This window comes from Hippopotamus amphibius, chromosome 13 (genome assembly GCF_030028045.1).
Source record: "Hippopotamus amphibius kiboko isolate mHipAmp2 chromosome 13, mHipAmp2.hap2, whole genome shotgun sequence".
Lineage (NCBI taxonomy): Eukaryota > Metazoa > Chordata > Mammalia > Artiodactyla > Hippopotamidae > Hippopotamus > Hippopotamus amphibius.
The window spans coordinates 89,397,606-89,541,784 of NC_080198.1; the positions used below are offsets into that span (position 1 = coordinate 89,397,606).

General features: G+C 37.2%; 1 protein-coding gene and 1 long non-coding RNA gene across 2 annotated transcripts; one reads left to right on the top strand and one right to left on the bottom strand.

Moving 5' to 3' along the window:
* Positions 1-27,045: 27,045 nt before the first annotated feature.
* Positions 27,046-52,039, bottom strand: LOC130834332 (uncharacterized). Its single transcript, XR_009048666.1, has 3 exons — positions 51,987-52,039; positions 27,756-27,857; positions 27,046-27,542 (listed from the first exon to the last, which is right to left on the bottom strand). It is a non-coding gene; the product is annotated as an uncharacterized LOC130834332 (long non-coding RNA).
* Positions 51,233-72,072, top strand: CXXC4 (CXXC finger protein 4). The gene is made up of 2 exons (XM_057704364.1): positions 51,233-52,303; positions 70,533-72,072. The coding sequence occupies exons 1-2, from the start codon at positions 51,233-51,235 to the stop codon at positions 70,575-70,577; spliced, it is 1,116 nt and encodes a 371-aa protein (XP_057560347.1). The 3' UTR covers positions 70,578-72,072.
* Positions 72,073-144,179: the final 72,107 nt, after the last annotated feature.

The window sequence follows — 144,179 nt, forward strand, 5'->3', positions numbered from 1 at the left end:
TGAAGGGAATGTGAATTGTAGGGTGTTTAGAATATTACAATACTTTCAAGCAGATGTGATGCTGGTTATAGAATGAAATAGATTTGAGTATGTTAGCCTGTTCTCTTTTGATGAGCACCTTTTCCCTTTTTTCCCTGATCACCACACATTTCTCACAATAGTTGTTTTTCTTTTCTTCTAAACATATTAATACATACTCAAGCTTTCCCCTTAAAGAAAAATATGGCTTGATTTTTCCTGGAAATTTTATATTTTAAATGGGCTTTCTGAAGAAACAACAACAAAAATAATCTTTAGAGGCCTCTTTAATCAAGCCAGGATGGTAGAATTTCAGGTAGTGAGAATGAAACTTTCCAGCATATGTCATGACTGACACCAGTCCTTACAGTCCTTACTCCAGTCCACAGAGACTGTTTCCTTGTCTCTTGGGGTCATAGTTACATAAATTATGTAAAAAAAATCTACATGTTGGGTTTAACAAACCTATTTGGAATGAGAAGACCTGGCTACAAGTCTTATTCCAAGACTTAGTAGTTGGATAAACTTGGGAAAGTTACTGAATTGCTCTCAGCATCTTTTCCCTGATTTATAAAATAGGGAAACAATAGTCAAACTTCCCTCTCATAGTTGTTTTGAGGATCAGACTGAATGACATGCTTGAATGTTCTTATAAATGATTGTTATGCACAAATATAACTAGGAAATATAAAAATGAGCAAATAACTGTTGGGGCAGAATTGAATAATCTATGGATTTTAATACTTGCCAAAGTCTCTGTAAGTTTATATCACTGCATAAGTCTGAAGGTTTATCAGCATCACACATTTAATACTATAATTAAATGTTTGATAGCCAGTTCTGCACCTTGAGCATGTTGAAAATTCTTGTTTTATGATTTTAGAAGAAGACACCAATGTCTGACTACTCTTCACTGCTGGCTCTTCATGAAGTTACCCTAATAAATATGAAGTTACCCTAATAAAGTTACTTTTGAACAATAAAGCTAGACATAGCCTCGTAAAAACTAAGTTTGGGGATGAAGAAAAATCCTTATGAACAACCAGACAGGGAAAAAGAAGGACACCTGAAAAAATAAAAACATGGCGCCTGGATATTTTTGCTTCACAATACTAAATTCCAGAACATAATCCATAGGGCAAAAATATGATCTAAGAATTCTATAGCAAGCCAAGTAGTTAACAATTTGTGAGGAATACAGAAATTAGACATTCTCTAACATGTAAATACTTGAGGAAAAAAAAAGAGAGAAACAGTGTTAGTTATGACTATATGTGAAGAAAACTCTACATTTAAAAAGCTAAAATTTGTATTTTCAGTTGAAAATATATTTCTATATAGAAGCAAGTTCAGTAAACAGCAGAGGTGAGTGCTTAAATAAGCCAGTACAAATCCGTATGATTTAATGTCATCCAACTATTAAAAAATCACATTTAAAAATATTTACTAGTACTGGTTGAAAGTTTACAAAATAATATTTAATGAAAAAAGGTAGAAAAAACTAAAGATGGATATCATTTCATTTCTGTTAAATATATTAGGCGTAAAGAAGGCAGGGAAAATCTCAGTATGATGACAGTAGTAATTGCTAGGTGGCGTGATTATGCATGATTGTAAATTTTATGTTACTTTCAAGGTAATGTTTAATATCTAATATTCTATAATGGCTTTATTTTCCTTATATAATCAGAAATTAAGGAAAGGAGCATAAGAGAGCCATTGACAGATCCTGTAAAAAGTAAGCAAACGGAGAGTGGGCCTGCAACAGAGACTGGGGAAAAAAACAAAGATGAAGGAGGAATGGCCCAGAAAGGAGATGATTTGAAGATAAAGCCAACAGCTATCAGTCTCAAATACTACATACAATCAAATAAGATGGGGATGAAAAAAAATCCACTGGGAAATTCTAATTGAGAGAGTCATGGGTGGACTTCTCAACAGCAGTCCCAGGCCTTTGCCAGACTCTTGGCTGCTGTAGCTTGAAGAGTGAATGGAGGAAGAAATCATGGTCCATTCATTTAAGGAACTTGGCTTTGGAAAGAAGAACAATTGGGTTTTGGCTACAGAGTAATAAAACTAAAGGTTTTTTGTTTTTGTTGTCCTTTGTTGGTTTTTTAGGGTATAAAAAGTAAGGTAAGAATTGAATAATATTACCATAGTAGTTAAAAGCAAAGGGTTTGGAATCAGATGAACCTGACTTGAATTCGAGTTTCAGGAAAATTGCAGTATAGAGGGGAACGTACAGTAGATGCCATCCAATGTTATCAGAAACTTTTGTTAATTTGTTAATTTGAAATATGAATTTAAATGTGGAGTAATGGAGTATAACCCATATTTTTAAAGTTTAACAACGTATATAAGGCCATATTTTTTCCTTAAATTCTACATATAGGTCAAAGCCTTTATTTAGTTCTTCAAATGGCTTTTTGGAATAAATGACACTTGTAACACATCACTTATAATTTCCAGCTGTGAAGTCTTTAAAGTGGAGTTAAAATTTAAAGTCCTTAGGAAACTAAAACTTTGTCAGACTTTTACACTGTTTCTGTCCACATCTAATTTAACTACAATTTATAATTTAACTTTTTCAAGACTTTTCAAGCTTTAAGTTTGATTTTCAGAGAAATAAACTGGGGTTTTGTTGCTTTTTTTTTCACATGTACCTAAATGACTTATATAATATTTATTTAATTTGAAAATGAGAAGTGAAACTGAATAAAATAACTTTGGCGGCAAACTCAACTGACACTTGGTAAACCTACAACTCAACTGGAAGGCACAGGAGTATGCAAGGCTACAGGAGGGTGGCTGGCAGCCAAGAGCCCCGGGTGCGTTTCACAGAGGAAAAGGAGTTGCTGGTTACCAGTGGTTTGAGTAAGTGGAGGTGGGTTAAGAGAGTCTACTGTACAGAAACCAAAGTGAACAAACGATGGAGCAAGGTCCTAATCCTGAAAATAAATCTATACATTGAAATGTTTGTAACAGAGAAGATCTGTTTCGTATCAAAAGTCCAATAGCAAAAGAATACATTATAATTAACTGTAAATCATACACCTTAATGATACATAGTGTGAACAGTAACAATAAACCTGGAACCACATTCCCGAGATAGTGAAACATTATTTGCAATAAATATTTGTTTGACAAGAAATAAAATTTTCCTTTCTTTGGCTGGAGGTTAAAGGAATATAACTTTAGCAGGAATCTTTAAAGAGTTAGATTGAGAATCAGGGTTTTGAGTGATTTTCATTTTTGAGAAACTGATGTTGAAATTTAGTTTTTCACTATTTTCATTTCTCAATTGTAAATTTCCATGAAGCAAACCCGACAGTAGATCAAGTTATATAAATTTCTGCTATGATTGAAATCAAGATCATTCTGTTAAATCTGGCTAGTTTTACGTGCTCTAAGTGTTTAGGAGAATGAGGAAAGAGGTATATTCCATGAATGTGCAGTGAATAAACACACCCCATAGGACTGACTACTGAGGCATGTCCACAAAGCAGGTTTCTGAGCCAAGACAAAGAGGTCAGCGACCAAAAGCACTTTCCAAAACAAGTGGTAGCCAGAGAGGAAATTAAGTCATCAGCTGGGGAATAAAGAGAAACAGTAGAGAGCCAGAGAAACTGAATGATTGGTTTGCCAAACTGGGAAATCTAGAGCACACAGCAGATTGCTGAGACAAAAAGAGATTGGGCTGAGACAGATGGAGGAGGGGAGCTTCAAGGGCCAGTTTCCAGCCTTGTGAACGCTGAGCACCGTTACTGTGCTGCTGTTTTCTGTACTGCCTTTATCTGGCATCGTCCCACTGGGTTCGTGCTCGTTGCTCCTTTCAGATGTCTCCCTTTCTTCCTCCTGAAGTGTCCCACATCATCCCAGCATATCTTCTACCCCTCATTTTTAATGTCTGCTATCCCTCGGGATGTTCTTTCTCAAATTTCAATAATTTATTGATTCTATCCAATAATACTGTCTTCTTAGTTTAGACCATTTCAATATTTCAGTAAGGATGAGACTAGGCTGAGGCAAATACAAAATTTAAAGAGACATTCAGGCTTAGAGTCATGCCAGTTTGTTGTCACTACCAATATTTTCAACTCCCGTGATAACCTCAATATCCTCTTCAATTCAACTCTTCAGTACCCCTATTCCAGTATTTCTTCAACCCTGCCAATTGATTATTCCCACTGGCTTAATCTTTGTCCCTTTGATCCCTTCACTCTTTTTGTCACCATCTTTAATTCCATGAACCATCCTCCTCCTCCTTCCCTTGTATATACACTCTGTACACGCTCACCCTTTCTGGCTTCCTTGTGCTCACTTGGAAAAAACACACACCCGAATAAATTCAACTTGCTGCCTACTTCACATTTGTACCCATGCAACTGAATATGGTTGGAGAAAAGCATTACAATCATGCTGAATGCTCTTTCTTTACATTAATGATGACTAAGCTCAGGTAGGATCTCTGGGCTGCTAGGAAATTATATTGTACTTCCCTAGTTTCTTTACTCTGCCACCCTCCTACGTAACACTTTCCTATCTCCTCCTGTCCCCTGAAACACCCATCCTAGCCTTCCCCATATACTAGTTGTTGATTGTGCTTCCTACATCATTTAGAACATTAAACATTGAGGAAAAATATATCTATGTCTTATATAAAGATAGATAGATGATAGATAGATGATAGATGATAGATAGATGATTGATAGATAGATAGATAGATAGATAGATAGATAGATGATAGATAGATGATAGATAGATAGATGATAGATAGATAGATGATAGATGATAGATAGATAGATAGATAGGTAGATTGATAGATAGATAGATGATAGATAGATAGATGATAGATAGATAGGTAGATAGACCCCTGGCTAGAATATAAGCTTCCTTGGGACAAAGACCTTTATCTGTTTTGTTCACGGACATCCTAAGAGCTTAGTATAGAGTCTGACACCCAGTAAGTTCAAATAAATATTTATTAAGTAAATGAATGAACAGGAGATATAAAAATCAGTTTTGAACTATGTTTTACACCATAATAAATATTAGTTTTATGTGGTTAATTATTTTTTAAAAATCAAACTATTGAAACCCACAAAAAATCTAAGTGCATGTATTTTGACTGTGAGTCTGGCTGATAATTTTCTAAATTCAAATTTCTAAATTTAAAAGCAACAAGGAAAAATCACAAGGAAAACAGGTAAACTTGGTCACATAAAACTTGTAAATTTCTAAATGGCATAAAACATTACAAACACAATTTTGAAAACAAACCCACAGTAAATATTATTTATCACAAGTAGAGCTGTAAGGAATTAATATTCTTACCATGCAATCATAAACCCTGAACAAATAGGGTACAAAAAACATTAAAAAGCTTATAAACTTACAGAAAACGTTAAATTCTATTAATGTAAAGAATATAGATTTACACAGTAGGATCTTCCTTCTTTTAAATTACCAAAGTAAAATAATAATAGATTTAAATTATTAATAATTTTATTAAACTTAATATTTAAAATTAAAATTAACTATTAATAGATTTAATACAACTGAATTTAGAATAAAGATAATTTTAAAACTAGGAAACTCATTTTTCTCCTAAAGTAATTTGAAAATATATACTACAATTTTAAAAAGTAGTCCTTTTTGCTGAAATAATTTTATATCTGGGAATCATTTGCATTTCAAAAGAAAGTAACAGTTTGAAATACATAGATGTCCTTATTATATAAAATAATTTTATGATAGTAATTTTCCTAAAAGCAAAAATTGGTGATGGGGAAAAATCTTACTTTACAAAAAATAGAAGGAAAAAAAGACGAAATTTGTGTATGCATAGTGTGGAGAATCATGCATCCCCTAGAAATGCTATTTTTAAAAAAGAGGCTTTAACAATATGAGAAATTAGTTATATAATAATTTTTTTCAAAAAAATACATTGTAATTAGTATTCCCTCAATTCAGAAAAAAAATGTGTAGAAAAAAGACAGAAAGGAAATATAGCAAAATATATACAGCCGTTATATCTAAGTAATATCCCAGTGTTAAATGTGATTCTGATTTTTAAAAAAGTGTATGTATTTTTCAAAGTATCTCTGGTGAGTATGTTTTACTTTTAGAATCAGAAAGAGACTTTATTTTTTAATAAGGAAATGAATATAGATCTAATTAGTAGACCATCATAAGCAAATCACGATACCTTGGGCATGTCCCATAAAAAGTTGAGGAAAATTTTATATATGTGTTCATTCTCAGGTTAATCAATTCTGTGGACCTAGGTTTGCTAAATGTAGTCTGGACTCTCTTTCGCTATATTATTGTGCTTTCCTCCAAATTTATTTTATTTCTATTTCTAGGCCCAGTCTGACAACTCACTCTCCTTCCCTCACTCTCTTTGTAATAAATGATATGGGGAAATTGCTAGAGAAAGATCCTGGCAGCCTCTTCTTTCTGTCTACTCTTGAATCTCCTTTCTTCACTAATTAAACTCTTTCGCCTGTGGCTTATCTGATTCTTGCATTGCAGGTCCCAGATTTCTGCTCTGTCCAGTTCCCATGTCATAGAAGAGCCTTTTTTGGAGGGAGACTGGGTTAATTCAAGATAGACTTTCCCCACTTCTATTGTGTCTGGGTTCTAAACGCTCCCTCTTACTACCCCTTCAGATCTGTAATGATCTATTTCTAACCACTTAACATCTGAGCCACTACCATTTTCAGGGCTTTGCTAACTTCAGTTAGCTTCATTTATACTACTGTCTCCCTCAGTGCCCCTAGGTTGCCCCAACGCCTTCAACATCTCCGGGATTCTTTCCTTTTCGCTTCTTCCTCCTTTCAGCCTCTTTTCTTTTTAGGGGATCCTTCTGTCATTTGTTGTTATTTCCAGCCTACTCGCAGGGCCTGGTGCCTCCAACCTCATCGGGCATCTCTTTTCTTAGGTACACCCTCATTTCTGGGAATCCTTCCTTCACAGTAACGTTTACGCTGGTCATAGAAACATTAGAAATGAGTTACAGTTTAATTCTGCTTTTCCTCAAATCAGAGGATGACTTTTGTGACTTTGTGGCAGGAAAGAGTTAGCTTGGGAGCATTTCTACATTAACATTGCAGTTGTATGTTAACGTGAAATTATGTTTTAATCGGGTATTTAAAGATTATTGGGAAAAAGTGATGGTAGGACTTTTTGTTACTGCTACTGCTGTTGTTATATTTGAATCTCGAACAAGCCCTCATCTTCATACATTTAACATGTTGCATGAATTCATTTCATGAACATGGTCTATCGCTGAGATTAGTATCCTATTTGTATGAACAGAAATATTAATTTCTGAATTATATCATGGCCGGTGAAACCCCAGTCCCTTGTACGTGTAGAACTTAATCACCAGAAGCATAAATGATTTTACTATACTTCCCTCAAACTTTACATTTGTTTTATTCCTCTTCAAGTCCCAAATACTTATTTATACTCTATATCTACATCCTTGAGATATTTCTGCAAAAGAAAACAGCAATATCAGTAGGTCTACCAGTTTATTGAGTTTAGCCAAAGCAGAATATCTAATATATTAACGACAATATACAGCTGGTTGTTATCAGAATTCTGCCAATATATCTTATGGCTACTGTTTCAAGCATTTTAAATTTGTACTTATACATATTCTTATACCAACTCTCATTTAGGAAGCAACTATACAACCTTAGCAAAATCATCAAAAGTTCAACACTGCTTTTTTTGTATAAGGTAAGCAACCATAGTTTCTATCGTCTAATTATGTATTCTAATAGCGAACTTGCATTTTACCTACTTCAGTTGTGCTTGCTATCTTTTATCTTTCCAAACAAGCTATCCTGAATTGCTACAGTCTCTTTCCAAAAGGGACTCTTACATCCTCCATGATAAGAGAACAGGGCAGAAGCAGAAATCTGGGTGAAGACGAGTCACTGACATAAGAAGACAAACCACAGGCAAGGAAGCTCATTTCATGACACGTACAGAACACTTCAGAGTAGACAGAAAGAAGAGACTACCAGGAGTCTTTTTAAAGCAGTTTCCCTGGAGCATTTAATAGAAGAGGAAACCAAGATTGGTGCTGTAGAAGAAAATAATTATCAGCAGATGGGGTTCTAGGTATCATCCTTTTCACTCTAGCACATTTTTGATGTTCCACAGCATTTTATTTATTTATTTATTTTTTTTTCCTGTGGATTTTTAAAGATACCAGTCTGCTTCTCTCTCCTGGTCATCAGGAGGCAGTGGTGGAAGTAAACATTGAGTCAGGGATAGTGCTCAGAACTGCAGCCAGGTCCCAGCTGCACTTGTTGGATAAATATAGTTCACTAGGTTCGAGAGGAATCTGCCCCAGCATTGGCTGCCATGGTTCATAATACCTAGATGTATGAAACCTCGTCACATTCTTTTTGAAACAAGATGAAAACTTTTCCCATTCAGGATAGTCTATCTAGGGTAACATTTGGTGTTCACAGGTGTTGGACAAAGGGTTCCCCGTGGAGTTCAGGATCCTGCCTGTCCTACCTAGAGCAGTGGGAAAACATCTTTGCAGATGGCAAGGGTTGTAGCTGAAAGCCATAGAGTTTTCTGTCATCAGGGTTTCTAATATGGCTGAGTAAGCTAGAGGAGATCAAGAACATATCTTGCTAAGAAGAGCTCTCCAAGAGTTCAACTTCTATTAAAGCTGGCTTTAAAATAGTATTTAGTGTGATCTGATGGTTGGTTTGAAGCATGTTTCTATAGATAATTATTTACAGTAAAATTGCAGATGTGGGTAAGGTGAATTACACAGCCTGAAAACTATAGAAACAATACAATGGGATATTTTGAGTTGAGGTTTAGACTGTGTTAATAAAAGAAAATATGGTAGCTGGCAAAGTACCCTAGCCACATTGCCAATATGAAATGTAGTACCATAGGAACTGCTCTTACATGCATGCTATTTATACAGTGAAGCTGGCCTTTAGATGGGGATTATTATTCAAACAGCAGAAGTACCTTGATGTGAAGGTTGTTAAAAAATAGAGATCACTAGACGTCCAAGGTCCAGGATACTTAGTTTTGTCAGCTGATGTGGGAGGGAAACTGATTTTAAGTTATATTCTGCTAGTGGTAGACCATATTCCTTTAAACAGTGCTTTCCTGTTCCACTGTAATCAGGCTACATTCTGTTCCCCTGCCTTCCCCTGCCCTGTGCTGGCTCTAGTCTTTTGAAAGTCCAACCCAAGCATCACCTCTACCTCTTCCTCTCTATCTTAGTCCTCTAACCATCAACTTTTTATTCCTGTTAAACTTCTGCCTTGTATTTCAAATTCACTGTGCACCATGCTTTTTTTTAAAGAGTTTTATTGAGATATAATTGATATACAATAAACTGCAAATATTTAAAGTGTACAATTTGATTTTTTTTCTTATTAGTCATCTATTTTATACATATTAATGTGTATATGTCAATCCCAATCTCCCAATTCACCACCCCCACTTCCCCGTTGGTGTCCATATGTTTGTTCTCTACATCTGTGTCTCTATTTCTGCTTTGCAACCCTGATCATCTGTACCATTTTTCTAGATTCCACATATATGCATTAATATGTAGTATTTGTTTCTCTCTCAAATGACCAAATGTCATTCCTTTTTCTACCATTGCTTTCTATTTCATAAGCTATGTTCTATAGAATGTGTTTCTTTGCCCAAAAGGAAGGACTGCATCTTAGTGACAGAAAAAAGGCCCTGGTGAGTGAAAGGATGGGGCTTCAGGGTTGCACTGCTGCACTAAGGGGTAAGAGCTGTTGTGAGAAGCTCTATTAACAATAGCAATACAGAAAATAAATGTAATGAATGAGAGTGTCAGTAAGAAATTCTGAACTGGTTCAAAATTTATATGTATGTCTATATATGTATCTATCTATCTATCTATTTCTATCTGTATACATTTTGAACCAGTTCAGAGTTTCTTACTCATACCCTTATTCATTAATTTTATTTTTCATACTGATAGATGTAGATATAGAGCTAGAGAGACACTACTGTCTACCACACTGGGTTGAAAATTTAGGCATCATAATTTGTTCAACAAATGAAAACTCACCAGTTGGCTTTATAATGTGTAAATGACCAACATTTTCCAAAATATAACGTTCTACTGGGATTCTTCCCCACAAAAATATGTTAACATTTCAAAAGGCAACTTTATGTATTTGTTTTCAAACATTTATGTGAGTTTTTCATCAATGTGCTGAATTTTGGAGTATTCCAATTGAAGTCAATTTGGAAAAGTCTGAGCACTTTGGTTAAGTTTGTACCAAAAGTATTCTTCCAGATAAATTTTACCAGAAAGGATTTTGATTCTTTTTTTCTCAATTCAGACTCAGATTAATCTAAGAAACATAATGTTGGCAAAGTAATTTAATTGATTTGGACTCAGAGATTATTCTTTCTTGTCTACTATAAGTTTTACTTATTTATAATTTGAGTAATAAATGTCTATGATTTAATAAATTTAGAATAATAAATTTAATAAATTTAGAATAATTCTAATTTAAGAATAATAAAAGGAGAGTATCCAGGATGCTAAAGCAATAAGGTCTGGTGCTAAATTTATATTGTTTTAGTGTTTCCTAGAGCACGAAAGATGAATCTGCACATTCATGGCCCTCAACAAAGTAACAGAATAAAACATCATTTCCAAATAGGTTAGATAAAAATGATCTCACTTCACACCAAGTCCAGGATGATTAAAAACTCACTGCCAACAACGTATCACCCCACATTCAGCATCATCTACATCCTATAAAGATGGTAAGCATCAGGCCATGCTGAGTAAAGTAAAAGATTTGCTGGAAACATAGCTTTCTGAGAGATGTCTAAAGATGTAAGCACAAAATCCTTGCTCCACTAGAGAGCACTAATGACCAAACTCCCATTGCTGAAACTTTGGCAGAGACAATTTAATTTTTTATTCATCTCCTCAATACACCTTAACCGTTTCACTGAAGAAGCAGGAGTACCACTAACACTTTTGGTGATGAACATACCATTTTTAACAGAGAAGATGCTTCAGTCTTTTGTTCATGATAGTATCTGACCAAAAATATAGGCTGCAAAATCATTAATACTACCTCGTTTTATTTTTAAACTCTTAACATAGCACCATAGGACTTCAAAGTTGCAAACAGTGTCAACACCAGGAGAGGAAAAATGATAAATACAACTGTGTGGGATGTGGTGTCATTTCACTGCTCAAAATGCTGACGTGATATCAGCCAGAGTTACTTAATGCTCTCTGCTCTACCAAATAGTAATTTGCGTGTTTCCTGAGGTTCACTGACAATCTTACAATAATTTCGTAGTTTTTAGATACCAAAGAAATGCAGGAAGCAGTGCTGAGGTTATTATGCCATTATCAAAAAACTACAAAACCATAAGTGATGCTAAAGGGTAATAAATATATTACAGATCAGTAACACAGAACTAAAATAAAATAACAATTTAAAGTTTCCAACTAAAATCATTTTTAAACTTTGATTTGCATTTGTTTTATGCTGAATTTATTCCCAGGATATAAGTTTTTCTTCTTCTCTTTCTTCAGGGATTATCTTCTGTGCAAACTCGTCTTGTGATTTAAGAACAATTGGTTCTTTCTTTTTAACTTTTTATTTTATATTGGAGTATAGTTGATTAACAATGTTGTGTTAATTTCAGTTGTACAACAAAGTGATTCAGTTATAGATAACATGTTTCTATTCTTTTTTTTTTTTTTTTTAGACATAAATTATTTTATTTTATTTTTTTTGGGGGGGTACACCAGGTTCAATCAACTGTTTTTATACACATATCCCCATATTCCCTCCCTTCCTTGATGCCCCCCCCTCGAGTCCCCCCCACCCTCCCTGCCCCAGTCCTCTAAGGCATCTTCCATCCTTGAGTTGGACTCCCTTTGTTATACAACAACTTCCCACTGACTATTTTACAGTTGGTAGTATATATATGTCTGTGCTACTCTCTCGCTTCTTCTCAGTTTCCCCTTCACCCCCCGCCCCCTCCCATACCTATTCTTTTTCAAATTCTTTTCCCAATTTGGTTGTTACATAGTATTGAGCAGCCGTTCCCTGTGCTGTACACTAGGTCCTTGTTGGCTATCCATTTTAAATACAAAACAATTGGTTCTTTTTCAATAAGATCATCTCCCTGTGGCAGTACAAGCTAACATGTGAGTTAATCCACCCATGAGCTCTGTGAATAGGCAGCACACTCTAAGGGGCTTCATTCACCTGGATGTTCTTAACCATTACAGAATCGACATCTAAACCATTAAGTTCAGTATTATTCTGTGTTTTTAAGCAAATGCAGCAAAAAGTCAGCACTCTTTTTGGACCACTGACCCTGTGGCCAGACCCATTGTTTTGTCTGGGCAAACCTACCAACTCCACCACTGTAGTGATGGAATGGTGCACACTTGCTTCTTTCGGATACTTGGTGGCTATTTGGATATACATACCCTCGATGGCCTGGGCAGTTTCACAGGTGTTCTTAAAGTGGCCCCAAAGATTTAAAACTGTTGGTTTGCATGATTTTGTGGGATTTTCTCAGTCAAGTGCATAGCAAATTGTTTTCAGTGATCACCTTAGGCTACTTGCAGAAAGAGCAAAGTGAAATATTTTTGAAAATATATTTTTAGTGTGTCATCAGAAAATTTGAGAAATGGTGTGCTGTTGAGAAGTCTTGGATAAAAATTTATTTGGTTGCCAGCTCCTTCTGAGTCAAAATCCACAGATAACAAGTGAGAACTAAAACTTCTTTTAAATCAAATGAGTATTGGGTATAGAATTTCTCAGACTTGGTTGTAAGCATGCTGACGTGGGATCTCTTTGTTGTGGACTCTTTGCCTCCCCTCCAGGTCTCCCACATATTTCATAGCTGTCTCCATACTTCCTGCTCAAATCTGTTCTCTCGCCTGTTCTTCCACTTTCATTGAGATACATCAATCCATTCAGCTAGGAAATTGTGTCATCAATCTCTCCCCAGCCAACTGGCCAAGTCCTAGTGATTTTGTTTCTTCTTCTTTTTATTTTTTCTAAATTTAATTTAATTTTTTAACTTCTTTTGAGGTATATTGCCATATAACATTACATCAGTTTCAAATGTACAACATAATGATCTGATATTTGTATACATTGTGAAATGCTCACCACAATAAGTCTAGTTAACGTCTATTATTTTGCTGCTTTTACAACGTGATGATGTTTTAAGTTTCTTTAAAAAAATGAAAACATATGGATTGTCTGAACTCATCAATATATCTTCTGTTTTTCTTTCCTCTGAAGGCATATGATGGATTTGCCAGCATAGGAATTTCCCTGTTATTGCTTTTTTTAATTTATTAATTTTAAAATTTTTATTTATTTTTATTGATGTACAGTTGATTTAGAATGTTGTGTTAGTTTCAGGTATACAGCAAAGTGATTCAGTTTTATACATATTCTTTTCAGATTCTTTCCTCTTATAAGTTATTACAGAATGTTGAGTATTGTTCCCTGTGCTATACAGCAGGTCCTTGTTAGTTACCGATTTAATACATAGTGGTGAAGGAGAAAAGATGGCGGCGAAGTAGAGGGACGTGGAATGCATCCCTCTCCACAGATGCATTGGGAATGCACCAAAAGACGCAATAATTCCCACAGAGAACCAACTGAACACCAGCAGACGACTTTGGACACCAGAAAGGACTGCAAGGATCCCAACATAACTGGTAGGGAGGCATCTACGACGGCTCAAAATGGGTGAAGCGGCTGAGCTGTGGCAGACGGGAGGGAGTGAGAAACACACGGAGGGTCCGCACCACAGCTCAGCGTTCCCGGACTGAGACGTCGATTCACAGCTGAACAGAGGGTCCAGGAGCAGGAGGGTAGGAACCAGAGAGCTGGTTCAGGGTGAGAAAAATTGTTGCCAGTAAAGAGATGGACCAAGAGCACAGGAGGGAAGATGTCCGCAGCAAGGAGTGCCTGCCCCTGAGAGCTGCTCAGCAATGATGGCAGCTGGGTGCTGCCGGCTCACGGGCGGAGGGGAGGAGCTGCTGGCATAGCCTCTCTCTCTCTTTTGGCACCTGCAGCGGGCAGTGGAGGGACCCCTGTGGGCCACCTAAGGCACTCAGGGATAACAGGGACCCTCAGGCCCTCTGGCAGGGCTAGCTTAAAGCCTCTTGGAACTCTGGCAGCAGGGGGGCTGCCGAGAACAAAGAAGCCCGGAGAGAGGGCCAACTCTGAGACATTCTGTTTACACCTGAGCCTCTGGTGTCCCTCTGCAGCAGGCACCACCATGGCCGACTGAGCCGCTGTGACCCAGGCAGGGCGCCCCGGAGGAGGCGTAGCTGAGGGGAGGAGCTGCAGTTGGAGTCACTCTCTTGACCTGAGCCGCTGGTGTCCCTCTGCAACAGGCACCACCTGAGCTGTCCGAGGCACCATGACCCAGGCAGGGTGCCACTGCTCACTCACTCCCAGGGGAAGGAGCCACTATTGTACCTCCCCCTCCCCACACACCGACGCTTACAGACGAACAATAAAGGAAGCTCTGCTGGTTGCAGAATAATACAAAAAATGTAAGGTGAATAGAAGGACTCTTCTGATACTCTAGAGCTGATACTCTAAGGAAACAGAAATATTAGTATCAATTCTATTGAACTGGTCCATTCTGGGATCAGTTCCAGTTTTTTGGGGGGTTTTTTTGTTTTGTTTTTTCTTTTTTTCCTTTTTTCTTTATTAATTATGATCTTAGTCCTAAGGGATCTACAAGTTTTATAACATATTTTTTATTCTACTTTTTATTCTATTTGTATTTTTAGCCTTTTTATATACTTCTATTTCTAGCTGTTTTTTGTAGTATGGACTACATATCTCTCCTACCTTCTTTTCATCTCTATCTTTTATACATTTCTATTCCTTTCTTTTTATTTGCATACTTCCAGTCACACTACGCTCTTCTGTTCCCCGGTCTTCCAGCCATTTTTAGTTTATTTTATCTTAACATACTTATAAGCAACACTATCGATCTGCTCAGACTCCTTACTCTATTCTCCAGATGACACTCTGCCTTGGAATTTAATATCAGGTTTTTGTCTTTATCTTAGGTATTAGTACAATTGTCTGATTTCATTCTGAGAATCTCCTTTCTGTCTGGTGGTACTCTAGCTCTTTTTTATATTTGATACTAGCTTTCAATATCTCCCTGGATCTGTGTTTGTATGTGTAAGGTGTTATTTGTTTGTTTGGTTGGTTTTGCTTCAGTTTCTGTTTTGTTCTGTTTTGGTTTTCAATTTCTGTTGGTTTTCTCTTTGAATATCTGTTAGCATACTGGGGTTCTTCTGTCAGGTATTTCTAGTGCCTTAGGTCCTAATGGATTCAGTAATTGTGTGTCTTATACATGTATGTGTATCCTAGACTTAGTATTCGTTTGACCCAACATTTGGCCATTAGTCTGAGGCTTGGACAGTCTTCTATAAACCCCTCTATTGCTGGGACAAGCAACCCCAGAAGTTTGGAAAACCATGAGGAAACAAAGAAACACCATGCAAGCAAAGGAGCAGGAAAAAAACCTACAAGAACAAATAAATGAAGAGGAAATAGGAAAAATGCCTGAAAAAGAATTCAGAGCAATAATAGTAAAAATGATACAAAGTCTCAATAACAAAATAGAGAAGGTACAAGAAGCAGTTCATAAGAACTCAGAAGAACTAAGGAACAAACAAACAACAATGGATAATAAAATAACTGAAATTAAAAATACTCTAGATAGTATAACCAGAAGAATAACTGAGGCAGAAGAACGAATAAGTGAGTTGGAAGATAGAATGGGAGAAATAAACGCCACAGAGCAGGAAAAAGAAAAAAGAATAAAAAGAATAGAAGACAGTCTCAGAGACCTCAGTGATAACATTAAGCATACCAACATTCACATCATAGGCATCCCAGAAGAAGAAGAAAACAAGAAAGGGTCTGAGAAAATATTTGAAGAGGTTATAGTGGAAAACTTCCCCAACATGGGAAAGGAAATAATTCACCAAGTCCAAAAAGCACAGAGAGTCCCATATAGACTATACCCAAGGAGAAATACACCAAGGCACATATTAATCAAACTAATGACAATTAAACACAAAGAAAAAATATTAAAAGCAGCAAGAGAAAAGCAACAAATAACATATAAAGGAAAACCCATAAAGATCACAGCTGACCTTTCTACAGAAACTCTGCAGGCCAGAAGGGAATGGCAGGATATACTGAATGTCCTGAAAAAGAAAAACCTACAGCCAAGAATACTCTACCCAGCAAGAATCTCATTCAGATTCGATAGAGAAATCAAAAGTTTTCCAGACAAGCAAAAGTTAAGAGAATTCAGCACCACCAAACCAGCCCTACAACAAGTGCTAAAGGAACTTCTCTAAGTGGGAAACACAAGAAAAGGAAAACACCTACAAATACAAACCCAAAACAATTAAGAAAATGGCAATCGGAACGCACATGTCAATAATCACCTTAAATGTAAATGCATTAAATGCTCCAACCAAAAGACACAGACAGGCTGAATGGATACAAAAACAAGACCCTTCTATATGCTGCCTACAAGAAACCCACTTCAGACCAAGGGATACATATAGACTGAAAGTAAAGGGATGGAAAAAGAGATTCCATGCAAATGGAAGTCAAAAGAAAGCTGGAGTAGCAATACTTATATCAGACAAATTAGACTTTAAAGTAAAGACTATTACAAGAGACAAGGAAGGACACTACCTAATGATCAAGGGATCCATTCAAGAAGAACATATCACAATGGTAAATATCTATGCCCCCAACATAGGAGCACCTCAATACATAAGGCAAATGCTAACCACCATAAAAGGGGACATCGACAGGAACACAATAATAGTGGGAGACTTGAACACCCCACTTACATCAATGGACAGATCATCCAAACAGAAAATAAATAAGGACACACGAGCTTTAAATGACACATTAGACCATCTTGACTTAATTGATATTTATAGGACATTCCATCCAAAAACTACAGAATACACTTTCTTCTCAAGTGCACATGGAACATTTTCCAGGATACATCACATCTTGGGTCACAAATCAAACCTCGGTAAATTCAAGAAAATTGAAATCACATCAAGCATCTTCTCCGACCACAACGCCATGGGACTAGATATCCATTACAGGAAAAAACTGCAAAAAATAGAAAAACATGGAGGCTAAACAATTCACTGTTAAACAACTAAGAAATCATTAGAGAAATCAAAGAGGAAATCAAAAAATATCTAGAAACAAACAACAATGAAAACACAACAGCCCAAAACCTATGGGATGCAGCAAAAGCAGTTCTAAGAGGGAAGTTTATAGCAATACAGTCCTACCTTAAGAAACAAGAAAATTATCGAATAAACAACCTAACCTTACACCTCAAACAACTAGAGAAAGAAGAACAAAGAAACCCCAAAGTGAGCAGAAGGAAAGAAATCATAAAGGTCAGAGCAGAAATAAATGAAAAAGAAAGGAAGGAAACCATAGCAAAAATTAATAAAACTAAAAGCTGGTTCTTTGAGAAGGTTAACAAAGTTGATAAACCATTAACCAGACTCATCAGGAAAAAAAGGGAGAAGATGCAAATCAACAGAATTAGAAATGAAAAAGGAGAAGTAACAATGGACACCACAGAAATACAAAAGATCATGAGAGACTACTACAAGCAACTATATGCCAATCAATTGGATAACCTGGAAGAAATGGATACATTCTTAGAAAAATACAATCTTCCAAGACTGAACCAGGAAGAAATAGAAACTATGAACAGACCAATCACAAGCACAGAAATTGAAGCAGTGATTAAAAATCTCCCAACAAACAAAAGCCCAGGGCCAGATGGATTCACAGGCAAATTCTATCAAATATTAAGAGAAGAACAAACACCTATCCTTCTCAAACTCTTCCAAAATATAGCAGAAGGAGGAATGCTCCCAAACTCATTCTACGAGGGCACCATCACCCTGATACCAAAACCAGGCAAAGATGTCACAAAAAAGAAAATTACAGACCAATACCACTGATGAATATAGATGCAAAAATCCTCAACAAAATACTAGGTACCAGAATCCAACAGCACATTAAAAAGATCATACACCATGATCAAGTGGGGTTTATCCCTGGGATGCAAGGATTCTTCAATATACACAAATCAATCAATGTGATACATCATATCAACAAACTGAAGGATAAAAACGATATGATAATCTCAATAGACACAGAAAAAGCTTTTGACAAAATTCAACATCCATTTATGATAAAAGCTCTCCAGAAAATGGGCATAGAAGGAAATTATCTCAAGATAATAAAAGCCATATATAAGAAACCAAAAGCCAACATCGTTCTAAATGGTGAAAAACTGAAAGCATTCCCTCTTAGAACAGGAACAAGACAAGGGTGTCCACTCTCACCATTATTATTCAACATAGTTTTGGAAGTTTTAGCCACAGCAATCAGAGAAGAAAAAGAAATCAAAGGAATCCAAATTGGAAAAGAAGAAGTAAAATTGTCACTCTTTGCAGATGACATGCTATTATATATAGAAAACCCTAAAGACTCTACCAGAAAACTGCTAGCACTAATTGATGAATTTAGTAAAGTAGCAGGATACAAAATGAATGCACAGAAATCTCTTGCATTTCTATACACTAACAAGGAAAGAGCAGAAAGAGAAATTAAGGAAACTCTCCCATTCACCATTGCAACAAAAAGAATAAAATACCTAGGAATAAACCTGCCTAAGGAGGCAAAAGATCTGTAGGCAGAAAACTTTGACATTGCTGAAAGAAATCAAAGACGACACAAACAGATGGAGGGACATACCATGTTCCTGGATTGGAAGACTCAACATCGTGAAAATGACTGTACTACCCAAAGCAATTTACAGATTCAATGCAATCCCCATCAAATTACCAATGGCATTTTTCACAGAACTAGAGCAAGAAATCTTACGATTTGTATGGAAACGCAAAAGACCCCGAATAGCCAAAGCAATCTTGAGAAGGAAAAATGGAGTTGGTGGAATCAGGCTTCCTGACTTCAAACTATACTACAAGGCCATAGTGATCAAGACAGTATGGTACTGGCACAAAAATAGAAAGGAAGATCAATGCAATAGAATAGAGAACTCAGAAGTAAGCCCAAACACATATGGGCACCTTATCTTTGACAAAGGAGGCACGAGTATACAATGGAAAAAAGACAGCTTCTTCAATAAGTGGTGCTGGGAAAATTGGACAGCAACATGTAAAAGAATGAAATTAGAACACTTCCTAACACCATACACGAAAATAAACTCCAAATGGATTAAAGACCTACATGTAAGGCCAGACACTATCAAACTCCTAGAGGAAAACATAGGCAGAACACTCTTTGACATACATCAAAGCAAGACCCTTTTTGACCCACCTCCTAGAATCATGGAAATAAAATCAAGAATAAACAAATGGGACCTAATGAAACTTAAAAGCTTTTGCACAGTGAAAGAAACCATAAACAAGACTAAAAGGCAACCCTCAGAATCGGAAAAAATAGTTGCCTATCAAACAACAGACAAAGGATTAATCTCCAAAATATACAAGCAGCTCATGTAACTTAATACCAAAAAAGAAAATAACCCAATCCACAAATGGGCGGAAGACCTAAATAGACACTTCTCCAAAGAAGAGATACAGAAGGCCAACAAACACATGAAAAGATGCTCAGCATCACTAATCATCAGAGAAATACAAATCAAAGCCACAATGAGGTATCACCTCACACCAATCAGAATGGCCATCATCACAAAATCTGGAAACAAGAAATGTTGGAGAGGGTGTGGAGAAAAGGGAACTCTCTTGCACTGTTGGTGGGAATGTAAGTTGGTACAGCCACTATGGAAAACAATTTGGAGGTTCCTTAAAAAACTACAAATAGAACTACCATATGATCCAGTAATCCCACTACTGGGCGTATACCCAAAGAAAACCATAATCCCAAAAGAAACATGTACCATAATGTTTATTGCAGCACTCTTTACAATAGCCAGGACATGGAAGCAACCTAAATGCCTATCAACAAATGAATGGATAAAGAAGATGTGACATATATATGCAATGGAATATTACTCAGCTATAAAAAGGAACGAGATGGAGCTATATGTAATGAGATGGATAGATCTAGAATCCGTCATACAGAGTGAAGTAAGTCAGAAAGAGAAAGACAAATATAGCATGCTAACTCATATATACGGAATCTAAAAATGGTACTGATGAACTCAGTGACAAGACAAGAATAAGGACACAGATGCAGAGAATGGACTGGAGAACTGGAGGTTTGGGGGAGGTGGGCGGTGAAAGGGAAGCTGAGACGAAGTGAGAGAGCAGCATAGACATTTATATGCTACCAAATGTAAAATAGATAGCCAGTGGGAAGTTGCTGTATAACAAAGGGAGTTCAACTCGATGATGAATGATGCCTTAGAGGACTGGAATGGGGAGGGTGGGGGGGAGTAGAGGGAGGGAGGGAATACGGGGATATGTGTATAAATACAGATGATTGACCTTGGTGTACCTCAAAAACGGGTACAAAAGTGTAAAGCAATTATATTCCAATAAAAAATAAAAATTAAAATTAAAAAAATACATAGTGGGGTGGATTCTGCTTCTTAAACCTCCCTCAACTCTTTCCTCTCATTTCTAGCCTCTGTGTGATAGCTTTAGTTAGGCCCTCACTTCTCTCACTTAGATTTAGAGATTATAAGTCAGTTTATCTCTCTGATTCCAGTCTCTTCCTTTCCAATTCACCTTCCCTATTAGCATAAGTGTTTTCTCTCTCAACTATCTAAGTAATATGTCATTCCCTACTTAAAGACTCAAATACTTGTATGGCTCCTTATTGCCTGTGAGTGTGCTCTTTATATTTTTTAATGTTACAATATGTTGTAATAAGTGGTAGAGTAGACATATGCAAGATATATCAGTGTTGCAAAGGTGGGTAAGATCAACACTAATCTGTTATGATGAAGAACCTCCTTTGTCTTCTTCACTACTCATAGGAGGGATCACACCCTTGGAATCAGGGACAATCTACAAAAAAGTGGATGCTACATTAAGCTGAGTCTAGAACACACGCTTTGGAGTCAAACAGTCATAAATTCAATTTTCTGATCTACCATGTATGAGATGCGTATTTGGGCAGGTCATTTTATCTTTCCAAGTCCGATTTTTCACTTATGAATCAGGGATGATTATGCCTGTATTAGAGTTTCTGTAAGTTCATTAAAGCAATTCATTTAACGCTCTGAACACAGTACCTAGTGCATAGTATGTATTCATAGTTGTTAGTTCTCATCCCTGTAAAGATATGTAGGGATACAAGAAAGTGCCTTACTGTGAAAAGTTATTTCAAGCAGGAAAAGGCACATAAAATGGCCTGTCCATGGGGAACAGCATAGCCTATTTGAGGACCTCTAAGTGACAAGAATCTTGAAAGGGAGAAAAAACAGAAGATGAGAATTGAGAAGAAAGCAGTGGCTTGTTCACAGAGGGCCTTATGTTCTATTTCACCTTCTGGCCTTCTCTTTGGTCTCTTCAATCAAGCCTCTTCAGTTTTCTTTTTTTTTAATTAATTAATTAACTTTTTGTTGGCTGCATTGGGTCTTCATTGCTGCACACAGGCTTTCTCTAGTTGTGGAGAGCGGAGGCTCTTCTTCATTGCCATGTGTGGGCTTCTCGCTGCAGTGGCTTCTCTTGTTGCAGAGCGCAGGCTCTAGGTGTGCGGGCTTCAGTAATTGTGACATGTGGGCTCTAGAGCATAGGCTCCGTAGTTGTGGTGCATGGGCTTAGTTGCTCTGTGGCATGTGGGATCTTTCCAGCCCAGGGATCAAATCTGTGTCCCCTTCATTGGCAGGCAGGTTCTTAACCACTGTGCCACCAGGGAAGCCCCTCTTCAGTTTTCTTGTCGTTTTCATCCCCTTCATAACTAAGCTTATAAACTTTGTAGACCATATTCACTGCTTCTACTTCCTCAACCCACTTCCATCTAGAATCTAGCCCTGTCACTCCACTGACACTATCATCATCAGTGTCACCAACAAATTCTTAATGGTCGCATCAAATGGACACTTTTCAGTCCAAAGTTTTCTTGAAGTCTTTGCAGGATTTTGATATATTACTCGCCTTTGAAGGTCACTTCCTTCTTGATTTTGATTACTTTTTTCACTCTCATGGTTTTATTTTGACCTCTCTGTACCCTCCTTTTCCATCTCTTTCAAGAGAATTTAATCCTTTGCTATCTCTTAAATATGTAATTCTGTCCTTGCATCTTTTCTTTCTCCCTTCTGGAGTCTCTCATCCTTAAAAGTGACATCAGGTATCCACTAAGTACTTATGATTCCCAAATATAAAATGAATCTGTCCTCCACACTTCTCTACTTATAACTTCCATCTCCCCACTAGACTAAGTTTTATAAGAGCCAAAACCATATCTTTCTTGTTCACTCCTTTGAACAACTGTCTGACTGTGGATGACTTCAGTGCTCTTCTCAATTCTTTGTCCCTTGCTGTAGTCACACCCATGTGACTTTACATTCCCTCCTTTAGAGACAGCATACTTTCTCCCAACAAACTGATAAAAGACTTAGCCAAATAATTTGCTTTGGTCAATGCAGTACAGGCAAAGTGACACTATGTCAGCTCTGAACCTACTCATAAGAAATGCCACATTCATTATTAAAAAGTCCACAAATGATAAATGCTAGAGATGGTGTAGAAAAGGGAACCCCCTTGCACTCTTGATAGAAATGTAGATTTGTGCAACCACTATGGAGAAAAGTATGGACATTCCTCAAAAAACTGAAAATGGAGCTACCATATGATCCTGCAATCATACTCCTGGGTATATACCCAGAAAAAAACCATAACTGAAAAGATATATGCATCCCTATGTTCATAGAAGCACTATTTACTGTAGCCAAGACATGGAAACAATGTAAATGTCCATCAACAGATGAATGGATAAAGAAGATGTGGTACATATATACAATGGAATATTACTCAGCCATTAAAAAGAATGAAATAATGCCATTTGCAGTAACATGGATGGACCTAGAGATTATCATACAAAGCGAAGTAAGTCAGAAAGAGAAAGACAAATACCACATCCTTATATGTGGATATCACTTATATGTAGAATCTAAACCAAGACACATGAATTTATCTATGTAACAGAAACAGACTCACAGAGAACAGACTTGTGGTCACTAACGGGGAGAGATGGATTGGGAGTTTGGGGTTAGTAGATGCAAACTATTATGTATAGATGGTATAAACAACAAGGTCTTACTGTATAGCACAGGGAACTACCTTCAATATACTGTAATAAACCATAATGGAAAAAATATGAAAAAGAATATATATATACATTACAGAATCAGTTTGCTGTATACCAGAAACTAATTCAACATTGCAAATCAATTATATTTCAATAAAATAAATTAAAAAAAGAAGTGCCATGTGTTCCTACCCTCCCCTCTGGTAGTTTTCAGACTCTGTCAAGAGAAGAGCTTCCACTGGGAAACTGGTGCCCCTTCAGCCTGAAGCCCAGAATGACTCTGATGTTACAGAACCATCCCAGTGATCCTTCATGTGTGCAGAGTGAAGTAGAACAGCTCCAACCAACCCATAGTTTTGTGACTGAGATAATAAAGGAGTATATTTTGAGCTGTTGGATTTGAGTGATTTGTTATGCAGTATCTTTGTAACTATAGCCAGCAGAGATACTACTCACATTTCAATCCTTGTGATGGAAAGAGAGGGAATGTAGAAACAAATGCTTACAGATTTGTAGATTTAATGCCGTGATATTGGAGTTTTTGCCTTATTTACTTCTATTTTCTCAATGGAGAACAAGAAGATGAAATTACTTGAGAAGTGGACTGGGTGCAGAAGGAAGGGTGAGAAGAAATTGAAATTATAAAAGAAAAGTCTTAAAAGCATGTGGAACTGGAGTATGGGAAGAGGAAAATTGTTGGTTCTTAAGACAAACTAGTACTTTTATTTGTAAGTTTACCAGCCATACAAATTTCGACTTTTGTGATTCATTTTTTTATGGTTTCTATTTATTTTTTAAAATCTGAGTCATAATTTTGTTTTGAATTTGTGTGAGTTTTTTCATATACCAAAGGATTATGCTTTGGCATGCTTTTTATAAGTATCTTTCAGTTTGGGAGTTCTCCCTATATTTTTGTTCATAATTTTGGACATAAAGAATATTTTATTTTATTTACCAAAGCATATAGAAAGTTCAGGAAAATAAAGAATTTTTTTTTAGCGCTATAGAATTTTAGAGCTAGACGTCATCATTTTCACATGAGAATTTCATTGAGAAAGATGCGGTTTAGAAGGGTTAGAAGACTAATTCAGTAAGCGGTACAGCCTAGGGCAGACAGCAGTTCTGCCTAACTCCTGGGCAGTTTATGATATTAACCGATGGCCCCAATCCCATCGCTTTGGATAATATCTAATATTCCAAAGCTAGGGAGATTCAAATTTCACTTATGCTTCATATGGCATAGAGATGATGAGAACAGAAAGCTACTTTGCTCTCTGGATCGTCTAGGGGATTAGGCTTTTGGGGCCGTGCCTCATTCCTGGTGCTGCCAAACTGAAATTCTTGATTATGACACCTGTGCCTTGCTATTTTCTGTGCCTCCATGAAAGTGTCTCATGGATTCCTTCTAAGTTGAACCTCAAACTGGACCAAAGATATTTGGCTTTTGTTTGAACATGGGTTGGAATCCAAATATTATTAAAAGTTTAAAGCATAACAATAGAGTGGGATTATCTGCTATAAACACAGTTTTAATATTTTTGTCTGTGTTCATGAAATTCTATGCACTTTGTGCTTTTGGAGGGAATTTCCCCTGCAAAGTTGCTAGTGCAAAGAGGAAGAAAAAGGGAAATCATTTTTGAGAATTTTAGCATGTAAAAACTAGCACAGAGAGGTTGGAACATGGTCCTAAGAGCAATGCATGGATTCCAAAATAAGAAGTTCCCCTCAAAATCTTTCCTAGATGAAAATTATTCAGATGTTAAGTAAAATGTCTAATTAGCCACGTTGCAATAAGATCTTTAAGAGAACTGTTGAATCAGATGTGGTAAAGAGAAACTTTTGTATTCAAATTTGCAACTGGACAAGAGGAGGGAATCATTCTAAATGTCCTCAGTTGTTATTTTCCACAAACCCACACAATGCTAGTCAGAAAAATTATGTTACAGCTGTTACCCCAAGTAGGTATAATTTTTTCCACATGGTGATGTGAATATCTAAACCTCTGTCCCACTAAGCACAATAGCCCTTTTACAAATAGCTAAAAACATTTTCAGGGGGCAAAAGTTCTTACCAGGTTAGGAAATATTCACTAGTCCTGCTGTTAACATTGTGATAATGATTACTCATCTCTAGCCATCAGTATCTGTATTTTGAGAATGCCCCTATCATTCCTGTGGATTATTATTTACATTTTTATTAAAATTCTTCTCAGAGAATTTGTCTTTCAGTAAACGTAGGCTGTCTTAGTATTTGCTAATATGCATTACAAGTTGTGTGTGTGGGTATCTGTGTGTTTGTGTGCACGTGTATATCTGTGTACTTAAAAACCTTTGGCCTAGGTGAGGTTTGTTCTCTGAGTCTGAGCAGCTTGTTTTCTCAGTTGTGTATATTTTCTTGAAAACAAGTGTCCTCAGCCGATGAGAAATACACAATATCTTAGAAAGGAGCAAGTCCCTATATGCTAGGCTTTTTATTTTTCTGATTTTCTGTAACAAGGGAGTATTTTGACTTTCTATCCCTGATATTGAATAGTCTGGCTTCAATACTATAGAATGTACTTATGTGACCAGAGTTAGGGGTGATGGGTGCAGAAGTAACTGCTATGTTACGGATTGAGTCCTACCAGGTAACATGTAAAACAGTGAGTTTATCATTAGCCTCGCAGCATATCTGCGTCTATATTGTTGTACTTCTCAGTTGGAGTATCAATGACATTCCATGTAAACCAATTCTTTATTGGACTGGATTTCCAGGAATACACTCGGGATATTTACATCCTTGGTCACTGCCGACATATTAAAGTAACATACCTCAGTCATTCTGATGATTTGAAATTCTCCCCCCTCCCCACATTTTCAGATACTTCAAAGAGTGACAGAGGACACCCCAGGTTGAGAACCACTAAATGAAAGATTTCATAAAGATGTTATAGACACATTTAATAAAATTTTCCTAAGTGAATCCAGTAAAACTTTGGATTGCGAGTAACTTATTCTGCAAGGGTTCTACAAGATGAGCAAATATTTCTAATAAATTTTAACTTGATAAATGAGGGATGTCTTGCAATATGAGTAGTATGTGATGCCAAATGTCATGTGATCACAACTGAGCCAATGGAACTGACCACCGACGAACTGATGGATCTGCATCCGAGTAACAGCAAGAGGTTATGGAGGAGGTCTGGTCTGCAGAGGAGGAGAAGAAAAAGGTGGAGGCATCCCTCACTTCAAATGAGATTAGGGAGATGTGTAAAATGTGGGAAACAGTGCAAAATTTCGTAGAAAAACACCACCCAAATAAGGCTGTAGCAGTGCAAGCAATGAATCTGTTTAACAACAACATAGTGTCACATTTCTGTGAAATCCTCAAAAGGAGGCAAAAGCAAGTGTCATTGGATAGGTTCTTTGTTAAAGCTGCACGAAAAGAAAAAGATTCCATTGAGCCAATAGATAGCAGTGATTCCATTAGTGATAGTGAAAATCATCCTACACAATAACCCTCCTCTCTCTTGTCTCCCTCATACCAGCCATGAAGGTTTTAAAAGGTAAGTGCAGGTTAATTTGTTTATTTTTCTTTATATTTTGCATTTTCTTTATTATTTTGTGTTATGTTACTGTATTGTGATCATTTTTATATGAATATTTTGGGGCTGTGGAACGAATCATCTGAGTTTCCGTTATTTCTTATGCGGAAATTTGCTTTGAGATACAAGTGCTTTGGATTACAAGCATGTTTCCAGAATGAATTATGCTCACAAACCAAGGTTTTACTGTACTTGTTTTATCACTGGACTGACTAATAGCTCCTCCTAAAATGTGACTTTGTTATGTGTACTACCAAAAGTGAAGGACAGTTTCTGCTTGGTAATGTTTCACAAAACACTATTTCCAAATGGGGTTTGGGTGTTTTCTCCGTGCTGGCTCCATCCCGGATTCACTCTCAGCTGCCACAAACTTTGGGTAGAGATTTTTAGAGAGATTTCTCTGAAAGGGAATTCTTTGCCTCTCTTGTATTTTCTCTCGGAGGTTCTCTGCTTCTTCCACTCTCCCCATTGCTGGCCAGCTCATGGTTTAAGTACCTAGTCTCCAAAAGGTGATAGGCTTGAGGTTGAGTTGAGTCACCTTTCACCTGAGGAACAGATAAAAGATCCCGAGTTATATTTCTGTATACCTAGTTAGTAGTGTTGCTAGGCAGGATGGAAGAAATAATCCAAGGAGAAAGCTAGGAGTCAGAGGAAATAAGAATCAAGAATAAAATGTTGCCAAATAGAGAACATGTAGCAAAATGGGAGGGGAGGCGGATTTGAACGATCTGGCACTATATAACAGAGTTGCAACTTACCTATAAGGTAAATGGGAATGCTGGGGGATGAAAAGCAGCATCCTGTTCTCTGTACAGGACTGAGGAAGGCTCACCGGCCCCCTCAGCTAAGGAAACCAGCTTCTGATGCAGGGAACAGAGAGGGGAAATGACACAGAATGATTCCATGCTGAGGCTTCTGCAATGGTTATAGTTTGGATCTGACCTAACTCCTTGAACCAGTAGTGGTTTTTGTTTTTGTTTCTATTTGAAACTGTCTGACTCAATTTATCAATTCCATAAACTTGTTCTATCCACTTCTGCTTTTTCATGTGGGCAATGAACTATAACTTGGATGACTTGAGAAATACAGGGAACCTGAAATTTTAGAAGAATGTAAATGCATCTGATTAGATATCACGAAGGCCATATGAGATCATATTCTTTAGTGTTATTAAATAGAATGAAGGTGGATTTCTTGAGAAAGAAATAACTTTTAGAAAAAAATGTGCTAGCATTTCAATACACAATGTGCGCGTGCATACATGCAGACACACACACACACAAGCACACACTCCTGCATGGAAATTCAAGAAATGAAGAAAATAAGTATAATGATTTATCTTCCCTATGCCTAGCACTTTGCTAGACAATGAACCTATAGAATCTTTAGTTCTGTAAAAATTACAGATCACTAAAAGTAAGGTAGGTTTATTTTACAAATGAGGAAACAGAAATGCAGAGAGTTCAAGTAACCTGGATATTGAACATGTGATATTTTGTATAGCCAGGACTCCAACCTAGTGTGTGATTTCAAAATTTATAGATTTTAATATTTTTCCAGTGCATGTGGATTATATTACCATAGGAGCAAAGGTGGCACTATTACTTTTATGGGAGTGATTTATCCCAGCTAAAAAAGAATATTGATAGTACTGTTTTCAGACATTTCACAAAATTAAGGGAAAAAACTGACTCAGAAATTATGGAGGACTTTGATTCTATAGATATCAGCCATGACTTCCTTAAATTATTGTTAATATTGGAACTCTCAGAAAGTAGATGAAGATATAAATAGACTACTGTGGACTTCATTAAACAAATAAAGGAGAGTTGATTAGTGAAAGAAAGTAATAGGAACTTTGCAAGTAATCATGTAATTTTGAGTTTAAATTGGTCTGTGACAGGGACATTTATTTCAGAACTTTTCATGTGGTTAAAAATAAAAATTGGAAACTATAATGTTTCCTTGTATGGAAAGTTGAACAAATTGTGATACATGCAAACCCTGGAAAATTACACAGTCATTCAAAAGAAAGCATTAGATCTATGTCAATTGTCTGGGACAGAGTCCATGATTATAGTGAGGGAAAAAGCAAGATGCGGAGATGAATACATAATGGGATCTGTTCCTCAGGTTGGATTCTCCAGGAAGCAGGAACTGAGATGGAGTTTAGACTGTAGGATATTTATTAGGTGTATTTTAGAATCAACACCTATGGAAGGGAAAGGAAAAAAGCAAGACTGGGTAGAAGGTGAAGCTGAACTATGAAACAGGACTGATGAGACTCTTGGCTGACGCAGGGGCATGGTCTAGGACTAAAGTGGGCCATCAGAATAATGTCCCTGCACTGGGACAAACTGGCCAGGAAGTCATACTCTAACCTGTATCAGGCACTTCCTTGATGTGGGCTGCTTAGGAAATAGTGTGATTTGGGGTGAGGCCTCTCTCTGCAGCTAAGGCAATCTCTGAAGGAAATGAGAGCTGAAGGCCTCTGCTGACAGCAACCCCAGCTTCTAGTCCTTCACTGAGGAATATCTAGGTGGTGCCTCTACCCATCACAGTACCTGAAGCAAATTATGCCCAAACTCAAAAGGGGCAAACAGATTTGTAAGTGATTATATTATATATGCATGGGGAAAAGTAGAATACAAACCTTGGCGATGGGGAAAGCGATTGGGCTGAGGGTAGTACAAGTAATCAAAACAAAGCAGAAGGTAAAAATATTAATAACAAAAAGAAGATAAATCTTACTTAGGTAAGATTAAAAACATATTTTCGTGGTGCTGAGAAAGAAATATTAAAGAATGGTCATCTGATCGTATTTCTCTCTGGGTTGTAACATTACCTGTCTATTGTGCTTCTCTAGGCTATTTGAATAAAAATTATTTAGATAATTTGAAAAATTATCAAGCTATTTAAAAATTAATGGCATATTATGTAATCACTAGATATACTTAAAATAAGGTCTTAAATAGATTTCAAGATGTTTAGGTCACACAGCAAGACGGTCTAAAAGCAAGATGATTTTAGAGGCACCAAAATTGCAAAACCAGCCATTCCCTCCAAAAGTTAAAGTTAATAAGTTAAGCTTTCCTGTACAGCATGTATTTATTCAAACATTTCTTGAGTGCTTTCAATGAACCTGGATCTGTTCGAGGATGTTGGATTATATCTGAAAAGAAAGCAAATAAAAATCCCCACTCTTACGGATCTCACTTTCTATAGGGAAGAAAGAGATGGTAAGTAATAAGAACAATAAAGGAGTAAATTCTACAAGTTTAAAGCTGTTGAAGGCCAGTGCCAGGGAAATAGACTATCAGATTCTGTAATTTGCATTCAGGAGTGTTTTGAAGAATGCTCTTGGGAAGAACAGCTAAGATGGGGGAAGGAAATGGGCACAAGTAGCCCAAAGTGACCTATTGGCCATCATAGTTTCAAGATGAAGGCACACTCACTGTGACTCCTGTTGGAAGTGTTCTCCATCTGGGAACAAGTCCACTAGCCTAGCAGAAGCTATAGTTGAGGTACCTTCGACTATAAATCTTGATTCAGGGCAGGAGAGTTATCACAGAGCTGGATCAAGACTATGAAACTATACTGTAGTCCATTTGAAGTGAATACAAATGGATTCATGCTTTCTTTCCTGAAGAGGTGGGGAAAAAAAGCACTCTGTCCAGTAAGTAAGTAAGTAAGTGTCCAGATCACTTACTCTATACCATGTAACCTGAGGTACTGTTAACCAGCTCTGGAGAAGATACCACATCAAGCAAAGCAACTGCACTTGGGATTTCTAGGTTGAGTTTTCAGTTGGTAGTCCACTGTTAAACCCAGGATCCATTTGGGTTTTGTCCCCAGACCCGACTGGTGAATTAAAAGGAAATATAGGATGGATCACTAATCCTGAATCCATTATGTCTTTAATAGAGGCCGTAACATTTGCTCATTCTCTCCTGGTTTCAATATAACTAGATACATCTGAGGGACAAGTTTCAGAGACTTTGCCTTTGCATTTCCTACTTTGATGGTTCTTAACCTAAAAGCCAAGCAGCCAGTGTGGGGTATTTTCTAAAGCTAAACATGTCAATTTCAATTGTGCATTCAGAGACCAAGCGAGTCCAAAAACCCAGTGGTCCCCCTGGACCCTCTGTAACCTACTCCTAGGACTTGACTCCATTGATTAAGTACCCTGACTCCTGCCCCCAATAAAAGGATCACAATGATGCTTTGGGCTTCCAGGTAGCTATGTCAACTTGAATCCTATGTCAAGAGATCTTGAAAGGTTGGGACTTTCTCCCTCACTCCAGTGTAAAATCACCCAGGTAACTGGCAAAGTCCGCTTGGAAGGGACTGGGCCAATAATTACTGTGCATTTCAGATTTCTTCTTTCTAAAGTACAAGTCTCTCCTTCAATTAAATATTTCCAGGTCTGGGACTTCCTAGGTTGCACAGTGGTTAAGAATCTGCCTGCCAATGCAGGGGACACGAGTTCGAGCCCTGGTCCGGGAAGATCCCACAGGCCACGGATAACTAAGCCCATGGGCCACAACTATTGAGCCTGCTCTCTAGAGCCCGTGAGCCGCAACTATTGGGCCCGTGTGCCACAACTACTGAAGCCCACGCACCTAGAGCCCATGCTCTGCAACAAGAGAAGACACGGCAATGAGAAACCCATGCACCACAGTGAAGAGTAGCCTCAACTCTCTGCAACTAGAGAAAGCCCGTGTGCAGCAACAAAGACCCACCACAGCCAATAAACAAATAAAATAAACAAATTTTTTAAAAAGTATGCCATATTATTAAAAAATTTTTTCTAGGTCTGAAAACGCTCATGTCTGGAATCTGTGTAAGAGATGGAAACTTTTTTATTAGGTTAACTGCCTTTAGTCTCCTGATCATCCATCCTTTATTTTGGTTGTACAGCTTGAACAGAACCTTTGCTGGCTGCCTGCGTATCTTACCCTTAGAACCATCTCTGTAGCTCTCTGCAGGTCCTCTCCTGAACTCCATTCCAATGTTGCTGTTCATTATAGTAATTGCCCCAACTGGTTTCTGACAGTTCAGCACTGCCACCTTGCCTTTATTAGCTAGAGATCCTATGAGTCCCATTGCTGTCAGTGAGCCAGTTATTAACAGTTATCTCCTACTGTTATCCCTATACTCTAGAGAACATCTCAGTAATGCTCACATTCCTCTCACCAACATATTCCTTATTCCCTTGGTAAGTGGAACTTTCTCTCCTGGAACTTAGTGGTCTGGTAGGTTTTCTGACCTATTTAGTGTATCCATTCAGCCATGCTTACCTCTGTGAGCTCTTTGATCCCTCTACAACAGTAAGCTACAGCAGTTCTAGCACTTCTGCCTCACAGAGTATAGTCCATCACTTTCTCTGAGCTCCTGGGAGCCATCCCAGTACCCTGTTTGCCCCCCTCCTGGGATTTTGCATGTTTTAAATCTTGTAACCTGAGAAAGTGCTCTCACTTCAAAAAATTCTCTTTTATTTGACATCCTCAGAATGCAATCCCATGTATAGTCTCCAGGATCCAGCCAGTATATATTGGCTAGCTCTGCCTTCAGTTTACAATCTCTTTGCTACTTTAGAAGATTCAGCACTTCCCCAGATGAGTTAATTTGTGACTTAACCATAGTTGTTGGCTTAGGACCTAGAAGACAGGGAGAAGTGGAGGCATATCCTGAGAAGAGCACATTCGGTCTTGCAGAAAAGACGCCTCAAGCAAAGGTAGTCTAGCCTATTAATTAACAAGGATGAGTGTATCACTGTGACAGTCTCAAAGGGTTCAGGAGTAACTGGGTATTTAACATGTGAAAGTTCTGCAAGCCAGACATCCACATTCCAGTTTTCAGAGTTCTACTCCTTCCCAATCTGGGACCTGACTTTGCCATAGCAGACCTCCAAAAGTAGAGGATTCTACTTTCTAAACAGTTCTACTCCTCTTTAATTAAATACTAGCTTTCACTCTTTGCTGACCACAAGGGATGAATCATAGTGTTGATAATAGACTATAGGAGAGAAGAAGGGAAGGAAAAGACCAGTCATGAGGGTCTCTAGGTGAGAGAAGCTGGCGGTATGAACCAGAGTGTTAGTAGTTGAGGTGGTAATATCTGATTCTTGATATATTTTGGTAATGGGGCAAATAGGATTTGCTAATGATTAGAAGTGGATTGTGAGAGAGAAAGAAGAGTCAAGAATGACGCCAACATTTCTGATATGAGCAACTGGAATGATGTAGTTATCATTAACTGAGGGTCAGTTTTGGTGGCATTAGGAAGAAAGGTGTTCAATTTTAAATAGTTTAAATGGAATTTTCAAGTTGTTGCATATAACAGTGCAGATAGGAGATCTACATATTGGAGTCTTTAGGATATAGGTGTAATTTAAAGCCATGAGATTTGATGAGAACTGCAAGGGAGTGAATGCAGGCAGATAAGAAAAAGGTTTAACGTATAACTTCAGTGTTAAGAGGTTAGCCAAGTGGAAGGTAAATCAGGAACATGGTTTCCTAAAAGCCATATGAAGAAAATCTCAAATGCTACTGATGGGTCAAATAAAAGGAAGACTGAAAACTGTGTATTTTACAAGGTACAAGTCATTGGAAAGCTTGACAAAAGCCTGATTGGAGTCTGTTCAATAGATAAAAAGGACACTGTGACCTTGTACACTGTTCTTTCAAGAAATTTTTCTGTCAAAAGAGAGAACAAGCTCTAGGTTGGGGAGGGGATGAAGTTATATGTATATCTAAATATATATATGTATATTTATCTTTGTATACTGATGGTCTGATGGGTATGGTACAATTGAGAGAAATGTTGATGATTTGATGATGAAGGACAGGAGAGAATTGCAGGAGTGAGGTTCCTGAGTGGGGACATAGCAGATGAGGTCTAGTGAAAATGTGGAGTTTGACTTTGACTAGGAATATTGAGTTTATTCTAATAGGAGGGAAGGAAAAAAAATGTCTGTACAGATTCTAGAAGATGAGTAGATGTGACGATGGGAGCTTATAGAATTTTTATTCTCATGGTTTCCATGAATTCAGTGAAAGTAGAAAACTGAAATAAAGAACAGGGAGGAAGTTTTAGAGTTTGAGAAGAATATGAAATAGAAAGAGAGGAAAGAAGAAGAGTAAAGTGATACAATTATTCTGTATCATTAAATGCTCACTTGAGTAAATGCCACAAAGTTAAAGTGAGAAAGAGATTTGTAAATTTTTTTTTCTAGCCACATTTAGCAATTTGGGTACAGGAATAAAGGAGGTATGGAGCTATGTTTAACCAGAGTAAGGGTTTTACTTAGCAAGTTTAGACAAGAGAAAGCCAAGCAAATTGAGATCATTGAAATATGGTGTTCAAAATAATCGATCATGGAAAATTGAGAATGTTTGAAAGAGAGTGTTTATAATACTTGACTAGGTTGAGTATATAGGGAAGCAAAGTCATGATGGGCAGGGGAGGTAGGATCTGTGGATTATAAGTCTGGTGGGAGGGAGGGTTGAAAGATATTTGAGAGCCTAGGATCTCAAGAAGTAATGTAGAAAGACAAGATGTGATGAGTACATAGTGGGTCTTAGTGACTGAGTCAAGGTGGAAGAAACTATCATTGAAGGGAGACGGTCAAGGACATAAGAATAGTGGAAGAATTTCACATAGTGAAATGACTCATATTCAAGGAAAGAGTTGTGATAGAGTGAGCCAAGAGCTAAGGCTAAATTTGTCAAAGATTGAGGAAAACCCCAAAGTCCTTTAGATGACTGAAACAAGAAACAGAAGTAGGTGGGATAGTGTGATGACGTTTATGTTAGAGCAGGAAATGAAGGTGCCGGGGAGCAGAGAGTAGTATGGAAGTGTCAGTGAAGAGCAAGGATGAACCTTCCCTACCTTCACCGTTTGAGATACAGGGCACACAGGGCCTCTAAAGGAACTGCATTTCAGCAAGAGCAAGAAGATTAAGTGAACTTTCAGAGAAGTTGTTGAGGACATGGGCGGTTCCACTAATGACCATCAGTTTCAGGAGTCAGGAGCTGGCTATTAAATGGTAGATTTAGAGAGCTGTATGGAAATAAGAAAGTGGAAAATGAACTATTTTCTAGAATCCAGGTTGTGACTGACCAAAGTAGTGATAAAGGGCATAAATAGGTAATTCCTAATGGTCCTGATGAGTCCTGATGAGGAGACGGGTGTTTGGGAGTAGGCAACAGTTAGAATCTATGGACCTCTCTTCATCATCTTAATGGAAGTATGGGGACCTCCATCAAAGGATGATTTAACTGCACAGTTATCCATGCAACCAGGAAGTCTTTGACTTTTTTCTTAATGGCAAAAAGTCCTTATTGCCAAATTTGTTGGCTTCTGTAGGGGGCAAGCTCAAATACATAGTAGGCACCTGTAAATTTCTGTTTCTCCACATAAAATAAATAGTAATTTCCCATAAAATAACCATAGTTTTGGCACATGAATGAGCAGAAGCCAATTGTGGGATTATACTTGGAGCAGTAATAATAATGGAAGTCTGCCATCTCTTCCCAAACCAATTAGTGGTGAAATAAAACTGCTCTGAATACAACTCTAGGATTGCCCCTGGCAGCTTCTTTCAAGCCTTTCTGGACCTCTTAGCATCATTATTTCTGTGGACCACTCAGCAGTTTAGGAATACCCTTCCTTTTGGGAATTCCTGTCACTGTCTTCCTTCCTGATGACTCTATCTGAGTCACCTTCCTTGTCTTCTGAAATTCATCTGTCCCTTAAATAAACTGTAGACATTCCTAAAATTTTCTGTTTGGTCTCCTTCCTATTTTATTCTGTGGCACGGATTCGAATCTTAAATGCCCTCAAGGGACAGAATGTCTCTCCTTCCTCCAAATCATCTTCTCCAGCGTAAATTAGAGGAACCTTTTTCCAAAACCAGAAACCAAAAACTGATAGTAAACATCCCGTATTCAAAACATTTAATGGCCTCTTTTTACTACGAAGCAAGTCTTTTTTCCTTAGCATAATGTTGAAGGTTATATGCAAATCTGACTCTTTTTTTTCTCCCTGGGTCTCTTTTCTGTCACTTTTTCTCTTCTTAAGGATCCCTTAACTGTCACCGCATTTATCAACACACAAATTGTGGGTTCTGCTATACACTTGTGTTACCTTCAGCTTTTGCTTACACTATTTCCTTTACCCCCAATATTCTTTTTCCTCTTCTCCACTTGTTAGTCAATCCAGTTCAAAGAAGACTTCTTTTGTGAGGTCTTTCTGAAGAGCATCTCAACCCTCCAAACTGCCCAGTCCTTCCTATTTGCTGTCATGACACTCTACTTACACGTCCAGTATAGATGTTTTCAGAGTTTGTTTTTTGTTGCACTTTACCTATTCATTTAAATTCTTCCTATTAAAAAAGAACTGACAGCCTTGGGGCAGGGTCCATTCGGCGCAAAGAGGGCAGGTTTTTATCATTTATCATTACATGCCTTTTTTGTTATGGCAGCCCAAGCAGAGTAATACATTTACCATTCCTTTCATAGGTTGATTCCTAATAAACATCTAGCACCCCAAACACTCAGCATCTGCTTTTGGAGAACCGAAGTTTTCTCCCTTCTAACCCCACCTAATATAGCATCATCCAGCTACATTGAGCGCATTATACTATTTCCTGTAGCTCCCTATCTTAGTTCTGCCAAAGTTGGCTTATACTGGACTGGACTGTGAATACCTTGATGGCAGCAAGTGTGTTTTAAATTTATCTTGAGGACCTAACACACTGACAGGCACAGAGTGACAACAGCCAATATTTATTGAATGGTGAAATGGCCTTGTCTTCATCATGCCATTGGCTTGCAATAGATTTTTCCCGTTCACACCTACCTCCAAATTTTTGAACTTTGAAAGCTGGGTTTTGCTGGCCACTGACTTTTTGACCCTCTGTCTTATTCCACACCATGATTATCTATTTACACCTTGACTCAAGTTTACTTTAGCTTTTTATGCTGCATATTTTGGTCAAGTCCTGATCCAACTTTTTTGCAAGCTGTCCTAATCTTGCTTTGGTTTTCCAATCCCAAATATTCTGTTTTATCTTCATAGCCCATTGCTGCACCCCCAGTCCTGCACCTAAAGGAATTTACTTTCAATGTGGAACAAAACACCCTTCCGTTTGGTTGGTGAGGAAATTTTGAATTGGGGTGCCCCAAGTTGCTCCTTTGGTCTCCTCTACATAAGACAGACATAATATGATCTTTAGGTTTGGAAATGGGTTAAATCAGATAAATTAAGAGCTGTGAACTACGGAGCTATGTTGAAATTTGTAAGGAAAGTTGTCATCAGATAAAAGAAGAGCTTGACAGTACAGGTTTGGTGGGCAAATAATATCCATGAGGAAAACTAAATAGATTTTATCCTTCTAAACTTTTTTATTCTTATTTTATTTTTAATAAAAAAGTGAAGACCTTGTGAAAAAAGATAGTGAGAGCACTGTCATTAAATCTGTGTGTGGGGTGTGTGTGTGTGTGTGTGTGTGTGTGTGTGTGTGTGTGTTTTCTCCCTATCTGAGTACTCTCTATTAGATTATTAGTTTCTCCAGGGCAGTTTCTCATTCCCTCAGTACTTCACACTGGGCTGTGCATATAACTGGTGTTAAAGAAATGTTTATTCAATTAAAATATGATGGGGAATAACCGAGTCTGGCAAGGAGGAGTGAATGGCCATCAGCTGAATAAGGAGATATCAGTAGAATGTGAGTTCCTCAAAGATAGGGATTTGAAACTGCTCTGTCTTTGGAGAGTGCTGTAAAAATTCATTGAATGAAAAAGACTAATACAGGAGATTTCACACTTATATTTCAACACTTAACTTTGAACAACCTACAGGAGTTATATGAAGGGTGAGGTCTGCTACATCCCGATTCAAGTGCGCTTTTCAGAAATGGTGGTTACTTTTCTCACAGTTAACCTCAAAAAAAAAATCTGAATATACATAAAGGAGAAAAATGTTTTCCCAACCATAATATTACAATAAAATGATCATTCTTCTTTTTACCAAACTTTTAGATTTAAGGAACCCTCCTTAATTCTATTCAATTTCTTAAATCAATCACGCTTCTGCTGAGGATTTTTAAGTGAACATGGCATTTTTGAATGGATCCATAAATAAACAAAACGTGCACAGCTTTGTTGATGTTACAAACCTTCTGCTAAGTGTTGCTTCTATTTATTTACTTTTAAATTATGCCAGATTTTTGCAAATTGGAGTCAGTTTGGGGATCAACTTGAAATTTTAAAGACTGGCTATTCACTTTGCTTTTGATACCTTGCAAATATATGAAAGTAATAGTTTTCAGGGCCAGCAGATGTTATAAGAGAAAATTATTCATAATTGACTTAATTATGGAAATAGATGCGCCAAACCACAATTTTTTTTTACCATTTCTCTTCATTTAATTTATTTTAACTCCCTTATTCTCTTTGCTTTCTTCTCTCATCCAGAATTTTTAGCCCCATGTCCTATATCTTAAGCTCAGATATTACCTAATTTGTGTAGCATGACACAATCTTGAAAAGAAACTGAAGGATTCTATAAGGGTATGTTGATATGTCAGAACTCTGCCCAGAAAGACATGTTGCTGAAAACAAACTCTACTTATAGACATTCATGGCTGAAATTATAATTCGCTAATTCTTTCATGATGAAGAGCTGATGTCCATAAACTGACTTCTTCTTATCGTGTATAATTGCGCATGAGTCATGAGATTTAGAGCTGGTTAGCTTTTCTTAGAGGGCAGAAATAAGGTGATGGAGTTGTGTAAGGCAACAATAGACACTGATACTTGTCTCACCCACATCCATCTAATCCCCCTACCTCCCTCTTCCTCTTTCTTAATTGAACCAAGATGATGTTCAGGTATTTCCTTTCCTCCACACTGGCACGTGCTTCAGGATGATCTCATCTCTAGCTCCAGGATAGTAGCTACTTATAAAACCAAGTCAATCTCATTTTCTTTGAGAGCGGTTGGTTAGGTGTGGACATGTGACCTAATTTTGGTTAATGAGATCTTAGTGGAAGTCAACCTTAGTGCTTCTAGGAAATTTTATCTCTAGAGATATAGGCACAAAAAAAGACAGTCACTTTCTTTCCTTGAATGCTTTTTGTCCCTGGATATGATGGCTGGAACTGCTGCAACAGTACCTGTGAGGGAAGCCTGCCTGAGGGAAGAGCTAAGATGATGGAGATGACCGAGTGAAAGAGTGGGAAGATCCTGCACCACCCATGACACACTGAAGCCTCAGATTTTTCCTGCCTGGAGCCTGCCCCACCTGGGACCTCCTCATTTAAGCCAGCTTGAGTCATTTTCTCTTACCTATAGTCAGTAGAAATACAACAACTTTCCTTTTCTCTATGATTAAAGAATAAAGTTATGTTTTATATAAGGAAAAGATACAAATGCCTGGATTTCTTTTGGAAGTGCATTAGTGGCAGTAACATAGCTAGAGATTAGCTTTCAATGGACAATATTCAAGTTTTGGATGCTTGCAATTTGGTAAGGAAAGAAGTGTAAATCAATTAGTGCTGCCATTGGGTAACAGAATTGTTTCCTTTTCACTAATATAAGGTAGCCAAAGTTACAGGAATATAATAGCTTTAAAAATAGAAACACTCAAAAAGAAATGCCATCAAATTATCATGCATTCTAAAAGAGCTAAGTTACAAATAGGTAAAAACAACTGCTCTTTCAAGCGGTGCTACCGGTACAAAATGTTACCAGTTAGCAACAGACTACGGTATGAACAATGGCCACCTCCTTTAAAGAGTAATTTTTCCCACAGAAAGAAATATAACATTATTATGACTATCCAATATACATTACTGTTTTGGTCATTTTAATTTTCAATTAAATACAGCTCCTGTTTCAGCTGCAATGAGTTAACACAATTAAAATTTTCATATTATGTTCATCCCATTTGCAAAGTAGTTCATATTGGAATGTGTTTTAGGTGAAAAGGGTCCACGACAGAAAGGGGGTAAGGATAGACTTGAATATGACTTTAAGCTTAGTCTAGATATAGTCTTGTAGCATATAATTTCAAAGATTGGATGCTAATTTTTCAATACTAATTAAGGTGGCTGTGACATTCACTGCTCTATTTAATTGACTTATAGCTGGGATACCGACCAGGCCATTTCTGGTCCCTAGAATGCCTTTATGCAAATGAGACCCACCAGAACATGGCTTGGCAAGCAGAGCAATGGGCTGGATTCCAGCCCCCACTTGTCCATTTGGCCAGGCATTGTCGTGCAGTGAACAGCCAGCACAAATGTACTCAGAGGCACTGGGTTGCAAATTCCAATGTTTAGGTGGACAAGTGTTAGATAACAGGGAGTGCTGAGAATGGGCAAGCTGGAAACCCCATCTCTAAATCACGGCTCCAGCTACTGTTTTCAGGAGGGAATGTAGACACAGTGTTTTCACATCTCCCACTTTTTGAAAGAGGCTGGAAGTCTAATTCGGTTTATTTAACACCACGGACTCAAGCAAAAGGAGTATGAGGCCCAAATTTAAATTGTGAACTGGATGCTTGTGACTCTGACTTAGAGGATGTGCGTACCATAGCTGCTTACTCAGATACCATGTTTATCCTGATCCTGTTAGGCTTGGGAATGTTTGAGCTCCTGGAGGTGATGGTGCAAGTGAGAGATGGGGGACAGAAGCCATTTGTCACCCAAAGTGAATCTCAAGTAGGAGAGACCAGAGATGTAGATATGGAGGGCAGGGAGAAAGGTAAGAAATGTGATACTAACTCTGAAGAAGAAAGAAAAGGAGTGTATCAAATTAAGTACTAAACAGGGAGGAGAGAGCTGTGATTTTCAGGTCGTTTGCCTTTTATAGTACTATGCTGCTAACTAGCTCCAACACTTTGTTAGCATTAATTAAACCTCACAAACCCTTGAGATAGGGTAATTACTATACTCAAACTGATATTCTAGACCAGTCAAATGAGACTTAGAATGCCCAAGGTCATAGCAAGATTGTGTGGTCCAGTTTGGCAGGCGAGCTATGTGTTCTTACAATGTATTACTCCCCTGGAGAGAGGTTTTCTAGTTCTCTCAATCTCTCTCTCTTTCTCCATGTTTAGATTAAGAAGATACAATGATAGGATTAAAGAAACTTGATGGTTGAGAAGTCAAACTGCAAGTGGATTAGGGAAGCAATCTTAAAGACAAGGTGGAAAACGATCTAAATGAACAATCCATAGTCTAAACATTTATAATATGCAAATTCCAATTAATTGCCTTTATTTAAAATATTTCCACTTCAATTGCTGGTTTAGCTAAATGCATCAATAAATCAAGAAATCAATGCACGTAAAGCTTTCTTCATACTCTACAACAGCTTAGAAAAGACTGTCATTAGTTTGAAAAGAGAATACAACAGACAGACAGAAGGAACTCTTCTTGTTGCTATAACTACAGCATAACAAAGGTCAGCACTGGGGAAAAAAAAAAAAAAAAGCTTCCTGAATTGAAGGTTAACAACTCAGGGATATTATCCTGAATTTTTCCTCCCAACAGGGAAAGATAATACTCCTTTATATGGACAATGGTTAATTGAAGATAGACCAAACAATGGAAACCTTCATTTTTAAGATGCAAGCATAAAACGCTGGTTTTGATTTGATATCTTGAGAGTAGTATTAGAAATCCATGCTTTTGCAAAGAGGGGCATCCTGATTACACTGGAAATCAACATCTGAAGTTCAGAAGAAAAAATAAAAATCACAAACATTTTATGAAAAGTCTTTCTTGTATTTAAAATGGCAAAAAATTTCAATTAACATGAATAGAAAACAGTTTACAAAGATTTAATTTCAAAGTTGTTTGACAGAGCTTAAAAAGTATGACTTTTATAAGCCTAATTTTATGTCTCTAAAAAGTAAATTTTCAAAATAATTTCATTATTAAAATTCTTTGAGATTTTTTTGTTTGTTTTGAATAATTGGGCAAGTCCTATCTGGTAATTTGAAGACTCAGAAGCCTATTTACAAAATGTCCAGTTTCTGCATATAGATTCAGTTTCTGCCTTTGAGCTAAGGAGAACATTAGTTACCTGAGTTACTGGGTTTGAGGTTTTGACTGAAAATAAGGAGAGGGATTGAGAGAGGAGATTCTGACACTTACTTTCCAGTGTTCTGTATATCCTGTCAGATACGACGTGTGCAGGGAGAATGGCTGAAAGCACAAGGAATGATGGTGCCACAGTCTAGACTGCTCTCTGGGAAACAGGGATGCTGTAGACCCTGAATACTTGTTGACAAAGCTGTAGGAAGTGTTTTCTGGCCAGCTCATAATTGCCAATTTCACAAGATTCCCAAACTTCATATTGCTTTATCATTACTTATCTATCTTAAGAGATATGCTTTCAAGAAAGTATACAGGTGACTCCATGCCTAAGGCAAATTTTCCTGGGAGAAAGGCCAGTGAAGGGTACTTTGATACTGTCAGGCAGAGGAAAGAGAGACCAAAAGGAACTTGGGGCTCAAATTGCAAATTTGTGCTTATATCTGTGAGGGTCTGGAAGCTACTCACTGTGACTTGGTGGGTGTTTTATTTTTGTTTTGTTTTGTTTGTTTAACCAAAATCGACCCATTATTTCCTTCATGAGTAAACACTTTGAAAAAAATCTGGAATCTTATTGCTTGGGTTTCCTAATAATCCAATGAACAAATCATACCACATATTTACGATAAAATACAAGGAAGCCCAGATCTTATCAAAATCAAGCCAAATTAGAGAGCCTATAGAAGAAGAGTTCTTCTGGAGACTTTCATTTCTAGCCTATTGTTATTTCACTTGTATGGGTTTCCACATTTGGGGACAACTCCTATTATACTGCCATGGAGTATTAAAGATGTAATTTTATAGAAAGGAGAATTTGCATAGTAAGAAGGAGTGCCATGAAGAAATAAGAAATGGCCTAGACCAAATCAGGTCTTGCAAAGAACATTTCTAAAAATTAATGCCCAGGTTAGTATTTGGTAGCTATCTGTCTAGTGTCCAAATTGTACTTAAAAACAGGTGACTGTGTGCACTTGATTAGCATAGTTGATCTGAACATGGTGCTAATGAGGCCAAGGCCCCGTGAACCTATTATTTTCATTATCCTCAGCAGTTACAGATTTTATCCCTAACAGTGGTCAGCCAATCCATAAACACATTCTGTTAGTCATCAGAAAGACAGGGCAAGAGAGTGCAGATAGCTTAAGACAAATTTGTTATTACTGGAAAACAGCTCAAAGCACATGACTTGCTGTTGGCAGGTTAAGAGTACCAGCTTCGAATATGAAGGTCAACACTCTGATAACGATGTATCAATATTTAATTAAAAGTGAAAGAAAATGACAGGTGTGCAGAATATTGATAGTAAGGACTAATTTCATCAAATTCCACTTTGTTGAGTCACCAAGAAAATCTCTGAAAATTTCCTTAAAATGTTCGCTTAAGGGATTTAAAAATATTTCATTATAAAAGAATAACTCATTCTGAGCAAAAAGTCTCTTTTCTGGAAACAATACCTTCATCTTAGCTTATGTTTCTTTATTAATTAGTTTTTTTTTTTTTTTAATATGGTCATGGTAAAGTGATGGACATTTTCTGAGAGAAGTGAATCTGCTGGAGTGGAGAGTTCTTGCCAGGTGTAATAGGAGACGAGATTCAAACCATGGGGCCAATTGGAGAAGGGCTTTAACTGGCATTGTATGAATTTTGCATTTTTATCCTATGGACCATGGGGAACTTATTTCTAGATTTTGTGTATGCTACTTTCTTCAATGCGCGTGGCACAGAATGTTAGAACCTTCCATGTGCCAGGCAACATGTGACGTGGGACAGAAAGCTGAATAAGACACCATCCCTGATGTCAAGGATCTCCAGTTCTAGTAAAGAAGACAAATAAATAAAAATCCCAGGTAGCTGTAGTCAGAGAATAATTAAAGACATTATTCCCCATTTGTTTTATTGGCATATTTCTCCTGTTAAGGGGGTGGTTATTGTATTATTATTTACAACATGAATTACTATGGAAAGAAGCAGTCCTGTGGACAGGAGTTAGGAGGCTGGGTTTTAGGATGTCAGGTGAGAGAGCTCCACACTCCTTTCCTAACCTGGATGGTGAATAGTTTTTGTGACTAAGAGGGTACAGGTACTGGTGGAGGGATTAAAGCTTACCTCTGGTTTTGAAAACACCAGCAGACAAGCTGCTAATGCCTAAGATTTATCTCTAGGTCAGTTTATTTTAGATTTATGGTATTTTCTCTGCTTGTGTTACTTCTGCTGTCTTTATTCTTTAGTAAATCTTTGACTATTTTATCCATAGCTTGGCTGTCCTATAGGTATTTAAGAAAACATAGTTTGTTCATAGTTGCGAAACTTTCCCCAAAGTCATTAAGGCTGCTTTTAGTGGTCATCTCTAAGGGTGGTAATCAGCAAAAGTGTTCTCAAGGGAAGAGGACTCTCACGGTCGATTCAGGGCTGTGTGGGCCAACATCACCTCTCCGGCAGGTTATTCTTCCAGTGTCATTCTGTGGGGGAAACTGCCAGCTGTCCACCAAAATTGTTTCTCTACTCCACAGTAATAGAGTTTGCATCTAGGAAGCATCTGCCCAGCCATCTCTGGAGCTAGTCGTGGCATGTGACTGGTTCTTGACACTCGTCAGTGACTGTGGTGCTGTGGGTCACTTTGAGACCAAGTCTTTAAGAAGGGATCATGCCCCAGTCATGCCCTTCCGCTCATCTGTTGTAGTTGATGAGCAGTCCCTCAGGGATGGCAAGGTCTCAAGATGAAAGGAAACTGGCTCCGTGAATCACTCATAGAGGAGAGCCATCCTCTAAACTGAAATTCCCACCCTGGACTGTGACGTGAAAAACAAATACACTTCTACGGTTTTTGCATTGACACATTTTGACATTTATCTGTTACAACACACACACTACCTTGTTAGAGATTCTGGATGATGATGGCAGTATTGATCATGATTACGATGAAAGCAGCCAGGTTTGAAAGCTATTTCACAGCACAACACAAAATTTCTGCAGAGTAGGGGACACTTCTTCAAGTGATACTCAAGTTTGATTTTTCTCATGAAGCTATCAATGAAGCCCCTGTCCTCCTACTTCAGGTCACAGAATACTGTATACAAAGCAGAGTAAAGGCACAAACCATTTCCAGGGAGCTGGAATTTGTAGCAGGCATTTTGCAAAGAGAAGGAATCTTAATTTTTAGTACTTTATAGAACTATGAATTCCGAAGTAGAGTTAATAGAGGACTAAATGTTCTCAATGATTTTCCTAAAAACCCTGACACATCATTCTGGAGAATACAACATGGAACGTGGAGTAATGTGAGACATGGCAGATATGCAAGTGGTAAAACTAGTATATACAAAAAATGAAAGATATGAGGTATCCTAGACCAGAAGAGAGATGTTTTCCTTTATCACATTTGGCTAAGGGTATAACCAATTCCCTAGTAGAAGGCAATATCAGAGGTATGAGGTATATTGTTTAAAGTATATCCTGTATGTCATATAAATGAGGGGCCTATGATCATAATTAAAGCTAAGGTTCTAGTATGCAGAGAGAGTTATTGATTAATTAACTGTTGACAGTAAGACTGGAGTAGAGGTTATAAACCTAAAGTTTTGGAGATACCAGATTGGGTGCAAATTTCAGTCCTGTAACACACTAACTTTTTGACCCATTTAAGTTGTCTACTATCTACGGGCCTATTATTTCCACTGCAAATAATACTAACTAGCTCATAGGGTTATTTCAAGGACAAAATAAACTATCTGCAAGTTTCTTGGTACAGTGTTTGACACAGACGGGTCATTAATAATTGCTCTTATTAATTATTAAGACTAAGTGTTCTGAGTTTTCCCCTTATAAACTAGAAAATAAAATTATTTGGAATTAAGAGCTTATTGTCTCTCACTTGTTTAAAGTTTCATTTTGAAAGTGAGCTTGAAGCATTCTGAAAAGGAAAGTACGTTTGGCATAAGAAAGCATGATATCTTATATGATTTTAAAAATGGTTTATTTACAAACTTCAAGACCTCTAACATTGGACGGATATTTTAAATATTTTGAAAAGGCGTTTAAGAATCTATTATCTTTCCAGTATAATGAGTGTAGGCGCTCATTAAAAAGTGCCTACATTTTGCTGATAAGTTTCTTATGATGTTCAGCTCAAAAAAAAAAAATCAAATGGAACATTCCCTTCTTTGCTTTCACAAAGCATTAACAAAAGCATAAAACTATCTTATCAATGAACTTAAGTAATTATTAACCACCCAGTTATTTTGTCTATAAAAGCCAAATAACTGGCTTGATTGATTTTATAACCAAACATTCTATTTTTTTTAAATTACAAAACATGCATCTTAATCAATAAGTCACAAAACAATCTGCCCCCTATTTCAATAGTTCCCCACTCTCAGTACAGCACCTGCGTTTATGCACACCCCAGTTCCTAACATCTTATCAATAATTCGTCCTCCAGCGTTGGCACTATCTTGCTATGGTCAAGGTCAGTCTTTTGAAAATTCAAAATAATTTAAAACGTCTTTTCAGCATTTTGTTATTATAAAAGAAACAACTCATTATCATACTTTTCTTCCTTCTCTGAAACTATATTATTGTATTATTCTAGAGTAGTTTTAATTTTAATATAGAACTTTGCTTTGTAAGACCAATTTAAACAATCTGAATTTTTTTCTTTCCTACTTCTGTAGCTTATTAACCACTATTTTTTCTTTAAAATTATGCAAAAGATTCATATTTTTATATATTTCATACAAATATGAGCATACTTCATTTCAATAGTTGTATAGCATGTAGCCAGGAATATCTCATTTTCTTTAAGGCAGCAGTGAAGAACTTAATTCACAGCTGCGTTTATGAGTGAGTTTTATTTATTTTTGACCTGTGGTAAAAAGATTTATCTTTCCATTACTAAACTATTTTTCCTAAGAAAATATCAAGTATCAAGAAGTATCAAGAAGTATCAAGAAGTAATACTAGTATAAAATAGATTAATGCAGCTTATAAAAGTAGTTTTTGTTTACGTAAAGTTTGGAATTAAAAATAGGGTAGTGCGTTAAAAATCGGATTTAATCATTGGAACTACCAGATGGGATAGTAAAAGAATGAGATTGGGGAAAGGGGGCAGGAGAGGAAGAGAGGAGAGAGATTGAGATTGATTTTGAGATCGATCACCAATTTTTTTACACTCTGGCATAATAATATTTAAAAGATCTGGACAAGCAGAACACCAATCCGTTTTCCCTTACTTTAAAGATCTAAATGATCATGATTTTTGTCAAAGTCTTCCTGGGTACACCAGGAGTATTATATAAAAGCCATGCGGTAGAGTGTGAAATAAGAGTATTCTTCAAACAAACACGACCTTTTCTGTTTCTTGTACTGTTCTTATCAACCCAGCCAAAAAAACCCAGACAAGTTTATTTACACACCCACCCGCACACGCACACACACACACCCCCCGCCCCCCCACACACGCAGAGAGAGAGAGAGAGAGGCGGAAACGCCCTCTTTGCATCCCTTCCAAACAATTATCTCCGAGAGCAAAAGAAAATAATCAACAGCCCTCTGTGCTGGGCGGCTGAGCCAGGGAGCCGGGAGCGAGGAGGGAGGGCGGTCGGCAGGCGAGCCGGGAAACGTGGCTCCTCCGGCGAGGAGAGGATTTGTGAAGGGGAGCGCCGGCCCGCGTGCGCCTCTTGTTCCCTGTGTAATTTGCAGCCAATCATCAGTAGGTGTCCGCGTCCCTGCGTCCTCCTCACCTCGGCGCCCATCACCCCCCCGCCCCCGCCCCCGCCCCCAGCCTCCCACCTCCTCCCTCGCCTTTCTCTCTCCTGCTCCCCTCCCCCAGCAGCCGCACACACGCACACACACAAACAGAGAGAGGGAGAGAGAGCGGGAGAGAGGAGGGAGAGAGAGAAGAGAGCGGGGAGAGAGAGAGAAGAGAGAGAGAGATAAGGGGGGGAAAGGGAGAGAGAGGAGAGAGAAGAGACAGGAGAGAGAGAGAGAGAGGATAGAGAGAGGGGGGGAGAGAGAGAGGAGAGACTCCCCGGCTCCCTCCCTCCCTCGCACACAGCGACTGGAGACGGACGGAGAGCAACGCGCTGGGAGAGGAGAGACCACCGAGAACAGCCCCGCGCTCTCACACATACACTCACACTCGGCTCTTTCCTCTCCCCCCACCTCCTCCTCCTTCCACCCCCACCACTAACACCGTCTCCTCCTCCTTCTCTCTGCAACAAGAAAAAAAAAAGCCATTTACAGGTATTTTTTTTTTTTGATCCGCATATTTATTTATCCCCCCTCCCCAACAGTTTGTTTACAAGTATTAAAGTTGTAATTGGGAGCTGCCAAGACACATCTGGATTTGTGTTTCTTTGTGTTAGGGGGTGATGTGCAACTAATTAAAGGCAGACTGGCAGCGTCTGCAAATTCTAAGGCTCCCCAAATAAAAAGAGACTGGTAAGTGATTGTTCTTTCTCTTTCTCTGGCTTTTTGCTCTTAAATGTTTGCTGTCCGTTGGGATTGTAAAAGTAGATTATTAATGCTGGACTCCAGCGATAAAAGGCGTCGCTGTATTAATTTATTAATTAATCTGCACCCGCCCCTCCTCCTGAATGTTAAATATGACCTTTGATCTCTATGTCTCTGGTAGACCAGACATACAATATTAGGCATGTACAGTCACATTGTTTAAAGGCAAAACAGGATCATGAAGTATGGATGTCTGATTTAGCTTTGGAACAGGACTATAGTTATTTGTGTGTGTTTTATTTTGTTTTTTAAAGAAAATCCAAACAATAGCTGTGGTTTAGGTACCTTTTTCATGCTCCAGAGATGCATTGATTAAACAATAATGACCTGGATACTGGGCACAATCATTTTCTACAGTTTCTGGTGGCATTAAACCTTGAGGGAGGAGGGGGAGGTGATGGGAATAAGGAAAGCTTCTGTTTGGAGACACAACTCTAATACTCTGGAAAGGGGACATTAAATTATTTCTTTCTTTGCAACAAGGTCAAAAGACTAGAATGTTGAAATTTTTCCCTCCACTCAATGTGCTGGTATCTAATGCATGGTTGGCATAACTAGTTTTTACTGAGTCGCAGTTATTATGGTCTTGCAGTTACAATGTGATTCGCAGAAACTGAAGCTATATGCATATTCTTGCTGTGTCTTCCCCCACCCCCTTCCCACCATCAAGAATATTTAGCCAGCAGCATTTTGGGGGCACCCTTTGTATTGCCTTCAGACCTCTGAAGGGAGCAGTTTTCCCTATTGCGAAACCACAGAGGTGGTTCCTGAGTGATTAGGGACTTGCTGTGATTGAAAGATGCCTGCTAGCTTCTAATCCAGCCTGGGGTGAGGTTCCTTATCTTCATTTACTTTGCCTAATAGGGATTTGTTTACATAAACCCCTCTTTTTAGGGCACCTCATCATCAGGTCTTGAAGTTTTTGCGCTTGGAGTTTGGGCATAAATGGTTCATTAATCTAATTATAAGCATAATTGCTATAATTGATATCCATTTTGAACTGAATATTTGAGACGGAGATTACTGGGCCCCCATTTAAAATTCCCTGAACTCCACATTGGAGACCAATGTGTGGGCTTCAGAAGATGTCACAAAAAGATATTCTGGCACCCCCCAAAAAATCTGGAAACAAAGAAACTGTTTTTTTTAGGTTAATATACACTTCATGTTTTTGCTTTACTTCTTAAAAGGCTGTGATGTACCTCTCCCCCTGTAATAAACAACTAAAATACCTCTTCCTAAACATAATAATGGCCTGTAGGCAAAGAGATGAATGCAAATACCCAGTTAACACTAAACTTTCCTCTTAAACAGACAAAAAGAAAAAAAATCATTTGAATGATTATTTCTTCATGGAACACCTTAAATGATCCCCCCTACTTTTACTCAATGTAAAAATCAGTGACTGTGAGAGATCCTCAGAAAGTCCAGGCTTTCCTCTTGTCTTGGGAATAGACCGGAGTCTCCATTAGGAATTATTGGGAATATTCTTACAGAGACTGCAGGCACTTGGTTTAAAACCTATGACATTGTTTGTATTATTTAAGATTTTTTAAAAATCGAGTCCATCTTTCTTTTCTTTCTTTTAAACAAGTAGAACACCACCCTCTTACCCCCTCCAAGCCCCACCACCAAATGGCTTGTACAATTGAGACCTGTCCTTGGTCCATTGAATTAAGACCCTAACAGAGCCAGCTGTGCTGGGATTCAAACTAATGACCGCAGACACAGAAGGACACTGTGGCAGCTGGTAGTTCTTTTTTCCGTGCCTCTTTAGTTGGGATTGTATGTGGGCAGTCTCTTAGCTCTCAGTTGTATTGTGTTTGCTTACAGTTTGTACTCGGATGTATTGTAGACTTTCTCAGTACTTCATTTGCTAATTTCCTGTTCATTTTCCTCATAGGGCCATAGCTGTTTTCTACTTTAGAGCATTTGCATGTCCAGGCAGCCCTTGTTCACACATTTCATAATGTTTAAATGCCCTCTGCTTATAGGTAGTATCGCCCTCCCAGCCCTGATTTGCATGTCTTTAGCACTCCAATTGCCCTTTTCCCTCGGCATTTGTCACCCCCGTCTTTCCTCCTTCCCTGGGTATCCTGGCTATTAATACATTTTCTCAGGAGGGTTATAAGAATAGGGGGGAGGAGCCGTGGTGTGCTGTGGGGAGGGAGGGAGCGGGGTTGGGAGCGTGGGGGAAGGATGGGAATGGGGGGGGGGGTCACGTCTTGATGATTGTTATGCAAACGACCTGACGAAGAATGTGGGAGCTTTCAGTGTCTGCGGCGGGGCAGTGAGGGAGGCTGTTTATTTTTCATCTTTTTCCTCGTGCAGCTCGTTGGAATGACTTTCTTTATTTTAGTTGTCACAGTTGGAGGATAATGCAAAAGAAGACGCTGCCTGGAAATTCACCGTCTGTGGAAATGCGCCCCAGAGAGGAATAAAACAGCCCTCACCTTGCTCTCCCCACCCGGACCCACTTTCCCCTCCCGCCCCGGCCCCCACCCCGACACCACCATCACCCCCTTCCCTCCCCCCCACCTCCCCCCCTTTCCCACCCAGGTGTCGGACCAGACGGTCCCCACGTCCACCCTGCACCCCTTCTTCCCCCCCTGCACCATGAACACCAATGTCTGCGTGGAGCCCGGGCCGAGCCCGGAGGCCCCGGGCTTGCCCAAGGAAAGCCACCTGCCCGAGGGGGCCCTGAACAGCCTTGTGGATTACAACTCGGAGATGGAGCGCTACCGCTCCTTTGCCACCTCCTTCTACAAGACCAACGGGGGCGCCTTCCCGCAGGCGGCCAAGATCGCGCGCATCACCACCCCCATCTTCCCCAGCAGCGCCGCCGCCGCCGCGGCCGCCGCGCGCATCGGCATGTCCCCCTGGAACTGCGACAACGCGGCCACCGCCGCCGCCGCCACCGCCATGCTCTGGGGCAGCGGCGGGGGCGGCGGCGGCGGGGGCGGTGGGGGCGGCGGCGGCGGCGGCGGCGGGGGCGGCGGGGGCGGCAGGAAATCCTCCTCCGCCGCCGCCTCCTCCTCCGCCTCCTCCTCGGCGATCCTCCCCGCCGGCGGCGGCGGCGGTGGTGGCGGCGGCGGTGGCGGTGGCGGCGGCGGCGGCGGCGGCAGCAGGACCAGCATGCACCACCGAAACGACTCCCAGAGGCTGGGGAAAGCTGGCTGCCCGCCAGAGCCGTCGTTGCAAATGGCAAATACTAATTTCCTCTCCACCTTATCCCCCGAACACTGCAGACCTTTGGCGGGGGAATGCATGAACAAGCTCAAATGCGGCGCTGCTGAAGCAGAGATAATGAATCTCCCCGAGCGCGTGGGGACTTTTTCCGCTATCCCGGCTTTAGGGGGCATCTCATTACCTCCAGGGGTCATCGTCATGACAGCCCTTCACTCCCCCGCAGCAGCCTCAGCAGCCGTCACAGACAGTGCGTTTCAAATTGCCAATCTGGCAGACTGCCCGCAGAATCATTCCTCCTCCTCCTCGTCCTCCTCTGGGGGAGCTGGCGGAGCCAACCCGGCCAAGAAGAAGAGGAAAAGGTGTGGGGTCTGCGTGCCCTGCAAGAGGCTCATCAACTGTGGCGTCTGCAGCAGTTGCAGGAACCGCAAAACGGGACACCAGATCTGCAAATTTAGAAAATGTGAAGAGCTAAAGAAAAAACCTGGCACTTCGCTAGAGGTCAGAGGAGATGATTTCTTGTTTCCCAGTCTTCCCCCCTCCCTCCTCACTCCCCTCTCTTCTCCCCTTCAGGGCTTCTTGTCTGGCTTCAAGATGCAGTACCCCTTTCCTGAAGCTTCATTCAGGTTGTGAGATACAGTCGTAGCTGGTTTGCGGAGGTCATGGCCTCTCCGCCACCCTCCTCAGCTGCACTTCGCCTGGAACCGCCCTCCAGATGGGGAGGGCGCCCTTCCTTTTCAGCTCTGGGAGGAAAACTAATGTAATTGGTTTGAAAAATCAGAAGTTTCACATTCAGTATGGTCAGAAATTTCCCTTGGTGGTTTAAAAGACCCCTCCCCCGCCCATCATTATTTTTAAAAGCATCTCTGCCCAAAGGGTTGGACACATCACATTCTATATATTTGTATTGGGCAAGAGAGACTTATTAGTGGCCCATTTGTAACAGTGAGGACACAGTTTGTGGCACACAAGACTACATTTTCATTAACACACACACACACAGAGTCATCATTGAAACTGTGATGCATTAATTCAAAAGGGAATTTTCTACCCTCTTCTAGGATAATTTTTCTCCTTACGGTGACAAAATGTTTCTGTTTCTCATTTTATTTTCTGCATATTTGTTTTTTTTTTTTTTTTTTTTCAGAAAGTGGAACTAGTATAGAAAGCTGAACACCACTTGCAGTTTTTAAGGAGCGCTGACAGAATAGAGATACAATTTGTAGCAGATGGTGGTCATTTTATTTAAGAATTGTTTTACATAGTTTAGAAACGAATGATTCCTAAAACTCAGTTACAAAAAATATAAATTTGGGGTTCTGCATTTAGCAAAGTAACCACTTTGTGGTCATAAAATTGCTCTATACACCAAGCACTGTTTTGGTTGATACCCTATATGGTCAACAACAGTTTCTTTTTCCTATATACACAGAAAACAATTTACAGATTATCACTAAAGTAACTTGTTAAATTAGGCTTTTAATTATGTTAAATACAAAGAATGATGTGTTTGGTGGATATTTCAGATGGTGACCTGATCAAAACAAAAGGGGAAAAAATGGAAAATCAAACGTGAATGGGTTTGGTGGTACATGTAGTACAGAAATATGGACAGGAAATAATATTTAGCCTCTTGTAATTTACAGAGTAGATGGCTAAATGTTCATTTATAGGTGGTAGATTTAGCAATAGGGAATATTCTATGGGCTGGATTGTAGGCTGAGAGTGGTTCTCACAAGTTATCATCAGAGGGAAACCTGCACAGTCTTTTAAAAAAATTATGAACATGGCTTAAAGGAGTTTTCTCCAAGAAGGACTGGTCTTTAAAAGGAGAAAGGAAAAGAGTTAAAGATGTTTGCAGGTTTGAACACAAATAAGATACAGATTTTTAAAAAAGTTTTATTGATAAAAGTCAAAGCAAATAGCACTTCGGAATTCCCTCAAAATCAACATATATTGATATCATTATTGATTATGATCAATTCCATCAAAGTATTGCATTTACTCCTCTTTATAAGAGAACCTATCTGGTGAAAGTTTGACTTTACTCCATGGTGGTTTATTACATTTCCTGTGGCAATTCTGCTTAAGCAAAGAGGATAGCAGCTATAAAGGTGTAGGTCCATGTATTTTCTTAGGTGGCAAAAATTAGTTTTTAGCTTTGAATGATCTTCTCTGGATTAATTTATTATAACTTCTCTAGGTCTCTAAGGCTCATGGGAAATTAAAATTCAGTTCATACTGAAACCTCCTGTTAATGCCCAGTTGTTAAGCACTACATAGCTTTTATTTTTTTCCTCTTGAACTATAGTATCTAGAAGTATAGAATCTAGAATTATAGATTTGGTGTTGCTAAGTGGCCTTCATCTTTACCTAGACCCAGGCACTGCCTACATCCCAATATAGAGTATGTAGTAGATAGAACCACGGAACAATTCTGATTTATTTAGTAAGTAACCTCTCTGTCCGAGTTTAATGTGAGAACCAATAGGTTTTCTGCACAAGTTTCTATGCTGATTTATTAGTCTAAACAAATTTACTAAGTTTTGTTTTTTTCTTCCTTTTGATAGTCTTCTCACAAACTTGTGATCTTTAAGTTCCTTAGGGTTTTTGATCACAAAATTTCATAGTACTACCTTTTCTTCTTTTTTAAAATTCACATGCAAAAAAGTTCTGTTGATCTTCAGAAAGTGGGGTATGGATGGGAGGGGAAACACATTTCTCTCTTTGTAGAGCTCTCTGAAGATGCTCTTCTAGCTATATACCCCTTCCTACCAGAGAATTGTTCTTGGTTCAAGGCTAAGATTATTAGTGGATGCAATTTGGCAAAAAAAGAAAAAGTGTTTTTTTTGTTTTGTTTTGTTTTGTTTAATTTTAAGTGGCTAAGATTCTATCTAGGTCACTTTAAGAAGGCAAAGGCAGCATGACTGCCTTAAGCACATGTGTAACCACACAGTTAGGTTGTAGGAAACCAGCTGGACACGTGTCAAAGTGACAGAGTTTACATGACTGAACCAAAGCTGGAGCAGTGGTTGTGGGGTGGTGAAAAGTCCCCCTGCTGACCTGCTTCCCTCTCTAATTTGGTTTCTGTAACTTGTCATCTGTGGAGATGTTTTAGGTGTCAGGTAGACTCCCTGGCAGTGATTTGGGGATTCATTATGGATATTACCTGTGGATTTCAGGTGTAAGTGCAGTAGCTAATACTTGTTGACTTTAAATTATGAGCACCAGTTAATATCTGGAATTAATATCTGGATTATAGTCATCATTACTATGCTTATTTATCACTTCAAGCCCCATGTGCTCTTCTTGCCTTTGACTTATTCTCATGCTGAATACTGGAGGCATAATCAGATTTTCAGGGTGAGTAAACTAAAATTAAGACAGACTCACATGGATGTGTTGGGATTCTTGCCCACATTTTTTAATGCCTCCCCTCTGGCATTCCTTTTAAAACTGCTTTATTTATTTCCACATTTTCCTGCTTAGTCTCATGTTCAGAGCATCTTAATTCCTTTAAAATATATTTATAAAATCACCCTTTTATAGTATTCCATATGGTAACAATGCACATTAAGCAAATTTAGCATTTCTGTGATATTGCACACTGTATAGCTGCATGTAACACTATTCATTTAGTCAGTTACTCTACCAAAAAATTATCACTGATTATTCAGAGCAATCATTACAAATGCTGTATGCCCCGTGTGACAAAACTTACCTTAAAAATTTGTATCCTAAATGATCAATATTAAGTTCCCGGATATTTTAAGAAATGTGATTATATATTATGATAATGTTATACGACAGACCTTTGTCTCACACAAAGGTAACCTCATGCAAAAGTAATCCTTTAGTTTTTATATGCACAGCAGTTACATTTCTGATACTAGGATCTACCTTTTAAAAATCTCTCAACCTGATATGACTCAGGGGAGAAAATCGTCCCGTGGGTAACCCCAGGCTCGTAGTCCCTGAACATTGTTCAGGTGACATGATTGATCTCTGTGGGACAGCATTAGAGACCACACAGATCTGGTTTCTCTCCCATTAGCTGATTTATGGAATTACATTAGTAAGCGGCGCCTCAGGAGATTTCCCTGCCCCCACTCTTGGCTCTCTGCTGCACCGTACACACCAATACACACCACTGCCACCCAGGCTTTCCGTGAGCTGGAGGAGGGACTTGCAAAAGGCACATTAGAGTGAAGAGACAGAGACCGGCAAGTCAGGAAAAAGGATAATCTCGTTTTTTTTTCTTTTCTTTTCTCTCTTTTAAAAATTTATCTGCTGAATGTACAGGCTCCCAATAATTTTCCATAAGTTAGGTTGAGTTCCTAAGGAGTCTGGTGGAAAACATCCAGATATTGTCCTGCCTTTGATAACGAGATTTAGAAGAGTGTTTTAAGGGAGGAAGGACACATTTCCTATGTATGATGTTAAGCTGTAAGAGTCTCAACCACACAAATGGCAGTTGTAAAATTCTGGACAGAGCATTGTCTGTAATTTGTGCAGGAAGGTGGCACCTGCTTCCGCATGAAATTCATTTGTAGGCCACACATAAAATAGGTGTGTCACTCAAACTCAGAATCTGTATGGTTAAGTAGTGAAACCGGTCATCAATTGAACATGTTGTATAAGTTTGTGACAAAAGAAGTTATATGTAAAATACAAATGTTTCATATCTTAAATTGAGACATGTAACAGTTTATTTTATATCATAATTCAAAAATGGGTTTTCAGTTTTCAGTTTCAAGAATCAAAAACGTGCCTGTTTACAAATATAAATTTTTGTTTTAATCTGAAAATGCAACTATATAACTATCAAAGGGAAAGAGGAAACTTTTCAATAAATTCAAACAAAATGATAGTAGATTAACACTAGACTGTAATATGGAAATAACATAGGGAAAAGATTGTGAATTTCATAAATAATAATAAGAAAAGCTCAGAAAAGTTCAGCTTTGACTAAAGTCAGAAAATAGATTTGTAGCTGAGACATCAAAGTGTAATACAAGTCCAGTGAGATTCTTTCCATCACTAGATTTAATACAAGTTAAAGTTGTTTTTAAAAGAACTGCACATTTTACAATAATTCCTAAATGAAAATCATACCTCTTCCCATCCAAACATCATGCAAATTCTAAGCAATCTTTTGGATGTCAATTAGGAATAGTAAAATAAAAGCAATTAAAAGCATTTGTAAATTATCCTATAAGAATATTTGTTTGAAGTTCAGCCATCATCAAACAAAATAAACCATCAAAAAGCCAATAACAACAACCAACTTTAGACTTTAATCATATAAAAATATTTGGATATTTTAAATGAATGGAAAGCATATCTAGTGATGAAGGAAATAAAAGTTACTTGATTTTTAAACTTTTTAATGAATTGATTACTGAAGCATTGCTGCATATTTTGGTTAGTTCTAGTCAACGGTTTTTCTGGGTGAATAGTTAAGAATTTTGCACAGTTCAGACTTACAGATTGACAAACACAGCATAATTTAATAAAATAGTCTGTTAAGACTAAAAACTGAATGGTGTGTAAAAAGAGATGGGCATTTCATGCATATTAACTCCAGAATACAAGGTTGGAGACTAAAGAACTGTGTTGGGGTGACCGTGGAGACACTGGTAGAATACTCCTTCTGGATATAAATACAAAACAAAAAACTATTGGAGTGTTCCCAAGGAATAGGTTGAAGTGTGTCTTTAAATAGCTCTTCTGAAGTAGTTGGTGCTCATAGAATTTACTGTTCAATCTCAGTTGGTCGGATTGAACATGTAGTTTACTTTTACCAAAAAACAATTCCCTTTTTAATTTTACTTTGGAAAAGCGTAACAAAATGTCCTGCTATCCAGTAAGTTTCACAAGCATGGATGTGCTTCTGTCTCTTATATTTATTTTTTATTCATATTATACAAGATATTAAAAATGAGCTCATTTATCATATAAAAATATCTACTTAATAGGATACATTCAAGAGTTATTGAAAGGCCCATGTAAATATGCAAGTTAGAGAAAAGACTACTTTTCTTTTGGTTTTCCTCTTATCTGTAGATTATTTTTTAAGAAGCAAAAATGGACCCCAAATAATGGTAAAAATCTTTCATCTTTTTAAGTGTGATTTTTCAGTCACCAATTAGAATGTCAGATGATCTTGGCTTGGAAAGTGGCACACTCTAGAAAATATCATTGTTTTTTTGGACACAAACTTGTTTTCAAGATAGTACTTTCTTTGGCGGGATCAGTGTACATTTGCGGAATGTTGTGCATGAAATAATTTTATTCCTTAATTTGTGCTGCAGTGCTTCTGCTCATTCTTACCATACTTTTTCCATCTAGCATTTATGCTTTTATCCTTAGTAGTTTCAAAATATTGGGGGAGGGGCACACAGGTGATGTTATCCTTCAGTCACATCTTGTTCCATCACATGCAGACACCTGTCCTGAAATTGAATTATTCTGCAAGGTAATCGAAAAGCCTCCCTCCATTCAGCATCATATGTTTTCTGTTGTTTATTGAGTTATGTTGCACCATACTTCAGATGCGACAGCCATTTAATAATGTTGAAGACTTAGCTCTGCAGGGGCTAAAAGGATCTCAGCAGGCTTGTTAACTTCTACTCTAAAACATTATGAGAAATATTTTTTCCTCTGTGAAACTTCAGGGCTTTCTCTTAATTTATTTCCAGAGCATAAGAATCCATAGCCAGGTATGAGAGCGAGCTGTGAAATATTCTTGTTTTTCTCTTTTTTCTTTTGATATTTAGCCTATTTCACGTTACATTTCCTACTCAAAAGACAGTGGCAAGCAAACAACTGCTCTTTCAAAGAACCGATTACTAAAGATGCATTTCTTGGGCTGATATAAAACCAAGTATAAATTATATTTAGAAAACATACTACCAGTTTCTTGGCTTTTCATTTCTTTTACAATTAAAAATTATATTTGGGCCATGTGGCCACCTTTAGGTGACAGGTTGTGGGAAGAGCCACTAGTTTCAGGTAATTTACCGGTTGAACAATGTTGACTACATCAGCATAACTTCTCTAAACTTTCTTTCCTCAACTGTGACATGGACATAATCATATCAGCCTTCATTACAACTTTTAATATTGCATATTGGTTCATTCAGCATAATTTCTCTAAACTTTCTTTCCTCAACTGTGACATGGACATAATCATATCAGCCTTCATTACAACTTTTAATATTGCATATTGGTTCATGTTCTTTGCCTGCTGAAAGATGCTATGTGATTTCTCGTTCCTCATGTGAAGTCATCAGTAAAAAGTAGAGGAGGAGACAATTACATTTACAGATAATTCAGTACACCAACAAGTTACTTATAATTGTTAGAAATTAAAGCCCAGGTAGATATCTTGTGGCTTAGAGTTTTCTGAATATTTGTTTTAATCATTCAGTTCACCAAAGATCTGGCTTGATCTCACTTGAAAGAGAGAAACCTGATAAACAAGTTTCCCTTGTTCTTGTATCTGCACTGTCCAAAGCCTGGGAAATCTGCACAGATTACCTAGTGACATCAGTCAGGGTGGTGAGCCAATTTAAATAATTTTCTGCTCTTCCTCCTTCCTCACCAAAGGCACACCACTGCCATTCATTTCTGTGTCTTTTAATAGATTGTGTGTGTGTGTGTGTGTGTGTGTGTGTGTGTGTGTTTCACTTTACCAAGTCATTACCTTTGTTTGGCTATTTCCTTTATTTGGTCAGACAGAGAATTGTTCTAAATGTGTATTCGTGAGTTTAAGAAAATTATTGTAAGAAATGGTTAAATGCTTGTCACAGATTCTGGTTGGAGAACGTATTTAACGAACACTGGAAAATTGTAAAGTTACTTTTGTTTTGGAAGATGGTGTGTGTGTGTACGTACGTGTGAGTGTAGGAAGTTAAACAGGTAGATACACATTTTGAGATTAAAAAGTGAAGTGACTATGCAGCGCTTTCTCTTTTTTCTTTTTAATAAGAGAGTATTTATGAAATGAAGAAAGTTAGTGAGCAATAATAGAAAAAGCTGGTGGTTTTCTGGGAGAAAATAGTGATAAGCCCTAAAAGATTCGGAAAAGCAACCAAGAAAGCTTTAAAAACAAAGGAGAAAGGGATATTCAAGCCAGAGTGCAATGCAGTGTCTAGGAGTTTAGTCGTGACAGGATATGGATGTCTGCTTTGCTTCAGCAGTTATAGAAGTTTTGCAGAGAATGGAAACTATTGAATATAAAGGGAGGAAATAATATTTTCATGACTTGAGTCAATACATTTGGTTAGGAAGTCAGAGCTGGGTCTCAAGTTCAGTGGAGTGGCAGCTGAATTAGAGACAAGGAAAAACAGATTGTGTTTTAGCTGATGTTTTAATATTTACTTATGCCTTTGAAACATTTGGTAGAATAATTCCAGAGTATAACTAAAATAATATTTCCAAGATGGGTGGAAAATGGGATTCCATTTGGGTGTCATCTTCATCTAAGTTCGTATTTCAGAGGCCATTCTGGAGCAAGTGAAGAAAAGTGTCAAGCTATGGGGGAGACTGTGCTGAAAGCACTGTTTCTTGCTCAAGGACTTAAAAAAAAACCCTCTGGATGATGGATAATATCAAAAGGATAGAGATCAAGTAGGATGAGAGAAGAAAGGGATAAATGTTTATAGATCAGGAAGAGTCATGGGCACTGCTGTGTATTTCAGCAAATCTGGCAAATTACAGAGAAGATGTATTTTTTCTAAAACTTTACAGAGTGAAAAGAAATGAAATAAATTTTTAAAAGAATAATAGACCACGTAAATTTAATTGTGTGGAAATGATGATTATGAGTGACGGTGGATCAGTGGCAGAAAAATGACTGTGCTGGGAAAAGACTTCTCTACGGGAAATGTTCTTGTTTATAGATCAAATGAGATCAGGGATGGTTTTAATGGAGTCGAGAATAAGGGAAAGAGATAAAATTTTCAGTTGTATGTGGATGGATGTGAAGTGAGATGTGGCATCCTGTGCAAACACTAAATACTTTGTGTGCTCTAATTTTCATTAATGAAAAACGAAACAGAGAACACTAGCCTTTAAAATTCCAAAGGATATACATGTCAGATCTTCTATGTAAGACTGCTCTCCATAGAATTAAACGCGTTATGAAGTGGAGTGGTTTTGGATTTTCCTCATGTGATGCTCTTCACATGTATATGTTATTTGTATGGCATGAAGCTGTGTTTTGCAAACTGTAGGTGACAACACATTAGTGGTCCATGAAACCAATGTTTTGGCTTATCATCAGGATTTTTAGACAGTAGAATAGAATAGAGTGGAGCAGAATATGTATGAGTGCATCACGTAGCAAGAGTACATATTGTTAAACTTCTGTTTCAGTTGTGTATGTACACATAAAAAGGCTGCTACGTAGAATGTATTTCTAACTGTTGGTTGCAGTCACAAAAGTTTGAAAAACACTAGTTTAGGGGCAGCAACAACACTATTGAACAGATTGGTAGTGAGGAAAGAAATTTGTTTGTAAATGGAACAATGTTACCAAGATAGAGAGTAAAATGTAAATGTATTTCTATAAATAGTGTGTCTTTACTTCTCCTAGGCAGGTCTGTACCTATCAGGTATGTTCATGAATTCATGGTGTATACTACACACATGGTAAACCCTTGATCTATTCAATTCAATTCAACATATCTTTGGGTAGGAAATGTTATTTTCTAAGATTTGTAGTAAGAGCTGTGGATACACACACACACACACACACACACACACACACACACACACACACGCACACATCTTGGCTTAAGGAACTCAAACTTTTCTTTATTCCTAACTGCCTTCTTAAAATACCCGTTACTCCTTAACTCTACATCTTAATCTTTCATCCAAGATAATTAGCTCCCTTCTTACATTCTTAATTCTCAGTCCAAATAATGGACACATTTCAAGTGATATAATTGTAATTTTAGAAAACTCTGGAAGCAATCTCATGGCTATTTAAAAGCCTTGGGATTCCTTACCTCATCCTTGGCTTAGTTGTTCTGAGATCTAGATAAGAAGCACATACTGCTATCTATGATTTCTGCTTGGCTACCTCATGTGATTTTGTGGTGTAGTACTAAGTTTTCTATTAGTATTCCAGAATTTTTCAAGGAATAAGAAAAGAAAAAGGAATACTTGCCCTGAATATTTGAACATACTGAGAATCTACAGTATGACTTATTATTTCAAGCATATTTTACAGACTACTGGAAACCCTTGTATGACCTGAATAAGAGAAAGAGCTATATTGAAAGAAAGAAGTAAAGGAAGGAAGAAAAGAAGGGAGGGAGGGAGGGAGGCCAGGCAGACTGTAGTGTTGCAGATTAAAGAGAAATGAGCATGTTGGCAGAAAGCATTGTCATGTTCAAGGTCATCTTTTTGAGTCTGGTTTAAATAAGAACTTAGTAGAAATGGCTAATGCCTCAGTTTTCTTTGGAAGATGCCATGAATCTGGGTTTAGGTTCACTAGAACGCCTCAACATTTTTTCTTTTCATTTGCCATAGTGGAAAAAATAGTTTCATGTAAATTAACTAGATTTTTTTCCTCGTAATTTCTCTTTAAGAGTAATTTGCTCACGTCTGCAATTAGAAACATAGAAATGCCAAAATGGGAAAACTAATGCTAAAAATTGATGATGGTGTTTAAGGAGACAGAGGCCATCCAGCATCTGTAAACAACTAACTGTTCAAAAATATGTGTAATTTTTAAGAGGTTATACAGAGAACTTCCCAGAAAATACAGAATTGCACATATAGAAAAGACTCCAGAAAAGTAATAAAAAGAACATTAGTCACTACATCTTATAAATCCTATGCCTGAGAAAAGCTAGACTTATTGATTTACTCAGCTAGTTAGTTAAATATGGGATTGTGGCTATGTTTGCATGAAGATGGAGTATATGATACACATAGGAAAAAGAAGTGGTACATGGAAATTCCTGAGGAGAAATTTGACTCTTAAGGACTTACTCTAGCACAGGATGTGCTGATACCATGTTAATGGAAAATGCTTAAGAGTGTATGTCCTCTCAACGAGGGAGATTAACCAAAATACATTTCTGAAGAGCTAAGTAACATCTAATAACTTGATTAAATTGTAACTATTGACTGTATACCTTTTAATTTTATTATTTAATAAGAAAATTAAGCAAAGAAACCAAGAAGTCAGAGTGATTGTGAGTTTAAACATTTGGTGTAATGGTAATTGCAGTTATTAAAAAGTGTTTCTTTTTTTAAAAAAGAAATACTCCAAGCAACGTGTGATTCTCAGAAGTATAGTTTTAACCAAGTACATTATTTTGATGATAACATCTAATGACTGTGAAATGTTTGGAATTTTCTCCAAATTCCTCCAACTAATTAATGGACATAAAACATGCTTTGGTTTCTAGGCTGGGTCTATCTCAGTGGCTGGATTTTTGTCACAGCAGATTCTGAACCAAATGAAGTTCAGTGACTACATTCAAAATATTATAGAACTTAGCCCAAGAAAAATTTTCTGTTAAACTTATTTTCACTTCTTATGTGATATAGAAAAAATAAATATTCCTCAAATTCCCAGATCTATAATAATCAAAAGAAGCACCAAAAATTTGAATTTCTTATAGAGATTAGGTGTAACTATTGTACTTTATTTAAATATAAGTTAGAGGCTGTCCAAATAGTGGCTCTCATAGTTTTAAAAATCACCTCTTAATATTTTAAGTGACCTCCCATATCTTCACATTTTACGTGAATATTTCTTCTCTTCAATAAAAGGAGACAGTTCACTGTCTGCTTTAAAAAAATAACCAAAAGTTAAAAAAATTATCTAACACTTGGTCATGAAAAGTATGCTGGTGGTTTTTCAGTAGCTAATTAGCAATGATCTCACCTAAAGGTATTGTCACAGTCAACAGGAATTTGAGGGAAGATAGAATATATATATATATATATATATTCATACGTTCATATATATGTATATATATTCAAATTCGTTATAACTGTAAATGTTTGTATTTTTATTTTTCATAAAGATTTTAAACATATGAATATATATAAATAAAATTAAATATTTTAATCATTCTTGACAGTATTGATTTTATTAACCTAATTTGTTTTTTTAATATCAATTTTGCTTTTAATATCCTTTCACATTTCCTTTTACACATAGGTTAAAAATACTATATAAAATAATTTTTCAAAAACATCTTTTAAATTTAGGAATCATTGAAAATTTTTCCTCTTCCTGCTTATCCTGGTACCATTCTATTATAGTTTATTTTTATAAATCCAAGAATATTTTAATCACTAAACTACCCATGTGTAATACAATAAATTTACTTATTCGAAGGATGTGGTTTGAAGTATTTTTACCAAAAGTACTTGAAATACAATTCTATACAGCATTAATCAAGACACTTGCCTAAATAAAATAGTTGCATTAGATACTAGGGCCCAAAGTGGGTGCCTTTTTTGGCCACTTCTGGGCCAGTGTGAATCACGGTGTCAAACTGTTACTTTCCTTCCTACCAACCCACTCCTTCCCCATGCAAACACCCACCTTTGGACAGTTGTTTTCCTTCCTGGTTCTACCACCATGTTGACTTAATTTAGCACCTTTACAACGTAATGTATAATCTCATCTTTCCACTTACAAAAGTTAGCTAAGTTAAAGTCATGCCATCACAGTGGTGACGGCTAGGCCGTGGTGTTCTCGTAGGAGGGGGGGAAGGGGAAAAGCCCTCATATTTGCAAGGCAGAAGTGGTAGCAGGAGCAATAGCCCACAGAGGATCAATACTAATGAAAAAGGTGTCTCTGGTTCCACCATTAATCAGAGAAATCCTGGCCACAAACATCAATTTGGAAACCAAGAATGTGGAATGCTCCTTATAATCATATTTAAGACCTCTAAAAATCTGAGTCATAAAAGTTATGCAGTTACTTATTTGGTGCTTTCTCCCTTTTAAAGAGGGTCTAATATTCCCCTTAGTGGTATTTGATAGGTGTTTTTAGTTTACATCTGGATCATGGCCAAAATAAGGTGTGAGTAAACCAAAGACTTGTACAGTTATATGATGAATGAATCTGAATTACGAGAAAAATTAACCTGGTAGATATCACATATATGATGCATATATATTACAATAGGACAGAAAGAGAAAGTAAGTTAGGGTGTACTTTAAAAAGTGGAAATAGTATATACTTACATTAATCCATATAACATAATTTGGAAATTATATTTTAAAGTATAAACTTTAAAATAATACCAATTTTAAAATATTGGTATTATTGTTAAAATATAAAGTTGTTTTTTATTATAATAGCAGTAAATTATTGGACTGTGAGCTTATCATTTATCATAAATTAATTGCTCCCTCAAACTTACAGACCTGTGCTATACCTGTGCTTGCTAATAATTCTGCTGTAGTTATTGGATTATGATTTTTAAAATATACTATTTATAAATAAGATGTAGAAAGATATTTTTGCCTAAAACATTTTGGGGAGTCTCTAACATTTGCTAGGTATAATTTTAGACCACAGTTACTAATCATCCAAAGTTGGAATAATGTGCATGTGTATGTGTTTTCACATTCAAAGTATTGTACAGCATATATAATACGATTTTCCATTTTTCCAATTACATTTTGAAATTTTGTTGGTACAAAAATTAAAAACCTATGTAACTTGATATTTTAGCATTCTTTGTGAATCAAATCAGAAAAAAGTAGTTTTGGGGGGGTTTTTTACCATCAGGAATCTTTTTCCTTTTGTTCATTCACAATACTCCAAAGTTTGAAAGTTTCATATGAAGCCAAAACAAAATATAATCAAATATTTAAAGGCAAACAATGATTCCTGCTATTCTTTTTTTGTCATATTTATTTATGTACTTCCTGTTGCTAAATTTCAGTGATTCATTAAGGTTTTCAAGTTCTAGTGCAAAGAGGTAAATCAAATGCAGTGACAGGTTCCAATTTCAAGGACTTAGGTGCTCAGAAGTCTAAGAAACTTATAGTGGAGCTTCTCACAGTGAAAACAAAAGAGTTTATATTTGAAGTCTATTATGTGTTATTTCAAAAGAGTTTACAAGAAGCTGTATTGGCTACCTACAGTTTAAAATTGCTTTGCTTTTGGTTGGAAAAAGCACACTTCCCATCATTATACGCAGATCAGAAAATGATTGGATGTTTATGTTTCATTCATAATAAAAGGGGAAAAAGGAAATTATTTTTTGATTAATCTGAGTAATGGTACCCCAAAATACTGACTTCAGCTTGGGAAGTATTGTATTAGAGCCATTCTGTTTCACAGTAGAATTCTGAAGGCCTAGGTGAATCACTGAGACTTTTGGATTAGAAATTACATGAATAAATATTGGAAAGATATATTTAACCTTAGTTACAGAATTTGCTAATGTCTTAATTATCTCAATTTATAACTTTTATACATTCTGAAGTAAATTTCAGCATCAAGTTGTCTTTTATTTGCTCTTTAAAACTCATGTCTAGCTTTATTAAAAGTTATTAGTTTAGTTTGGTCTCCTGACTACTGCAACATTTTACATATTGTATCTAGCTAGATGTGAATAGCCAATCCCATATAAATTCATATGCAGGAAGGTATAGATACCCAATTTCAGCTTTTAGGAGATGAGTTTTTTTTTTTTATTAGACTTGACATATCTACATACGAGAGTATGTAGATGAGTGCCCGACCTAGAGATACCACAGTTCACGTGACTGCCTACGAAGCACCAAAAGGGAAAGTTATGCTCAATATTCTTAAGGTTAGCAGCTTTTGGGATGCTTATTGATGTTAGGTCATTTAATTATTTCTTCATTGCTGGTTTAATGAAAATCAAGCTGAAATACATTTCTGCCCAAGACATATTGATAATTTTTTAAATTGGCTGCGTTGGGTCTTTGTTGCTGTGCACTGGCCTTCTGTAGTTGCAGTGAGTGGGGGCTACTCTGTGTTGTGGTGCACGGGCTTCTCAGTGCGGTGGCTTCTTTTGCTGCCGAGCACGAACTCTAGGCACTCGGGCTTCAATAGTTGTGGCACGTGGGCTCCATAGTGGTGGCTCATGGGCAATAAAGCACAGGCTCAGTAGTTGTGACGCCCGGGCTTAGTTGCTCCGAGGCATGTGGGATCTTCCTGGACCGGGGCTCGAATCCATGTCCCCTGCATTGGCAGGCAGATTCTTAGCCACTATGCCACTCAGGGAAGCCCAGATAATTTTTGTGTTCATTTTTTTTAAAGAAGTAAATGCGAAATGTACTTAGGCTTGGATTACATAATTATTTTATTGAATAATTTTCTTTTTAAAGTTATTTAGGAGGAAAACAGAAGGCATTGCTTTAAATTTGAAGGTTGTCTGGGTCTGGCTCATGTAGGGATGAATTCCCTGGAACTCCATGCTTTACAGCGGAACTGGAAGGAGAACTGGGGGCTGCAGGTTCCTCCCCATGCCTCCTGGGAGCACGGCTGCTGTTTGTCAGTGTTTGCACCTGCGTGAGCAGTGACGGGTGCCTTAAACAATGCTGATCAACTCAATGCTATTCTTTACCTCCCCACCCCCTTCTCTTCCTGGGGAATCTGGCTTCCCTGTCACTCAGGATAACGATTTCCTGCAAGCATCACTGAGATCCAGAAAGTCACTGTAATCTCATCAAGAGTGTGATTCCCCAGCTGGGACTCTTGAATTTACATAACCCGAAAGTAGCTGGTCAGGGTGCTTAATCCCCCCCACTGGTGTGCTGAGCCCCCCAACCTTTTAAAATAGAAGTCCTCTTACACAGATGACCTTCTTAGAAAAGAAATGTCCCCAAATTAGGACAGACTTCATCAGAACCCATAATTTAACCCAGTATTTTATATATGAAAACAGTGTTGCTACCCCCATTCTGGCTGAGAAGACTCAGTCCAGGCCTTAAGGAAATTTCCAGTGAGCCCAGTGAAAACTGGGCAGGAGGTGGGATGTACATCTGTTTTGTGTGGCCTGTGGGACACTGAAGAGTTTTGTTACTTTTTTTAACCCTGAACTAAACCTTAGAGAATCCTTACTTCAAGTTTCTGGTGAATGCCTTAAAGATTTGTTTCAATTAAGGCACCCGTGGTTTTCCTAAATTTTCTCACACGTTTTAGGTGATTTCCCAACTAATCATTTTAGGGTTCAATCTCAAATATCTTAATATAAGGGAGAAATGATTTGTAAAATGTGCATCCCTGCTTACCTTCTCCTTGTCCCTATAGCAATGGATTATTTGTGTTTTTATTTTTGGAGATACGTACTGGTTCAGAATTGTATACATACTAATATGTACACATCACAGTGCAATTTTGTGACAGGTCATGATAGTAAAGAAAACTAGCTCTCTGCTTTTCTCTTATTTGCATTTTCTAATTAATTTTTAGGGCTAACAAGCATTGAGAAATTATTATCTTTTTCCTCACAACAATGACCTTTGATCTCAGGTGGCGATTTATAAAGCTTGCTTTTTCTAAATATTGCAAATAAAATTGAGTGGTGGAAAGGGGTACAGGAAGAGCCAAGAGTTGGAAGAGAGATTTAAAAATGAAACGAAGACATAAGGAGTTCATCTCATTTAAAAAATGTGCTCCATATATTTCTTCTGTTTATCTTCATAAACATATATGTTTATCAGGATACAAGATATATAAGTATATACTTACAGTCTTGTTTCCAGTTGGCATCTGAGAGGAAGTTGGCATCTCTATGTCATATACTATACACATAAATGTGAATATATATGAATATATATGCACATGTTTATTTTTCATATGTGATTCTGCAATGCATGGATACGCTTGGATCTAACTTATCTTGTTAAAAATGACTGCATTTATATAAGTATGCATACTTATATAAAATTTATTCTAAGTTGGCATCAGACAGCAAGTTAGCATCTGGTGTAAACTAAGTTTTCATTTACTGCTTATATATGTGTGTGTGTAAAGCATGACTATTAGGATGAATGAATATATTATGTTTTCTAATTATTTCATGCAGTACCTTTAATAATGATTAAATAAGTGTGATGAACATATATAACTACATATATCATTTAAAAGTTAAGTAGTGAAGGGGTTTCTCTCACCAACCAAGTCAAATGATGGGGCTCCAGTTACACGTAGTAAACTGGAGAGGAAGACAGATTAAACCATGAGGAGTAAAGAGTACAATATTAATAAGTACTATTTTTATGGGAATGATGCACCGTTTTGTTTGTGATTCTAGAAAATACCTCACAAGTTAAATATTTTTTTGTATACCTATACGCAAGCTTGAATTAGATAGCATTAGTTTGTTCTTAACACATTCATTATGAAATATATTGTGTTGACTATGAGGACAGTTTTTTAAAAGTCTTTCTAGTGCCGATAGCCAAAACGATTATTGTATTCATTTAAATTTCATTTGACATCTCAATTAATACAGTTATATTTTTAGATGACATTGCTATAGTAGGACTGTGTCAACCAAATAAGTTATATAGGAGAAAGTAAATAAAAGCTAACCTCAATAATTAAAGAGTGTTTGTAGTAGAATTTTTCGTGTATTTTCTGAAAATTCAAGTGCTGTTAACACGGTCCTAAGATGTGTTTACAAGGGGTGTGTATGTGTGTGTGTGTGTGTGTGCGCGCGCGCGCGTTCTTTTATACCTACTCGATATGTTGGTAATGTTCAGCATACCAACTTATATGCTTATTAATCTTTAGCAGCTGTCTTATAGGCTACACAGACTTGTTAGAAGGTCTAAGGAAGCAAAGCAACTTTTTTTTTTGCCCCATAGGAAAATTGACTCAGCTTGTTGTTCCTCATGTACCACCAATATGTACTCATGTGATTCTGTTTTAATAAAGAAGAGTATGGTATGGCGTGATGAATTACTGTAATGTTAATATAAAAAGGAAAATGTGATGGCTTAATTACTGTTTATCCAACAAAAGCCCCACAGTAACTGTAAGCTTCTTATTAAAAGGATTGCGCATACGTTTAGGGCCAGCTTCTTACCCCTTTGGAAAACTATAGTATTTTTCTGGTGCAAAAGGATAGTTATACTCCATGGAGTATCACTGGTGAGTTATAAGTTTGTTTCATGTATGTGACATTAGTTTGCTGCAAATGCAGACATCTTAACATAGTAGTATATTTTGTCAGCATAGTTCTCGTTCAATTATATGTAGGAATATTTAGCGTTAGTAGTTGTTTATATAGAGGTACTGTTGATGTTATATTTTTTGTTGTCCTGTCGTCAAAGAACTCTCCAGAGTAAAGAAATTTCTTCACTGAGTTCTAAACATCAGCCTTACATAGGCTGCGTATGTATGTAGCAGAGCCAGATTTCAAGTACATTTGCTGACTGGTCTTGCTACTATTGGCTAATAGTTTGAACCTTCCCCTTCCTTCTGCTTACCATCCAAATGCTAGGCTGTGTTTCCTATATTTCTTAGACCAATGTGTTTTAATCATTATATTTAGTAAATTATCATTGAATTCAATAGTCTAATTTTTGCAATATTCTAAGATTAAACATTTGTTTTTATTAAATGTTGAAATATACAAGTCATTATGTTGTGTATTGCTGACTAAAAATATTACTGAAGTGTAAAGGAGAAAAATCTAATTTTCTTTTGGCATAGAAAGAAAGCTTAACTTGTTTTCTTGCTCTTTTTTTATAGAGAACACCTGTTCCCAGCGCTGAAGCATTCCGATGGTTCTTTTAAAGCAGTAGTATATCTTATTTTCAAGGCATTTGGAAGTGAAGGGCAAACTAATGTCTTGTTTTAAGAAACTGCTTAGTCCACCACTGAAGAAAATATCCAGATATTATTTTCATTTTATGTATAGGGGTTTCTTCAAAAAAAAAAAAAAAGCAAAAGAAAAGAAAAACGACACATAAAAATAATCTGGGAGCTTGGGGAATTGGCCAGTCTATTTACTTTCAATACCCTGATTCTTTCTTTGATGTAATTTAGCTATCCTAGTGAAGTTGTTGTCTATTTTGAAAGTGGCTGTAAAAAATAAGTTTGGGTAATCCCCTGCTGTAAAATCATGTATCTTTGCAAAGTACATATCTATACTTCATTTTCAAATATGTGTTTCAGTACTGTAAACTGTACAGATAGCAGCTTGTATTTTGTGTGTTTAGACACAAGGAGACAATCATGTCTGAGCATCTATGGAGATTAACAGTTTGTACACAACACTCTGGTTCTGCGAGTTAAATCTGGAGCAATAAATTTTAGCTTTAAATATTTTTTGCCAGTTGTTTCTAGGAGCAGTGACAGCAGTGGCACGTTTTGCCATGCGTCTTTCCGTAGAGACTCGATGCCGAGTTGTATGAGACTAAAAGATGATGATGCATCCAAGCGATTACCTGCAGTTGTATTGTTCTAAGAGGGGAAGATGTTAGGAAAGTTTCAATTAATCTTTTGAGCACTATATTAGAGTAGTGGTTATGCACTTGCATTGCTTACAAATGAGCTGTACAGAAGGGTATACCTCCCAAATCCTTAGTGTAGTTGACTTGTCTCAGGTGGCACTGTAAGGCGGAGTACTCGGAGTAGCTGGGACATGCAGAATCGTTTGAATGATTTTTTTCCTTTAAACAATGTTTTCTAGGATACAGGATAAACTATCATATCTTAGGGGAGAAATTCATGACTGACTTTTTTTTCCCCAGCCTCACATGGGCTGTATGTATTTTTTGGTTTGTCTATTTTTTGCTTTTGTTGTTGTTGTTGTTACAAAAAATACACACAGTAAAAAGTATCCAAATGTTTAAATTCCATGTATGATGTTAAAAGAGCAGTTTTGTTTTAAAATTTAAATACATAAAGGCCTCCTGCATAGAGGCATGGCTAGGTACATTTTTAAGTTCAGTGAAACACATTCATGAAAGTGAGGCTTTTAAATCTCTTTTTATCTTCCTTTCTCACAGCCTCCCAGTTGGAGCAGTGGCCTTCCCCTAGGCCCTCAGTGGAATGTTCCATTGCTCCCATTCCATTCTTGTCCCTGGATGTTTTCATTCCTGAGAAGGCAGGGCCACAGCCTGTGGAATCCCATAAATGCAAACAGCCCCCAAGTAACAGGAGCTAATGCTTCATAGGACCTGTGCTAGTTTTTCCTATAGTGTTTGTTTTTCTTTTGGCAGTCAGGGTTCTTAAGCCTGTCCCATTAGGACAGATGTTTGTGATGGCGTGATCCCTAACAGTTTTTTCTTTCTTTCTTTCCCTTTCTTTCTTTCTTTCTTTCTTTCTTTCTTTCTTTCTTTCTTTCTTTCTTTTCTTTCTTTCTTTCTCTTTCTTTCTCTCTCTCTCTCTCTCTTTCTTTCTTTCTTTCTCTTTCTTTCTTTTTCTTTCTTTCTCTCTCTCTCTTTCTTTCTTTCTTTCTCTCTATTTTTTTATTTTTGCCAGGTTAGAAAGACTATTTCCAGTTTCAGGAATAAAACAGAGTTTAACAAAAACACATAGAGTATCCAAGTTGCCGTGTTACTGTAACTTTTTGTTCTCTAGTCACTAGCCAGCTCTTGTAGCCTGTGACATCCATTAGCCTGCTGAAAAGTTAGCAACATGGATCATGTGAAGAAAAATAACTTGAGAAGAGAAAGGGTGATGAAAAGGACTGTAAAGTTTTAGAAAGACTAGCAAATGAGTAATTTTTAAAACCTAGTTGTAGTTTTGAGTGGGAAATAATACGGACAGAGGAGATTTTTTTAAATGCAGAAGGAGCACTTCACCATTAAGAGTGCTGGCGAGGGGTGGAGAAGGTACTTACAAATGCCAGTGTGAAAAACAATGTGACTTAACTTGCCTAGAGTATGAATGCAAGGTCTCCAGTTACTGTCAAGTAGCCTTGTTGAAGAAAATTCATTGTGTATGACACTTATCCATATTTAGAGAAGAGAATTATATGATCACAAATTAAAACGTGCTGTATATTAATTTTGAGATAGTTTTCTACTTGATGTATATTACTTTGAAGGTTCTAGTTAGAATTTCTATTTCTGCTGTGGGACCAATGAGAGCTATATGAGTTCTTTCTTGTTCCATTTTTAAATTTTATTTGACATTTATTTTTAACCAATTTGCTAATGAATTACAAGTAAGTGAAAACTTTCATGCTTGAATGGTAAGCTTGCCTTGCTTTTTGGAAAATGATGGTTGTTGTTACAGAATTGAAACAAACTTTTATGCAGGCTGCATTAGGCATACGATAACATATAAAGATCTCATAGCAATGTACTGTGAGTCTAAAATACATGCTAGTATTGCATGTCTTGATGTGTTTTTGTTTGTTTGTTTTCTTAAAGAATTAATGAATCTGTGTATTGTAAAATGTGTTTTTACATGTCAATTCAATTTTTTTAATGAAAAAATCTGTTGGTTATTGATATGGAGAAGTACAGCTTTTCTTGAATTCTCTTATGTGTTTTTATTCTTGACATTGTTCTTTTTTAAACCTCCCATTTTTTAATGTTTTTGGTTAAACTCTATTTATATAATGTAGGGTGCATATAAGGTTCTCTTTGGTGATGCTGAGGAAAGATATTACTCTTCCAGCCTCCCCTCAGTTCTCTCCTCTGTAAGTCAATGTTACCGAGAACTTGTAAAGCATATCAGTAGAGCCCTGAGGGATTGAAAGATTTACATGTTTCATGATCTAAAATACCAATGAAATGTAACTTTTAAAAATTCCTCACTGTATATTTCATGTTCAGTATCAAGAAAATTCAGAAGATAGCAATCAGATGTAGATCATGCAGGCTATCTATACAACTTAAAAATTACATATCAGATAAGCCAAATAAAAAACTGTGTGAGAGGTCTGTGTACACAGGAGTCTTGCCTTCTCTAGGTGTAGATGAGAAGATGCCACATTCTGTCAGGATTTGGGGAGACCACGGAAAGTATTTGGGGTGTCGGCACGTAGTGCAGTGTATCCATTCCTTTGTCAGCTGTCACTCAGCACCCTAACATCGCAAGAACGTCAAAGTGCACCTCTCTTTCCAGGCCTTCAACCCAAAGTGGCTTTCTGATGGGTTCTGCCTGTCTGTGCATAAGTGGAGGCATATTTACAAACTAGAAATGTGTCCATGCTTGGGAGAAAAAAACAGTAATCGTCTCCCCCCAGGATAAGAGTATGTAAAAGTGTCTCCTGGTTTCTTAATTCCCAGCACCTAACTTTCTTCTGAACACATTTATAGGGAGCAAGAAATGGTAGGCTTCCTATGAATTAATATTAAGCAATCACTAAAAGAAAGGAATTATCCCTTCCTTTCATTCAGAACCCCTGGCATGTAAGTTGTACAATTAATACGAAAGCATATAAAGTCTTTAAGCTGATAGTATCTGTAATCAAATAATGAAAAAAGGAAAGCAGTTAAATGAGCACACTATTCAGGGTCAGATATGTTCAGCAAAAAGCCGCAGTGGGTCTTTGATCATGGCTAGATTCACAGTGTTATCAAACAGTTGGTTCTCATGTAACAGCTAAATGTTTCAGATTTTGTTTTTATTAAATTTGGCAGTTTCACACTGAGATCTGTATTCCTAGTGAATAAAAGACAGCTACTACGTTAGGAGGGATTCCATTTTCACAATGGCGAGGAAGTCAGAGAGATTTCAGGAACAAGGGCCACGAAATGTACTCCTTTCACAGTGTTCTCCTATTCTGAACTGTGCAGTTATCTATTAAATTTTCTAATAGATATTTGTGTAAGGTGTATGTATGCTTGTGCAATTATTAAAAAAGCAGTTTTGGAAAACAGTGTATTTATTAAAGAAAATTACTTATGGGGCATGTACAAAACTGTAAAAAAAAATTAAAAAAAAAACACATTCAATTTGCCCAGTAAAGTTGTTTTTGTGAAATTTCTGTGTTGTTGAATAAAGGACTTTAGTATTCAAAAGATCTCTTTTTCCATGAACAAATTTTTATTTCTGAGATTGTGAGTAATCAGCATATAATCCTGAAGGTCTATTTTTTTATGATAAAAATGTTCTGAATTCTACACTTGCCCTTATGTCAGCAGAATGAACACTGTATATAAATTTTTCATCAAATATTCCAGGTTGGTTCATTTTTCTTCATATATTTTGTCTTTCTTATATATTTAAAAAAAGGAAAAAAAGAAGAACATGATGTTTTTCATATTTCTAAAGGATTTTTTGGTTGTTGAAAGCTTTAAAATTTCCCCAAATAGAGGAAGAAATGAATGTACCCCAACTTTTTTCCTTCCTTCATCATAAGTATGCCAGAAGAAAGCATCCCATGAATTCCTTATGCTGTGAATGAAAAGTCCTGCTGATAATATTTGAAAGCATTAAGGAGGTACACGAAGAAATGTGCAACTCTTCAGCCACTCCCAGCAGTCCTCTGATATTACCTTTTTATTGTGTTACTTTTTTTTATTGTGGAATATTGCAGTCCACCCATGCCACTTATTATTTGGTGGTGAACGTGCTTAACCCTTACTTCCCTGCTTCTCAGAACAAAGGTCTAATTTTTTGATGCTTCATAAGCTGCAAGAAATGTAGAACACAGTATTATATCTTGGAAATCATTAACACGGTTGCAAACATGGGACATTAAACCATTGAAAGAGTTCATGTTCACAGAAAAAAAGACCACATTAGAAGATTTTTGTAAATTTTATAACGTTCAGGATGTGTTCTGTTAGCATAATATCACTGATATAAAATATCTTGGCCGTGGCAACAGAATTGGATTACATAGTGTGAGAAAGATGAATTAGGTACCTTGAATCATGAAAGTTTCTGGATACTCAGCAGTTTTGCAGGTGAGTTGCTATGCTTCTTTATTATATTTTGGGGTAAGCAACAATATGGCAAAAATATAAAACCAGATTTTCATAGATAATACTTTCCTTACTTGACATCTTCAAGGATACAAATACTTGGAGGTTTATATGTCACGATAAGAGAATAATTCTTCAAAATGGTTTGAATTAAGCAAAAAGGGAGGAAAGGGGAGTTCTATAGCTTATCCAGACATTAAACCAGATAACAATTTTGTATGGTTTCTGGAAAATCATGCATTTTTTTCCAAGTGTGTTTATTGGTAGCAGTTGTTATAGTTGACATGTTTTATGCAAAAGTTATTCTCCATTTTGTTTCCACTCTTTTTTTAATGGAGAAAAAATGTTATTTGAAGTAAACACAGTGAACACAAGTTTAAAGTTTTATTTGCATACACGCTGTAAGTATCATAGCTTTATAGGACATTTTTCTTATTTGGAAATTTTGTTTCTAATCTTTTATTCTGATATCTTGGCTTAAGATCTATCTTTGTGTCCTTTGCAATTCAGATTTTTTGGCCAATTTTTAAGTCAATATTTTTTATTTTCCATGTATTTATATAAAATGAAATGTCAACTGAATTATCTTTTTAGTCTGTCTGTGCTTTGTTTACTATATGTTACTTATGACAAAAATCATTCTGGTTAACAGGTGTTGTAATTTCACAAATTGGAAGCAATGTCCATGTCTCTTTCCAAGAACAGTACTTTTAAAAGCTATTCTAATCATGTACAAACTATGTGTAAAGCATTTTTAATACAGGACTGAGTTACTGACTTCTTTAATAGTTAGATGTTAGGAGAATCTGGTTGGCTGGTTTGAATTATGATCTTCTGCTTATGACTTTTCTGAAAAGTGATCTTCTATTTCAAATTGTATGACTTCAGGAAAACTGCACAGTTGGAAGGGAGGTTGGAAAAGAATAACATTTAAATGGCACTGTTTAACCTTTGATATCATCATAAAACATGTGTAGCTGAAAACTTATTCATTATAGTAGCCTTCGAGAACTGTTCTCACCTTTCCATGAATTGCCATATATTTTTATTCACGATTTTTATTTATTTATAAATATTTATAATTGTATTAATATTGAATTAACATGTGGGGGGTGGAGAGAGAAAGATTAATCTCTGTGTGCATATATGTGTGTTTTTTTAGTTGACAGAGTTTAATTCATGTCTCCAGTAGCTAAGGATCAGGGTAGGTTATTAAACATCTTTCGTATAAAAGATTCTGCCACCATTGTGCAGTTGCAATTGAATTTAATGACTCAGCGTCTTATAATACTTAACCTCTTCTCTGGGAATCTGGGAATTTGGGGAAGCATTTTAGGGGCTCTTTTAATAAGTTAATAACTTCACTGTGTCCTACTTGCAATCATTTAAGGGACGGTTTTGAAAATTATGTACACAATTTGATCCCCAAATGTATTATTTTTCTTTCTATAATTTGAACATTTTAGATATATGTATATATTATTGAGATGTCTACTTATACGTATGTATATTTGAACTTCAAGTGCACAGGCAAACACTAATAGATGACTTAATCTGTAGCTGATATATTTTGACCATATGGAAAAGGCCTTTATCCCCCCCAAAATCTGTGATGTCTGTGGAGCAGCAGCGAGAAGCACATCATGAATACTTTTTGTGTTGGCAAACCAGCAATTGATTTAATTTCTCATTTATTCAATAAGTATTATTGTGATTTTCAATGTGCCAACTGCTGGGGATATAAAAATGAATAAAACATCGTTCCTGACACATTTACCATCGCCGTGAAACTCAACCAAGTGGTTGAAATAAATACACAAATAAACAAAAACAGAGGAAAATGTTTGTTGTGAATGGAGCAGGCATCATGGGAAGGAGTGGCAAGAGATGGTGGAGTGAAGCGCTTTCCTTTCAAATTCTTCCCAGCTGAGAGAAGAGGGCAAGGCTGGGGTACTCCTGGGTTGTAAAACCCGAGGGTAGAGTAGTGAACCAAAGAGACTGGAATGGCAGACGCGAAGAAGAGGAAGGTTCAAAAGACCTGAGACATGCCACCACCCTAGTCCAAGTTGCTGTCATTTCTTATGGGGGCCACTTGAGTAGCTACCACTGTATTCTCTTTCCATTTATTCCTGTCTGTCTTCAAACATTTTCTATGCTGCAGCCTGAGCAGTTCTTTTAACACACACACACGCACACACAAAGTTCATGTGATTCCATGCTTATTGTCAGTGATTTCCCCTTGCTCTTAGAATAAAACCCTAAATGCGGTTGCAAGGATCTTGTGGTCTGGCTCTGCAGTCTCCTCCCATAACATGTCATCCCTTTCCCTTTGCTCCAGCCACTTGGACTTTCTTCCAGCCCTTACTCTTGCAAGATGGATTTTGCCTCTCACCTCAGAACGTTTTGTTCATTTTGTTATACCTGGAATCTTCTTTTCTTCTCTATTTTCCTGGATAATGCCTCTTTATTCTTCAGAACTTAGCTAATGCTTCACTTTTTAAAGGAACTTCTCTCTAACTTTTATGACTTTGTCACATTCACCTATTATGGGCTCTCAAAGTAACTTGTACCTCTTCATAGCACTCATTAATGAGTTAATTCATTCAATAAAAAAGATATTAAACAATTATCATGTGCTCTCTGCTCATCTAGGCAACCAGAATATATTCACAAGCAAATAAGACAAAAATCCCTGCCTTCGTAGAGTTCACATTCTGGAAAGAAAAAGGTCATAAACAAAGAAGTAAATAAATATGAATGTTCATGGTAGTATATAATATGGGTACAATTAAGGAGAGAAAATGAGATTAGAAATGCCAAGTGGAGTGAGAGGATGAGGAAGAGAGTTGGAATTTTAAATGTGTAGTTAGGGAAAGTCTAACAGAGAAGTTGACATTTGAGGTATGGCCTAAAGGAGGCAAGTAAGTAAGTAAGTAAGCTATGTGGATATCTTAGAAAGAACCTACCTGGCAAAGGGAATGGCAGGTACAAAGACCTTGTGACAAGAATGGGCCTGGAGTTTTCAAGAACTAGCAAGAAGCCCATGTGTCTGGACTGCAGTGCGTAAGAGAGTGAAAAAGTAGGAATATGGTTAGAGAAGGAAGAGAAACAAGATTGTGTTGTGTCATGTTAAGGACTTTGACTTTTACTCAGAGAAGAAATATTTGGAGGGTTTGATTGGAGAGACATGATCCAACTTATAAAAGGACTACTTTAGCTACTGTGTTGAGAAAGGCTACAGAAAGTCAAGAATGGAGTAAGGGAGACCCATCTGGGGAGGCCAGTGTCATGTCCAAGTGAAAGAAGATGGTGGAACCAGTGTGGTAGCAGTGGAGGTTGTAAAAAAAAGAGGTTGAATTCAGCACACAGTTGGAAATACAGGAAATAGAATTTGCCTAGATAGGTAGGGCTTTAGGTAAGTAAGAAAGAGAAATTAATAATAACCTCAGGGCCTTTGATGTGAATAACTGGAAAAGTGAAGTTGTCCTTCCCTTAACTGAGAAAGGGAAGACTGAATTTTGAGTTTAGATGTACTAAGTTTAAGCTGCTTCTCAGAACTTCAAGTAAAGATGTCAAGCATACAATTGGATATATGGACTTGGAGTTCAAGGTAGATTTATAGGCTGAGGATGTATATTGTATTTTAAAATAATGAGCCTGGATGAGATTAGCAAAGGAGTGAGTGTTAGATAAAGCAGAGAAAGGGCAAAGACTGAGATCTGGCACTCACCTATAACAGTTGTATTTTCACCTTTGTTCTAATCACTATTTGATTAGAGCCCATCTCCTACACTGACTAAGGTATGGAAGAAATGGAAACCCATGCAATACTTCTACAGGTGAATTCTTCCATTTTCTCCTCTTCCCAGTGATCCATATTCTTTTGACCTTCAGTTATCCCAGTCTTTACCCTTCATCCACAGGTGACTAACTGTTCACCCCCTCAATCTATCCCATCTCCATTGCATGCAAAAGCTAACACTTATTATTTATGTTTATCCATAAACATTTGAATGCAATGGTTACATATGACAATCTTTTCTCATAACAAAGTTCAAAGTTTGATCCTGACCAGAATTAGTGCATTAAAAAAATGAAGTATAATTCTGTACTTGGTTTGACATAATATATCTGTCGGTTTTTATATTCTTTGTTAGCAATTCCATCAAAGGAAATAAAATGGTTCTCTTATTTAACATCTCTGGGAACCAAAACGTTTGAGCAGAAAATGGATGATGTTAAAACTACAAATCGAGAATTGAGGTTGTTTACTTGACTCTCAGTCACAAGAAAGGAATAATAAGGTTTTCAGATTTGTCTAAACTTTTCTTCATGAGAAACAAGTTGGCTCATGACTAAAAATATGAGTGCAAATTTCTTAATATTTGTTGTGTTTCTTCTTTACGCTTGATTCTTTTCATTTTCATTAATAGCCTAGATGTCTTCCAGAGAGCATGGTTAGAAGTGTTTCTGCATTATCGTAAACAAGAGAAAGCATTTGTACCAGAATTTCCTGACCTGAGTTTCAGTTCCAAACCTACCATTTGACAGAATTCTCTACATACCACAAGTTCCCCCATTGAATTCTTACCTTCAGAGTTCTGAGGACTAAACAATAAGTAGTTCCAAATCTGAAAGAAATGAATGGTAATTATTTCAGTCCATTAAAATCCCAAGGACCCTCAATATATCCAGAACAAGAAAACACGCAATGACTATGACAAAAACTGAAATGCTTCATTTCACAGTTTGATAGAAAATGTTGAGACTCTTATGAAATGTCAAGAATTAGAAAAAAATTGAGTTGAAAAGAATTTAGCAATAAAACTACAACCTACATGTTCTTGGGGGAACTTGGGCAACATTGTCCCCCTGGATGGCTGTAGAACTTCTGAAATTTATCAACAGATTCATCACTAAGAAAAGCATCACATAAGTATCCACCGTACTCTATCTGTTGCATCAAGGAAGGGTTAATTTGCACACTGAATTATTAAATGCATTCCCACACCGTGACAAAACTGTGAACCTGAGAAGATGTAGTACTTTCCAGTTTTATAAAGTCTGTCGGAGACTTTCTCAAATGGCTAATTTAAAGAGAGCTGGCACACAATTTAAAGATGTAATTTGAGTCATGACTGATGATATACTTTTACTTGTTTAGCCTTTTATGCAGCTTGTTTGCATTACTTGAACAGATTTGCTGTTTCTATTCTAACTGCATTGTGTATGGCATGAGGAACGCTGATTAATTCTTGTCAGTAATCATCACACATGCTGCCAATGTTGAACATTTATATCCTCCATTACATAATCTATGTATGCATTCCTTATGTTATTAGTGGAAGTAGCATGTAATAGGTAAATAAACCTGTTCTCGATTTAGATGAAAAAAATCACTGTTGATCCTTTTCTGTCTTTAACAGACAGAAACTACATTAGATGGAGGAATCTGGCATAGGCTTTATCCGCTTCAACTAGCTTTAATTAGAATTCTCTAATTGTCCCTACAGCTGCCACCAATAGTAAACTCTAAAATATCGATTGTAATTGGAAGATAAATTTGCATTTTATTCATGACATGAAGTTAATATGTCTTACTTTGTGAATGTTGGAACAGTGAGGCTATTCACTGCCATTGGAGTATCTCTGAATAGCCCCTTTCGGTCATTTTGATACTTATATTGTACGTGACTGTCTCATCGACTTACTTTCAAAAAGATGATTAAGTAAACAACGACTTGTAGGTGAGCCTCGTTTAATAGACTACTTACTGGTTAATTCAGAGAGTAGTGAGTAAACAGGTTTTTAAATGATGGGTTACGGTTTGGAAAAGGCATTTCACTAGAAGTCCTAAAGCATTTAAAAGGAAGTAAAGTGTATCACTCCTTACTTCATGCTCGTAGTCAAATTACAATGTACAGCAGAGTTATACAGAGAAAGGATGAAAAAATAAATAGCAGATAATATAAAACCCCAGGTACCCACATCCTCAAACCATATTCCAAACTTTCACAGGCTTTTTCTGAGTTGCTAAGTTGGAATCACAAATCAGACGGTTAGATTCAATATAATTAGCATTCCTGTTTTCTAGAAGAGTAAGTGAAGTACTGGTTTCTATGAAAATTGCTCTGTTCAGAATTTTTTATTTCAGTTAGTCTTCACACCTTAAAGAAGGTGAAAAGTGTAACTACTCACAATGGCGTAAATAAGTAAAGGAATTTATTATTTCTGATAACTGAAAAGCCCTGAGGAAGGTCAAAAGCAAGGATCACACTATTTTATGTTATTCTCTCTGTCTCTGTAGTACTCTCAGTTGGCTTTATTCTGAGGCCTTATTTGTTTATGTTGTGTCCCCTGGCTCCTCTAAGTGTTTATTTTCATCGCTAAGAATTCTTGTATAGGGGAAATTTTTCTTTCCTGACAGGTTCAGCAAAAATCACAGAACTAATTCTTAGTGGATCCAATTGGCCTACATTGGATTATGTGCCCAACACATTAACTAGTCACTGTAAAGAGGGAAGTTTTGGTGTATCTTATACAAATGCAAAATGCAAAATTTTGTTTGATCTTAGCCTATTCTTAAGATCTGGGTGGAGACAAGCCTCTACCACATTTACTGAGAATGAAAGGGAAAATCAGGGTGTGGTAGAAACAAAAAGGGAGATTGATATTGGGTAGGAAAAAGAATGAAAGAAAAGAAGCAAGGAAGGATGGAAGAAGGGAAAAGAGAAGAAGGAGAGAAAATAAGAGAGAGAAAAGAGGGATAAGAGAAGGAAGCAAGAGAGGGAGGAAGGGAGGGAGAGAGAAAGAGAAGGAGGGAAGAGGGAAGAAAGAAGGAAGGGGTTATGGTGAGAAATACCTACTCCCTTATGTTTTATTGAAGGGTTAATGGGCAAGGAAGCAGCAGGAGGGAGGAGGCAGAGAAACATCTTCACTGGAATTCTAATAGGATAATTAATTTCTGTATAATTGTATGATAACTCTATTTGGTTAACATGAAAGATCCATTTTTATTAATTAGTCATGTATATGCGTAAACACACACACACAACACACAGGTGCACACAATACCATTATGACTGATTGGATCTACATGAGCACAACTCTACTTCTGGGATAAAGAAGACAAGTTACAATGAATTTGATAGACTAGCCAGCAAAACTCCATTCCTTATAGTTACCCCATCACATTATAGAAACATTATAGAAATGTGTACAAGTGTTGACTGTGTAGAAGATTAGCTGTAGGATCATACATGAGAGAATTTGTTTCAGGGAACTGAGACAGGATAACAAAATCTCAAAATACAACCCAGATTTTCACCACCAACTTTAACATGCATTTTGCACAGATTCTTCAGTTGTATTTGCTGCCTCATCACTGAACCTTCATTTCACTGGATTTGGCCCAATGAGTAAAGAAGCCAAAGGTTTAGTGGTTTCAGCACACTTACTGCTTTTCATCTTGGACTCAATTACTTTATGCTCCTGACAAAATTCGTATTTGTTATTCTTAGGAACAGCAAAGTCATATTTCCCACTTTCTGCTATTATTTTATCAAATAATGAAGCTTTATGTAATAAATACTTAAATGATTATAACAACATTACTCTGAAGACAAAGATGGCACAGTTGAAGAAGCTGACCCATGGCTGGTAGTGATAGCTTAACATCTTTGTTCTTTGTTGAAAAAGAAAGTCTAATTCCTGTACACTGGACTTCCTCTTAGGAATATAGAGAGCTAGAAAGTGTATCCCTCTCAACTCTACTGACAGGAGTGGAGGATCAGTGTAGGGGGAAAAGTGGAGTTAAAACCATGATAAGGGGGAGAAGAGGCAGGGCAGGCAAATGCAGTAACTGTCTACTGCATAGGGAAATGGACACTCGTATCGTTGCCAGCACTTAAATCTCCTAGAGAAGCAAGAATTAAATGGGGCCTGTGATATTGTTGGAGAAACACGCAGTATTCCTGAGTGTTTGAATCTGTACTCAATTTGTGGCCAACATGAGAGAGACCCTCCCCTCCTCTCTGTCCCTGTGGTTCAGGTAGTCTGGTTTCATACCCCTAACATTAAAGGAGAGGAGGGAGTCCATGAGCCCATTTTGATTAATAAATGTGTGGACCAGTCATTCAGGGATGAGTACAAGCCAAACCAGATTAAAATACATATGTATAAAAATAAAACACCTACAATAGGTAATGCTAAGAAAGAATACTTTGTAAAATCCTGAATTAAGATTCTTTTATATTTGAATACTCAGAGACAACTTTTCAATTAAAATAGACCTTTATTACAAATATCAACATGAAAGTCTGACCCAGGGACACTGCTATGAAATCTAAGAAATATGACATTTAAGTATGCTTATAGAAAATTTAATTATGCTTGCTTTTATTTATGACAATGAACGCTTCCATTCTAATTGGAATACCTTATTTAAAATAAATGGTTAGACTTAATAATGACTCTTTATCCATATTTATGAATTTTCAGTTTATTTTTCACTCCTGAGCCATTAGTAGAACATATACACATACATATTAACACTGATTTTTAAAAGACAGGTGGTAGTCATCCTAAAAACAAGACATTTATGTTTGCAGCATTGATAGCATTGATAAAGTCACATATAAAAGCCTAAACAGTGACTGATGTAAAGAATTCTTATATAATTTGATGTTAGGTAATTCTTATATAATTACTGCTAGTTTTTTTTTTTCTGCAACATTGCACACAAGTTAATGTTCAATTACTTATTTGTGTATCTCTTCTTGATCCAGTGCTCTGTTCACTCCTAAAAAGGTAGCTCTTTAGAGTTAATGTCACAAATAGCTCGCAAACTTATATACTTAGATGAATATATTTCTCAAAAGCTTCCACTAAAATAAGTATACAATTAAACTAGACACCAAACACACATTTTGATTAAGCCTCATCTATATTTGATGTCCGTATCAGCATGACATTAATTTTAGTTTATTTTGCTTTTTTTAAAGGAATGATTGATATCCTGCTATATTACTTTCTATTTTGTAAGCAAGAAGATATTTCAAGAAGTGGGAAGTACTGAAAAAGAGATCACTAAACAAACTTCAGCAACTTTAAAAGAAGCTGACTCTGTTCAGGTCTCCCTCCTACCCTGCCTTCAGCCCTGGAAGCGCTCTTTCACCCAACGACAAATAGTTCCTTCTTAATTGTTACTTAATGACTTCTTTATCAGGCGTCAACACATGTGTGGTGATTCATTTTTAAATGAAATAATTCATTTGTAAATGTATTGACCTTTCATATACAATCCAGCTAACACTTTCTTAACTTAAATGGATGCTGTCCCATCTCTTATTTCAGCAGAGCCTGCTAAGGGTGAATGAAAGGGCCTCCTAACTGGGCCTTGGGGTTTGGGGATTGCTCCAAGGCAAATTGAAAAAGGGAATTACTGACCCCCTATTATTTGTCATTGATTAGTCAATCATTTTATTTTATTTCATTTGATTTCATTTGATTTTTATTTTATTTTTAATTTTTTAAAATATTTATTTATTTATTCATTTATTTTTTTGGCTGCATATGGCCTTTGTTGCTGCATACAGGCTTTCTCTAGTTGCGGCGAGCGGGGGCTACTCTTTGTTGTGGTGCGCAGTCTTCTCTCTGCGGTGGCTTCTCTTATTGCGGAGCACGGGCTCTAGGCACACAGGCTTCAGTTGCTCTGGCTCGCGGGCTCAGTAGTTGTGGCTTCCAGGCTTAGTTGCTCCGTGGCATGTGGGATCTTCCCAGATCAGGGGTGGAACCCATGTCCCCTGCATTGGCAGGAGCATTCTTACCCACTGTGCCACCAGGGAAGTCCCTAGTCAATCGTAATATAACTATATCACTTATCCACTCCACGGGTATATGCATCATTACCTCAAGTTTTAAAAAAGTTTAGATGATTTTCAAGTGTTTGATTCCTAATCCCTCTTTCTTTTCTCGCCCTGACTCCCCAATTATTATACTCCCGGCAGCTTTTGCTTGTGTTAAATACTTTCTCTTGAACATCACCGGTTCTCACGAACACACCTCACTGAGGGGTGAAGGCATGATTCTCAGATGCATGATCAGAACTTGACTTTAGTTTCCAGCCTCATTTCTTCTTTTTGCTCCTATAAAACCTTTGGCTGACTGTGTTTACTTTTTGTGTTGGCATAGGTCCACCTAGAAGCAGGCAATAATATAGGATTAGAGATATGAGAAATATATTCTGGGAAGGATTGGAAGGTGGGGAGAGCCTTCAGAACACAAGGGACGTGTGACATGTTTAAGCAGAGTGCAGGCTTAAAGATTGGGTAGCACGACTGTTGGTAGGTAGCACAGTTTCTAGAAAGATCTGCTTAGGCTGCTGCATGCAAGCAATGAATTTTTCCATTCCCTGAGGGCCTTTGTCAGGGTGCTAAGTCTGGAGAAGGTTGAATGAACTCTTCCTTATTCAGTCTTGCATTCTGGCTCTCTTGATTAAGCACCTTCTAAAGGCAATCCCAGGGCTACTCTTCAGGCTCTTGCTGGTATAGGTTAGCTAATTCTTACAAGTACATTCAAATATAATCTCTGTCCTCCTCTTCAAGCCCAGCAACACCCAGCTGGATAATTCTGGGATTTAACCTTAGTTCCGATCCTGGAAGCCAGGAGAGGAGGTGGGGGTAGGTCCATTAGGGGATACCATTACCATACAGCGTAGTGGCTTCTGCAGCTTCTTCTAACATGGCGTGGGAGGAAGGAAGCCGTAGGCCACCTTTGCCAGTTCCGAGGGGTCAGTGCAGAGCAAACATCCTCAGGGGCAACTGTCTGCATGTCCCCATCCCATATTTCAAGGTCCCAGGTTTTCCCAAACAGAGCCCCGAGCTTAGTGTAACAGATCTTCCTCCTCTGAGCATTCTAAGGTCTCTGGAATGCTGTGGCTTATCAGATCTTTGGTCTGCTGCTTAGCTGACCTGTTTTTTCATTCTAGGAGACAAGGGCTTTTTGTAAGGGTCCCTCTAGCTCTTATACTTATTGACTACTTATAATGGTGTGGTACCTAGTGTCTTACTCTCTGTAGGGAGTTAAATATCAGTACAATTCAGCAATAACCAGCCAACTCCACCCTATTTTAAATCTCTGAACCACTATCCCTGAAAGGCAAACCATCATCCACAGTGAAGTCTTGAGCGATTGGGCCTTATGCCAGGGATTTTCTGCGACCCACCTTCCACTCAGAACAGAATAACCAACTTCCCATCTCACCACTTGTTTTCTCAGACCAGTCTTAGTACCACGTGCCTTAGTTGGGGTTCACAGAAAAGCAAATGCCAAAAGAGGGTTAGATGTGCAAGAGATTTATTAGGAGAAGAAGCAACAGAAGGTGAGGGCAAGCTTCAGATCACAATACAGGTTTGTGGTAGAGACCAGGAAGGGGAATTAGGTAGAGTCTCAGACTGCAACACAGTTCCCGTGAAGATTTGGTTAGGCCAGTGGGAGTCCTTGAGCCAAAATCCCCATTGGAGGAGCTCCTCATGTAGCCTTGCGATGCTCAGTCATTGCATGGGAGCAACTAGTAGGAAGTGTAGCATTAACATGAATGCAGAGGTGGACCTAACGGGGCAGTAGTCATGTTGGGGCATCAGTCAATCATGTTGCCCATAGGAGATGTAAGCAGTGTGTCTGCATGGATGCCAGAGTTGCCATTTCCTGTGAAAGGATAGCATCGTGACTGGGAACATGGATTTGGGAGTCAGATTGCCTGAGTTCAAATACAACTGGGCCACCTACTAACTATGGTACCTTGGCCAAGTTAATATATATGATCCTCCAGTTTTTCATGTTTAAATTGATAATAATAGCTGTGCCCATAGAGCCATTGGAGGGTTTGAAAGGGATCATTCACGTAAAAGCTGCCTTTATTGTGGTGATTATGTCCACAGTTCAGTCGTGCAAAAAAATGTACAACTGAACTTGCCATTTTCTTGTTGATCCCTAAACCCAGCTGGCGTTAGAAATGAAATCTTAGGTAGCACAATATGTCTTCTTTAGATAGCACAAAATGATGACGAGCTCTATTTAGAATCAGACTGCAGATTCAAATACTGACTCTGCCATTTCTAATGGAATGAGCTTGGATAAATTACTTAATCTCTCTGTAAACTACTTGTATCATCTATAAAATGGGAATATGCTAATGGTCAGTCCCTCATAATCTGGTTATGACTCAAAATTTGGTAAGAATAATGCCTGGCCATATTAAGTGCTTGATCAAGGCTGGCCTTATTGTTCTTATTCTGGGGTTTGAATTAGTCCCATCCTGTTTTTGGTATCTCAATCCTAAAGGTTTAATTATACCTTCCAAACTTAAGGTAGGGCAGAGGGCAGGGTCCTTTTCAGGAATCCGACAACGCCTAAGCCCTAGCTTCCTTCTGTGTTATCCTCCATTTTTTTCAGTCTGCGGAATCTTTATGTAGTCTGAATGGGGAGGTATGATTCTTTATTCCTTGTTTATGGCATAAACTTTATACCTTGAATGGTTCAGGGCTTAGTTTCTTTCACTGCAAAAGCCTTGCCTTTTGAGATTTAAAAGCTTTAGTTTTTGAAAATCAAAAGGTTTTTCTTTGTATATGGTGATATTCTAACTTTCCTCTAATGTGAGAGGAGGACTTGAGGGCAAAGAGTAAAAGGAAATGCCCTACAATAGGCAAATCTCAGTTAATATCTCAAAATATTATTCCTCTACAATGTTTCTATTTAGGCTCTTCTCTGTTCCTGAAATTCCTTTTTGTTACCAATTAGAATTCTATATATTCAAGTTGCAATATGGATGCCTCCCCTTCTTGGAAACACTCTTTAATCACTCCAGTCCAAAGTGCTTTCTTTTTCTAATTTTACTAAGGTAGTTGTTATCACATACATTTGATACATTTGGTACATACTCTATTTTCCTCACTAGACTACATGCTACTTGTGACCTAGGAATAAACCCTATTCACTTTTTATACCTATATCCTCTTTGGTACTTAACATAGGGCTTGACACATAGAACTACTTAAAAATGTTGAATATAATTTTAAAAATTACAAGAAGCTTTTATAGCAAGGGCTTACATTCCTGCCTGAATCTCTATCTAGGTTTTCTTGGTCTTTTAAACAGGCCTATGGGAGATGGATCATTGATATTATGTAACTGTTGCAGGAAGGGGGACCCCTTTCAGGGCACGCGAGTGGACTCTTGTCTAACACATGGAAATCAATTGTCCAAGGAGACGCACGTGCTGACAAAGCAAAAAACTTCATTGGAAAGGGGCGCCAGGGCAGAGAGCATCAGGATAAGGGAAACCGGGAGAACTGCTCTGCCACATGGCTCGCAGTCTCAGGGTTTATGGGGTGGGGTCAGTTTTGGGGTTGTCTCTGGCCAGTCATCTTGCTTGGTCCATATTTGGTCTGCCTCCCGGTCCTTCTTCCTGGCGCACACATCTCTCAGCCAAGATGGATTCCAGCACGGGGGTTTCCGGGAGGTCGGCAGGACAGGTGGGCTGGCGTCTCTTCCCTCCTCCTTTTGGCCACACCTAAATATTTCTGGGTAGTTATACATGACATATTATGGGCTGGCATCTCCTCCCTCCTTTCGGTTGCTCTGGAATTCTGCAGCTTAGCTCTTGGCAGCAGTGCCATGCTCTCCACGTCAGGATCTCCTGTTGTGAGACAACTCAGGCAAGTGGTTATTATCGTGACTGGCCAAGGAGGGCGGTTTTGATCAACGGATCACTAACATAACTAGATACAACATATTCATCTTTATTTCAGTTAAAAAATATTAAGTATATTACGTGCCAGCCATTTTACCAGATGCAGGAGATGCAAAATTGAGTAAACCTCACCATCAAAGATAGAAGTTCTCAAAACAAGCAATTTAAATCATACATATACCTGGCGCAGAACCTGACACATGGTAGCCCTGGAAACTTTATTAGAGAGGGAATAAATGAAAAACTGATGGGAGTTATGCATGGGTTTACTTGGGACCACAGAGCAGATAACTCTTGTTCATCCCAAGGAAGTCTTGAAGGAGGCTGTGACCAAGCTGAGTGCCAAAGGATCAACATCAACCACATAAGGAAAGAAAAAGTAGGGGGACAGACTTGGCAGCATAGGAGAGAACACAGTGGTGAAACAAAATTATGTATCTTACATAAAAACAAAAAAATCAGGCTTGTTTACACTTTAGCAAAAATGCATTTTCTGTGCAATGTAAGATTATGGTTTAGTGTGTAATCCAGAGCCAGACAACCTAGGTGTAAATCTTGGTTCTATCACTTATAACTTGCTCTATACTCTGAGTTAAGTTCAGTATTTTATCCTCTCCGTGTCTAGGCACCCTACCTGTACGATTGGAAATCAGACCTCTTAATGTTATGAACTTCAAATGAAGCAATGCACTTAAAACCTTCAAATGTGTCTAAATAGTACTCGATACATTTTAGCTTACAAAGATTAAATGTCATTTTCTTTTTTTACAACTTTTCATAAAAAGTAGTTCCCATTTAACATTATTGAGATCCTTGTTTTCTGCCCATAGACCCTCAGTAGGGACACAGTAGGAAGAATGGTCCACTCTCTTAGGAAACTCAATAGAATCACTTGGGGGTCATTTAAAATCACATATCCGTTTGGCTTCCCTCCTACACCCCAATTTCAGACGTACTGTCACTGCTTTAGTGAATCATTGTTAGTGGGGGGCGGGGGGGAGTGCCCTGTGACATTTTATTCAGGGATGTTGGGACAGAAGAATGACTGAATTTAATTTTATAGACATTCTATAAATGAGACAGAATAGAGACAGTCAGTTCTAGACTATCATAGCTGAAATATTGGACCTCAGGTCTCTTGATGTTTTACCAGTTTGTGTTGTTGCCAGAATTAGGAAAATACCAAGGAAGCACACTTGTTTTGGGTCTACTGCAGCCTCAATGACTTCTAGTAAGAATATCATAACGAACCCATTTATTTGCTTTCTTCTGATGTAAAGATATTTTTTTGAACATTTTTTTTACGAGTCAAGAGAAATTGCAAATAAACAGAAAAAAATTCAATGTTTTCACTCAAAAATCATAATTTTTAAATTATGGCAAAGAAATTCCACATGATAAATATTACTTTATGCAAGAATAGATTTTGGCTTACCTGTAGTTTTTATTTATTTGAGGAAGTAGTTGGGAAGCGTGGTGTGGAAATGTGGAGCGTGTTTCAATGTTTTTCTTGACTCAAATGTATTAATTCAATATTTAAAGCCTGTTCATTTTTCAGTTAGATGCATCAATTACATTTACAAAGGCTTTCATTTAGTGAAAAGTAATTAATCATTAAGATTTTATTGAACTAAGATGGGACTTCTCTGGTGGCACAAGTGGTTAAGAATCTGCTTGCCAGAGATAGGATAAAGATGGCAGAGTAGGAGGATGTGTGCTCACTCCCTCTTGCAAGAGCACCAGAATTACAACTAAATGCTGAACAATCATCAACAGAAGGACACCGGAACTCACCGAAAAAGACACCCCACATCCAGAGACAAAGGAGAAGCTGCAATGAGATGGTAGGAGGGGTGAAATTGCGTTAAAATCAAATCCCATAAATGCTGGGTGGGTGACTCACAAACTGGAGAACAGTTATACTGCAGAAGTCCACCCACTAAAGTGAGAGTTCTGAGCCCCACATCAGGCTGCCCAACTTGGGGGTCCAGCAACGGGAGGAGGAATCCCCAGAGAATCAGACTTTGAAAGTCAGCAGGATTTGATTGCAGGACCTCCACAGGACTGGGGTAAAGAGAGACTCCACTCTTGGAAGGCACACAAAAAAGTGTGCTCACCAGGACCTAGGGAGAAGGAGCAGTGACCCCATAGGAGACTGAACCAAACCTACCTGCTGGTGTTGGAGGGTTGCCTGCAGAGGTGGGGGGCAGCTGTGGCTCACTGAGGAGACAGGGGCACTGGCAGCAGGGGTTCTGGGAAGTGCTCATTGGTGTGAACCCTCCCAGAGTCCACCATTAACCCTTCCAAAGAGCCTGTAAGTTCCAGTGCTAAGTAGCCTCAGGCCAAACAACCAACAAGGTGTGAACACAGCCCCACCCATTAGCAGACAAGCAGATTAAAGTTTTACTGAGCACCGCCCACCAAATCAGATTAAAGTCTCACTGAGCTCCACCCACCCAGCCCTACCCACCATCAGTCCCTCCCATCAGGAAGCACCCACGAGCCTCCTAGATAGCTTCCTCCACAAGAGGGCAGACAGCAGTATCAAGCAGTATCAGCAGTATTTCCTCTTGTGTAACTGAAAACCACAGCCACAGAAAGACAGAGAAAATGAAAAAGCAGAGGACTTTGTACCAGATGAAGGAACAGGATAAAACCCCAGAAAAACAACTAAAGGAAGAGGAGATAGGCACTCTTACAGAAAAAGAATTCAGAATAATGATGGTGAAGATGATCCAGGACTTTGAAAAAAGACTGGATGCAAAGATTGAAAAGTTTACCAAAGATCTAGAAGAATTAAAGAGCAAACAAATAGAGATATGCAACACAATAACTGAAATGAAAAATACACTAGAATGAACCAATAGCAGATTAACTGAGGCAGAAGGGCGAATAAGTGACCTGGAAGATAGAATGGTGATAATCACTGATGTGGAAAAGAATAAGGAAAAAAGAATGAAAAGAACTGAAGACAGCCTAAGAGACCCCTGGGACAATGTTAAACGCAGCAACATTCACATTACAGGGGTCCCAGAAGGAGATGAGAGAGAGAAAGGACCTGAGAAAATATTGGAAGAGATTCTAGTTGAAAACTTCCCTAACATGGGAAAGGAAATAGCTACCCAAGTCCAGGAAGCACAGAGAGTCCCAGGCAGGATAAACCCAAGGAGAAACATGCCAAGACATATAGTAGTCAAATGGACAAAAATTAAAGACAGAGAAAAGTTGTTAAAAGCAACAAGCGAAAAATGACAAATCACATACAAGGGAACTCCCATAAGGTTAACAGCTGATTTCTCAGCAGAAACCCTGCAAGCCAGAAGGGAGTGGCATGATATATTTCAAGTGATGAAAGGGAAGAACCTACAACCAAGAATACTCTACCCAGCAAGGATCTCATTCAGATTTGATGGAGAAATCAAAAGCTTTACAGATAAGCAACAGCTAAGAGAATTCAGCACCACCAAACCAGCCCTACAACAAATGCTAAAGGAACTTCTCTAAGTGGGAAACAGAAGAGAAGAAAAGGACCTACAAAAACAAAAACAAAACCATTAAGAAAATGGTAATAGGAACATACATATCAATAATTACCTTGAATGTAAATGGACTAAATGCACCAACCAAAAGACATAGACTAGCTGAATGGATACAAAATCAAGACACATATATATGCTGTTTACAAGAGACCCACTTCAGACCTAGGGACACATACAGACTGAAAGTGAGGGGATGGAAAATGATATTCCATGCAAATGGAAACCAAAAGAAAGCTGGAGTAGCAATACTCATATCAGATAAAATAGACTTTAAAATAAAAAATGTTGCAAGAGACAAGGAAGGACATTACATAAATATCAAGGGATCCATCCAAGAAGAGGCGATAACAATTATATATATATATGCACCCAATATAGGAGCACCTCAATACACAAGGCAAATGCTAACAACTATGAAAGAGGAAATGCAAGGCAGAAATAGAGAGACAGATGTAGAGAACAAACACATGGACACCAAGTGGGGAAAGCAGGGAGGGTTGGGGGGGGATGAATTGGGAGATTGGGATATCAAATTGTACACTCTAAATATATGCTGTTTATTGTCTGTTAACTGTATCTCAATAAAAGTTCTTAAAAAAGGAAAAAAAAAGATTTTATTTCCATGTGTTTTATTCCTGACTTATACCACAATTTTAATCAAAACAAGGCTTCCCTATTTGGTCAGAAAAACAGACTACGTTTTAAACATAGGTAGTTGCTCTATTTATAGAGTGAAATAACTCTTGAAACTAAGATTTTGATGATACAAATGCAGTATGTTCTGCTCTATTTTATTTGTTAAGACCATGTAACTCAATAAAAGTGTAATTTAACTGGGACACTTTGTGACATTGTAGTTTAGTGACTAACATATAGTTAATGCATAAAATAATATTCTGCATTCATCCATCACTATAAATACAGCTGACCCTTAAACAATACGAGTTTGAACTTTGAGGGTCCACTTATATGTGGGTTTTTTTCAGTAAATAACACAGGACTACACAATCTGTGGTTGGTTAAATCTGTGGGTGCTGAACTGTAGATATTGAGGACTGACTATGGGACTTGAGCATCCTTGGATTTTGTTACCAGCAGCAAGTCCAAGAACTAGTCCCCCTCGGATACTGAGGGACATTACAATGCAATATGATAATCCAATAAGCCAATCTAGCTTTGGCATTTTGATGTGCTACTAATTGCTACTTTCAAACTACTTTTTAGATCAATTGCCCTTTGTCAGATACATCATAAATAATTGTATGTAATAATGATGATATCATAAATGTGTGCAATATTTCACAACCTTCAAAATATAGCAATTTTTAAAGTTTCCTTTCACCTCATACACATCAAGTAAGAAGGTAGCCTCCATTAGAAGTAACAGTAGTTTAGGATTTGAACACGTAATATGTCTCAGACATTGCGTTAACACACATTGACTGTGTGCAATTTAAAATGTCTTCACTCTTCTAATCCTCATAAGAAATCTCTGAAGAAGGGACAAGCATTATCCTCATTTTACGGAAGAAGAAACTAAGACAGAAACCAAGTTAACATAACTGCTTGCTAGTAGAGCAAGAATTGACATAAAGGTATGTCTAATGTGGAGTCCACATTCTTAAGCACAATGTCACTGCTTCCTATAATTTTTTCCTTGCTGTCATCGATGAAGTCACTCATTTCTTTCAAACAATGCCTGGTTAGGATATTCTGACACCACACGATTAGAACCTTAATCAACTATATGATGCATTTAAAACTAGTTCCTTTACACAGAGCATAAAAATGATAATCATATTAGCAAAGAATTAATTTGTGCATGTACAGTTAGTGAAAGCAATCTGTAACTAATCGTTGGGAACGCATTCGTTTCTATCCGGATGGCCTGGGTCCAGATCTCCTCATCTTTTGGTCTTATTTCCTTGTCTTCCGTAAGAGCCTACATTGTCCTTGCAGATCCTGCTGGCTGAGCAGGCTGTCATTTCTTGGACAATCTTTCCAAGCTGGCAGACATGCTATTCCAGGGCTCTCACAGTTGTTATGAGTTTCATGGGAGATTTACAGATTCCTTCCGCAGATATCTCATTTTCCTGCTGATACTACTGCTTGCTTTCCTTGCAGTAAATCCTTATTATCTCACTTTATTTCTCCATTTTCTCCTTCCTTTCTAGCCAGGCTGCTGCTGCTTCTCTCCACTCACTTCTCTTTATCCCTGTGCTGTTGGCATTCTCATTTAGACATCAGTCTTGTTACGTCTACTTGCTTATGTGCGGTAGTATGCAGGCCTTCCTAATTTTTTTTGCATCTATCCTCCGTAAACATCACCATTTTGTCAGAAAGGACCACCTTCTGGGTAACACCACCAGGAATACATTTCTCCCCCAGGAAATATGACAAAAACCTTTCTCGTCAATGCTTCCCGTTCTTTCCCTTTAAAGCATTTCTCTGCTGAAGCAGCTAAGTGGCTGCACAACATAATCCTGTATAAAGCTGGCAGAAATGCTATTTCAGAGCATTTGTGTTTAACTCTTTACTGTCCACTTTGTACAAGTTGCAAAGGCCTACAAGTAATCCTTCAGTGAATTTTCACTCAACATGCACCTTTTAAGCAATTGGGATCTGTCGGCCCCTTTAGACCCCGCACTATGTATTTTCCTTTGTTGTTCCAGTGTGTTCTGCCCCCAACTGCCACCCTCCAAAGCTAACCATGTGGGAAACATCAACGGGCTTCATTTCCCTCTGGCTTGTGGGATGGGTTCAGAATAAGGGAGACACTAGCAGGGACGGGGGACGCTGAAGCAGGAAAGTTTATTATTTTAGTTCTCTCCCTATGGGGTCTGCTTCAGGCTGATACCATCCCTGTAGAAAAGGCCACAGCTTTGTGGTCACGGGAGGCCCTCTCCACATAATGAGTCTCTCCGGGTTCTGTAATTACTCTCTCCCCTTATCCTTCAGTATGGCTTTCCTCTATGTTAGCTTCCAAGTTCTGACTTATCCATTATTGGTCCCCCAAATTCCTGCCCCACCTTGAAATGAGTCTCATTATTGAACACCTCTCAAATCACAAACTCTGAGTGTGGCACCTGTCTTCTGAACTGACTGACACAGTTGGGCGTACTCCGTGAGAAGTTAGACATAGCTGTTGCCTTTAAGGAACTTGAACTGTAGAAAAGGAGCCAATCATGTAAACACATAAATGAATTATGAAGTATAGAATGTGTGAAACAGATACAAGGTACAGAGAAGTCACACGAGAGAAAGTAATTTATTTCATCTAGGAAGAGGGTATCAGAGAGGGCTTCTTGGTGTCACGCTTGAGTGATGTCTGGGATGATGAACCGGTTATCAAAGATTTGATGAAAGGATTGGCCTGGGACTGGGGCAGAAAGATCATTCTCGAATGAAGGAATAGAGCTGGTGAAGCAAGAAAACCTGGGACATCATTCTGTGTGTAGACAACTTCAAACTCACTACAAGCCAGAGCTTGTAGTGGGAGAAGGGCATGTAAGTCCAGATAAGTCTGAAGATCTGAGAGGGTTTAACACATCATACTGAGGAATTTGCACTTCATTCTGCATGTCATGGGGGAGCCACAGAAGTTTGTATCCTATAAAGTAGAAAAATAAGTTTTGTCTTCGGGCAGAGTACTTTCATGACAGTGAAGCTCATTTGCAGGAGAACAAGACTGGAGGCATGGAGCAGAACAAAGAAGCAAGGGAAGAGGCAAGAGACTGATTAAAGCAATAATAATATAAAGAGGTGTTAAAAAGGCAGAACCGTCAAAACTTGTCCATCTATTGGAAATGGAGGTGAAGGAAAAAGAAAGCCCTAAGATGTTTCTGGCTTGGTGGTTGATAGTACCATTTCATGAGACTTGTAGTGCACAGGAAGGATACGTTTTGGGTTAAAATAATAAGAAAAGATAGTTCACTTTAGGGTTGAGTTTTTTTGTGGGATGTAGAAACTGGAGTGCAAATGAGAGCTCTGGACCAATGACATAGATTTGAGCATTACTACAAAATAGATATACCACTGTGGAAATGGTGGAGATTGCCTGGGAAAGGTGTTTCTCTTTTAGTAAGAGAAGGACAAGGATAATACCGGCCAAATTTATGTAATGATTAAAAAAAGAAACGGAGTATTCAGAGTATGCTAAGCATTTCAATAGTCAATTTCTTCTGTATCTTATTTGATGGGTACCATATGTCTAGGTCGTAGACATCTTATTTTCCTAATTTCACAAATGAAGAAACTCCAGCTTGGAGAGTTAAGCTAAAGTCACAACACACTGGTAAAAATTAGGCTAGAATTCAAAACTTTTAACTCTTTCCCAGTACATCGTAGTGTCTTCTTACTGCTTTGTTTGAGCAATATTTATGAACAAAAGGCAAGGAATAAAGAATAGGAAAAAATATAGATAAAAGACTCTAGGGACCTATCAAAAATAGCTCTAGTGATAGAAATGTCTGCCTATACTCTATAACATGCCATGGTTTAAAGTGTTTCATTCTGAGGAATGCAGCCTTATTTATTTTACATTTTGGAAAGTGCACTTCAAATTTCATTTGTTTAACTTTTTTATGCTCTTGTTTTGTTAACCTAAACTGACTTTACCCTTTCTCTGCTCACCCTGACTGCCCCTGTAGCATTTGCTGGCTAGCTCGTGTGCTTGGCACATTGTAAGCTCGTTGAAAGCACCAGGGCTCTAAAGACTGGCATAGCCTTCTTCCAGAACTGCCATGATTTTCACTTATAGTTCAGTATTACAAGGGGTATAGATCTTGAAACTAATTTGGAAACAGAAAAAGGCATTAGGACCAGGTTCGTGCTTCACACTTACTTCCATATGAGTTTCCTGAATCATAATCTAAGGCTATGAATTGGAAATGCCTTGTGAAGGAAAAATGCAAAGATAAGAGCCCTTAGATTAAAGTTAATGCTCTGCATTATGCAACGTGACCCGTAAACCGGAATATTCTTATTATTCCATGATGTAACCATTTACAGCTGACTTTCACAGGATGGAGTCATGATTTACTAAAGGAAAAGAGTGCATCAGAAAAGTCTTTATACATATCCTAATGCCAATTTCTGGGTATTTTGCTGAAGCCTTACAAGTTAGCTTTAAAGAAACAGATTGAATCAAAGGAGACTCATGAAACAACGGACAAAGGATTAACCTCCAAAATATACAAGCAGCTCATGCAGCTTCATACCAAAAAAGCAAAGAACCCAATCCACAAATGGGCAGAAGACCTAAATAGACATTTCTCCAAAGAAGACATACAGATGGCCAACAAACACATGAAAAGATGCTCAACATCACTCATCATCAGAGAAATGCAAGTCAAAGCCACAATGAGGTATCACCTCACACCAATCAGAATGGCCATCATCACAAAGTCTGGAAACAACAAATGTTGGAGAGGGTGTGGAGAAAAGGGAACTCTCCTGCACTGTTGGTGGGACTGTAAGTTGGTACAGCCACTATGGAAAACAATTTGGAGGTTCCTTAAAAAACTACAAATAGAACTACCATATGATCCAGTAATCCCACTCCTGGGCATATACCCAAAGAAAACCATAATCCCAAAAGAAACTTGTACCATCATGTTTATTGCAGCACTCTTTACAATAGCCAGGACATGGAAGCAACCTAAATGCCCATCAACAAATGAATGGATACAGAAGATGTGGCATATATATACAATGGAATATTACTCAGCTATAAAAAGGGATGAGATGGAGCTATATGTAATGAGGTGGATAGAACTACAATCTGTCATACAGAGTGAAGTAAGTCAGAAAGAGAAAGACAAATATTGTATGCTAACTCACATATACGGAATCTAAAAATGGTACTGATGAACTCAGTGACAAGAACAGGGAAGCAGATACAGAGAATGGACTGGAGAACTCGAGGTATGGGAGGGGGCGGGGGGTGAAGGGGAAACTGAGAAGAAGCGGGAGAGTAGTTCAGACATATATATACTACCAACTGTAAAATAGTCAGTGGGAAGTTGTTGTATAACAAAGGGAGTCCAACTCGAGGATGGAAGATGCCTTAGAGGACTGGGGCAGGGAGGGTGGGGGGGAATCGGGGGGGGCGTCAAGGAAGGGAGGGAATATGGGGATATGTGTATAAAAACAGTTGATTGAACCTGGTGTACCCCCAAAAAAATAAAATAAAATAATAATAAAAAAAAAAAAAAAAAAGGAGACTCATCATCTGGGCCTGCTTCACTCTGCAGTTGAGAAGAAATAAATCTGACAGAATGCCTCCCTCATCAAATTAGATGCAGATTTATTTGGTAGGAAGAGGGTAAGGAACTGCTTTTACAAGTTGCTAATTGCTTCTGTTTCCTCCAGGGAAATAGGAAACCGTCACTCTGAGAGTCAGTGAGTGAGAAGGTGTTGGTGATAAGAAGAAAAAAAGAGGGAAAACGCAGATAAGTTTGGAAGGACAGGAGTGTCAGTTGACTGGGGAAAAGTAACAGGCTTATTAGGCTGGGGTGAAGGCTCACTTGAAGTTTGTGGTCATTGACTAAAAGGAAGACCTATCCACATGGCTGTGAGTTTCCTCTGTCTATGGTCACCAGAGGAGTGTGATCTAATGTAAACAGGGTTAGATTTAGCAAGAAAGAACTCTGAAGAGATAGAAGGGACAAAGGTGCTATGTTCATGTAAAGTGTTGAATATATGACAAAACACGGAACCTAAGACAGTCAAGGGGAAAGAGAATACAAGGGGATCGTGGGTAGTGAAAATGAGGACATTCAATTGATTAAATTGGTGAATGTTGGAATGGGGCTGCCCTAGGGAATGAGAAGGATTCAAAAATAATTATCTTAAATTTCAAAAATTACTGAATGAGAAATTGTAAAAAAAAAAAAAAGTAAAGATAGTAAATACTCTAGATGTTAAAAGTTTGAGAATATTGCAGCAAAAAGGTATGGGGACAGACATGAGGGGCATCTTTTCCTTTTGCTAGACATCTGATTACCTAGCTTAAAGTACATATTTGAACAGTATTCTCTTGATTATCTACTAAACAAAGTGAGTTTATTTCATGCATGTAAATGTATGAACATCTCACAGTTAGATACTAATTGATTTGTACATAGTAAACCTATCACATAAAGTGGGACCCAGGTATGCTAAATGTCTATTTAAAAAGCTCACTTTTCAAAGGGCTCTAGCTAAGAAATGTTTGTAGCTATATGATCTCATATATCATAATTTCTTGGCAAGATTGTCCTATATTTTATTTTATATTTCATTTTTCTCCTAGGAAAGGACAATTCTGAAAATGCCAATAGTATGAGCTTTCTGGAGAAGTATTTACTAAGTCAACATTTTAAGAAAACAAAGGCTCTGATAATTTTGGGAAGATGATTTTGAGACAATGTATACCCATTAAACTCCTAATATTTAGTGTCTCTATTTAATATATCTTCATCTCAGTATTGGGTTTTATTATTGTATTATTCACTGTTTATGATAAAATAATATCTCATAATTTTAATTGGCATTTGTCTGGTTACTAGTAAGATTAAAATCTTTCCCTCGTTTTAGTCTCACATTTAGTTTGTTAGGTATCAATTAACATCTTTTGTCTATTTTTCTACTGAACTTTCAGATTATTTCTTAACAGCTTGTAAAACGTTTTTAAATGTATTATTAATCCTTTAAATTTGGGGGCAAATATATGTCCAATTGTTTGTTTTGCATCTGATTATTCAGAGTTTTTGACATATGCATTTTATATGCAGTCATTCAAATTTCATAACAATTGTATGCAATAAGCATTGCTATTCCCATTTCGCATATGAGAAAAGAGTGATTCAGACAAGATTGAATAATCTACCCTAGGTCCCACAAAGTGAAGTTTCGGTGCAGGTTTGGCCCCAGAACTCATTCATTTTCCTGTGTTACACTATAACTGGACACACAAAGTCTGATGATGAGAGCATCTAAATAGAAAATATTTAAGAAGGGGATAAAGTGAAAACATAGTGAAGAGGGGCCATATTAGGGCAGTATAATTACAGCAAGAGTTGAAGGAAATGGATCTATGGAACAAAGGACAGTGATAAGTCAACAATTCCTCCAAGATTTCCTGCATGGCTAGCTGCTGATATAGTGGCATTACCCAGTGTGACAAAGAAACCAGGCACAGAGCTCTGTCACTGCAAGATGATAAGCTGAATTGTCTTCTCCACATTTCATTTCTGTTAGTGACAGTATATACCGTTTGAAATGCCTTGTGCAGAAAACTCTCACCAAGTTGGGTGGAGAGGCCAAGTTCACAGTTAGACAAGTAGATCTGAACAGGTTTTCCGTACACAGTTGGAACCAAATGACATGCCCAAAGTTGGGTGTGTGGCAAGAGGAGCAGGGCACCTATTAATTTTCGGAGGAAATTCCATACAAGCAATTTAAGAAGGAAGAGGAAGATCGGGCAAGGAGGTAGAGGAGTTTCTGCTATCACACGATATACAAGTTTCTAAAAACCCTTGTGTTTCAGAACATTTACAGAAGAATAGCAGGGCCTAGAAGAGGATAGGCTTGGGGTAGGCCACTTGAAACTGTTATAGTTTCGTGAAACGTTGAAAGCTTGTAATTAATGCACTGCCAAAACCCAATAACAATCCTAACAAAATACTTACACAGTTTTAAAGATATATTAAATTCCTTATACGTGGAGAACTATAAACAGTAAATACAGGAAATTTACCCTTTTAAAAAAATAGGTGAAGGTAGGCTCATAAACGAATTTTTTTCAAAAGGTTGAGGTTTCTGTGTTATGGAGACAAGGGGAAAAGGCAAAATCATCAGGGAGACTGTGCAGTAAATACTATTTTCAAGACAGAGCATGTGGCCAGACTGAGCTAAGAGCCAGAGAGTGTGGTGAGAGGGCACCTTGGCCAGCCTGCTACCCCTGTGCCCTCCTGCTGGGTTCAGCTGTGAGAGAGCTTGGAGGAACAAAATCTTAACACCAGCTGGGGAAAAAACTGTTTGTGAACCAATGCAACGTCCGTGTTATACTGACATCATTCTCTTATTTACAAATCACAATCGAAGCAATTTGCCCACAGGATTAGAGAAAACCGTATTTCAGAATTCAAGGCCATGGAGGGTCCAATTCATGGTCCAAATTAGCCTTGGTACTCTTTTATTTACTGTATCATTTTCCTTCTTGAATTTTACCACAATTTGTATCTTTTCCCCACTTGACACTAAGCTCTCTGAGGGCAGCGATTTTAATTATTTTTGTTTATCACTATATCCACTTTGTCTGGCATAGTGCCTTGTGTATATGGTATCAATAAATATTTGTGAATTGAATAAATACAGGCAGCATAATCATTTATTGATTCAAAGATAAATCAATAAATGACCTAATAGATACTAGTCCGTGTGTAAGCTGCTAAACACACAGCAGTGAACGTCACAGGCCCAGCTTTTGAGAAGGTAGCTAGCTAGACCTAGTGGGATAGACAGATAAATAGACAATTGTAAAACAGTGTGTTTCATAAGTGCTTAAATAAGGTAGGCACTGGGTGTTCTGAAATCTGTACATTATAGGAGTACAGATTTGGCTTTGGGGAAGGGTGTTTTCCAGAAGAAGTGGAGTTTAACCTAAAATCTGACGGGTGATCAGCATTGAGAGAAATTAAAAGAATAAGGAGGGCAGAGAATTCTAGACATTTAACAGCCTGTGCCAAGCCTGGAACTGAATGAACGCTTCAAACATTCCAGGAAAAGTAGGCAGCTGGGGTCAGGCTATAGGATTATGTAGAAACTAAGGGGATGCTAACTGCTATTAGAGATAAACCACAAATTCTAATTCACTGCCAATATTGGAATATTCCTGGGGCGGGGGCAGGGGCAGGGGGCAGTCTTCCATGTAATAATTCGTGCCTCCTTTGTCTTATATGACTATCCTTTCCTAAGTCCTCAAAGTCCTCTTTATTTAACAGGCAGATGCAAAAAGACACCATGGGAAAGATGGTGTCTTAACCATTTCTTCACCAGTGTGACTCAGAAGAGACACGTGATTCCTGCCCACATTCCATTGGTTAGATTTTTGTCGTATTGGTACAGCTACCAGCAAAGGATGCTGAGAAAGGTAGTCTAGCTCTGTGAACAGTTGAAAAATAAATGTTTTTTTAAAAATGTTTTGGCTCTTTTGTTTTTTAATTTTTTAAATGTTTTACACAATTTTTAAAGGTTGCTTTTCATTTAGAGTTATTACAAAATATTGGCTATATTCCCCATGTTGTACAATGCATCCTTGAGCCTGTGTTATACCCAACAGTTTGTACCTCTCACTCCCCGTGCCTATATTGCCCCACCCACCCCACTGGTAACCACTAGTTTGTTCTATCTGTGAGTCTGCTTCTCTTTTGTTATATTCACTAGTTTGTTGTATTTTTTTTAGATCCCACATATAAGTGATATCATACAGTATTTGTCTTTCTCTGTCTGGCTTATTTCACTTAGCATAATGCCCTCCAAGTCCATCCATGTTGCTGCAAATGGCAAAATTTCATTTTTTTTAATGGCTGAGTAGTGCTGCAATGTATGTCTACACCACATCGTCTTTATCCATTCATCCCTTGACAGACACTTAGGTTGTTTCCATATCTTGGCAATTGTAAGCAATGCTGCGATGAACATTGTGGTGCGTGTATCTTTTCAAATTAGTTTTTTTTTTTTTTTTTTTTTTTTGCAGGAGTGGAATTGCTGGGTATATATTTGGGGAAAAAAATGCAGTTGACCTAGTCATTGCAACTTAATGACTTCAGGAAAAAATGTAACGCTTATGGTCTTTAAGTGTGAGGAAAAAATAATAATTAGGTTTAATGAACATACAGCAGTGTCTGTCATGGATGAGAGTAGCACACTTTAAAATGGTAAGGTTGGAGAATCAAACTAAGACAAGTTTATGAAGGACATTTTATTCCTTGTTTAGACTTTACCCTGAAGAAAATGAAGGGCTAAAGAAAAATTCTGAGTTGAAATATGGCAATATCACAGTTTGACTTTGAGTACACAGCACATGCAACTGTTAAGAGTGGATTCATTAGAGACAGCTTAAAGCTGAGTAATAATGCAGATTCTAGTCTAGCATTGATGGCTTGGATGCGGGTAGTGGCAATGACATTGATTCCAAAACTGATAAAGAGGCATCATAACAATAGGACTTTTCTAGGTATGTGAGGGACCATGAGAAGGAGAGAGGAGTCACTAGTTTCTAGCTTGAGCCAACTGGGTAGATCATGATGATGGCTTTTGTTGAGACAAGGGGTAAATAAAGGTAGGTTGAGAAGTGGAGATATAGATGATGAACTCAGAAAGAACGAAAGTCTGGGATGACTGTCGTATATCGCATTCCTCAGTTACCAGTTCCTGTGTTGTACTTATTACAAGGCCCAATCGATGCACATTCATCATTAATCCAAATGGAGTAATTCACTGACTCAGATCTGATTGGCTACTTGGAATCAAAATTTCAGTGGAATGGAAAGAAAAAGGATACAAGAGAGTATCTAGAAAAGGTTTTGCCACAAGGAAGTTAGTACACATGCTGCAAGAATTTGGTTAAAGCCCACTAAGTCCATTTTATTGTTATGTCGCAGCCAATATTCTAATAATGTGGTTCGTAACCTTAGAAAGTAAGCTCAGAAACATCTATTATGTCTTTTTGGAGGCCTGTTTGGGATACTTCCTTAAAATATGTTTCCATTGTTTTTCATATTTATATGTTCAAAACACCAGAAACATATTGCTGTATGTACACGTATATGTATATGCTATTTCTGAATCAGACAGAAAGTTATTTCCTGATATTGACTTTAATAATGGAGCAAAGAGACTTTATCAAGCATAAAGATTAATTGCCAATGAAAATATATCTAAAAATTTTACGTTCACCCAACGGAAGTCGCCCCAGGGACTGAGCAGTTATCTGCTAAATTAATGTAGGTAAATAGCCAGTTTGGATAATGTTTACCTGTTGCTACTAATCTCACCTTATTTGGTACAAAGCTCATCCAGAGCAACTAGTTAATTCAAATTATTTTTGCTGGAATTAATTTTCTGGAAGGATGGTACATATACTAAGATCAATCCTAGATAATTAATCCACTTTCTTTTTAATTTCGACTGTGTACAGTACCCTGTTATGAGGATCTATGGACTCATCGACAGAGAAAAAGAAATAGAATTCTTGGTTTAGGAACTCAATTGTATAAATGGTACATGTGCGTTTGGTGTATTACTTGACACTTGGCAATCCGCTCCCAGGTCTTGCATGGGTTTACTTGCCTTCATCCAGCTCACATCGCCCTTTGCGAAGTTAATGAGGTAGTATGTATAAAGCTCTCTGAACCAAAATGAGAAAGGGATTATCTAGCTACAAGGAGATATGATAAAGTAGCCAACCGTGATGAATGAGAGTTTGCTGGAAGGATCCTGGCTGGATTCGTCTTGATACTTTAACTGCTATCAAACTCATTATTTTTATGAAGGAAAGGACATGGGAGAAACAGGCTCTTCCACACTTTGTAAGTCAACCCTGTTCCTCCAGGTATTTTTTAGAGGCAGACTGGAAAGATGATTAAAAAGAAGGATTTCTTTTTTTTTTTTTTTTTTGGAGAGAGTTGTGCCATTTTCAGCCCACATGGGAAGAGAATTCTTCAACCATAGTATAGCTGCTGTTGTCTTGTGGCTCCTGGAAAAATGGGGAAGTCCTGGCTGCAAAGCTAAATGATAGTGTTTTGTTTGGTGATAATATAACTGGGTCTGTACTGCTCACATTCAATCCTACATCTGACTTCTGTGAGTAAAAGGCAGTAAAAGTTCATATCACTCTCCCCCACATCACTGATTATATTAATATTTAGTTATAGCTTCATTTGATGAAGGCTTATTTTTATATGGCATTTAAAGAAGAGCTGATCACATTAGCATTTGCAAAAGTGGACAAAGTGTGTGTGACTTTCACACAAAAAGAATGCTGCAAGTGTTCTTCTCTGTTATATTTTAGGCACATGGAAAGAAATCTCAAATTGCAGAATAACTCAGAGGTAAAGAAGGAGGGGCAGCAGGAGAGTTTACCACCATTTTGAATGGGACTATATTTGACTGTGATCCTCGGGAGATTTGTGTCAGGAATTTCAACGGAGCATGCTCTATAGAAGCCAAACATTCAGTAAGGGAAACAAGTTTTACCGGAATTTTTTAACTTCTCCTGAGCACACTTGTCGGTGTGGTTACTTTGTAGCAAGGAATCAGAATACCCTGGAACTACAGCTTTCTGCTTCTGCATTGATTTCATCATTTTATTATTTAAAAATTTTTAAAAATTTAATTTGACTTTACTTTTTATTGATGTATAGTTGATTTACAATGTTTCAGGTGCAGAGCAAAGTGATTCAGTTATATGTATATATTCAGTTTTATATGTATGTGTATGTATATATATATATATATATACTTATTCTTCTTCAGATTCTTTTCTATTATCGAGATTTCATGATTTTAAACAAATATTTATTTATCACCTAGTTTGTGTAGAGTCCTGCATAGGCTGGGGAGATAAATTTTGTCCCTGTCTTCACAAGAATTATAGTCCAGTTGGTGGGCAAAATGTTAAATTAACATTAGGTGTTAAATGAAAACACCAATAACCATATTCTAAAGACCAATTTAGTGTCAATAGATACAAAAGAACTATCTCCTATCCCATTCTGTTGATGAAAAATGGCTACATGGTGTTTAAAAGGATTATGAAAGTAATCCTCAGTTTCCAAAAAAAAAAAAAAAGTACCTTGATTAGTTTTTGATATCTGTCCATGGAGAGGGAGAGAGAGAGGTATAGCCCCATCTATGTGTAGAAATTACAAGTTACAATTTTTAGAATGTCTGGAAGTTAATAAGTTTTTTCATTTTATTAATTCAAATACTGAGTACTAAGCTAAGTAATAGGTACTTGTGAGTAAGATATACGCCATAATTGCCTTCATGGCCTGATGGGTTTGTCATCTCTTGTGTGTGTCTGCTTGTTTTTTTTTTTTAAGTTGACTTGAACTTGAATTTTGGTAAAGGGAGCTCTTAAATTAACTTGAACATTTTGATACACATGTACACACACATACTCACACAGGATGACAAATTCCAGTGAAGGCCACTGCAGTATATTCAGGTGTGGATGCTTGGGGGTGTTCTGGGGTAGAATAAGGAGAACAATTTGATAAAAAGAATGACTTGATTGAAGGTGAAAAGGCAGAAAAATGTGAATAATGTCCAGGGACCAATGAATCAGAGCAGAGGAATCACGTAAATAAATCTTAAAGATAGGACTGCAATATTAGTTACATTTCAGACAGTAGAAGTTCTTGAATTGTAGGCCAGCTGGGCATTTATTATCTTGTGTGCTTGGAGAAATATTGAAATTATCGAGCAGAGGAGTGATGTGGGCAAGGCTGGACTCTATCTTATCAGATCCTATAAGGGGAGATGAAGTATCCTCAATGTTGTAGATAAATAAAATTTGCTCACTGCCTATTATGGGACTTTGTATTTCAAAGCTTTTACTCCATGCAGTCATTAAATTTTGATAAACTAAATACCACCAATGTCTGCGTGTGTGTAGATCTATAAAATATAAAATGTAAATAAGTATGCAAATATTTTATACAAATAGAAAATATAAAATTCGTTATGATGATGCATTTTATTAAAATTAAGATTTGCTGTAGTTAAATACTGTTATTTTTTTGAGTAATTTGTTCCAATAGAAATATTTCAGAAAACTGTATTTGAATCCATTTTAAGTTAGCTTATGCACACGCACTGAAGATCTCACACTCACATTTGCATGTTAAACAGAAACAAAACGTGAGAGGAACCAAGCTGCACATCACTTCATGAGGTCATAGTGCAAAGGGGTACTTCATCTTTAGTACCTCAAGTTAACCAGGATGAAGGAGAATAAAAATGGTTTGTGTTTTCCTGTATATTTTCATCACTGGATATTCATCCCTACAGATGCTTTTATCTCCTTTTGATTACACTGTGAACAAGTTCCCCACCCCCTCCCCATACATACATACTTCAGTTGGCTGTAAAGCAACAACAGATTTGTCAATAATCAAGGTATAGAAACTCTTGAGAGTCTGGTGACTTATTATCAGCTACTCTGTCACACCTAATAAGTCAATAAGTATTGGACTATATCTGTGAATAGTTCTAATAGGCCATATCTTCATGGGAAAATTAACATTTGTTACCTGATGACTAAAACACAGCTAATTATGAAATTTTCTACTTGTCTGTTTAAAAAAAAGTTCAATCCCAAAGCATTCTAATTATGTATTCCTTTAATCCCATCACTACTTTGCAGTCTAAATGACTAGAACTGAACTTTAAATTCTACTAATAACCCTCAAGGCCCAGTTAACCCTTCCTTTGGCTTTAAAATCTGAATTTACTTGCCTATTCTAGAACATACTAGCCCTTTAAAAAATGTGAAACGAGCATCTTGACTCAGTTGAACAAGAGTAGCTCCAGATCTTGCAATAATCTCAGAGAAGCAAAATGTTTCCAACCTTTGCTTTTACAGAGAAAGCTTTGCTTAATCTCTTAACTTCCCTTTAATTTATATTTTGGAGTTGTTTCCACTTTCCTGACATAATATTTTCAAATAAACAATAACTGGTAGGTTAAGTGACTGCTTGTTTGTTCTCAGTCTTAGTTAAATATAAGAATGTACTGAACTAAATCTCACTTCTGGGCCAATGGACTCTGTTATGGACTTTATAATGACTGTATAATTTGGGACTATCTATCAAATATATTTGGATTAGAACAGAAAATTTTTAATGTTCCTTGACACTCTAGACCTCTGCATAAGTACTTCAGGAAATCTAAGATTCAGTTGGAATTTTGTGGCTCCTGACATGCAAGTATCATCTGGAATCCCTAAGATGAAAAGCTTTCATTTACCAAAGCAGCTGTATTTATTCTCAACAACTTTTTAGTAACTTGTAACTTGTATTATAATACATGTGAACTTATAATTTACCTGCCTGCTTTGGTCATTTACTGTTTTTTATTTCCTTGTCTTAAAATTCCATTTGAAAAAATATTGGTTTTGCTGCCAAAAACATCAGGAAATTGCTGGAGTAGAACATGATTCTAGGCTGAATTACCAGTCCTTTCTCTATGTACATTTTACATACCCCCATTGTTCGTTCGACAAATGCTGTTTGAAAAGCTACTGTGCTGCTTGTTTGCCTATTGTCTCTAGGCTCTGTTCCTACCCTTCATTGTTCTTCTTTGTATCCCAGCAGGCTGAAAGCCTGCAAACTACTTTTCTAGACTCCCTCATCAGCTGGCTTTTCGTTAGGTTCAGCCAATGGGAGGAATTAGTAGGAGCTGGGAAGACAAAAGGAAAAAAGAAGCCTGTCCCTACCCAGTCCCAGCTGCAGGAGATGCCTCCCACAGTGGCCAGCAGCAGGGAGGACAAGCTTCTGCTTAGGTAATTCCTCTCTAAGGGCAGAAGCAGTGGCACCTCCAGAGGGATCCGCACAAGCACATACTCCTGGCTCTCCTTCTTCAGATGTGGTGCAGTTCTAACAGTGTCAGAGCAGTAGTGAGTACAGGCTCTTGGCTTCAGCCTGTGGGCAGGAGCAAGTCCCTGGTCTCTGGGTAATGCTCTTCTCTGTAGTGTATCACCAGCCCCAACTTTCTTCTTTTAGTTCCTGCAGATCTTTTAACTCCCTTGTAAGGATTTCCTGGCATTAAATTCCCCTTCCCTGGAAATACCTTGAGTGGCTTCTATCATTTTTCTGATTGGACATTGACTGATTGATGTGTCAGAGCAAGACTGTGCATTGAGGCTACTCGTGAGTCAGTCAACCAGGCTGCATAGAACACGCATTGAACTTCCTATATAATACTTTAAATATTTTTTGCAGGTCATTCTCCTCTATTAGAATATAAACACTCTATGGGCACTGAATCCTATTAGTCCTTTTATTTGTAGAGCCTGTTACATTGTCTGAGACTAAAAAACACCCAATAAATGCTCTCTAGTTGGATCCACGGAAATGTGAAGGAAGGCCATGGGTTCAATGTCAAGTTTATAATTTCACAGGGAGAGTCAACTCATTTACCTTATACTTCCCTTTCTTCTACTCTTTCCTTCTTCCTTGTATTTGTGATCTATTTAGTCAAACATTGTATTCTTCTGGACCAAAATATTGAGAGAAAGGGAAAAGAAACGAACAGCAAAGAAGAGAACTAATTCAAACAGAAATAAATAACATTGCATTTTAAATCTCTGTGTAGGATATTCCTATCTCATTGGAAGAAAGGGCACAGAATTGAGGAACAAAGCCTTTTTCTTTTAGATTTGCACAAAATGTCAAGATATGAAGCTGCCCTTTTATGATGCAAGCTCAGACTCTTCCTACATAATGGTTTGATGCTAGGTTTTGAATTATCTCTAATCCCAGGTAGAAGCAGAAACAGTTGAATGAGTATTAACCTTATTTGGCTGGGTGCTGAAATTTACATCAGTGACGTTGACTACAAAATAAAGATTTGATTATTTTCACTACTATGTTGGAGAATCTATTAACAAAGGAAAAATTCTCAGTTTTCTTGGCTATGAGAAATTTTAATAGTTACTTCTCATACAGTTCTAGCTATTGTAGAAGCAGTTGATATTTAATGAAGATAAGGATGTTATAGAGTATAAATCTTCAGGTATTCCATGTTAGATATAAGTGTAGTGACACTGTCAAAAAAGGAACACCAAAAAGATGATGAAAATTTACCAACAGAGCATTTTTTCCAATTATGGTGATAAGAATATTAAACAAAAAGATTATCATTTTTCCTTTTTGTCATCCACATTCGTATGCCTGTGCTCATTCTTACCACACATATTGTTATTGCTGTTGTTTATTTGCGTTTTGCTTGGTTTAGGCTTAGAAGCCAATATATTGATAAGAAGTCACCTTCAAAAATTATCTTTTTTACCTTGACTTTTACTAAATTTTCTTAATAATAGTTACTTTTATTCAGCCAGTTTAGAAGCACACAATTTAACACTACCGCCTAGGTGTTTCTTTCCTCCTCCCCACCTTTTTGGAAAAAAAAAATTTGTTGAAAGTTCTCATTAATAAAACTCCGTCATATTTCCCCCTACTATTGCTGAAAGCTTATACCCACTGCTTCCCAACATTACACCTCCCTGGGAAATGCAGAAAACACATATTGTTTGTTTTTACAAATCTCTAATTGAAGGATTGAGAGAGGGAGGGATTTGGAGGGGGGAGGAGCTTGTAGACAGATTAGACTGCTGGGGATTTCTCGCGTTAGATCATAACTGTTTGTGTTACATACCCAGCTGAAAATTGAGCTGGCTGGCTTGTTTTCTCCACACTGGAGGACCAAGAAAAAAAGAAGTGACTCTAGTGGCACAACACTTTATAAACATTTACATTTTATTTATGGGTTCTTGGTGATACTTGCAATAAAGTTAGTACATGGAATTCCATTTCCTCAGCAAAGAAGTCAAAAAGCAGTTTGGTCTCTTGTGCTTTTAGCATTTTTTTCTTCTAATAATTCTGAAGTGTGGTTACATATCACTTAAAAATATACCTGTGGGTTAGCATCTCTAAAATGAAATAGCCATGTAAGAGAAAGTGCCTCAAAAGGGAGTTTTCTTTTGTGTTGTCTAGGCAACTTGTGCTGAGACGTATAATAAGTTTAATAAGTTCAATTCCTATTAAAATTATTTTAAAATTCAGTAAATAAGCAGAAGAGTATTTCTTAAAAAGGGTATAGCTCTTGATTTTTCCTACCAAACAATTGAGTCGATATCATTCTAAATAAATGCTAAGAAGGTTGGGGTATTTTTAAAGGCAGCTCCCTAATGACTCAAGGTTACCAGCCGCATGCTTCCTTTTTCATGTTTCCAGCATCCAGCCCCATCTCCCTGATTGTGTGCTACAGCCTCACACACCATGCAGGGAAGGCCCCAGAAGCAGTCAGAGACGTTTCAGAGGGTTGTCAGGTAGATTGTGCTGTGCTAAGTGAAGTGTGCAGGAAAAGAAGAAAAGAAAAAAAAAAAAAAAAAAAACAACACTTTAGTTATATGCCAGTTCCTCAACCTTTGGTAGGCTGACAACCTCCCAAGGCAACAGAGCTGAAGGTGGCCCAAAATGATTGTCTTGGGTCAGGCCTCTCTTGGTGTCACAGCTCTCAGGGATGTGACCCCAGCCTGGATGTGTGAAAAGTCGGATGAATGCATGTGTGGGTTACAAGCCACCTCCCTCTTCCCCATCCGTGCTAATCATGATAATCCCACCAGTAGTAAAGATAGAGCACCTTAGACAGTCATGATAATCCCACCAGTAGTAATGATGGAGCACCTTAGCCAGTTGTTGCTGGGCCCTGCACCTCTGTGCACTGGGCTGGAACAGCTGCCTCTGAGCACCAACCTGAAAACAAAGAGGAAACAACCCAGAGTCAGGAGCCTGGCTCCTTGTCCCCTTTGCACAGCTTGGACCTAAGCCTCTCTGCACTGGGCTCCGGCCCCAGGGCTGCCCAAGAAGCTGCATATTCATCAACAAGGGCGGATAACACAGAACTTTAATGAACCACTTACTTGCCCACGTTTATCTTCAAATATCTCTACAGATATAAGGACAAATCATGACATGATATAATTGCATGGTGGTGATAAAAATTAATTTATGGAGTTATCAAGCAAAAAAAGAAATCATTCATGCAATAATTTTAGTGTGAATAAATCATCTGAAAAAAGACCATATACAAAGGTGTTCTCATCTCCTATGGGAAAATGACTTTGCTTTCCATATATCACGAGTCTTTTTTTTTTTTTTATGTATACAAATCAAATAAAAGAAACACCATTTGGTTATAGACCTCTGAGGTTGCTAATTTAATTTCTAATTGGATCCCCTTCCCCCAAATAACACATCATGAGCCTTAAATTACAACACCTTCCTCTGACTCTAAATAAAAGTTAAAAATAGCATTTCACTCCTTAAAGCTTTAAATTCCATCTTGTTTCTAATCAGCCGTCTGGACTGACGATACAAGGTTACACGGACCTGACTGATTTATGAATATAATTTTTGTTTTAATTGAAACAGCAACATTTAGTTTCCACCTTAACAGTGCACCTTAAAAGATTATCTCGGTTATTTCACAGGCACCGAGCCGGCACTAATAGTCCAAGGCAGATATTGAAAAGCAGCACAGGGCCAGGCAGATCTATTAGAAATTCCCATCCACGCGCCTCATACATATTGATTTCTGACACCAAGCAGCAGTGAAAGCCCCCGTGGGAATAATATATTTAGCAGGGTTCGCTGCGAGGAGGTCATAGAGTGCATACAGATTAGCTTCAGAGGACCAAGGCACTAGTGTTGGAGCCAAATGCTAGATTTTATATCATTTTAATCTGAACTTTTATAATCCTTTTAGTTCTTCTTTCTCTGGATGGCAGAGAGAAGGCTCCTTCACATGTATCATGCATCTTTTTCTTTATTCCTCCTATAAATGTGCAAATGCCGTTGTAATGGGGAGGAATGTTCCTTTAGCATAACCAGCAGAGCCCCGACCAGATTTGCTTTTATAAACGGTGGTCAATTCAGATGAAGACATCTTTATTTAAAGATTTCTTTCCTTGGGGGAGGGAAAATCACAAATCTGTATCTCCAGTTTTAAGACCTAAGCCTAAAACCTGCTCTTATTAAAAGAACCATTCCTCCCCTCCCCCGCCTTTGATGCTAGGGCTCATTGAGCAAAAGTTGCATTATTACTGTTACGTCTATGAAAACAAAAATCTAAACATTTTTTTAATTACCTTTCTGATGGGTAGGGAATGCCTGCTCATTATGCAAAGAAGTGTTGTGACTGTATCAGATAAAGGTGTCAGAGGAGAGTCAAACAGGCATTTTGGAGACTGGAGAGATGCCAGCAGTGCACAGGGAAAGGTTAGAGTGGACACACTTTGACAGAAGGGTGAAATACATTCAGACAACAAAGGGAAATAGGAGGTTTCACTCAACAGACACAAAGGCTTATTGTCTTCCTCTAGACTGCATTTAAATTTTAGGTGTTCTATGAAAAGTTCCCATGATTACCAATAATCAGAAACAATAACTACATCTTTTGAATCCCACTTATTTTCTCTGGCATGCCCAACAAGCATAAAAGGCTGGGGAAAAAAGAAGGCAGTGTAGGAATAAGCAATTAAAACTTATCCTTGAAAATATAGCAATAATTACGAGGAAAAGGTGAATTTGAGTTTTGTTTTATTAATAAAGATTTGTTTTACCAATAAGGAATAATTAAAGTGTCCAATTAAGACTGGGAATTTTGCCTGCCAGGTTATCTAACTAAAATATATCAAACATTCAGATTAGTTTTTCAGGACTGTCTCCAATGATATTATATGAACTTTTATTTTCTAATATGTTCAAGCGGAGCACAAACCAATAAAGGAGAGCCATTAAGTTTGGAAAAGGAGAAAATAAAGAGAAATACAATTTCAAACATAATTTTTAAACTCAAGATCTGCTTTGGGCAAATGCCCCTGTCAGAAATGCTTGGCCACAGTGCTGCCTAAAAACCAGACTTAAAGCACACACTGAGCTAGCCGAAAACATTTAACTTTCTATTTGGCTTCTTTGTGGAATTACAAGTGTCCTGAAAGTTAGAACAAACCCAGAGTTCTTAGCAACTAGACAAATGACAAGATGAAGCCAGTACCTGGATGCTGAATAATCTGAGAGCCTCTCACTCAGATCACTCTGGTCTGAAGAGATTTTACCAAAACATTCAGATTATAGGAAACAGGTGCAGAAAATCCAAGGGAACTGGATCATAAGCCAGTTGACAAAGCCATAGGGATGGAACTCTGTAGAAGTCAGAAGTTCTTTCCATTAGAAAAGGAGAGTGTGTGTGTACGTGTGTGTGTTCACTCTCATGAACTTGGTTTAATTTTTTTTTAATATTTATTTATTTATTTTATTTTTGGCTGTGTTGGGTCTTTGCTGCACGTGGGCTTTCTCTAGTTGTGGCGAGTAGGGGCTACTTTTCACTGTGGTGGCTTCTCTTGTTGCAGAACACGGGCTCTAGGCATGTGGGCTTCATTAGTTGCAGCACATGGGCTCAATAGTTGTGGCTCAGGGCTCTAGAGTGCAGGCTCAGTAGTTGTGATGCACAGGCTTAGTTGCTTCAAAGCATGTGGGATCTTCCCGGACCAGAGCTCGAACCCGTGTTCCCTGCATTGGCAGGCAGATTCTTAACCACTGGGCCACCAGGGAAGTCCTACTTGGTTTAATTTTAAATTGTGGTATAACAAACCAGAATGTTTGGTATAATCAGTCATATTTGCAGGCACTAATGATAGGGCATATGGTGATCCATTTGAGAAAAGTCCAAGGTAGACTTTGACCCAAGATTGGATCATGTCTTTGGTCAAGTCTCCCTCTTCCCTGGTGGAAGTGGCCACTCCCTTATCTGGGACATTTTTGTATGCTGTACAAACTTCTATAATAAATGACTGTCAGAGTCTGTGCATCTGTTTAGCTGAGGGAGATGCCTTCTGGTTAGAAAAGGAGAAGTGGGCAAACTTGAACTTGGAGGAGCCTGGAATAAGCCTGGAGTAAGCAAGGACACACTCGGGACTGGGTGCAAATCCATCAAGAAAGCTGGAGGACCCCGTGGAAGCAAACTACTTTATCACCGCACTGGGTAAAATCCTTGTACAACATATGGCAAGGGGACCTTGAATATAATATCACCCATCTTTCCCAGTTGTCAGCACATTTCTTAAGTTCCTTGTACCTAGATGTTAGTCAATAAATATTAGCTGACTTGAATAAATTATATTAGATAGAAGTTATACCTGGGGGACAGAGACCAAAAAATAATTGGCAAAAAGCAAAACTACAACAAAACAAAAAATAGCGAGTCATTCATCCAGCAGTTCTGTCTTTAAGTTGTCCAACACTCTGCTTGACTGCTTCTTTCTGAATTGACCCTGGATCTGTGTTAGGTAGACAGTCTGAGACTGATGAAGCTGTTCATTTTTGCCTGAAGGGGGAGGGGCATATTTTCCTTCTCAGAAACAAGCTCCTGTTAGCACAGGGCAAAGAAAGTACAAGTATTGATGGCTGGTCTCCTGAATTTGACTGGAGTTCCGCTGCCCAGGTGTCAGTTCACAATTTACGTTCCATTTTTCACCCTGAGCCCAGACTACAGAGCTCTGTCATATAATCCCATCTGGCACCAGCCCTGCTAGCTATCTGTCCTGATGAAAGTTTAAAAATTGAACATTACATTTCTTGCACTTGCAGCTCTGAGCTTGTTTTAGTAGATGAATTGCTTATGGGTGATGTTACCTGTTAAATTTCTAGTAACAACAACAACAACAACAACAAAAGAATCACCTAAAATAACTAAAACTACAAGCCTTTATGTATCCTCCCTTCATCAGATGAGTGGAATGTCCTCCTATTTTAAAGCCATTATTATGTTGCATTTATTTTTTATTATACATGTTGATGAAACTCTGTCACCGGAAAAGGGGCCAATGGCCCTAGCAGGGGTTGTTGTGAAACTGGTTTGGTTTCCTACCAGCGTTTAACCCCTGGTCAGACCAGAGGCTTCATCCTGCTGGCCATCATTTGTAGCGGCTGCTTGGTAACTCAGAAGCTGTCCTTGGGCTTAAGGACAGAAGAATGCAGGTGGTTGCAAAGCAGTTTCCCATGGGAAGAAAATTCAGAGTTTTTATTCACTGAATATACTACATAATCTTGGGCATCCTGAAGAAACAGCCACCTTGATTTTAATTATTGGTATGAAATCTTCACCTTAGTTAAAAGAAGCTGGGTGGTAGAATCTTTTTGGATGATTTTTTGAAAATGCAATGCTTGATTCCGTTAAGAGAGTATAAAAATAAAATAGAAATTAAGTGGTGGAATTATTCTTAAAATTAATTTGGGCTTCCAGCCTTCCTAACTAGGTTAAATATTTCCTTTATCTCCATGAAGAGCTTAAAAATAATGGGCAATGAGGGTGAGGAAATAAAATGTGGAGGTATTATAAACCGAGAGCATAAACTATGTGTGTGGTCTACAATTCCAAATTCCGACAATGTCCACAGTGTAAGAGTAAGATGCAGAGAGAATATACAGATGGAAACAGGGAAAAAGTCCCTTTCAGTTGGGGGGCAAAAATATGCATTTACTTTCAGCCGAGGTAGACACACTTAAATCCCTGCTGAGCGCTGGGGAGGGGTTGGATGAGCTGTCTAGAAAGCATTTTCTCTCTCTTTATAATGTTAGAAATCCTTGGACTGCATTGTGCATTGCAATGCAAGGATTCTGCAGTGTAAGAGCACATCAGGGCATTGAGAAAGGCTTAATGTGTTCTCATTAGAGGAGGATGGGGGAGGGGAGGGGAGGGGAGGGGAGGCGCCCTGGGGGATGGAGCTCAGCTCTACCACTCTGGGAAGCATTACAATTTTGTGTCTTCTCACTTCAACTCCCTCAATCCCCTAGCTTTACATAGCTCTTTCACAGACAGTTCAGTAAAATTCCTCCCAAGCCCCATGTAAAGAGAGCCGTGTTGTATATCGCTGCTTACAGTTTAACAGTTTGTTTGCTTGGGCCTTTTAAATTTTTTTTTTTTCCTTCCTGGGCTGCCTCCACAAACCTTTTTTTTCACATTTACTTCTAATCAGATGAAAACTGGAAAGGAAAAGAGGGCTATCTGATCAAGGAAAGAAAATCTAGATGCTTTTAGATTTATAAAGCTCTGCAGAGCCGCCACTGTGGAAAGTCCAGAAGGAGCCGAGAAGCAGTCTTTATAATTGGGATTCTTCAGAGCTGGTTTGATAACTATAATCTTCCAGACTAATTTACTTCACTTTTTTTTCTTCCCAGTTTGCTTCTTTTCTAGGAAAATTCAAAAATAGGCTTTTTTCTTTCTCTTTTTTTAAGAACATTTTTTTATGTGATTTGGAGATTTTAACTTGAAAAGAAAGATGACCATGTGGGAAGACACTCCTGTGAGTAGCAGTTCATCTTGTGATGAGCAAGATGGTGCCTCCCAAAGCCAAGGAACCAGGTGAAGATAAGGTCCCTCAGGTATAAAATGTTGAAAATAGCTGGTGACCCCTTGTGTTCATTCTCTATGGTGCCTCCTAGAGGGACCTTTGGAGTTTTGTGCTACAGAAACAAGGCTAGCCTACTCACCCTTATGTCATGGGTTTCCGAAAGTAGATTAATAACCAGAAGGAAGTGTGACATTCACTCTAGCCATTTCACTTTTGAAATCTCAACTTACTCTAAAAAGTTTCTGCTTGGAAACAATTATAGAAATACAGATAATATATATTCTCATAGAGGAAGCCACCAGACTAGCTAGATCACCCTTTGTGATTCTAGTGAAATAGGGGTCTTTGTTATCTGACCTGGATATTTTGTTTTGATGAATTTCCTAAATACAATCTCATAAGAATTACATTTATTGTCGTTGCCTCTACTGAAAAGGTAAATAGTTTCCAGCACTTACTTATTTTAAAGAGATTTGGCAAAACTGTAAGTCAGTCAGTATATATTTGGAGTTCAGTACTCTGAGATTTTCTCCTTGCAATCCTCTAAAATTCTAGTTTGGGGAAAATTAACTAAGAACTATTTTAGATTTTTTTTCTGGAGTGGGGGTGGAGGGAAGAGGCATGGCAATTGAGTCCTAACTGAAAGAGGGAGTAGTGAAAATTGTCAGACAAAATTCTATCCTTTTTATAATTGGACACCTGTTCAATGAGGTATTTATGGGATTGGGAAAGAATGCAAGCATTTGGTAACACAAATTAGAAATGATCTCCAAGGCTACTGGCTACTGACCATAGAAACATAATTTCTAAGCTCTCTGAAGAGTAGCCATTTTGTGTATCTTATCATTAAAATAGCTAAATATTGTACTTTACTTAGGTGGGGAAACTAGGTCTGTACCCCGTTTACATAACTGCAGTTTCACCAAAACCACACCACACATACAGTTGCCATTAGACTGACAGATATGGGTTGTATGACATTACTATTATGTATTATGTATGCCTTTTGAATTTTTTAATTACATATTGCTATGTGTTGAATATGTTAAAAAGAAATATGTTGGATGTTTTCATAGGATGGATTTTATAGTTTTTGCCAAAATAACATGCTGGCTAATTTTTATGTATTTACTTGTGTGTGTGTGTGTGTGTATAATTAAATTGAATATAAAAAATTAAATTCACTTTTTCTCCTCATTCCAACATTGTCCCCCAAATTATAATCTGGTTAGATTCTAATTCTCATCATTTGAAATTGAGCAATTACTTTTTATGCCCATATTTTCAGAAAAGGTATCATAGCACAGCAAAACACTTTTTGACCCAGTCATCTTGACCAAAATCAAACCCAAAACAAGTGATAGTGTGGCAAAACACTTTTTTTATCCTGTTATCTTAAGTAAAATATTAAATTAAAAAGTGTAATGCAAATAAATAAATAAGCTATATATTTCTCTTTATTTTGAAATTGTCCGAGCTGGCTATGAATTTATCATCCATTGATTCAATGTAGAGAGAGAGATTTTCGACTTCAGTTTCTTTATGATGGTAATAGTAGTAGTTAATATTGGTCAAGTACCAGGTTCTATGGTAAGAGTTTTACACATGTGACTTTATTTAGTCTACACGTGGTTCTATGTAGTAGTACCATAACTATTCTAATTTTAAATTTGAGGAAACTGTGGCATAACTAGATTAGATAACTTACCCAAGTTTGTAAAGCTTGTAATTAAAGATGTCAGGATTGAAAGCAGGTCTGTTTGACTTCAGAGTTTTGTGCATTATGTTATAGTGATTCTCTAAAGAGTAGGAAATATCATGAATCATCCATTTCATGCTAGCCATTAGGGTGACCTTTCCTGAGAAAGTAAACAGAATTTTATCATTGATTGAATGGAAGCTTTTAGCTAATCTTTCCTCCTGGGTAATCCATTCATCTATTTGTTCAGAAAGTGCGGGCCACCAATTGTGTGGGTAGTGGCCCACGGCTTTAGGTACTGGCATGCCTCACATCTAAGTGAACAGCATGAAAAGTGTCTGCCTTCATTGTATTACTGTTCTACTGTGGTCATGGGAGATAAACAATTATAAAAGCAAACAAAGTTTTAAAAAAGATTGTCTGAGAGTGATAAATAGTTTGAAGGCCATAAAACAAGGTGACATCACGGAAGGTCTGGGAAGCATTTATCTTAGGGGTGGTCAGCAGGGAGTGGTCTGAGGGAAGGCATCAGAGGCGCAGTCTAAGTGATGAGGAACCGATCACCAGAGTCTGGAGGAGAAAGAAGACAAGTGAATTGGAGTCCTCTGAGTGATAAAGGCAGAGCGCTGTGACCCCGGGAGGCCGAGGTTGGCATGGGTATATTATCTTGTAAACCATGGTAGTAACTGTGGATTTTAGGTTAAGAGCAATGGGAAACCTCTGAAAGATTTCACACCAGGTAATGCGTGATCTGTGTTATTATTATTACTTGAGGAAGCTTTCTCTATTGATGTGTGGAAATGGATTCTGAGGAGCAAAAAGATGAAATCAACACCAGGAAACAAACGTTTTCCAGGTTTTGTTCTCCTTAGCATATGGGTGTCAAATTACATAATATTTATAATGTTATGCCATGATGTTGTGTTGTGATATGTTATGTTATAATCACAAATTGTGTTCAGTGGAGTTCTATGAGACAGTATAGCATAGCTGTTAAGGTTGCAGATCCTGAAGCCAAACAAACTGGGGTAGAATCTTGACTCTAACACTTGATAGCAGTGTTATCTTAGAACTTTTATTAACCTCTTTAAACTCCAGTTTCTTCATTTGTAAAATCAGCATAATTAGAGACTCCATTGATCCCCCCTCACTGGGCTGTTATGAGGCATAAATAAATCTGTAAAAAACAGAGCAGCTCTTGGAACCTTGTAAATACTATAAAAATGTTGCTAACTAACATTAATTAAATACAATAACGTGTACAACCTCACCACCAGTGAACTGGAGAAACCCTTTAAGAGATCTGAGAGGTGGGTTTCTGTCCTGTCTCCTAGAGATTTCTCCTTTTCTTGAGCTCTCTGAATTACGTATGGGGCCTCTTCTGAGAGCACCGTGCTGAGCTGTGCTGGCATGTTCTTTGTTATTTCAGGCCCTTCATCCCAATCCCTTAGCAGATGCTTTTGTTTAAAGTTCCCATTAAATACCCAGTTTTTATGGGAGGCATTACCATGGACGCTTTCCTTCCTTCCAGTGTTCCCTGTAGAATTCTGGCTGCCAGCTTCCCTCATTACCCCAGAGATGGCAGTGGGGCCTTCCAGTCCTGTGGTCCTGGGTCCTCAGTCAGCCCCTGTGTTCTGCTGCCCCTGTCTTCTCTCCCACAACAGCAAGGGGTTTAGTCCATGTTAGTGGAGAGAGTACCTCTCTGAGCAGGCAGGTCTGGTTTAAACAGATTGCCTCTTGGCAGGAACTGTCTAAGGAGAGATTCCCTAATTTTTCAAGTCATGGCCTTATGGAGATGATCATTTTTATAGAGTACTGTGAGAAAAATGGGCACAGCAGTTCAAGGTCCGAGATGACACATTCTTGGGTCCCTCTCATCACCTGGAAGCTAAAAGGATCACAGGTGTAACCCATTCACACCTCACCTTGAGTCCCAGCACACGTTAGGGAGAGTTCTGACCCATGGGATAAAAGTGAGATCCTCTGGCATTTGATCTGTCTACCCTTCCAGGTTAATTCCTACGTGTTCATTAGGCATTTAAAACCCTAGCATTTTAATTGCCTCTGGGCCTTTGCTCCTTTAAATTTCCTTTACTAGAATGCCCACCACATCCCTTCCTTCTGAGTTGGCCCTTAGCATCTTTAGGTATCTCTTCAAATGCCACGATTCCTAGGAAGTATCATGGAAGTCTTTTCACTCCCACATGATCAAGCTGGTTAGTTGCCTTTATTTGATACTTTCTAGCATCCTACTCATTCATGGTAGCTCTTAACTCACTATCTTAGAATAACTGAACCCCCTAGAAAGTGACTCTTATTCGTGCGTGAGGGAATCTTATTTTTGAATCCCTTGAACAACTAACGCAGTAGTTAGTAAACAGTAAGTGCTCAAATTATACTTGTTGCATGGATACTTGGATGCCACAACCCTTTCTTTCTAAATTTATTAATTATCTTTGTCATGAAGGAGCACAAGGATTTTCCATTAAACCACTCCTTGTCCATATAGACTATATTTTATGGTTTTTTTTTACAAGTGATAAAGGTGAGAGGTTAATGATGTACCTCAGGTCATGTACAACAGGCAGAATGGGGCCTGGACCTCGTAAATTATGCATGCAAATCTAGCACAACTGAGATCCTCAGAACCTTAGTTATAATGGTTTCACATATAAAGACAAAAGTTATAAAGCTATCTTTGCAAATTACATTAAAGGAGACTTTTATCTTGGGCAATAAAAGGAGACAAAGAAATAATAAGTATTTTAATATATTTTTGCCTGTTGTCTATTTCACTTGTAATGTATCTATAATACTTATTTTAAAATGGTAATCATCCTTAGGTAGCTTATAACTGGGTTTGAATGATGTTTTATTTAATCATTGGGAAATACTTTTGGAATCTTATTAATAATACTTTTACTTTCAAAATACAATCCCAAGAATTTTAAGAAATCTGTCCCTAGCATTAGAAACGTGTGGAAATTGATTTATTTGAATTAATATTTTTAAAGACTACCTCAGAAAACAGTGATTAGTAACTTTGCTTTTTAAAAGTTGTTTCTGAATAAAGTGATTGTGTTAGTCAAGACATGTTCTGTTTAGTTTTATAATTGAGTGAGTCATTGGCCATGATTTTTCCCATCCTTCCTTCTCCTCACATGTATTCATAGATACTAAATGATCTTTATGGACTTTTCTGACATTAGGAACTTCATATTTGAAATCCAAACTTGAAACATTTATAGAATTAACTTTTTCAGACTTAGGAAATGCTTGATTTTTACATGATCTTTAGAGTTTAGGAAGCAATAGTGACATTACTGGGCTTGAAAACAAGTGTGACTTAGATGAAAATATCAAATTATATATCATTAGTTTTGGTTTATTTCTTGGCCAAAAATAAATGTAACATGTCTTAAAAGTATCTGTATACAAATATGTTGAAGATATTTTTAATTTTTAAAGTAAACATTATTCTACTTTAAGTAAAAAGAATTGACATAACCTTTACATGCTTTTTACTTATTGCTCTGTCATTGTGGGATAGAATATAATCTTTTCCAACTGTAAGTTATTGCTCTTTGAGGTGTGTGTTGATAAAATAAAATTACAAAATATGAACCGAAGTAGTTCAAATAATTTCAGTTTACCTGACAAATTATCACAATAACTACAGACACTTTTATTTTTACCCATCTTATTTTTCTTTACTAATATTCTTGAATTAAAAATAAACACAAAATTTTAAAAAAATTAACCTGCTGGAGAGTAAATCAGATTGGAAGGCAAAACATTTGATACTCATTGAACAAAGACATAAAAATGACTTAGATTTGTGTGAGTATGTATCAAGAAAAGATGACCCCAAATGACTTGATGAGTAATTCTCCAATTATCAATATCACTTTCCATGTGAATAACCGTGTAATACATTCCCCACTATTTACTTTAAAAATGAAGCAAATATAGCCATAAATACTCAAGCATTTGCTCTAATCTTCTTTACTTGCTTGTAAATAAGTTGTCTTCTCTCTTTCACACCCTATATTTAGCACTCAGAAAATTCTATCAGCTTAAGTTGAAAAAATATTTAGAGTCTGACCGCTTTCACCATCTCCACTGCTGTCATCCTAAACCAACTCACTATCATCTGTAGCCTGGACTATTGCAGTAGCCACTAAATGCTTTCCCTATGTCCTACTTTTGCTTCCTTGCCTATGGATATGTCTGCTTGGCACCCAGAGTAATCCTTTCAAAACAGAAGTTAGCTCCTGTTATTCCTGTTTCCCTTCCCAGTAACCCCTCCTTGCTTGGAGTAGAATACAAAATGCTTCCAATGGCCTACCAGGTCCTGTATGATCTATTCATTAACTAATATGTGCCTGAACTCATCTTCCCTCACCTTCCCCTTGCTCACGCTCTTACAGTCACTCTGGCTTCCGTCATGCTAAGTATAGTTCAACCTCGTTCAACCTTTGCAGATTCTCTTCCCTTACATATACACACAGCCATCTCCTGTCCTCCTTCCAGCCTTTGTCCAAATGCCTCATTTTCAGTGACGCTTTTATCAAATACCATACTTAATTAAAGTATGGTTTAATTACCCACCCCAACTAAGAATTCTAATTCTCCTTCCTTCCATGCTTTATTTTGCTGCATGGCACCTCCCATATTCTGAGCTACTATATTTGCTTTGCTTTACTCATTTTGCTTATTGTCCATCTCCCATCATAGAATGCAGACTTTATGAAGTCAAAGCTTTTGATCTGTTGTATATTTGCCTGGAACAAAATAAATGCTTAATATGTATTTGTTGAATCAATGGATGGATGAGTCAATGCAAAAGAGAAGAAGGCTTCAGAAAATGAAAATGTTGTCATAGAAAATGTTTGTTAAGCAAAGGAGTTTAATGAAAATTCTTTTGAAAGAATGCTTTGTGGAGAATCTTCTATGAGTTGTTTCAGTATAATTCTTAAATAATAATTATTAAAAAAACATTATTTGAAACAAAAGTTTATTTATTGGCAGTCTTTTTGTGTTTGTTACAGCTTGAGTCAGGTTATATCAGAAAGATGGAAATGTGATTAATAACACCTGAAATACTTTTTCAGCAAAAACTGAAATGTGGGGCTCTGATTCCCAGTTTGCTGCTGGACTTTGCTTTTCCTTGGATCTAGGGAAAAAAGAAACTGGCACACTTGCCTCCCTGCTGCTGTCACGTTAAGCATGCTCACTTCACAGGCTCATGCGGATGAAAGTGTAATTGTGTGGAAGGTGAATTGATTGCAATTAACCTCAGGCCTTACCCTCAGGCTGGGGTATTCTACCTCCTTTTCTAGGAATGTGCCACCAGGTCCGTAATACAAGGCTGATGAATACATATATCATACAGGGAAACACATATATTATGGGATAAAGTACATAAATCATGTAGAAAAACATGCATTATACTGAGATGATCAAATTATAAATGAAGCACATAAATCATAAGATTACACTGTTGAGTTGTATCAGGAAACATAAATTATATAGTGAAATCCCAGGGTCACTAGAGGGTTCACTGAATAATGAAATGAGCTCCTATAACTTAAGGAAAAGTGGAGTAACAGTGAAAAACCCACTGTGCATTATGTTGAATATTCCATTTAATCCAATTTTATCTCCTATACTTCTTGTACCCAAGGACTCAACATTGTACAGTATGAGGAAAGGGAATAAACAAACAAACAAATGCAAGATTGAGTGATGATGTGCTCTAAGTACATTCAAAAATATACACTTTCAAATATCATGAACATCTGGAACCAAGTTTTCAGTCAAAGTTGGGAAGAACGGCAGTTCCAAAATCAGCTACAAATATCAGAAGGGCAGTGTCTCATTCTATAATGAAGAACATCTTGAATCTCAAGGAGAAGATCCTAAAAAAGGGAGAAGAGATGAAATTGATTGGCTTGCTCTGAATGTAGATAAGCAATCGAAATTTGGATTGATTCATTGAATTAAATAATGAAGAACAAAAACATTTATTTTATATTATGCATATAGAAAGACTTTGCTTGCCTTCCTTCGGGAATCATTTTTCACACTTGACTTTGTTTTTTTCCCCTTTACATCCCTGTACCTTTGTTCACACATGTATTAATAGGATGAAAGAGAAACAAAATGGAAAGGAGAATTCTTTAACTTAGTTTTGCTTTTTAAAAGAAAGTCAAAAGCTGGTAGAGAACATTCTGCAAGGCTTTAAGAGAGGCTCAGGCTAAGACAGACTTTCACCCACAATACAAGACAATGATACAAATCAGATCAATCTGGCAAAGTTTCTCAGCACAATGTTCATCCGTGTGAATTACGTTCTCACTAAAGCAAAGGGCTGGAATTCACATCCATTCCCAGCTCTGGTGAGTTAGGGTTATGGTCAAAGCTTGGTGTACTGAGGGATTCCTTAGTCATAAACAAAGTGTTTGACCCACTCTCTTCCTCAGGGCAATAGACAGCCAGAGCTAACTGAATTTATACAGTGGGAATTGATAGTTTATTGCTGACCCTGGAGGGGCAGGGGCACTGACTCACATCCTATTTCTGGCTCTGCTTGGCATTTGTTACTGCAGATAAAGGTAGATTGTGTCAAGATGTGCTGCTTGTCCCGGAATACAATTGTGTCAAAATGCAAGCCCTAAATTTTATTTGAAGGGAAGCAATAAATTGGCCCCCCAAACACCCCCTGCCTTCCCTAAACATCATATTTCAGTTTCTCACTGTTGCTTGTGTTAAGTGCTGGTTAACACACCAGTAAGGATGTTAAAAGTTAAATATCCTGTTAACTGTGCATAAGTAATTGTAGAAGAAACTGTAGAGCTAAAGACACTTAGAACTCCTTTGTGCTGAACAGCACGTGACATACAAAATAATAATAATCATAAAGAGTTAATCCAGAAAAAGGTTGAGTTTGTTATTTGTAAATTCAGTTTTGGCCTGCTAACCAAAACTGGTTTGTCCCTAAAACATCCATAAATGGTTAACTCTGCTCAATATAAGGATAATCATTTTACTCTATGATCTATGTGTTTCATTAGTTGAGGTACACATTTTGCTATAATAAATGTGCTTCAGTAAATGATCTATGCATTTCTTTCTGAAATGTATGTGTTTCACTAGAAAAGGTATGTGTTCATCAACTATGAATAATGTTCCTAACGGCACCACATTATATTACTTGGCTGGTATCAGCACAGCATTACACATCCATTCCCTCATGACCACGAGCACTGCATCCGCGAGAAGACACACATCAGCCCCTGTCACTCTCAGGTGTTGATGCACGTGTGTGCTTGAACTCTGCAGCCTTGGGAAATGCAAGTGGGGGAGGTGGGGGGAGGGAGTCTTTTTGTAGGTGAATATGTTTGTTAAATGAACAGGAAACAAGGGGTTTTTCTAGTCCTGCCCTTTTACAACCCAGAGGAACTAAAAACAATACAGCACAACACAGTTGAGAGTTTACTGTTTTTCATAGGCAAACTTCTTTCCATTTACTTCAATTAAACATCACTTGGGTGGAGGATGAAATCATATAATTCATAGTCAAACATTAAAAACATTTTTTTAACTTATGTGACATATATTAAAATTCCACCAATTTCCTGATTTCAGTGAGTTGGCATCCAAACTGATGACGTGAAATTATCTTTATAGAGTGAAATTAATGACTTAAAAAGTTAAATACATTCTCCTTCTGTAAAAGATGTCGGTATTGGTGAGGGGGTTTATGTTAGTTTACACTTTAAAGGGAAAAGAGAGTTTTTCTTAGGTATTACAAAACATATAGTGATTTACTTCTCAACACACTGAAATTCAGATCAAGCAATTCCCCAATTGAACTCACAACCAATTCTTTGTGGCCTCCAACCTACCTGGAAGCAATAACAAATACATTTTTAGATTATCTATAGAAATCCTTTTTTTCACCAAGTATATGTCTCTTATGTCCAAGTGTCAATGTTTTGAAATGTGCTTGATTCTTGGAGATTACCATTAGTTTCATAATTGTAACCTCTCCATGCCTTTTTTCATTGTGCTATAGAGCCTATAATTCAATGCACAGGATATTTGCTAATATTGCCATGAACAGACAGCATGAATTATAATCATCTCCTCATGTAAGTGGGTTAATTACAACAGACTCACTTATTTTTCTCAGATTAAAACTAATGCTTTGTATGTGAACTTTCCATTTAAAAATCATTTTTCAATAAACATAGAACACTTTTACATATGACATCAAATAATTCATTATACATGTCTCCATTTAGTGGCCTAATTTTCTCTCTACTTTATATCTATCATTGCAGATGTTTCTTTCATTTATACCTGCCTTTTACGTTTTTTATTTACTGAAATTACTGAAACCTGGGGGTTATTTTTTTACTATTATGGGAATTAGGAATTTCTATAGATCTTATCAGCCGGCAAATCGTTTATCTTATATTTGAGACATTCTCTATATAGGAATAGTTACATTAAGTAGTGCTGAAATAATTAATTCAGTGCTTTTAGGGAATTGCTTTTTTTTTTTACAGTAGAATATTTTGATGTTACCCTTGCTCTCATTTTTTGAAGAATTATAAACATGCACATATGAAAAAAGAGAAGGTTCTGGAGAAAAGCAATCTTTCTGATAAAATTAGTTCAACATTAAAAGTGGCTGAATTCAATCTATATATAAAAGTGGGTCAGCCACTAATATTTTAGGGACATCCAGAAGCCATTAAAGAAATAAAAATTTTGGTTTATACATAGGGATCAGACACAGTCCTTTTCTTTAATGCATGTTACGCTAAGTATTATTTAGTGATCTTATGAATCAAGTGTTAGTAATATTATAATAACTTTGTCTGATATTTTGGATATCACTAATAGATAAATTATTTGCATAGCCTATAAATTGTTGCTAAAAAACAGAAGCAGGAAATTGTGCTAAATATGCTTTCAGAAATTCTCACAGAGAGTTTTTGAAGTCTATATTGAATTTCCCCTGTACCAAGTTGGATTAATATTCTTAGTTACATACTACATCTTACTTAGAGAAAGCCCTCATCGGGCTCAAATCAGTCATATGTGAATAGTTCATAAGCAAGTTCCTTGAGACATCAAATGGTCTGAGTGATAAACATTTAATCAATTTAATTCCACTCTGCCTGTGATTGTGCATTTAAGAAAAATCTCTTCGGTAGAGATTACTTAAAGACCTATACTGAGATTAACCTGAACTCAAAGCATTCTACTTTGTGAATAAAGAAAATGATAATATATATGTCACACTTTCAAAAATATAATATTTTATTCACAGATTTCCACCACAGCATATCTCCTGTACACATAGGTCTATAATAAATAATGTCTAAAGTTTAGTTAAGAAGGTAATTTTTTTTTTGTTTTTGCTTTAGTCCAGCTTAATTGTGATTAACCTATTTTATTGGTACCATGAGGACCGATGGAATACTTGCTGAATCCCAAGCGGGATCTGAATGAGTGCTCTCTGTACAAAGTCTATCTCTGGCTTTGTGTATGATCTGGATGTTTTAATACCATGGTATGTTTCCTGTCGCTTCTATGATACTTTGAGGGCTATAACACAAGCTTTGATACAAAATTAAAAAAAAAAAACTTCAACCACTCTGAGGTGAAAAAATAAGTTGAATATTAAATACAGCTTGAATATTCCTTTAAGAATTTGTGCAAATGCCAATACATTTAAAACTAGGGTTAAAATCAGGTTATATTAGGCCAAACACCTTATATTGCTAAAGAGTTTCACAGTGACATTTTGGTCATCAACTGCAACCATTATCTGGGGATAAATCAATTTGCAGCAGCTGTAGACAGCTATTTGACTGTAGAGCAGAGCAGCTTAACTGTAGAAGCATGTTAAAAGTTAAAAGGCCAGAGTCCTCCTGACTACACATAAGGAATTTTTTTAAGGTAAAACCATAATACAACATTGCCTGGCTCTGAAGGCATCAGGCCACTCTTGTTAATTCATCCAACCTAATAGCTGATTTGATGTGCTTTCTTTTCTAGCTCCCTTGTTAAGGATGGTGCATATTACAGAAACTTGTCTAGATATTTTTTTTTTTCTTTTGGCAAATAATTCTCTTTAGAGGCTCAGTTAGTGCTTCTGGCAATGGCAGAACTAGCACTTTTATGATCTTTTAATCTGTGAAAAAGATTGTCCTTGGTTTCTTTAAAAGGTCAATATCAGGTACAGAGTTTTCAACTGTAAGTGGAATGGTGATATACTAGATAAGGAGGCTTGCAGCAAATTAAAAGAAAGAAGGTGCACAATTTGCCCCAGTTATACATTAGCTTATTTATAACCTAGAATTTGTAATCTTTTTACCTTTATTTTTCTTACTTGACACAATAGCTTGTTTTCTAAGTTTCAGACCTAAGTTTTCTAAGTTAGAAAGTAAAATAATTTTCTGTGTTGTGTTTTATTTTAAATTTCTATATTGGTATATCTAGAAAATGGATGATGGACAGAGAGGAAAGGAAGGGTCTTCATAGAAAAAATAGCTTTCTGAATTAAGTTGGAAATTATATATACAAATTCAAGTGTGCATCAATTGTGGTTTGTTTAATAGGTTTACTTTTCAAAAGGAGTGCATCCAATGTAACCTCAAATGCCTGAGACAGTGTGCAAAGATGGTTTATATTCTGTAGAGTGATGTAATCATATAAAGCCCAGTTATTGTTGTTGAAGTTGGAATAATGATTCTGTCAGAGTGCAGGGAATATTCCTTGTAAGTAGTCATTGCTACTGAAGACATGACATGGTTGTGGTTTGAGGTTTGTAGTGGGATACTTTCAATAGTCATCAGTCAAGAAAAAATTGGATTAGAAATATCTGGCACATTTTTAGTGCCACACCCAAATGTCAAATGTGATAATACAATTATTTATGTAATATTACATTTAAGTAATGGTAATTACATATGACTATAATTTTAAGAAAGAAAGAGAGAGAGAGAAAGGAAGAAAACCTGTCTCTATGGGCTAAATATGCTTGCGGGAAGTTGTAATTTGACTGATCCTAATGTTAAATTGAAAATTTAAAAATATAAATATCATAACAAGTTCAGCTTCCATACGGTTTGGTCATATGTTATTTTTTTAAAATATTGAGGTAAATTAGTGTAAATTCCTGGCATAAGCATTATTTGGTGGTTCTACATAAATATTTTTGTGGGAACAAGTCAGAATCTGAGAGAGGCTGAGTCTAGGTGCTATGATCCTTAAATTCAAGACAAAATGAAGAACATATGGGTTCATTTTCCAAAGTGTGAGTGAAAGTACTTTAGGTTCACAAATGTATACTTTTAGCTAATAAGAATCGGCAGAAGCAGGATATCAACTTAAATTATTGGTCAATAAGCCCAGTTCTTGGCTGAAGGCTCTCTTTTAAAATCTACAGAAATGCCATTGGTGCACTCTATGGTAAAATCTTGAACTCAAAAATCCTGAAAAGCTTCCTGGGAAAATGCTTGACTTTTCATTATTGTGGCGAATGAAAGGAAATATCCATTGAGGATCCTATTAATGGTTTTTCAATGAAGAATTCACATTAACAATAATAACCAACATCCATTAGTACCTATCTCATTGCCTGACACCTAGTCAGTGTTCAGTAAAATTTGTGGTGCAAGTTTGATCAACATTCCTATTCTACAAATGAGGAAACTGAGTCAGAGAGTGAAAATGCCTTACCTATGGCCACACAACAAGTAAGTAATGATTTGGGGACTGCTAGTTCCCCCCCCCCAATATCCATTCTCCTCTTCTCCTTTCAGTGATTAAAAACCCTAAGTTTAGATTAGGCACATGGCTTAAACCCCAGCTTGAGACTCCATTTCCCATCTTCTTTTGAAGTTAGTTATAGATAGCCATGATATTATGTTTTTATCAATACTTTTGAACTGAAGTATGTTGGTTGCAACTTCTGGGTCTTGTCTTTAAAGGGACTGGACCTTACTCAGCCGTGTGTCTGCAAGCTGTGTGTTGTGTGACAAAGCAACATAATGCTAGTAGCCTGAGAATCCAACGGTGTCAAACCACAAAGCCAGACCAGGACAGCTTACCAGATTTTTCCATGAAAGAGAATTAAGCCCTCTGAAATGTCTTTTTATACTGTTGTATTTCGTATTCTCCCTCTTTCTTACTCTCTCAGAAATCCAATAGGTATCCTAACTAATATGAACTGAGTTTCAAATACAGATCAGTTTGAATCCATAGCCAAAGCTCTTAAGCATTATAACACGTCCAATTAAAATTACTATTTATTAGGATTATCAAGGTCATTTTTGTTGTAAGAAGTTTTTCAGTTAGTAATATATGTCTCTAGAAATGTTGGATCAACTAACTTTGACAAAGAACAACAAATAGAAGAGACGTGGAAGGAAAAGCTATAGGCTCTACTCATATTTTTCCGAAATTAACATTCCCCAAATGCTTTGAATTGTTATCAAAATACTGATCATTTATAGATTAATTTTGATAGTGATGATATACAGAATTTTCTTGCCAGGCAGGCTATCTCTTATAAAATATGTCATGAATGGCTTTCTTTATGTGTGCGAGGGTGAGTCAAAAATTATCCGCACTCTTGCTGAATTTATTTTAATTAACCTTTAGAAAAGACAAACATCATTTTTTGACACAATCTCCTTGGTTTTCAATACACTTTGTTCATCTGTCAACAAGCTTTTGTATTCCCTCATTAGAAAATGTTTTAGGCTGAGCTTCGAGCCACAAATGCACTGCTGTCTTCACTTCTTCATCAGAAGTGAATCTGGCTCCTTGATGGCTAACACTTGTGCGACCTTCCTTGAATTTCTCTATCCATTCATACACACTTCTTCGCGACAAAACACTTTCTCCATACTGCGCACAAAGTCTTCAATAAGTAATGGCACCAGGTATACCCTCAGACCACAAAAAAAGAGTCACTGCACGCTGCTCTTCTTTCATGGAAATCACAAGTGGGGCATCCATTTTTTGCTTGCATCACAGTTACAAATGAACTGATGTAACAGATTCACACCTGCACAGCAGTGACTCAGGATACTGTATCCTTGAACGGAAAGTGCTGATGAGACAGTGTGGCCAATAGCAGTTTTAATATAACTGGAGAGCGGATAATTTTTGACTGACCCTTGTACATCAGAAAAGCAAAATAGTTTTAAGTGCTGCTGGCTGGGGTGTTGAAGTGCTTTGTTATTTTTTTTTTAAATGTTGGTTTTTGTAGCTGTAGTCATTAAAACAGGATTCTACTTCAAATCTAAGGTGTGATGATTATTACTATGCAAAATGATGTCTTACTGCTATGTTTCTAATATCCACAGTCTTGCTAACAGCTGGGCAAGCATGATACTGTATCCATATCACAGAAAAGAACAAATCAACAGCAATTTATTGACTAGCACTCCAGTTACCAGAAAGAGTTAATTGCTTTGTCCAAAGTGTTGATACTTATTGCTTTCAAGAAAATGTGTGGAGATTAACAGTATTAGAGACTTTCTAATTAATAGTGGCCCTGTTCAAGCAATTTTACAATTTGAGTTAAAATATATCTATACATAGGTCTTTGGGGTGCAATTCAAGGAGGTTTTACAAACATATAAACCTATGTGACTATCACTCTAATCAAGGTAAACATGTATATCACCCAAGTCACTGGTGTCCCATCCTATTGAATTTGCACCCTATCTCAGAGGTAGCTACAGTTTGTTTTTTCATTACCAAAGATAAGTTTTGCCTGTTCATTAACTTCTAAAAAATGGAATCAAACATCATGTATTTTTTTGAAGGGGACTTCTTTTGTGCAACATAATCTTTTTGAAATACATAAATGATTTTGTATGTATCAGTAGTACTTTGTAATTGCTGAGAAGTATTCCAACATATAAATATACCATTTTGTTTTCTTATTCTCCTATGATATATATTTGGATTTGTTCTAGTTTCTTTATATAGTGAATGAAGCTATTCTAAAAATTCTTATAGGTCTTTTTGTGAGTATATGTTTTCATAATTTTCTATAGTCCCAGCATCAGTGAACGACAGCTCCAGTTACACTATTTTCTCAGCAACATTAAGTTTTTCTGTCTATTTTCACCAACTCCATGGTGAGTGTGGAATAGTATCTCATTTTGGTTTTAACTAATGACAACTAATGATGTTGAGCATCTTTCTCACGTACTGATGGCCATTCCTATCTCTTCTTTTTCGAAGTATCTGTTCAAGATCAGTTTTCTATTTTTAATTGCTGGTTTGTCTTTTTATTATTGGGTTGTAGAAGTTCATTATATAGTCTAGGCACAAGTCTCTTGTCAGGTTTATATTTTGCAAATTATTTGGTCTTTGTAACAGTGATTTTTTGATGAGCAGAGGTTTTAATATTTGATGAAATCCATTTTATCAATTCTTCATTTTATGATAGGATATTTTTTTCCTATTTAAGAAATCTCTGCCTATACCAAGATCACAAAGATATTCTACTGGTTTTATACATAGGCCTATGATACCTTGAATAAATTTTTGCATATGGGGAGAGGTAGGTGTTGATACTTACTATTTTCAATATGTTAATCTATTTTTTTTTCCATAACCATTTGTTCAAAAGACATTTCTTTTCTTACTGACTTGACTTGGGATCTTATATGTGAATCTAATTTCTCTATATTCTATTCTGTTGATATAGTTACATGTCTTCACATCTGTATCATGTTGCTTGATAATGGTAGCTTTAAAGTAAGTCTTGAAATTAGACAGTGTGTATACTCCAACTCTGTTTTTCTTTTCAAGATTTTCCTGGATATTTTAGGATGTTTGCATTTTCATCTGACTTTTAGAAATAACTTGTCAATTTATACACAGACACAAAACTTTTTGGGATTTTGGTGGAAATTGTATTCAATCTACAAATCAATTTGAAGAATATTGATATCTTAACAATATTATCTTCCAATTCATAAGAATAGTATATCTTTTATTAATTTAGGTCTCATAACATTTTCATATATATGTGGTGAAATATAACAATATTCTTACCATAAAAATACCATGTAAGTTAGAGTTTTAACTTCCAGGGTAAATGTAAGATGATAAAAAGATAAAGGACAATAGAGAAATTAAAAGAGAATTCTAAAGATATTTTATTAACCAAAAAAGAAGGCAAGAAGTTATTAATTGGAAAAAAATAAGATATTTATGACTTAGAAATGAAATAGACTAGAAAAGAACTGGGAAGAAGATAAATCCAAACAGACAGACAATTATATTAAATATAAATGAATTATATTCTACAATTAAAAGGCAAAGATTGTCAGAATGGATTTTTTTTTTTAAAAGACCCAACTATATATGTATTTTTTTTACAAGAAATGAAACTTAAATATAAGTATACAGATAGATTGTAAGTAAAATAATAGAAACAGATATACCATGCAACTAATAAGTGTAAGAAAAATATGGTTGCTATATTAATACAGTGTAAAATAGACTTTAGGACCAGAATATTACCAGAAGTGATTAGAAAACTTTTTTGTTTTTTTGTTGTTGTTTGTTTGTTTTTGTTTTGTTTTGTTTTTGCCACACAGTGCAGCTTGTGGGATCTCAGTTCCCCAACCAGGGATTGAACCCTGCTATGGCAGTAAAAGCCTAAAATCCTAACCACTAGGCAACCAAGGAACTCCCTAGAAAATATCTCATTAAAGGTCAATCCATGAATTTAGTTCTAGGTGTTTTTCTTATACCTAACATATGGGCTTTCTAGACCTTTACTGAGTAGTCAAGTTGGTCAGCATGGTCTCTGAGACTGTGCTGGTATTACCATTCAGCAGTAAATTTCCCATAAAGTGATTACCTCTAGATATGTTGGAGTCTTATTCTGTGCATACCCAGGCCAGCCTTTAGCCAAGGTTCATGTTTTGGATCCCCGGGAAGACTTCTGTTCTTTAACTCTATGCTGTTCCTTCTTATCTAGTACTGTGAAAATTCTGGCCAGTTTAGCTGACTTGAACTCTTATAACTGAATCCGAAGCTCAACAAGACTGTTACTCAATTTGGCCTCAACAACTTTGTACACTGGAGCAATAAATTATTTCCAGCCAGAAGCCAGGGTGATTGCAATAATTACTTTAAAGTTTATAGTCTTGCATTGCCTATTGTTTAATGCCTGAAAATAGCTGCTGCATATATTTTATATAGTTTTATGGGTTTTTTCCTTTTGGCAAGAAAGCAAATCAAGTACCAGTTATTGTCAAGACTGAAAGTGGAAATTCATCAATGTTTTGCCATAGCATTCTGTTTAGAAAACCTACCCTTCTCCTATGTTTCTCCTTTACTCTCACACTACTACCACCCTCGCAGCACTTTTGACATCAGATGTGTTGTTCTTTTCCCATACCAAGCAATTCTATAACATCAATTGGTACCCTACAATTTAATTCAACTGACACTTTCTACCTGGAGATAGCATGAGATTCCCCCAGATTAAGGCCTCAGTCCCACAAGACTGTCCCTTCCCACCTTCAAGATGCCAATTGCAAGTTCGGTTGTTACTGTGCTTCTGACTGACTGACTATCAATTGGAGGTTCCAACAACCCCTTCCTTAGGTTCAATTAATTTGCTGGAGTGGCTCACAGAACTCCAGAAAATGGTTTATTTACTATTTACCAGTGTGTTATAAAAGGGTATGATAAAGGACACAACTGAACATCCAGATAGAAGATATGTCTAGAGCAAGATAACTGTGAAGGGGTGCAGAGCTTCCATGACCTCTCTGGGCACACCACTCTCCTGGCACCTCCACATGTTCACCAACCTAGGAGCTCTCTGAACCCCATACTTTTGGGATTCTTATAGAGGCTTCATCACTTAGGCATGATAGACCATTAACTCCATTTCCAGCCCTTCTCCTCTCTCTAGAGAGTGGGTCATAGGGATGAAAATTCTAAGCTTCTAATCATGGCTTGGTCTTTCTGGTGGCTAGTTCCCAGGGAGGAGCCCACCAAGACTCACCTCATTAGAACAAAAGATATTGTTATCACCTAGAGAATTCCAAAGGATTTAGGAACTCTGTGCCAGGAATTGGGGTCAAAGACCAAATATTAGAACAATGACATAATGACTAACATATACTCCATTCAATTTTATTATAGACTAATGGTGTTTTGTCAGATTTTATTTTATGGAGATTTTCCCTTGATTGGCATAAAAGTCAAAGATTTTTTTCTGACTACTCTCCTATATTTGTGTTTCCATAAAAGCACTCCTATTTCTGGGAAGAAACAGTATTGGAGTGACAATTATAACTCATCTTTTTTCTCACCTCTTACTTCTCAAGAGAAGGAAGAACTGAAACCCAGCTCTTAATTTGTTACATATTTGGACCCTTCTGGCATAAAGTGAGAAGCTTCTTCTTAACCCAAACTATGCTAAGAATATAATAAATGAACACATTACTTTCTGTTACTTGTGAAGCTTACAGGTGACTAAAAATAAATTGCTTTTAAAATAAACCTCATCAAATTATAAAAGTGTACTGGAGGAACATACCCCTAAGAAAGAGGGATGGTGGCATTGTGCTGGGCAGATTCTCTACAAGGAAAACCTCATGTAATTAACGTGACTCTGGCCCTTTAGCTTTTAACATGCTTCCCCAATTAAGCTTTCAAGGCCTTGAACTATAATATCTGGCCACAGCTGCTAGAAATTGATTTATACCAGAAGATCATTGGAGCTTCTGACCTCTCTGTTAGAGAATTTTATTTAGCTTTTTGGCTATTTGTCTCTTTTTTTTGCCCTAGCAGGAGGGTGAAAAAGAAATGATGTAAATATTTGCATATGTTCCAAGAGGAGCTTTCACTATCTCAGTATTCTTTTTTAGAACTAGATAATTGTACTCAGTCATTATTCTGTGAATGTAGACTATAGCTATTTAATGTTATAAGCACTTACAAAAATATAAATAATGCGCAGAAAATTTAGAGTTAGCTTATCTCCTAAAATTAGAATAACACGTGGTGGATATTTGCTTACGTGATAAGAAATTTTGCTTCAGTTCAAATCCTCATGTAATTTACTATTATTACTATTATTTGGGTTGTTGTAGTGTTTCTAAAATTAATGTTTAAGTATTCACCCAATAATAAGTGGAAATAACATCAAATGAAATTCTGTTTTGAGATGTGCTGAATAATCAAAGATTGTCACCATGGGTACAGGACCTGTATGGCCTTTTCCATTGGCATGTTATTTTTTCCCCCTTTTTTATAGAGTTCGCAAGGGTTATATAAGTCAGAACCATGTCTGCTTTTTTAAGGAGTTGAAGACTAGTCTGCACTGTCTTGACTCTGCTGAAACCACCTCCTTGCACACAGCACCTCACGTTTAAATGTGAGATCTGCCTTTGGAAGATTCCTTCCTCGTCTGGGTCCTGGCATGAAGTGGCCCCGTGGGACAAGGAGCCCTCTCTAGCACTGTTTTTGTCAGCACTGCATTTTTGCTTCTGTCATCCCCCAGCCTTGGTCCTAGCGGTTGTAACAAACCACAGGTGTTACAAACTCTAAATTGGAATTGGATGTTGGATTAAAAAAAAAACTCATGATAATTACACAGCTGTTTTAAATTGTGGTTAAGTGGCCGAAAACTGCCAAGAAACCCCACCCACATTCATTACTGTCTAAACGAAAAGGACGTGTATACAGTGATTATGAGGTTTCGTATGAATCCCCCAAGCCATAAAGCAGACTTTCCTAATTGTCAGCTGGACTGTGCAGGGCTTGTTTAAAATAATTAGAGTGCAGCAGCAGCTTCAGCAGCAAACCTCGTTTCTTTCTTTTTTTTCTTTTTTTTTCTTTTTCCCCAAACCTCGGTGCAGGTTTTTACATCAGATACTATCAGCTTCCTGTTCATTTTGACACTATCATTCTGCCAGTCTGGAAAATGGGGAAGAGGGAAAAAAAGAATTATCTTTAATGTACACAAACAATGCAGCCCCCAAAGTCAGGAAGATCCAGCCCCATGTGCCAGATGGATGGAAACAATTCAGCAAACAAATCTAAACTGGGGGAAAAAATGTGATTCTCTCTTATTTTTTTCAAGAGGGATAGCTGAAATCTTTCTTAATTACCGCTTATTCCAATGACAGAATTGTAATTTATCATTTAGTTGTAATTTGACATATGTTCACACCTTTGCCATTTCCAATTTCCTCCTTCATTCTAATTGTCTGCTTCCCTCGCCTGTCATGCGCTCCTCTTGGGATTAATTCGAGCTGTCTGTCTGCACGGGCTACCAGCACACTTGGGGCTGCCGAGAGCGTGACAGTGTCAATGTGCACACAGTTTATCTAAGGCATTACCCAGCCATCACACTCCCGGAGCCTCTCTTCCCTCACTGTTTACTGTTTATTCCACTTTGCATTTGTGACTTTTCCGTGTTTTATTAGACTCTAATTATGCTCTTGGCTGTCAGCTGTAAAGAGAGAAAACGTTACGTTAATTACAGTGGAGGGGGAGGTGCTTGGGAACGGTAATAAATGGACCAGTAGATGTCTCTCTCCATCTCTAAAATCCATGCATGATTTAAATACTCTTCTAGTTTCACTTTGGTTTGAATCCTTGATAGATGCCTGTACTCAAACACAAACATGCAAATGTTCAAGCTAATGTACCTTTTGTGTGCAAAACCATTTTTCCCCCAACGGTTTTCCTTCTCATCTAAGACTAGGTAAATTGGCATTAGTAAGACAGAAACATCAGCTTTCAAATAACCATGGGTTTTCAAAGGTCAGTTGTTTAATCCAGGGATGGTGTCCAAACAAGCACACTAGAGAAGGGTGATGGTGGGGGCATATCCAGTGAGCACTGATGCAGTTCAATTTTTTAGAGGTAGATGTTGTTTTGGTCCATTGGAAACTGTTAATTTCTCCTTTCTAAGGGCATTTCAAACCATTAAAACCCAGCAATAATTTCTGCACTTGACATCATTTTTTTTTTTTGTCTTCTTCAGAAAAATTTCTTGTTTCCAGCCTACCTAAACCATAATAATACAAGTGTTCTGTTCTCCTGCTGAATAGCTTTTCATTGCAGCTTTAACTTCCTGGTAATATGAAGCATAGGAAATATATCTTTCCCCTACCCATTTAGTCCATTAAAATGGACGGTAATTCCTTGAAATAGTTGCATCATTCCCTCAAAGGTCTGAAAGAGTGAATGTGACTCCTTTGAATATCTAATTCTCTATGAAGCTGGACTTATTTTTTTCTTCTCTCAGAATGTCCTCAGTCATACTTCAGAGATATTCTATAGTTTAGATTTCTTTCTTTCATAATCGCCGCAATTAAAGTTCTGCTGATTATGGTTTTGGTTTTTGTTTTCTGTGGTTTTTTGGTGGTTTTTTGTTTGTTTGCTTTGGTTTTGGGGTTTTTTTTTTTTTTTTGGTGTTTTCTGCTTGTTTGTTTTTTTGCTTCAGACTTGTAGCTTCCATTGTATATACTGTTAACATACTGTGTAATATAATTCTGTGGTCATTATTTTACATACTCAAGGCCTGTGAAATGGCTGTATTTCTTCAAGTAAACACATTAATTCATACAGCTAAGTTAAAAATTTTATGAAAAACAAATGTCATGAGTGGAAAAAGTAACAGTGTATAAAATATGATATAGAAAGCCAAAAGTTGTGAAATATTGTCCAGATTTTTTTTAAAGTTTCAAATAACAGGCCACAAATTTCTGGCATTTACCTAAACTACCTGAACTATATACATTATACACTAAAATGAATATGAATATTAACATCTCTTGTCTTTTTTTAAAGCAACTTTTTGATGTTTCATTTTTATTCTTCCATCCTTACTCTAGAATAAATCAATTCTAAAACTGAAAAATTTTAAATGTCATGCAAATATAGTCAATTATAATCAAAATTGCAGCAACCAGAATTTTCCAGTATTTAATGTTTTTAGCTAAATATATTTAAAGATTAAAAGTTTCAAGAATAAGGGAATATGTATGCAAGGATGAAGAAAGACAGCAGGAGAGGAAAGACAGAGGACAAGTATGATTTAAGGGTGAGAAATCAAATTAGCTAAATGCAGTATTTAACTGAACAAATAACATAATATAATATTTGAGTCTGCTTTGACAGATTTTTTAGCACCACACATGCCCTCTTCACTTGGTGAGTGTTTTATTTTTATTTTCTGAAAACAGTGCAAGACCTTGATGATTGCACACCTATATTCCTGCCACACATTTCCAGCTGGCTTTATTTTTAAGGGTGGAATCTCTCTTAGTACATGTTGTTTGTGATCCCCTGATGAATCTAGCTCAAATATTATTTCTATTTATCGGTACCTGTTTTAGCTCTTTTGCTGGCTTTCAAGGTCAACCATAATTTGATCTTGCTCTAAATATGCATATCTATTTCCCACTACTCCAACATGAGAACATACCACTCTCATTATCGATAGATTGATTGGTTCATTCATTTATTCATGTTTGTTCAACAGATGATAATATTGTGTATAAAGCAGGGCACAAGACAGAACAGTTTCTACTTTGAGGCGACTAGCTTGTTCTTTGCACTGATTCCCAATTATTATTTCTGCATCTATGCTCTTGCTTATAGTCTATTTTTTTCCCCTTCCCATGTACTCCTACCAGCTCTGCAAGTCCAGCCTGTTCTTGAAGGTACACATCAATTCTAATCTTCCTAATGAAGCCTTTCTAATTCACACTGTGCCAGAAAGTCCAATTTTTAATTATACATTATTTTATACATTTCAAGGTCTTTCTTGATTTTTTTTTTTCAAATTTACTGTGTGAAGGCCTATTTCTTCTCTATCCTCCAATGGCTTAAAGCAGTATTTCTCAGGAAAGACTGTGCATCCCAATGATTTGTAGAACTCTTTATTAATCCATATGCTCCAATTTCCCGTACCTTAGGGGTTAGGACCCTTGATATGTTTGCTTAAAACCATCACAAGGGAATCTGATGCACTCTCCTGGTGAAGAGTCCCTGCCCCAACCAACACTGAACACAGTATACATTCATGAACAGATGAACTGATTGATCTGGGCACTAATTATGGTAGATCACCTCCCCTACATGGACCTAACCAAGTTAAATCACCTTGGTGTGTGTGTGTGTATGTGTGTGTCTGTTTACACATTTACAGTATAAACTTGGTAAAGGATTTTGGAATATTTGGATGAAAGATGATATCATTCTGCAATGTCTTATTTCATTATCTTTTATTTTTATTTAAAGTTTTGGATAAAGTTAACCATAGAAGAATTTAAAATTGTATTGAATGATGAGAGGAAAATTACAAAGAAATTAATATTTACTTTATGTGAAGCAAATTTTTGTGACAGGTTATGCAATTAAAGAATAATATAAAAGAAATAACATAGATAGGTAATAAGTGTGTTATAAAAATGTCATTATGAAATAAAAAATAGATGCATACTTCATGGAAAACAAGAGATGGAGGAAAGAGTTATTTCTTAATACCTTGAAGTTGAAAGACTTCCTAGCCAGAATACGTGGACTTATTCTGATCAATTGTGGTTGAAGTAATTTGCTCCGCAAAGTGAAGTTACAGGCTTTTGAAATTATGACTAAGTGGCCAAATAAGCAATTCAATAACCCATTAAGAAGGCATATGGTCAAGGTGCCTGCTCGTTTGAATGGGTGTGACTGTGGGAAGCAACTTTAATGCATGAGAATCTAAAGGATTGTAATAGGAGACGATCAGGAGAGCTCACATAAAAGCTACAAGATCTAACCGTAAGTAGGATTCCAGAATCCTGCTGGTATCAAAACATATAGAAAAAACAACCTGATACATATATGTTTTCTTTCATTAATTTGAGTGTTTTCAGGACAAAGGTGAGAATACGCTGCCGTGAATCTCCTTTCCTCCAACTGTATTTAGTGAGAAGAAAGAGATTGTATGGACACACAAAGAGAAAAAAAAATTTATTTGATTATGCCACATTCACTTGCTGCAGATCAACATCCCCAGCGAAAAATAATAAAAAACACAAGTAAAAATAAAAAAATTAAAGTTGGGCAAAATTTTAAAAGCAGTATCTTTTTAAAATCATCATTATGGGGACAAAAAAAGAAAAAGAAATAAGTAGAGAAAATGAATGTTAACCTCCAACGTAGAACAATCAGTATGAATTTAATGAATACTTTTTAAAAAGGGATGGGAAATTACACTCCACAGGCTGTAACTGGCTTGTTGCCTGTTTGGTTTTTTTTCTAATAGATAAAGTTTTATTGGAACACAGTCACGTTCATTCATTTATGTATTGTCTATGGCTGCTTTTGCACTGCAGTAGAAGCACTGAGTAATTGTGACACACATTGGATGTAGCCCACAAGATCTAAAATGTATACTCTCTGACCCTTTACAGAAAAAGTTTCCCAACCTCTGCTCTAAAAGACAGAGATTATCAAACTAGATTTAGGAAAAGGAAAAAAAAATGTTATAGCACTTAAAAATGTTATGTCAGTCTAAATATAAATGTATTGTAAATGTATATTATAAATATACAGGAAGATTGAAAGTAAAAAGATAGAAAAAACATATTATACAAACATTAACTGGAAGAAAGCTGGTGGAGCTATACAAATATCAGGCAAAATAGTCCTTAAGGTGAGAAGCATTACTTGAGATAAAAAAGGATATTTCATAATAATAAAGAAAAAAAAACTAGAAGAGGAAATAACAGTTATGTTTTTATGCACCTAACAGTAAGAGTAATATTTGTAAAACCCAAACTGATAGAATTGAAAGGGGAAACTATAAGCACTCCTTTTAACATTTCTATTATTAACTGACAGAACAAATATTTCTGTTAGTGAGAAAGGAGGAACTGAACCACACAATTACAAACCACCTAATTGATGTTTGCTATCTATCTATCTACCTACCTACCTTTCTATGTAATCTCTTGCAACCACAGAATAGACATTCTTTTCAAGGGCATGTGGGACATTTATCAAAATTTACAATACACTGTGCAATAAAGCAAGTTGCAACAAATGTCAAAGAATAAAATTAGAATGTCTTCTGTATTAGAATTAATCAAAAAATCAATAGCAAACAGATCATAAGAATATTGCTAAATGTTTTAAAATTAAGTGACAAACTTGCACATAACCCATGGATCAAAGAAGAAATTAAGATGTAAATTAGAAAATAGTTAGAGCTGATTGATAGTGAAAACCTGACTTAAAACTAGTATATGCATACT

What these genes read in the sequence shown, in the direction of transcription:
- CXXC4 (XM_057704364.1), top strand. Translation starts at nt 51,233, where the DNA reads ATGAACACCAATGTCTGCGTGGAGCCCGGGCCGAGCCCGGAGGCCCCG. An exon ending in AACCTGGCACTTCGCTAGAG is followed by an intron (nt 52,304 to 70,532) that starts GTCAGAGGAGAT and finishes CTTTTTTTATAG; the next exon opens with AGAACACCTGTTCCCAGCGC.